Genomic DNA, 126,520 nt, shown 5'->3' on the forward strand with positions numbered 1-126,520 from the left:
AAAAATCGGACTTTGCTTTTTGTTTCGACTTGGTTCTTCGGCCTCCTGCCCGCAGTCTGCACGGACAAAACCAGACTTTCGAAAAGAAGCGTTTTTCGATCTCACGACAATACCGTCTCTTTTTAACATTATTTTCACTCTTATTATTATTCTTCGCAACATAGAGGTGAGATGAATGTACGAGCATCCTGCGGAAAAAGCTGTAAAGACAAACAAAAGGTGAAGTACTAAATCGTCCCAAGAGTTCCAAGACTGGTCAGAAACAGGAGTTTCAGTTTGTTTGTTTGTTTGTTTTACTGAAGTTATTGTCTAAGTTGTGTGTAAATGTTGCCAATGCGGTGTGTTTGGACACACACACATACACACACACTTCCTTCCATCTGATATTGCCTTGTACAGTATCCAAGCTGAAAAGTGTTGTCTCACAAAGGGAAGTAAATATTATTTTTCTGTTTCTTTCCTTTCACTTATATACATATATATATATATTTTTTTTTTGTTTGTTTGTTTGTTTGTTTTGTTGGGAGTTTTCTTTTTGTAAATGATGGATATCACTAGAAATACGGTGGGCTCCTTGTCGGGTTTCTTCTTTCCGGTCGCTCTCAGAACTTTTGAAATCCTCCTCCCGACGACAGAACACGGCTTTTATTTTGGATGGCGGCGATTTTTTTTTTTTTTTTTTTTTTTTTCCTCCCCTGCTCCGAGACCTCCGGCCTCATTGCACAAATCCTCTCGTCTATTTATGTTACATCCCCCCCCCCCCCTGCATGTCGTGGAGCACCATGTTCTCAGTACTTCTCAAACTTTATAGTGTCAAACATTTTTTTATAATAAATTCTTTACCAAAACCTTTGGTGCACTTTGACAGAGTCGCTGTTCTTTTATTTGTGTGTCCGAACAAGAACGGGCCTGCTGGAATGAAACCTGTGCAATTACCCTTTACCTCTGCTCAAGGTCCCGTTGCTGATCTGCACAACACAAGAAGGGGGCGCTGCTCCTCTGTGGCCAATATGGTGGGTGAGTCAGTAGCTTTTTAACAAAATGACATCTAGTAGAAGTGCCGAAATGTTGTAATATTCTTATCTGTCGCTGTCCACAGCTAGACAGAAAGGGAGACGTGACGGAGGTCACGAGGTCGCGGTCCTGGAGCCGCATCTCCACGGCCCAGCTATTCATTTGTTCACCAAACTCCGCTCATCCGATGACCCGGTTCACTATTTATTCTCTTAAATTCTGTCATGTCGACAATTCACGTTCCTTTTCTTTTCTCATCCTCACCGTTTTAACTTTTGGCTTTTTCGTCAATAAAACTAAAAAAATCTGGTCATGTGCTTGACGAAGATTAAGTCGGCCACTTATATAAAGACAAGCTATCTAGTGATAGCTCCCGCTAAGCTCACCAATGAACCTGATGATCGACGGTTTGAATTGCTCCTTTCTTCATAACAGACTGGAAGTGACCTATTGATGGACAACTGGTGTGCGTTTCTGTGTTGACACCTCTCCGTCAGGGGCTGAGCGCAGATGTAGGTCGGAAGGTTGCCATGTTATGGAAACCTGCAGGATCAATGAGAAGCTGATTTGTGACAAAATAGCACGTCAGGGTGACCCGTTCGGATCAGATGACCCTCCCGTTCCAGCGAGTACGAACGATAATAGGGTATGTCGGCGGTTCGACAAGCTTGTAACCCCACATTTTCACCGTGATACACACTTTGTGATTAACACACATAAGTGTGTATGTACTTTTTAGATACTGGCAAACACACTTGTAAAGTAATGGGGTCACATAACAAATCCCAGATCCGATGTTTTTCAAACTCCACCTTCAGATCACAACCTCTGAGGACAGACTTGTAGAATAATCTGAAATTTAAAAGATAAATAATGATAATCATTTACAACATATACGTATATATATGTATATATATGAGGTCTTTATGCAGATGGAGCAGTTGGTGCTTGTTAGAAGATACACACTTGCAAAACAAACTAAGATACTCATAAGACACTTCTAGTGCTCCTCAGAGGGTAATTCTAGTATGTCTGAAGAAAGATAAATGTGAATCATGAATGAGTAGCACACAAAACATCAGTAAAAATATTTTGACTGACGTCTTTGAATTATGTTTTCATCTGCGTGGCTTCCAACCGGTTGCAATAAATCAATAAATAAGCAATAAATGAGGATTTGTGTGCGTGTGTATGCGTGGAACGGGGTGAATTTGAAAGTGATTGTGCCGATGTCACTGTTACTGCTGACAAAATCCATTCAAGTCACTTAAATAACACCTGATGTTTTCCTGTTTTGCAGCTCCAGGACCCGGTATCTGTCCAGACTTGCACAGAAAATGCTCAGTCAGTGGTCACATGGCTTTTGTGTTTGAGCAACACGTTTCTGTCACGCATCGGGACGCGCTGTGATTTCTGCAGATGCAAGAGAATTACGCGTTTCCTTTTTTTTTTTTTTCTTTCTTTTCCAAGCTCCTTTTAAGTATGACTGTTCAGCATATATATTCTGGAACATCATGCGTCTTTCGCACAACAGGAAAGACACGTGAGGCCTTAAAACTTATGACATGATTCATGTAACTGTCAACATGACTCACCTGGGTTGGAGTTTCATGTAACTTAAATAAAGTTTAATGATAACATAATCGTAAGGTTTATAAATGCACATTCACTTGTTTTACTTTGAAATCAGTGCCACTTTTGTGTTTTTGCTTAATTATGAATCTGCTACTTAGCCAAAAAACTGGATAGTGTGCATGTATTTGTATTTGAACTAAATAAACTTTCCAGTTCCACTGGTTGACAGTATTATGGTTGTTGAAAGTAAAGGAGAATAAATTAACCAAAAGTGCAGTTTTTGAAGACTCTAAATCTAGTGTTTTAAACTAAATTCTATCTACATTTAATTTGCTAGTAGGTTGGTTAGCAGTCAAGGGCTGTCTTGCTAGCATGGTAGCCTAAGTTTGTAAATGTAAACATCAGCTCCGCTGCAGCTAATAAGGCAGATATATCTTGCATATTTATCAAAACACAATTGTAAAGACAATGTAAAGGTCACTGAAAGGTTGTGCGTCTTGAGAGTTTTTTTTTGTTGTTTGTTTTTTAGAAATCTTTTGAGATAATGGACAGAAACCGAACAGAAATATAGATAGTTTTAATTCAATTTCATAGATAAATTGTTTCTTAGCCGATCCCAATCTGTTGTTGTTGTGTTTTTAATTGAAAATGGATAAACTATGTATCCCACAGCATGTAACTCAGGTCGCCCGCAATAAAAAGCTATTTAAAGATATTAAAACTGTATTTCTTTTGCAACTTTTTTTAAAGGATAATTTCGGACGTCCCCCACTCCGGCCATTGCCCGGCTCGCACTCTTGTGGTTGGCGAGCCCAGGGGAAGAGGGCTGCTGGGTGACGGCCCGGCCTCCAGCGGCCACCCAGGTCACTTGGTGAAGGCCCCGGCTCCAGGTATTTATTTATTTGGTTGGCACAGTGTATTTTAATGAACACACATGAGGTATGCATGTTAACACACCCCTCCGGATTGTAGCCATGGGCTAATTTGCATCCATTGTCCCACAGTTCACAAACACACTCTCATTCATCCTGACCTACTGTATTTGTTTTTAGTGGTCGGGGAGAACATGCAAACTCCACACAGAAAGGCCCCGTCAGGCCTGGGAATCGAACCAACGTGCACAAGCACTAACCGCTGCGCTTCTGTGACCCGCCTCCGGACGAGGAAAAACCACGTCCAGCGTTTGTGATGGAGTTTGAATGTATGAACATTTCCCACTTTAAAATAACAACTTGACATATTCAGCTCAGTGATTAGCGGCTAATTCAGTGTGAAGCTTATGTATTACCCTTTTATACCTAAATAGGTCAAACTCAAAGAGCTTATTACTTTAAGGCCCTTTTTTTTGACCCACATCCTGACTCCCGCTCTGTTTAAATAACAATACTATGTTAGATATAGATTAATCCACTAAAACATTAATACGTCTCTGTGCTATAACGTAATTCTCAAAAAAGAACATGCTTGCATAGCTATTGAACGTTTATTACCAATTCAGATGAGACCATTTAAAAAAAATATATATATATATATATTTTCATTTCCAATCAACGGCGATGACGCTATCTCTACCGATCTGTTAAAGCGACAGGATGCGAAACCTTATTTTTCTGTCGCTTACACCTTAGGTCAGACTCTGAACTTTAATCTGAACAGTTCAGCTGGGTTTTACTTGTGTTAAAAGTACAAGGTCCAGAAAACAAACTAATCCTGGCTGAAAATAACAGACGACAATGTTTTTGCACTAGAACCCCAAAGATCTGCATCAGGTCTTTCAAATCCCTTTTCAAATGGACAATTACACTTTCTTATTAACCATCTTTGACACTAGTTCATTCATTTTTCAATTCCCATACACAACAAATATAAAGTCGCTAAATTGGCATATTTCAAAATGAGGTCAAGTGCTAAAATGCTGGGATGTTATTTTCCAGCGGTAGAATCAGATAATCAAAGATATGGGAAAAAAAAGAACCCGACTGAAAGATTTGCTTCCTAAATCAAAACAAGTATGGTCAGAGGTTCAGTCATATCAGTCACATGAGTGCAGAAGTGGATTTACTCAGACTTTGTGACAACCATTCCAGGAATATCCACATACATATTCATGATAGTCCCTGACAGCGACAACACACACACACAGACACACACACACACTCATTGATGTCATTGTCTTTTCGACACAGACTCTCACCGTGGGGTAGATAAACTTATTGACGTAAAGCTAAAGCCTCGGCGTTGAGGAAACAGACCCTGCAAACGTTTCAAATCCCAATCAGATTAGAAGTGAGATATATCTAATAGGCTGTGAAACTGTATAGATTACAATGCTGTTAAATCCGCTCCAAATTTTGTAAAACAGGGTTGCATGACTCCTGCATTGAGACAAACTGTTTCAGAACTAACAGTTAAATGTTTCAGAAATTATTTACACTCGCAAAAGGCTGTCCTTTCTGATCCTCCAACACGCATTGGGTAGCGTTAGTCTGAGAAAAAAAAATAATAATAAGAAGAAGGGCATTGGAAATGCAGTGTTCTGGTGATTCGTGCAAAACAAACCATAAACTGCTGCTTCACGATTCATCCATCCCATGAGCGGTGAGTCGTTTGGGTATCATGGTGAACGTGGCAGACTGGACATCTATCAAGAAGGATGCCTCGCCATGGCTGTTGTTCTCTGGCACAGCTGGCAACTAGCCATCGCATCGTATTTGAAACAAATTACCGCCAAGTAGCATCTATTTTATGGTTCGAGTAACGAGTGCAAACACCAGTTTTAGGACTTCGGTGTTGAAAGTCCTGATTTCATGTTTAGCAGTCACTCGATCTATCCCGTTCCAAACAATCTTGGCCATCAAGCCCCTCCACTTTTCAATGGCTGCGGTGATAGTTGCTTTCTTTAAATGTCAGTAAGTAAAATGTAGTGATTTTAAGAGTTTGAAAGAACGCAGGTGGGGCTCAATTTCACCACCAATGAGCAGCGGAGGCCCACTGTTCAACAATCAGTTTATTTTCTTATTTTGTTTAGTGCAAAAAGGAGTCAGCCTTCAGCATATATGGATTTCTGTGAACGATCTAAACGTCTAGACTAGCGAGAAAAGTAAATAAAATAGTCGGGTGTTGTTGAACGTACAGGTTGTCCTCTGCAACAGCGCCCATGCTGGAGAAAGGGGGGGGGATCACGTGCTTCCACGATGACGAAACGCTTTGGAGGTGGGACTATTGAGAAAAAAACAAGGAGCGGACCAATCAGAGAGCTCGGTGGGATATTATTCAACTGCTGTTTGAGCCTTTATAAACTTTGATTCCGTCGATTATAACTAAACACTTTTCTGCTTTCTTCGTCGAGTCCGGCCGTGGACCTTCCGTAAGTTTCTAATGTATTTGTTTATTATCAGCTTAGTCCAACTCGACAGCTAATTCTGAGTATAGGGGATATTGAAAAACAAAAAAAAGGAATAGCTGTGTCCTTGTCATCCTTCGTGTAGATAATTAAAATATACCTTCGTAGATTGAATAGTATTCGATCTGCAAACTAGCTAACGGTTTAAAGCTATTTCAGTGGTGTAACGCCATTGTGCTGGCTTTAGCCATCTTGTTTTATTGGACTGTCTCCGTTCGCCTTTATCCCCCCCCCCCTTAAATGGCTGAAAACTACGGAAAAATCCTCCCTTTTTCCCCTCACGGAAAACCGTTATCCGTTCGGGAAGTGCTAGCCGAAAGGTTTTGGTTTTAATTTCGTTTTCCCGTTGTCAATTTCGGTGTCCCGCTGCCTCCCAGCCGACTCAGATCCCGTGACATGGAGCACAAAAACAATCAGAAACAGGCTCAGGTTACACGGTTTGGACGCGGCCGAGTTTGCTAAAAAAGAAGGAAATTAAGAGACTAAAACAATGTTAGGCGGCTTATCCCGGCGGATATAATCGAGATTGTGATTTGTGCGACTATTGGCGGTGTGTTGTTGTTTGTCCTGTGGCCCTGCTGTCCCGACTGGGAGTCCAAATGTCGGGAATGAGGTTGCAGTTTTGACGCGGACTCCCTGGGTGAGACACAGCGGATCACAATGCGAGCATGTGATAAATGATTTTTTTTATGGGAAGGACCAAAAAAAATAAAAAATTCTTAATAAGAATGTATGCGCAAGGCCTACCGGGGAGGGAAGATAGCTTCAGAATGATCGCAATTGTTTACAACCCCCTCCAGTAAACAGGAGAACATAATGTTTTGCTGTGTCATGAACTGACAGGAAGGGGAAAATCCTAATCTACTCTGGGGGGAAAAAAACAAAACAAATATATATAGCTTTAAAACAGACAGTCTTATTTTTCCATGATAAAATTAAGTAATTTAATTTTAGTGCTAGAACACTTTTTTTTACATCTTTGTTAAATTACCTTTTTGTTTTTATTTTTGCTATATTTTTAAACACTTGGTTTTGTGAATGTCAAAGTATTCTTAGGGTGGCAAAAATATTTTCTGTCCTTTTGTACTCGTTCTCAGGAAGTTTGAAATTCTTTTACTTTAATCCACATGCCCAGGATGTCATCCCAAATGTTCTCCTACAGAAATGTACCTGACTTTTTGTAGAGGCAGTGTCAATTGCACCGTGGACTAGATTCTCACTCCTCATTTACAACCACTAGGGGCTAAATGAGGCGAGTTTGGATCTGCCTCGGTCCCGTGCGCTGTAGAAAAGAACGATAAGAGTGCTCTTGAGAAAGCCCTAACCGGTTGTGTGTGTCTGTTCTAACAGAGGAAAAACCATCATGCTGCTTCTGGCTCTGCTGGCCGTGTCCCTCAGCGCCGCCTCCTCTGCTCCCAGTTTGGACGCACAGCTGGACGATCACTGGGATCAGTGGAAAACCTGGCACAGTAAAAAGTACCATGAGGTGATGCAACGGTCACTTTAGTGGCTTCATGCCTTAAGTGCATGGGCGATTCTGCATCTGAAGGTTGGTCTGTGTCTGCAGAAGGAGGAGGGCTGGAGGAGAATGATCTGGGAGAAGAATCTGAAGAAGATTGAACTGCATAACCTCGATCACTCCATGGGCATGCACACCTACCGCCTGGGCATGAACCACTTTGGGGACATGGTACGATCCTGCATTGTGTTGCCACACACACACAAAAAAAAAAGAAGAAGTTTGTCCTTTGACTATAAATGGATGAAAGACATGCTGCTTGTAAATGAGCTTTACCATTTCATCCATATTCAACACTACAAGGGACATGGGAAAAATACATTTGCCTTCATCCAGGAGTTAAAATGTCCTTTGGAATGACAACACATCTTGAAATGCTATAGAATATGGGTAAACACTTTTTAAACAAATTATTTATTTTTAAATAATTCTGGTTTGGTCAAAGTAAAACATTTTGTCCACATCCCTAAAAAGCCAACGGCAGGAATAATTATCATTATTAGAATAAGGTTATAATTTATACTAATACATCTTGAATTATTTGCTTGTGAGTCTTGTGAGGTGGCGATGCACGGATGAAATGTTAGTGAAGTTTGGACTTTCCTGATGACGCTTTGGTATCAATAGGAAGAATAATGCGTTGTCTCACGTGTAAACAATAACCTATCGGTGCCGCCCGTGATTCTCGCAGTAGATACTCAATGAAAACAGGTTCTTCAAACTGAGGTTTTGTTAAAAGTGGGGCCATGTTGATAAGTTTCAAGAAATATTGACAAAGCAGAGGTTGGGTAAAACGAAAATCCACACGACCTCAGGCCCCTCTGTGTCTGTGAGCCACTGACGCTCGGAACTCTCCTGCTCTGCAGACTCACGAGGAGTTCAGGCAGATCATGAACGGCTACAAGCACCAGCCAGGGATGAATATCAAGAAGAAGATCCAGGGCTCCCTTTTCATGGAACCCAACTTCTTGGAGGCACCGCGTTCTGTGGACTGGAGAGATCACGGATATGTCACCCCCGTCAAGGACCAGGTAGCGTTACTCCTCTTTGTATCTCACGTCTCATCTTTTATTCTTGGAGTAAAGAGGAATGACGCAGGAAAGTGAAATCTGTTTCACACATTCACATTCACGCACCTTCTATTTGTTTTTTGCGACACGAGGACCACATTAGATAATGGATGAAATACTTCTATATTTTTTCTTTCATCTAATCTGTCCCAATTATTTTACATTCCCAGCTGTACCCAGATGTTGTTCAGATATTGATGATTTTGATATGGATTCTGTCCTCCGCTCACAATTATATGATAATGTTGTAGAAAGAATTGGCATCCGTGCTGCAGGACACCTTTACGACTATTGATTAAACTCATTTCATGATCAGAAGTCCAACATAGAGCTTTCAAATGGCTTTCAAAGAACAACCAAAAATGTCCTCTTTAAGGTGTGTGTTATGTTGGGTTAAGTAGAAGCCCTGGGGAACAGGTGGTTACAGAAGGATCAACAGGATTGTATGGTGAAAATTAGCTTTAGAGTCCAACACCAAAAAAAACAACCAGAGAAATCTATAATGATGTTCCAGGTAAAAGTTACTTTGGAGAGGTCTGTTTCGTCTTACATGTAGAGAGAAACTATTGAGATCCACCTTATCTGAGATGATGAAAACTTTCCTGTTGGTCTAGATTGTCACCAGAGATAGGCCACCGCTTAATCATCTTGTTTAATGTGGGACACTGGAGTGACTACATAGCTGATGTTTAGGCTTTAGAAGCCACTCTGCCTGCTGCAGCAAACAGTAAATATTTAGCTTGAGCGTCGAGATAAGACGCCTACTTTCTTTGGCTTTTTTTTATCTACAAGCCCCACAGTGTGTCTTCTGTGACTGCAAAATATGGCCACACCTCCTACTTGGCATGTAAATACATACCGGTTCAGCATTTACTGAGTCGGTGAGGCCCCCGCGTCGGTCAGGGAGGAGCAAACATTATCACTTAGATTACTGTGTAAAAGATTACATTCATGACCTTGTTTCCGGATACCCTACAGCAGAGAGAGGAAGGCGACTGGAAGACCTGTTATAACCAGAAATCTAGACATAGCATTTTTTTTAACATATTTAAAGCTAACTCCTTTAAATAAATTAAAAAAAAAGTTAATCTATCTAAACAACACGGTGGCACATTGGTTAGCACTTTGGCCGCAAAGGACTCTGGTTGGATTCTGACGGGCGACCTTTCTCTGAAGTTTGGATGTTCTCTCCGCGTCTGAGTGGCTTTTCTCCGGTTGCCCTCCACAGTTCAAAAGCATCAACATGTTAATTGAAATCATTTTTGTTTTATGAGTTTCTATTGCATCGTTTGTAGATTTTGAAGTTATCGAAAAACAAACTTGGATTTTAAAAAAAGAAAAAGGAAATAGGAGTTTCATTGCTTTATTTAAAGCCAGAATGTGAACAGTCTGGATTGTAAACTCTGATTTTGCTTTTCTGTCTCTGACGTCCGACTTAAATGCGCATCGCTCTTTCTCCCCAGGGTCAGTGCGGCTCCTGCTGGGCCTTCAGCACCACCGGGGCTATGGAAGGTCAGCAATTCAAGAAGACGGGCAAGCTGGTGTCTCTGAGCGAGCAGAACCTGGTGGACTGCTCCAGGCCCGAGGGCAACGAGGGCTGCAATGGTGGCCTGATGGACCAGGCCTTCCAGTACATAAAGGACAACCAGGGCCTGGACTCCGAGGACTCCTACCCCTACCTGGGAACGGTATGCGTCTCACAACCTGAATCGGACCCTCAAATTTCAACAAGTACAATTGGAATCTGCAATTGGTGGATTCAACTTTCGTTGGCCGGTCATGATGCGGGGCTCCTACAGGTCTAAAAAGTCTCGAAATGATCTTAAGACCACTATTAAAGTAAAACTGATCAAATCTTCAGCCAGTTCTTCTCTTCAACTCACACACTAAGGGGGCCAATTGTCCAAAACCTAGCTTTCCAGGAGAATCCTTTTCTTGTTTTCAAACTGTATTTGTTATTAGCACGGACGTTCGATCCACATACAAGTAACTGCGTACGACTGAAGGTGGGTTTGACTTGAGGGGAAGGGCGATCAAATCTTTTAGTGATACGAGCAGAATTTGAAGGATGAGGCATCAAAGAATCCCGGCGGTTCACCCTGTCGGCATTTTCAGTCGAAGGCGTTCCCCTCACTCCATCTGTGTCTTGTTTCTAGGACGACCAGCCCTGCCACTATGACCCCAGCTACAACTCGGCCAACGACACCGGCTTTGTGGACATCCCCAGTGGCAAGGAGCACGCTCTGATGAAGGCGGTTGCCGCTGTGGGGCCCGTGTCTGTCGCAATCGATGCCGGTCATGAGTCTTTCCAGTTCTACCAGTCCGGTGAGGGTTCGCTTCTACAAGCACGCTCTTACTACGTGTCTTTTGCATTTCTAACGGTCTGTTCTCAACGTTTTAGGAATCTACTTCGAGAAGGAGTGCAGCAGCGAGGAGCTGGACCACGGTGTGCTGGTGGTCGGCTACGGCTATGAGGGGGCGGATGTGGACGGCAAGAAATACTGGATCGTCAAGAACAGGTGGGTTAAAATCAGGTGACACTGACAGCTACGGATGACCCTTCAGAATAGAATAAAAACCCACAAGAAGTTTGCCATGGAAGGCAAAGAGGACAGCGTAACAGTCATCAGAAGCAAACTATCCCCTTCATTTTGCTCGATTTATTTAATTTCCCTTTCTTTTAATATCTTTCCCTATAAAATTACAACTATCTAAAGTGCAAATTACCGCAAAACCCCAGTCCTCTTAAGTAAACAAACCTCCCGACCTTCTCGTTCTTTTGTTTTGCTTACAGCTGGAGTGAAAAGTGGGGGGACAAAGGCTACATCCTGATGGCCAAAGACAGAAAGAACCACTGTGGGATTGCGACAGCGGCCAGTTACCCGCTGGTCTAAATGCTCCTTTCTAGTAGTACCCCATTTTATTTTAATTTTATTTTTTTCAAATTGCAGTAGCACGGCCGAAGAGGCTCCATTTTGTGACAGGACATCTTGCCATGTTTTTTTTTTTTTTGGGAGAAACACTGTTTTTAGGGAAATGGAAACGCTGCCGTTTTTGACTGGTTTTACGCCACTTTATTTGTCTGAAAGATTTTAGTTGTGTTTTAATGTTATGTAAATATGTGCCTCTTGGCGAGTGGAAGGCTGCACTTGCTTTGGCTCTTGTAAATGATGTGTTTTTTACTTTTACTGTGATCGATTAAAGTTTCGAAACACTAGTTTGATGTCGGGACTCTTTTAAGGCGTGCATATGGCTCTAGTCAGGTCTCCTCTATTGTATTGTACATTTTCAGAATATCCCCCCCGACAATTTGCATTGTCGGAAACATTACAATGAGTTTTTTTTTTTATTATTATTATTTCTGGCTGCTTTAATGGCCTTAAGTCTAGAATTACTAAAGAGGCTACAGCTTTACCTAGATGGAGATGTGACATGCAAAGCAAAGTCATATGATCATGCAACAAAGCAGGCATAATATGTGGGATTATTCTATAATCCCCGTCATGAACCAACTCTACTGTAGAAAGAACCAATAATCAATAATTCATGACTGGGAAAATAATCCATCAGAAAAACAAGTTAAGCTTCAATGCTCTCTTGCCTTAATAGCCAGTCACGGGCAGACAAACAGTCTGACCAAAGGCAATTTTTCAGCAATTTGAGTTATTGATCTTAAGAATGGGGGGGTCTTAAGAACCCTGAAATTATGACAAAATGACTATGAAATAAGTAAAAAAAAAACATTAATTTCAAAGTTTAATACTATATGGGGTGGTTTTCAAAAGGAAAAAAAAAGAAGCCGATGAAAACGAATTGCCATCTTTTTTTGCACCCCCATATTTAAAATCATCTGTCCCACTGCTCACGACCGACCGAATAAAAGGCCAGCATGGAAAAGTCTTTGAATTCTCTCTGACAGGTGGATGAATATGTCAATCAGTCAAGAGTTGAACGGAGAGTAAGCATCCCATGACCTCTCCTGTTGTAACTTATTTCTTCAAACCAAGAACAATTTATTATGAAATGTCTGCATATGTTCTCCTGCTAGCATGACCCGCTAACTTTAGCCAAACAGGTGAGAAGCTTCAATGTGCCATTAAATATTTAACTGGATGTTTCTGGTATGAAGTTTTACTCATTTAATTAGTTATAGGTACGATATTGTTGTGTTTTTTAGTGTTTCTTGATATCTGTGTTGCATAATATGGCCTGATTAGGTCGGTAATGTGTCTCTTATTGTGTTGAACATTGTTAACTGTCAAAAAGCTCAATTCTTAGATACGTGGGTTCCAGCCCTGTTTTTTGTGCTGCAATAATATTCCATTTAATTAATGTTTTAGAGTTTCAGTCGTGAATTCCTTGACCCAGCTATTCATGTGTAGGATTGTCAATCTGAAGGCACCATACGTTTATGTATAGTTTCAAAATACAGTAATTATGCACCACATTGTAGTAAAAAGTTTATCTTAATAATACAATTTTTACAATTTTGAAATGACAAAGTGATCATGATAACCGTCTGATGATTTTAAGAGATCAAAAATATCATGGTTACAATGAAATTAATCTTTACAGAGTCATTTCTATGTTTGCTCGTGGCAAACTCTCCACGAGCTGGTTGCAGACAGAGCAGCGTCACTGGTACTTTTTAACAAATGTCAGGAACTCGTTGATGTCGTCGGGGGATCCGACCACAAAGGGGACCCTCTGGTGGAGCGCCTCGGGCTGGACGTCCAGGATGCGCTGGGTGCCAGTGGTGGCGAGGCCCCCGGCCTGCTCGATGAGGAAGGCGATGGGGTTGCATTCGTACAGCAGACGCAGCTGCAAAAAGACATTTATGAGGGGAAATGGTTCATTACAAGGGAGTTTTATTCAACTTGTACAGAACAGCTGGTGGTGTAGCTGCACAATACCCCTTTTAATGATTTTCTAGGCCCTCCCCATGCCTACTGTGGCACCAATTTGTCCCTACTTGGATCCAATTCAAATAATTAACTCAAAGAGTGTCTTATAATTTGCAAGATTTGTGAATGCAACCTGGGTTTGGACCCAGCCAAGTTGCTTTATAGACACTTTTTAATTTTTTTTTTTGTCTGTATTTAAATGTTGGAAATTTTTTTTTGTTTTTTTTGTTTTTTAAGCCCCACCAGATTTTCATTGTTTTTGATCAGTGTTTTTCAATTATAAGGTAATTTCTGACACAGGGTCTCTGGTCTGAACCACATGTAAATATAGTTATTTTTAAACCATTCAACATTTTGATTCCCTTTTCTGTTTTGCAAAATTAAATTTTTTTTTTTTCAAAAATTCTGTCTAGAAATAGGTTGTGAAAAGACATTCAAGTAATTTTTTTATCTTTGCATTTTGCTTGATTCTGCTGATTTTTGGGCCAATTTTCTTGTCTTCACAGCACTACAGATCCTTAAATATCACTGAATTACATAATCTTTCAGACATGCAGCTATATGAGGAAGTAATACATGTTAAGGACATTTATAGGTTGGTAATGATTCTGAAACCTAAAAATATTTGGTACAAATATATTGTCCTGCTATGTTTCATTTCCCAGTCATTAACTTCCTGGTTAAAAACCAGGATAAATGAGGGTAGAACCTGAAAGTGATGGGGAGTTTTTTCGACAATGTAAGAACAAAATTGAAAACAAAGTGGGTGTCTGAGGTAACAGGTGTTATGATATTAGTGACTTGAGTCAATATGGTTTGTCTTCTTCCCTTTTTGTTTAACATTAACTGAAAAAAAACAGTTAAGGAATTATTTCTATATTCACTATGACCTGTATGACTGTAAACCTCCAGACATTTATTTCTACATTTATGAAAACGAATATGGAGGCCCAGAAAAAAGTAATTTAAAAAGTTGCAAGTTTACTCGTGTTTTCATTCAATTTTTTTTTTTTCAAATTTTGTATTCACTAAATAACTGATTCTTGTCTGACAAAATTTGCTACTTCTCAGAAATGACTGACAGCAAAATTTCAGTACCCTTAATAGAAACAGGCCATTCATCCCTTTTTTTATATTGTAGCGTTTTAGTCAGGAAAACAACGGGTGACAGTAAAACTTGTGTTTAATGAGCAATAGCTGTTGTTGAGCCTGCAATACAATTACTGTAACTGTTCCCGCCTAATTCCAGGTTAAAAAAAACAAAAAACGCAGAAGTCATTGCACCCTGAAACCACACCCACATAATTCCCAGCAAACCCAAAATCACACAGAAAACAATCATCGATATTTGTGACTTGCTACAATATGAATAACACGACTGAATCACTGGAAGTTTTGAAAATAATCAAAAAAACTCCCTTTTTTTGTTACATTGCTTGGAATCCCAGTGTAATTTTAAGAAATTTGACCCGATAATTGCACATTTTGCAGAAGCGAGTTTAGAAAACAGTCACAAAGCCAAATCTGCAGATACCTTTCCTTTGGGGCTTTTCTCGTTGGCGGGGTACATGAAGATCCCCCCGTAGGCTATTGTGCGGTGAATGTCTGACACCATCGAGCCCACGTATCGAGCGCCATACGGGGAACCGCCGTCCTGTAGAGGTCAGAGATCAAAACAGGAAAAATGACTAGTTTTAACAAGCAACCTGAGATCCTTTGGGTGTGAATTGAATAACTTTTGTCCTTCTAATCCAATGTTGCAATAAAGGTTCGCAGCAAAACTGCCTCTTAGCAAACTATTTTAAAACAGGGATACTTGACAAAGACTTCTAACTCACATGTCAATTTATGGGTCCTAGTTTCCACTAACAGTTTAGGGATGTTATTAAGTGTTAACTCACTGTTTATTGTTTTTTTTTAAAAGAAACTTAAGTTGCTTAGCTAACCCTCCTGCATGTTAGCTTGAAGCTAGTTTCCCGTGGCCTTCTACTGAAGCTTCACCACTGCCTCCCCTCCTCTGTTCAACTGTCACGTCTGTAACATTTCACTTATAATAATCTTCGGTTCTCTCACGTTATTTCACAGGTCAGTATGTTTTGACTCTTGTTAATGAGTAAACAATAATGAAGGGAATAAACGAACCAAGTATAAGTTTCTACATCTTGAACATGAGCTATTGCTAGCACTATCCAGTGTGTTTATGCTAGCGATTTCGGTTGGAAGCTAACATGGCTAATAGCATAAGCAGAAGGTTTGAACAAATAGAAATAGTCTTAAAACAAAATCAAACCAGTCATGAGATCCACAAACACACAGAGTAATGTTTCAGCACGTAAAAGCTTTTACTTTACAACACAAACTATGTGACTTAATATCAGCTATCATGCTAAAGGCACGGGGAATGCTGCAAACGGATTTTATGCTAATATGCTAATATGCTTACGTATGTAAACACATTGTCAAATCCGATCATTGAGCTCAGACTTTCATAGTACTTAAAATTCAAAGGATCATAACTTGTGCAGAAATATATTTGTATATAAATTCAAAAAACATTTCCATTAAAACGACTGTGTTAAATTACTTTTCTTATATTCCTTTCCAGTCATTTAATTTCTGTAAAGGAAAAAAGAAATAGGTAATGTCTTGCTTTTTGGTGTAAAATGAAAGATTCATTTTCTGTAAATGTATATGATTTTACTCTTATTAATCATAACTGGTTCAAATTACAAACACAGAGAGTGGCATTTTCTGCAAATGTACATGGTTTTTCAATTTATTTATATCTGGTTTAGATATGATTCATTTTGATCAACAGTAATTGATTATTTCAACATTTGAAGAAATATTGACCCCATAATGACATATTACCCCTCGAAAAACTATAAATGTATTGATCAAATTTGATCAATCTATTCTCTTAGGAGCTGCTGGTTTGTATACAAGTAGACGGTTTGGGTCAATAACTTGAGGAATTTCAATTTGAAAAATCAAACGTGAGCTTGGCTGTTTGAGCCTCGGATTGACTGCCTATTCAATTTACCTGCCAAATGGTTTTATTCGCTGTTGTTAGTTTAAAGGTTTGTAAAATGTTATTCTGTCTTTTGAAACAACTTCTCTTCTTTTCTTCTCTTATCCACAGTCTCATCTGGTTTGAGTTTACTCATTATCATGTAATTTCCAGGTGCTTTCTTAGTAATTTATTCTCAGCTAATGTAAAGGTCATCTAAAGCATTTTGGAAATAATGTGGCTTCTTGATTTGATTTCTCTTTTTTTTTGCATTTTACATTTTGTCATCAATTTCCCAGATTCCAATATACTGTTGCATATTTTTACAGTTATGACAGAATTCGTCATGTCAGATTTTCTGTAAATTTGTTGCAACACTGATGCCATTTTCAAGATTTTTTAAAAAATTTGAAATGTTATAGATTTTGTTCAGTTTTTGAAAGGTTTATAATTGTAAGTAATTTGGGTTTTTGAATCATTTGTAATATAAAATGTAGTTGTTTCTTATGCACCCTTCTGCAATGTGTAAACAACCGCATAGATATGTATATGGAAGTCATCTGGTATATTTTTTCCTAAAGTTGCAGGTAGAGCGGATTAATGATCAGTTTTTCTTTTCTCAGAAGAAGTAAAAGAACAAACAAGATTGGGGCCAAAGTTCTTCTGCAGATGGTGGCAAACAAGGTAATGGGATGTTTTCTTTTCAAAATCATACAAACACTTAGGCGGATGATTCCTAATTGTTCCCAGCGTTTAGCTTGAATTTGAAAAGTCCGTGCTTTTTATTTTTGTCGCGGGTTTGCGTTTTCCTTTAAGCCCCTCCGTAAAGACAGCCGCTTCCTGTTGAGACACGGAGCTGCAATGTGATGCAGAGTCATGTGCTCGCTGACTCACAGTCCACTCAGCAGCGTGGATTGTAGTGTTTGCTCATGAGTGTTTGTTGAATCCCAAATACACATGCAAAGGAACACACACCCGCCAAATCTATTAAACTCTCACACACAACGCCCTGATGAGACACATCCAGATGGCAACGGCAATGTGATCGAGTCCAGGAAGACAAAATGAAACAGAACGGGGGATATTCTTTACAACAAATATGCAGAATTGGGGGCGCGTAGATCTGACAGTCACATGTCAGGTGGCCTTAACCTGACTTCACGTGATTGTTTAACCTTCCAGGTGGTCTGGCACCAACATGATCCCACACTAACAGACTGGCGGGTGGTTTCATTTTAGATGTTATTTCCTTTGAAAAGAGAAAACTGCAACTATGAAAACTAACAGTGAAATGGGTGGTGTGTGTAGTTTCATAGATAACTGGAGGAGCATGTCCTTTTGTTGACTCTTAACCCTCTCCAGGCAGATGTTGCAGATTTGCGACAGCTAAATGCTACTTAGCTAATTACGCCACAACTTAATTTGAGCCTGAGAGGGTTAAGGTTCATTGATCTGCAATAAAAGGGAACCAATAGAGAATTTAATTTGCTTTGGAATGAACATAAAATCTTTATATTCTTTCTCACTGATTATAGTGTTACTTTACAGAAGCTCATATTCTGTAATTACCATTGTTTTCCATGGCAGAAGGCAATAAACGGAGATCCTAACTTTAACCCTAACAGCCGTAAGCCAACATGGAACTAGGACAAAATTCAAAACTAGTCATGTGCATGTTGACAATCCTATAATACAAATGTTTTTGTTCTCGGTATAAATACGTTTGAAAGGCAACGTCATCTCTTTGTAGACCGGACGACCTGTGTGGTCCTGAAACAGTTGAGGTCACGAGAACGCCTGGTGCGCCTGGGTCATTTTTTTTTTAAGAATCAACAGCATTGTGGTTTTCATTGCTCATGATGCGATCCCGCGCAGTCATCACAGTTGCGTGGAGCTGATTCATTCGATTCATGTGTTCATTTAGCCAATGACTGATGGGGTGATAAAAATATATGACCTTCTACTTCAACACGTTAGTTACTACAATCCTATTCAATATGAGAAAATAATTTTAAAAAATGCAATTAAGCAAAATAAAAATGCCGGTAAATTTGTAAAGATACTAATATTTTGGATCTGTATTCACTTTTATAATTCGCACATTCCTGTAGCTATTTGTTATTATTCTGAAGGATGATCATTCATTTATTATCTTGACAGCTTACTTTGCACTGGGTCGTGGGGGTGCTGGGGTGAACAACCTTTCACTACTCATTCGTCTGCGTTTTTTCGGCTCTCCTGTGAACCTAATGCATGTTTTTGACTGTGAGAGGAAACCAGAGAACCAGGAGAACATGGAAGTCCTCCCACTGTGAGCTTGAGTGCTAACCAATTCACCACTCTGCACAGTTGCATGAGATGAACCCCCCAAAAAATATGTGAAAATAGGACAAAAGACATCTTTGGATGTAGAAAAAGCCCTAAAATATAACCATCAACGGGCTGAGATCAGTGTTCCTGGGTCTGACCTCGCAAAGCAATTCAAAAACTTTAAAAAAACAATTGAAATGAACCGGCCTGGTTGAAGACGAAGCGCTTGTGAAAGACCCAGCTTGGTTTGAAAAACATCTTTGGATAATTTATGTTTCTTCCGTCTTTTTCCGACATTGACAAGCAGATAAGGCGAATCCTGTGTGTGAGTGTGTGTGTGTGTGTGTGTGTGTGTGTGTGTGTGTGTGTGTGTGTGTGTGTGTGATGGGGAGGATAGCAGAGAGAATTGCTGAGTAATGTGGGGTGGATGGCACAGATGAAGCTGCTGCTTCCTGCAAAACAGGAGGTTCTTCCTGTCTCATCTTGCATCATAATCCCCTGACCAACAGTCACATGTTACAACCAGAAAGTTGTCCCCACCAGAAAGTTGGCTTCTTGACTGCTTTTACTGAACATGTTCCAGCTTGGTGCTTCTCTCCCCTGAGAGACAGCAGTCACATGATTACACTCATAGGTATGAGCTCAGGCCTGACAGGACCTGGAACCCACATTGGAATTGAGCACTTATACTTGTCATAACATCATCCTCCTAAAAAACGATTCTCATCAAAACTGTAACAATCAATTGTTTTTTACAGTTAGCATAGGCTGCTCCTTGCAGAAGACCTAACTTCAATATCAGCCAAAAAAAAGTGGAAATGAGCAAGAAATCACCTGAAAAGAATCAGTAGACCGGCATAGAGTTTTCAACAAATGACCTGAAAATTAAAAGTCAAACTAAGAACGAGCAAGAAATTTTACCTGAAAATGAACAGCAGTTAAAGAAAAGAAAACAGAAAATGTGGGAACATTTAAGAAAAATATTCCGCTACATTTAAAAAAAATGATGAACTGGGGGATATACTGGATATTATCCATGAACCAGTAATGGTACTTGTTGAAATAAATACATTTTATGTATCATAAATGTTATAATTTGTATAAATAAGGCCCTCTGTCTCCAACTCTTGACTTTCTGCTTCCATCCCTCTAAATGCTGTTATCATTTTGACAACTGAGGCACATACAATTTAAATCACTATCTCCATTAAAGTGACCTTGCAACCCAGAGGATCCCGTAAGTAAAGTGTGTTTTCTGACCTCGGGGAACTTCTTGTGATGGAGGTACTCGTTGATGGAGCGGTGGAAGTACTTGGCGTAGCCCTCGTTCAAACTGTAGATCTTGCCTTTGGGCTTGATTTTTACATTCCTCTCGATCAGGATGAACTCGCCGACGGCCTGAGGAGCGCAGGCAATAAGTTCTGAATATCTGCTGCGGCTCAACGGGCCTCATGAACATAGATATAAGGATCTGACTTTTCTTATAAATTTTGATTACTTTTTTTATTGATCCCTTGCGGGAAATTTTACCCATTAAGGGTGAGTCACTTCACTATTAAAATGTATTTTATGTTTACTAGTTAAATGCACATTTTTCAGATTTTTTCCCCCAATATTTCTGAGGAAGAAGAAGAATTAAGTGACATTTTATAGCATTTCAGCTACGGTTGTTTGTGAGCCCCTGACCTCTGCTCAGCAGGCAGACTTGCTCTCTCAAAGGGCTGATAGGGAAATAACAAGATTACATTCACCCACACTTTCCCTCCCATGTTAAGCCGATTTCCCTCTAAGGAAAAACATCAACAACAACAATCATGTTTTCCTGCAGATGTGTCAAAGTTAATGTGGGGAAAAATTGGAATGTAGACAATCTGGCATTGACTGTGGGAAAATCAACACACGATCATAATGATAACAATAATGATAATAAATAAAATGAATTTATTAGACCGAGGAAACCATGTTAAATGAAACAGCCAGCTTGAAAAAGCCAAAGCTGTGGCTTGTTCTGCTATGAAATAGAAATATTTTCACGTCACATGATTCCTGATATTATTACTGTTACATGGAACTTCACTGCGTTTCATTCACATGTATTAAAGTACAATTAAGTAAAGAATGTTACATATTTAGAGGGACTACAGTAACATGCACACTAGCGAGTCACAAATGTAATCTGATTACAGTAATGGGTAATAGGCGCAACACAGTGGTCAGTGAAGTGTTTGTTGTGAAGGCGCTGATTTACTCACAGGGTCCAGCATGAAGAAGTGCAGGCCGGCACCAGTGCTTATGGCCACCAGGGTGGCGCTGCCATACAAGGCATATCCCGCACATACAATGTTGTTGCCCTGCTGCAGGGCGTCCTTCTCTGTGGGCTCCCCTTCTGATGTCTACAATAGTAGTGAATAATTATAATATTATACTACCTGGGAAATAAAGATACATGTTAAAACATAGACATTTTCCAATGAGCCTCATGACGTCAATGATCATTATTGTTTTTGTTGTTATTATTAATTACAGTCATTATTATACAGGTTTTCAAATGTGTTATATAAATGTTGAAATGAGAATTTGCCAGAAAAGCACCTTATGAATAAAATCTATTGTTATCATTATAAGTAGAACAGATTGCCTCAGATGACAATATAGACTGCGCTTACATGCAACTGCATTTCAATTGCGCTCTCCTGTGTCCATCAGCTGCTACTGCACTTGCATGATATGTATTTAATGTCCAGGGAAGTTATTCATATTTTAATTACATAAAAAAAAGTGTGTCCTATGTAAAGTGTTATCTTGAAGTGGAGCATTTAATGTTGGTAGATTAATGTTAGCAAAGTAGATATGTTCTCATCCCTGTGTGACCTTTGAACCTTGGTTGCATTATTTAACAGTGGGCCAAAGGGATAGGAAACCATTCTTGTAAAACGCATTTCATCCTCTGTTCTCATTCGATCAACAGTAAAAATATAAGTATTTTATGTGTGTGTTTTGTGCATGTGTCTGTGTGTGTGTTTCTGTACTGACCCTTTTGTAGATGGCAAATATGGTGCCGATGGAAGCCAAACAGTCGATGTTGCTGGAACCGTCCAGTGGATCAAAACACACCACGTACTTCCCCTGGTAGGACGTGAAAGGATGAAAAATCCTTGAATATGTCATGTAATGTATGCTCAAACTTTATAGTTAATTTGACCACACCAAAAATGCACTCTTAAATTTATTGTTCCGGTTTTTTAATTAATAGTTTGTCAGCATGTTAGGGAGATGGGTATTTCTAAGGTAATTTACACCTCATTTCTTCTGAAATTATTTCCTTGTTCTTCTTTTTTTTCTATAAGTAACCAGTAGGTACTTTTTTGATGAAATTCTAACCAAATTTGAGGCTTTTCAAATGCTTTTGAGAATTAGCAAAATGAAAGTCATTTGCAAAAATGCTTACATTGAGATGTATAACAGAATACATGTACGTTACTTTGACTATTCATCTTTTGCAATGATCAGAGCTTTTGCTTTGTTTTTGTGGAGCTTTAAAATTATGTTTAAGATTATTTATTCCTTTTTAAAGCTAATGCTTTTTTGCTCATCAATCTATGAAAGACATTTTTGCCACACACTTAGAAAACGAGTTCAATCTTCATCCTGCATACTTGCAACTTTTGAGTATTTTGTTACTATCAATAAAATGAATAATTTCTTGTGAATCAATCACATGATCACATGCCACAATAACATATTTGTTAACACATATTTCCAGTAAGCATCTAAGGAAGAGCCTATTTTTTGCAAGAAATGTAATGTATGCGAGAATAAGTGTTTTGTGTTATATGTATAATTAATCATCTTTTCTTTTCGGAGCATATTTTTGGTGTGTGGATTTTCCCAACCTCTACTAAGTCGATTTTTTTTTTTTTTTTGATCCAGCACCCATCCCTAGCTGGGCAGTGGATGTGCATGTGCTTTTCCTTTCTATATCTATTTATCCCATAATAAAATAGTGAAAGGAACCATTTCTTATACTTTCAAAATTATTTTAAAATCTTTAGATGAATGCAAATGTATTTCTAACCCTCTCATCTGTGCCTATTGAACCCCCACTTTGAGGAGCTTCTCCTCACCCTCTTGTCCTTGGGGGTGACGATGAGCTCCTTGTTCTCTTCAGACACCATGCAGCAAGTGCTGTAGGAGGCCTGGAGCATGTTGATCACCAGGTCATTGGACAGGACGTCCAGTTTCTTCACGTCGTCCCCCGTCACGTTGACGGATCCCGCCAAGCCTTGTCTGAACCCCGACAACAAAACGGAAAAGTACATTAAAAGTCACTTGCAAGCAGTTGGCAAAACAAAACATTTTCAGCTGCCGGTAGTAAATGATTCAAAATACAGTTTAATGAAAATTGTTGACTTAAGGGAGTGGTCTTATCTTGATGATTCCATCTCTGGTGTCCATAAATATTCTCTTTCTGGTGTCAGAAAAATGTTTATTTGGTTACATAACACCAACCGTCCCGCCACAATGATCCATTCATAATGAGCTGGAAGGCTTTCAATGAAGGGGTTTGTTTTCATTTGGCAAAAACTCGATCTGACATCCTGTGTTAAAACTTAATAGTCAAGTTGAATATTCTGGAAAGTTTGTGTGATAGCCAATAGTTTTTTAAGATGTCAGTATTTATGGATGAAATCGGGGATGCCAGGCGACGGTGGCGACATTGATTTACCCATGTCTTAGCCGACCACGGTAGCATGCTAACTTCCGGCTAACATTGGCTGACCAGAGTAGCATGCTAACAAGCAGCTCGATTTAACTGAAAGCCAAAAGCATTGACTTGTTATAGTAGCATGCAAGACCGTGCTAACATTAGCTAACCAGAGGAGTATGCTCATATGAAGTGAGAAGACACTGGAGTCAGTAGCCTTTACTAATAATTGTAGCATGCTGACAGACAATTGAAACAATCCAATTCCTTTATTTTCATATTTGCACATTAATATTGTGAACAAAATTCACAGAGGAAAGGCTTCTTAGCTAGTTAACGTGCAAACTGACAACTAACAGTAGCCTACGTCGGGCAGCTAACTCGTGGTTCGCTTACGCATGGCAAATAGTAACTCAAGAAATCACTAATCATGTTCTTTACATTTTTAAAGGACGAGGCAAGATTGAAACCCAAGCATTTTTGAAATGAAGAGGTAGAATGCAACAAAAAGAAACAAAAATTAAAAATGAACTTGAGTATTTGAATTCTACTCTGTGAAAGCCGCATCAAACACAAGGGCCCTTTCTTCTTCTCCATCTCGTCACTGAGAATATTGGGATTTCTCACTAGTGGGTGTGGGAAAGTGTTGAAAGCTGTCTCAGTTTACACTGGAAATATTTTTCTTGTATTTTTATTATTACGGCATTTATACTTTGTCAAACATCTAGTTTCTGCATTGCTACTCAGTTGTGTGTTCTTTATTAGAAATATCAAGTTTCTGTAATATATTGTGAAATCTCGCTATTGTCATTCAATCTCTGGCATAGAAAAACCTTCCCATTTCTGCATCACGTCCAGATTAGAATGTTGAAATTCCACAGTTTAACTTTGACTGTCGGACACTGAATCATATCGTGTTCTGCCATTTCATAAGAGATTGGATCCGAACCCGACTTCTCAGTGAATGAACACAAAAGCCCCTGTCAGGCTCCAGTTCATTGTAGCAGTGAGACAGAATGGCATACATTCACCCAGAGGAACCTGCCGAGTCACAACCATCCCCCTGACAGCAAATCTTGACCTCTGACCTCTCTGTCGGCGTACAAGCCAAACAATCTAGGGGCTTGATCACATGATCTTCTTTGTAATGAAAGTGTCGGGGTAAATGACAGCATCATCTCCTGTATACTCACAGGTGAGCGAGGCCGGCTTTCCGAACAGCCGATGAAATGGCCTTGATGGCGGTCAGCATGGCGTTGATGAGCTGGGTCAGCTCACCTGTCGCGCCCTTAGCCTGGCGGCCCGTTTCGATGATGAACCGGGTAAGGGTCCACACATCCGTGTCAAAGGCGGATTGGTCCGTCATGGCGACTTCTACGGGTTTCCCGGTCCTTGTGCTGGCGGTGTGCTCTCTGGGCGATGGTCGGACTGAGTGCGTGACCTCGATACCAGCTGAGCCCTTTTCATTCCCAGAGCCACGAAGGCAAGCCAGGGGAATCTATTTGTGATGCAGCCGAGTGGAAGAGCGAGCAAGCGTGTATGTGTGTGTGTGTGCGCGTGCATGTGTGTGTTTGTGGAGATGGGTTTGTGGTGTCATATATCAACTAAAGAGACAGAGTTTAATCCAGCGTGAAAGAAGTTTTTGGTCTTTACCTAGAGACGGAGTAGACTGTAGGAGAACAACTTGACCACATTTCTTAATTCATATTGTTTATCCTTTATATTCATTTATTCATTTGTTTATTTTATTTATATTAAAAGACAGCCAACCCCCCACCGACACTCAAACATGCGCAAATTTTAAAGGGAAGTAATTCCACATTTTCATTGATGCATATAAACATCTGTTACAGATTGCCTTGACCTCTAGCTGTGTATAATCCCACACATTTTAACTCAGTTATTTAATGTGGGCAGAGGTACTTTTACAGAGGATTGAAATCTTTGGTCCCAAGACATCAGGGTGGGAAGCATTGATTTATTTTCTTACTATGTGCTATTTATAAACAAATATATTTCACCGATGCCCCAGTATCATCTTACTGTACACACTCTCTTTTGATATTTAAATTTTACATGCTTTTACTCAAGGATTGTAAGAAGTATCAAAGTAGTTAATGTACTGTGTGCATGCAGATATGTTTTGTGTTGTCTGTGCACATACAGCACCCTCTTGGACCATTATACCCTTGTGTTGTTCAGATTGCAGTTTTAGTCTATTTTTTGTTTTGCCACCTGCTGACTGACCTCAGCTGCATTCTGGACGTTAACTTCACCTCATTACATTTAGATGTAAAGATATTTATATGTCTGACTAAGGGCGAGGCATCAGGTGACTTAAATTTGTTATCAGGTCATCTTTATACCAAGGCTTTGATACTGACACTGACTCCAATGCTGTGTATATTGTGTCTACTGACAGACGATGTCATCCACATCTTTAGATTTCATATTTTGCAATTTCTCATCAACCCTGATTTGAACATTTACTTAGTTGGCACATTTTATTTAAATTATTTTCGATCTTCATTGCTTTCTATCAAATCATGATACCTGTTAATTTACTTAATTTTAGGTGACAGGTTTGTTTACAACCGGATGATCAATATCTTCTCTGCTGACCAAAACTGACCAATTGCAAATTTTTTTCATTGTTGTGATGGGAATTTGGTATGAAGTGGCTGATTGAGTGTTGTGATTTGGTACAACAGCCAGTACCAAGCTTTAAATGTCATTAGGACTCGGCAAGCCTCTCTGACCTTTAGCTTAAAGGTCTCGACTCCTCTGGATCAAGTATCTGCTACGCCTGACTTTCATTCCAGTGTTTTTCTTTTATATCTATGTTTAAGCCACGAGTGCAGGACTAGAGCATTTCAACAACCAACAATTCTAAAACGATTTATACCAAAATGTCCCAAAATTGGCTTTCAGAAAATATATAAAGCACTAAAGCACTAGGTCATTTGTGAAAAGCACAGCATTAAACCTTTTCTAGAATTTAAAATTATCCCTAAAAGGTTCAATGCTGTGCTTTGCAAATTACCTGGATATAAGCCAAAATGAAAAAGGGGAAAAAAAAAATCTGAAATTTGAAAAAGTATTAGTAATATATCACATGATAATTAGCAGGCAAAAAACAAAACAAAATTGATTATTTGGAAATATCTAAATGTAAATATATGGGGAAGAACCTAAGCCATTAGTTTTTGTGAAATCATCAGAATGACGACACTGCCTTTTAAGATTGGATTTATTGAGATACAGCAATTCAAATTGTCGTTCACACAATTAAAGCTTCTGAAGGCATTGCATAGAGGCAGGCATTTGGAATGCAAGTCCATTCTAATTGAGGCCCATCTGGAGGTAAAGTGTTGCTGGAAAGCTACCAAGTAGCTTTGGTCTGTGTCACTTCTTTTGCAGGTTTTGAGTGGAATGAGCATTTCGTCTCTGGAACGAGCGTTTCGTCTCTGAAAACCAGCGGCGGTCAAAACACCACAGCAAGCATCATGGTGAAACCTGCAAACCTGGTTATTTTCAAGCCTTTACTAACAAAAACACTTAACACTTTTGGCTTCAAACCGTCTTTCAGACTTCATGAAAAAACAATCTGCAATCCAGTGTGACGCCTCCCAGGTCGACAATGTGGAGGTGTCGGGTGTCCCCCCCTCGCTGTCTCACTTGTTGGCGTGCTTCTTGCAGATGGCCACATACTCAAGCACATCCTCGGGGGAACCCATTGCCACTGGCGACCTCTGGTGGATGCTCACGGGCTGGATGTCCAGGATGTTCTCCAGGCCGGTGGAAGCCATGCCACCCGCCTGCTCCATGATGAAGGCCATGGGGTTTCCCTCGTACAGCAGCCGCAGCTGGGATGAGAAGCAGAGGTCAGAGGGGGAACCAAAGTACTTCATAGTTTAAAAAAAAAGGCTTAGAATAGTAAATATTTGAAATTTATAAGATTAATTTTTTTTAAATCCACAGAATTAAACCAGCTAAATTTACTGGCTCTAAATGCCAAATTCACAACAGAAGATTGCTATCAGTGTGGAATATACTGGAATATACTGACAAATATATCACCCCTAATGTTAGCATCAATGTGCAAAACTGGATCAAACCCATACTTCCATAGTTTTTGTCTGAAAAATGTATCTTACATGCATAAATCAGAGTTTTATAATGATGATTTTTGGCTTTAAAAGGGGGGGTGGAGCATCAGGTTAAAAAATGTCAAGCAATGCATACTTGTAACTGAGAACTGTTGCAGTCTTTATACCCTGCTGTGTGTCAAGAAGAGAAAAAAAATTGCATGAAATCGTGTTTGTCTTCCAACTTGTGTGAGCTGACAGCGACAAAAATAGTCAAATAAGCCCGCTGCGGAAAACAGCGTGATGAAAAAGCCCTGGTCACGCAGGAAGTGCAGCGTGAAGAAACCATATTGTACCACTGTCTTGGGTTACAGCCAGAAACAGAAAACCTTTCAGAAGAGAAAGACCTCGGTCAAAGCAAACAATGGTGTCCTTCAGTCTGCTAACAAGAAAAAAATGCAAGAGGATGATGTTTCCCCCAGGGAATTTGTTTTCATGTATTTATGTTTTGTTTGCTAGCCCTTTGTGCTGTTGTCTGCGTTATGATTTCCACTGACCTTTCCCTGTGGGTTCTTGGTGTTTCCGGGGTACAGAAAGATGCCCCCGTACATCAGGGTCCGGTGGACATCAGCTACCATGGAGCCAATGTAGCGGGCGTTGTAGGGCTCGCTGCCGTCCTGAGGTCATTTTAAAATGTTGCATTAGAATGATATTTTACAATAAGTACAATAAAAGATCGTAAAATTACATAAAACATTCAACATAAGATTATACTGCAGTAAAGCTTTACATTACACATACATGCAAGATTAGGAAAATACTATTGACGAGGGGTTACTACAGGGTTACTATATGGGGGGGGCGTCATCTGAAAATGTATTGGGTTTTTGTGCTATTTTGATCATCAGATGTTCTGAAATTTTGAAAAATCAAGATTTAAACTTAGACAATGTCAATCAACTAGCAAGAAAACGGCAGAGAACTCAATTTAATAAAGAGACGATAAGAAAATAATGTTTGGAAATAAATACAATAATATCTTTGGCTTCATTGTGAAATAAATCTTTAGATAGGTTCAGATTTCCGAAAACGTCTGTTTCATAATAATTCCTGGTCTCTGTTTCTCTACTGAAGTAAAACAGGTAAATTAGACCCACAAAACGTTGGTCTAAAAAAAAGTGTCCATTTCTATTAATTTTTTTGCACATTCTACATTTCCAGTATCATACAAGGGCTGATCAATATATTTAATACCACACATTTATAAAATGGCAATTTAACATGATATTAGGGCCTTCCTGTCCATTTAGTAATTTTTATTTTAATTACAGGAATATACGTATGAGGGTGTTAAATACATATTTAATCATATTTTGTTAGAATCATTAGACAAATTGCTTTGTGAATTCAAAAAAAATGTCTGTTGGTTGTTAGAGAACAACACCACTAAATGATCATCACAACCGCTGTGTTACTGATACCTGAGGAAATTTCTTCTTCTGCAGATACTCTGTGACAGCGGGGTCAAAGAACTTGGCGTAGCCCTCATTCAGACTGTAGATCTTCCCCCGTTTTTTGATCTTCACGTCCCGATCGACAAGGATGAACTCGCCGATGGCCTGGTTGGGAAGAGGAGGGCAGGACGAGGACGTAAGTCATGTTCCTCCTCACACGGACGGTTATCTTAGCAGAGCGCTTACCGGGTCCAGCATGAAGCCGTTGACACCCTGCCCAGTGGAGATGACCATCATGGTTGCGCTTCCATACAGTGCATAACCTGCCGCCACCAGCTTCCTGCCAGGCTGGAGGGCGTCCTTCTCACATGGTTCGTCATCTGTGGTCTGACACAAGTCCTCAATTAGACCGTGAAATACTTTAACTTGGGTTTCAGATATGTCCAGAAATGGCATAAACAGAGACCTATTTAGGCAAATTATTTAATGTCATTTATGTTTGTATTGCTTTCATTTGCAAGACCATCAAGAAATCACCTTAAACAGTTTAGAACGGGCCTGCATTTGCCTGGTTGCTGATAATTAAAAAGAAAAAGGTACATTTCAAGTCTAGACAGGACATTTGTGCACTGTAGTATTTTTTTATGTGACCCTGTCACTCCCTGTACTGCGATACATGCTGAATTACCGTCACATATTTGCCTTAAAACCGGTTGGACTTGAGGAAAGCAGCTCTCAACATAAGTACAAAGTATATGAATACTTATACTAAGATCTCAGCCAGTACCTTTTTATAGATGGCGAAGATGGTCCCAATGGAGACGAGGCAGTCGATGTTGGAGGAGCCGTCAAGAGGGTCGAAACAAACTATGTATTTGCCCTGGAAGGAGGGAAAAAAAATAAGATTTTGTGTCAAAACCACTTGAAAGCGATGGTTTCGAACAAATATTTGGCTTGAAATTGCGGATCAGTGAGCTTTTAACAGATACATGAAGGATTGGAGTTGGAGTGTTGGGCTCTTTAATGGAAAAGACAACTAAGGAAGTTAAGCAGGAAGTTACGACGCAAACATTAAGACAAACTTACTGTTTGTGACAGTTGGATCCATTGGTTAAAAACAATCAGGGATCCTGTTTGTCTGGAAACTAAAGAAGAACTTAACTACCTGGTGTTTAATTTCTCTCTTTCTAGAAATGTGAGGGTGACATTGATAAACACAAACAGGATTTAGTTTTAAACACTGAATTCAAGGCTCGGCGTTTGAATTTTAACTTGCGAAATGAGTTTTTCCTCCATTTTATGAAGATCTACTCTGTGGGCAGTCTGGCCTGTGAAAAGTACACTACTCTAAAAAAATTACAACCTCAAAAACGTTGTTCGGAACTTCTTCAGGTTTGTGTGAAATTAGCATGAGGAAGTGCCAGCTTTCGCACCAAAGGAGCAAAAGTTCATACAAATGAGCACAAAATGTGTAGAAATATGACGAAATAACAGCAAAACAGGAACAGGAACGAAATAGATAAACCAATTATCATAAGTAAAGAAAAATATTTTACACAGACGCTTTTATTCAAAGTGACTTACAAAACGCTCTACCTACAGGGTCAGCCAGGACCTCCAGGGGGAAGTCTGGGACCCCCGAACGACACTCTTCCCCCCTGCCGCCCCGTCTCCTTACCCTGGTTTCTGGCTCCACGATGATGATCTTGTCGTTCTCTTCCGACACCAGCACGCAGGAGGTGAAGGAGGACTTGAGCATGTTGATGACCAGGTCGTTGGACAGGATGTCCAGCTTCTTCACCTGGTCGCCCGTCACGTTGGTGCTGCCGGCGATGCCATAACTAAGGGGTCGAAACAAAGTATCACTCATTGCTTCTGCTCTATTCAGTTTTTTTTTTTCAACGTTTAACACTAACCAGAAGATTCACGTCCAAATACAAATGGACAGAGGAAACTCATACTTTGTTTGTTGGATTCTTTTACATTAACCTTTATGTTCATCGAACATGAGGGTTTGGTTAGTTTCTTTTCCATTTTACATCTACTCTTGCATGACTTTAACGTGAACTCTTACAATGATCTTCATGTGGATGTGTCTGATGGGTTTCGTGAAGCACTTAAATTGTCTTGTTCTCAAGCTGTGACAGAAATAGTGATTAATTGAGACAACATGCACAAAATTCATTGGGTTTTTCATGAGCACTTACAAAAGGTAAATATTCCTCATTTTGCGCAGGACAAAAATGGCCGTGATATTATATGAACTTTCTGCCGTTGTGGGGATGCCTTGTTCGTACAAACTTCTGTGTGTGTGTTTAAAGGGAGGGGCAAATGCACCCTGACTCCCCCCCACACACACACACACACACACCAAAGAACCCAACCGCCGCTTACACTTAACCCACAACTGATACACACATTTGTTAGTTCAAGATCAGCTACATTCACTTTTAAAGGAACATCTAATCCATAGACAACATTCGGTGATATAGCACACACACACACACACACACACACACACACACACACACACGTGGTTGGCTGATGTTTTCACCCAGACCCGCTTGTAAATTCACTGGGAAACACATTTTCACAAGACAGCTGAAAAGGAGGGAAACAATTTTAGACAAACTAGAGTAGAATATATATATGTATACGTTTAAAAGAATGAATCGCTCTGAATCAAGGTCGTATTTACGACCAATCTAAACAGTGTTTCCCTTTATGTAGCCCTAAATGCTATGAATTTGGGGTTTGAGAGTTACAGGATCGACACTTTTTCACCTCTTTCCGGCACTTTTTTTTAAAAACAACTCGATCGAAGCTATCGATAGATCGATTGGCCATAAAAAGAAAGTTTCCGGCCCTGTTTTTTTTCGCATAGAATAATAAAGAGACGCTTTAATACGAGTGTTTCCTGCTGGAGTCATACGCCTCTTATTAAAAAGTGGGCGTGGTCTCGCAGGTATGCGCTTCCTGATTGGCGATCTGGCACCAGCCGGCTTCCCGACGTGGAAACGCAGGTCAAAATAAATAATAATAAAAAAAACTACCGCGCAACTTCTTTAGACTAACTTATTTTTATCTGTTTTATTCTTTTTTTTTTAACTCACAGATGCGCGATCCCGGCTTTACGCACGGCGCTGGAGATGGCCTTCACCGCCGTGCACAGCGAGTTGAGCAGCGTGGTGAGCTCGCCGGTGCCCTTCGCCTTTTTGCCCTCTTCCATCACGAAGCGGGTCATGGTGACCACGTTGGTATCGAAGACCCCCTGTTCCGACATGACGGCAGCGGAAGAGACGGATGGAACACCGGCCGACGAGGGGGTGAAGGAGGAGGAGGACTGTTAAAAACAGTAAGCGCAGCCAACGAGGAACTTTAGGCGTGGAGGAGTGGGGAGGACGCGATGGACCAATCCGGAGCCGCTGGAGAGGTGTGACTGACCAACACACACACACACACACACACACACGCACACGCATGCATGCATGCACACGCACACACACAGGCTGGTGATGAAACGATAGTTGCCGGGAGACGGATGTGACCAGAAGAATAGAAGCGCTGCGGGCACAAAATCAGTGGTTGCACAAGTTTCCAGTAGGTTTGATAGCGAATATCACAAATGCGAGTTTTCTTTTGTTTTCTTTATTTTGTCCTTTTTTTTAAAAAAAAAACAAAAAAACGCCACTCTCGAACTCGTGAACTTTAGAGACGTTTTAATAATAATCCATTTATTTATCCTAAGGACCCGGCAAATGGTTTCGTATTTAGGGTGGATGTGGAATAATCTAGTTGTTAAGATGTTTTATTGTGATTTGTTTTCTCTGTCTCAGATACTGTAACATCATTTAACAGTGCTTTTTCATGACATTGTCATATTTACTCTTTGTTTGCTTCCTGGAGTCACTTCTTAGTCATCTGTGCTGTACATTCTTATATGAACATACGTAAATTTTGCATGTTTTGCGTCAAATCCAGCAGATCTCCTCACATCTTCTCTGGATTATGTGCAGTGGAGGTTAAAGTTCAATGAGCATCGAGTCAAACGGTCAAATATTTGTCTTGAATCCACACCTGATTCTCACAGGACCGCAGTCAATGGACCTGGAGACATGCTGCTTTTAGTATTATCGCGACTGTTGGAAAAACCTTATTCAAAAGACTACCATTGGCCACTTTTTTTTTTCCTTCCAAACAGTAAAATAGGTTTAGAAATTTCTTTTAAAACATTCAAGCTTTTCTGTTATTGACAAAGCCCCTTCTGTTTAAGTATCCTAAATGATTTACATTTTTTTTGGAAAAAAAAACGTATAGAATAGCATGTAATATAATATAACAGAATAGTCCTTTATTGTTATTGCAGGGAATACTGCAACAGATTTGGTTTCAGCTTTGTAAAATGCTTGGTATCAAAGAAAAACACTTATGCAAGAAAAGACAATAGGACCGAATATGATCCAAGTCTAACTTGAGAACATGCAGATACACAGATACTGTGGACAGTGTTGTGAGATTTAAATATAAATATGGATACCATATTTATATTAAAAATAGACGTGTCTGGGGGGGTCATATGACTGTTGAACATCCAGCTATTGTGTAGAGTGCTGTGTAAATTGTCATTTGCAGATATTGTTTGTTATGCACAGCATTGTGCAAAATAGTCACCTACTTAAAATATGAATATGATGTTTATATAACATATACACATGCATATATCTAATTTAGTCCTACTGCTCCAACACACTTGAAAAAAAAACAGAATGGTATTGACTTTATGTAAAAAAAAAACTGGAAGGAATTTTGCAAATAATACAGTATACACAAAGGCGGCCCTGGTTCACAGTGGTTAGCACTTTCCCCTCACACCATGAAGGTCCCAGCTTAAATTCCGACTGGTGGCCTTTCTGTGTGGATTTTGCATATTCTTCCCGTGTCTGCATGTTTTTTCTCCGGTTTCTTCCGACAGTCCAAAAACACACAGTTGGTTTATTGGCGACCCTAAATCCCCAAGACGTTTGAGCCAGCGAGCGAGTAAATGGCTGTATGTCTCTATATGTGGCCCCTGTGACCCACTGGTGACGGGTCTGGGGTGAACCCTGCCTCTCGCAAGATAAACCAGGGTAAACGATATAGAGAATGAATGAATGGCATGCACATATACAAATGTTATCACCTCATCAGTTTTGTCTTAATTCCTCTGTGTTGAATTTGTGGGATCAGACAGCAGAGGCCAATATTTTCATGTTTGAAAAAGGCTTTTAACATGTGGATTTAATTTGAGGAGGCCTGTTTACGTTGAGCCTCACTGTCTATTCGGAACATATAAACACAAACTCATTTTAACCTTTCATTCTCATTTGGCCGTGAAGTGAAAGAAGTTTCTCTTTTCTTCTCCTGCAGTTCTCAATCAAGGCCACAAGATAGCAGACTTGGTAAGCGAAAAGTCAGGTGGAGGCAAACAGAAATAACTCGCACTAGAGCCCACAGCTGCAGCTTCTTGTGGCTGAAGTTGCCATTCTAACAAACAAAGCCGTGCCTTTCATTGGGATTTGAAGTATTTCTGGGCAGCACAGTGATGCAGTGGTTAGCGTGTCCCACTCACAGCGAGAAAGTTCCCAGTTTGATGTTCCTCCAGGTTCTCCAATTTGCTCCCACAGTCCGAAAAACATGCAGTAGTTCATTTGGAAACCCTTAAATGCCCAGCAACCCCACGACCATGAGTAGGATAAGGATAAGCGGTATGGATGATAAATGAATACATGTCAGTGGCAGTACTTTTTTATAGATTAGGGCCATGTGGAAAAACACAATTTTTTTTGAGGGGAGGTCATACTTTAGACAACTACTAACATGCTGATTCTTATTTACATCTCAGATTTTTACATGTTTACAAGGATTGACATCTATGGACCAGCATAACTGCCATCTTCAAGCTGCATATCTTTATTTCAATACTGTGTGTGTGTGTGTATGTCTGTTTGTCTGTTCTCCATCACCTCGGATATCAGATAAAAAGAGACAACAGGGAAGGAACGCGCGGGGGGCTGCATCCTCTACACTTCATAGAACTGTCACTTATTTTATCCTCATACCTCAGATTTTTCAACTCTAATTTAAATTAAAGGGGATTACAATCCTTGTTAGAAAAACAGAGTAGTCGTCACTTTTGTCACCAACTATTTTTATGGTTTCTTTTAAATCTGTATCTTGTGTGTATTTTTTGTGTCTTTTTTCATCCTTGTTGGTGTCACTCTGCTCTCCTCATGTTCATTTTTGTAATTGTTATTGTCACTCTGTTTCTGTTGTCATTTTTGTTGTCTATTCTCACCCTTTCTGTCTTTTTTTTCATTCTGTCGCCTATACTTATCCTTGTTGTTCAATCTGCTGTCTATTTATTTGTGGATATCTTTACCTATCTTTTCATCGTCTCTCTTATTTATATTTATATTTACATTTATATTATATTTATATTTATACTCATATCTGCTGAGACAAAATAATTTCCCCTATGGGAATCAATAAAGTATATCTTATCTTATCTTATCTTATCTTACCTTATCAGCCCCACATCCTACACTCAGCTTTCAAAGGGCTCCCCTCTGGTTGCAGACACCGCTACCCTGCCTGCAAACTGCAAAATCCAGAGGAGATGGGCAACCTTCGTTCCCAGAGTTGTCCAACTCCTCAATTCCCAGCAACCCTGCGAACCCCTCATCACTGAGCCACCCCTCTCCCCACTGGGTGTAATTAATGCCGCTAATTTATATTTATTATATAAATGCAGACAATGTGCACACTTTTGTAAAGTCATCTATTTACATATATATATATATTTATATATATATATATATTTATATATATATAAATATATTTATATTATATTTATATATATATATATATATATATATAAGAATAAGAATAAGAACAACTTTATTTATCCCGAAGTAAATTGTTGTGCCAGAGTTTCAAGTAAAACATAACAACAATAATTAATAGTAGGAAGGAGGGAGAATAAGAATTACAAATGAAACTATAAAATATCAAAGTCAAGGCTATATTATTCTCTTTTTTTTTTCAATTTCACTCTTGATGCTCACAACTTTAATGCTGCTACCCCATGTGCCCTTGGGGCAAAATTAAGATAGGCACCTTGAATTTATCATTATTATTATATTCTTATTATCACAATAAAACACGTGTTTCTAAATCCTGCTGACATTAAATTTTTTTTTTTTTTCTGCTGACATCATATTTTCCAACAGTAGAAGCTGTTAATTTGAAAATCCCCGGGTGTTTCCGGTGGGCAGGTAACCAGGTAACCGTGGGCCCGGCGAGCCGCACCTGAAGCGTCAGCGACCTCCGCACGGGCAGGCCGAGGTCCCTACTGCGCATGTCCGCGCTTCTGACGAGCCGCCGGCGAGGCGTGCGAGTACAAAGAGGCTGCGGGCAGAGGAGGACGCGGGACGCTGCGTGAGGCACCGGGCTCCCCTTCGACTTTAACCGGAACTTTCACTTAGTTTGTTCACTTCACACCGGAATTCTTCTATTTTTTATTTTTAATTTCAAGACCACCGAGGAAAGAATCGTCCGTTCTCCCAGAAGAGAGACGCTGCGTTCAGGACAACCTCGGAGAAAGTGCCGGTAAGCTCGTGCGTGCTAGCTTTAACGGTTCGAATAAAAAACGTTCCAAACGGTTGTTGTTTTTTTCTCAGCGCCGCATCGTCGCCGCTGCTACCCGGGGTCAGGTGCTCCCCGCGGCGGCCAGACGAGACGGTCAATCCCATGAAGCACTGCTGCCTAAGCGGGATTATGTGTAAAGTCAGATGGTGTTGTGTCGGTCCTGTCCGGCGTGCGTGTTTCCGTCGTGAACCGATGGGAAGGTGGTGGACTTTGAGCCGTGTGCGCAACGGAAATGAGGCGGATGCAGAAAGTGGAGGGAAAGAACCGGCCAAAATGTGACCCGCCAGGAAATAAAGCTTTTTTTTTTTTCAATGTGTGTATCTGTCACAGAATAGGTGAGACTCCCAAGTATTAAGCTTCTTGTACATGCTTTCAAACTGATTATTATGAAGGGTGGTGTGGGGTAGTCAGTTTTGAACTTTGAATTTAATGGAACTGGATGCAGAGTCTATTTAAGTCCTCCACAGGTTCAACTCTGGAGATCTACTTCAATGAATTCTCCATCGAAGCACTTTTGGATGTTATCAGATTCTATCGCGTCTGGATGATAAAACTAGTCATTTAGCGGCAGGTTCAATATCATCAAGGATCCGCAGCTTGTAAAACTGTTGGAGACCGTTCATAAATCACTGGTCCACATTGTGGTAGCTGAGATAATTTGCAGCAAGACCTGCTGCTTTTTTCCCCGCATCCCACACTGTGGTTGTGCGCACACTGGCAAGGACCCATGTCAGGGCGAACTCGACTCATGTTCAGAGAACAAGTTTTCTGATAAGAACGGGAGTATTTCTTGATTTTGAATAGATCCAATTTCTTTATATTGCTGTAACAGCAGTGTCTAAAGATCTGCTATCACACTGATTGAATCTTGCTATTAGTAAGTGAGACATTCAAGAAAACTTTTCTGTGGGCCTTTTTGGGCGGCGTGGCTTAGGGGTTAGACGGGCGTAACTTGTCGAGGTGGTGTTGAGCAAGACGCTGAACCCCCAACTGCTCCCCTGGCGCTGTTCCTTAGCTGCCTTCTGCTCATGGTTCATCTATGATTGGTTAAATGCAGTGGTCAAATTTCGCTGATGATGTGCTCTATGTATAACTTAATGTGACAGTCAAGGCATTTCTTCTCATATTGCCAAGTGATTCTTATAATTCGATAAGACCGCCTAACCTCATATGACACTCGTCTTGAAATTGCTTCCAGGTGAGTTGACCCGCCCTCCCTTTGCCCAGGTCTGCAGCAACCTGCTGCTCCTTTGTCCCTCATGTGACCTGGTAATCCCTCCCTTCGTATCCACTTCTGGCGGGTTGAGCATGTTTGCAACAGGTTCAAATGATTCCCCTCCTTTCTTCTTCATACCCTGAAATATTGCAAGAGAAAAGCACAGGAGGTCCGCAACCCTCAGCCTGGGTTTTGTCCCGAGCCAAACTGTTTGTTATTTTCATGCTATCAGGCTCTGACGAGGGCCTTGGAATAGATGATGGTCGCCCCATTGAGTTTGCAGACGGGGCTGCTTCTCTTTCCGGACCCCGAGGGGCTTTTCCCTATGAAGTCAGGAGGCGCTGAATTGAAATGTGGGGGGCGGGATGGGGTGCAGATGGCATTTTAATGAAATTCTTAGCCTTCCATTCTGCCACTTGAGCCGTGTCCTGTTGTCCACACCTGGGAATAAAGAGGGTCCGGATTGGAAGCAGAGCTTTGATTCAAGGCGCAAGAATTGAGGGCAGGATATTGTTTTTTTTATTCCTGCTCTGATTGTGGTGGTTTTGTGTCCTCACACAGGTGATGACACTCAAGCGATTGGGGATAAAGTTTTAAGTCCGAGGTGTTTATGTGAATTCCTATCACGCAAATATTTCATGATGTAAAGTGGAGCATTTTATTCTTTGCAAAAACCAGCCCAAGATTTTCAAGTTTAAGTATCTTTAAACAATATTTAAGAGCATTTGTCATGCAACAATCTACCTCCAGGTGTGTGTGTGTGTGTGTGTGTGTGTGTGTGTGTGTGTGTGTGTGTGTGTGTGTGTGTGTGTGTGTGTGTGTGTGTGTGTGTGTGTGTGTGTGTGTGTGTGTGTGTGTGTGTGTGTGTGTGTGTGTGTGTGTGTGTGTGTGTGTGTGTGTGTGTGTGTGGAGGAGGGGGTAGTAATTCTGCCCGAATTCTCAGAGTACCTCTGAAAGTCGCAATTAAAAGTAAACCTACTTTAAACTTAACGAAAGAACCGATATTTGCGAAAAACTTTTTTGCAGAAGTAGACAAGATAAAGGAAAAAATAGGAATTGAAGAAAAGGTGTGTGTGTAAAGAAAAAAGCAATGGTCAATGGATTAACGGTTTAACTGCACGGTCAACTCGTGTCCCAAAAAGGATCCAGTTGTGGTTCAAACCTAGTCATGTATTTAAGAAGTCAAACAAAGATCCAGTCCTTGTTGAGGAGTTAACAGGGTGGAGCCCAAAGGTGGCTCCTGAGGTGGCTGACTTCCTTTTAATATCTGTAGGACAATGCTCAGACTGTTCTGTGGTGGCCAGTGCTGTCTTCTATGCTGAGGATAGCGGATGCCAACCGGCTGGTCCGCAAGTCCAGTGCAATGTGGGAGTGAAGCTGGACCCTCTGATGGTGGTGTCAGAGAGAGGAATGCTTTGCAAAGTGTAACTGCTTCCTGGGTCGATGGTCTTCAACCTGAAGTCCAGTCATATCTAAAATAGTAGAGGATGAAGCTCCTAGGGTGAGAAGAGAGTAATTTTTACATTGTAAATAACAAACGTTTTGAATCTTTAAGTCAATTTTTTTTATTTTTTTTTATGGGGTTGAAGTCTCGGAGCAGCCATGATCTATAGGCAGAATACGCTGCGGGTTCTTTGGGAGGAGCAGCTCCTTGGCCCGGAGGAGATTCAGGAAAACGGACAAGCCCTTGAAATAACTCCTGTGATGGGGGGGGGGGAAAGGATATGACTAATAAAAATGCACATACGATGAAAAGGCAGACAAGACAGACTCTGCATCAGCTAAAGCAAGCAAGAAGCAGATGTCAACATATTTTAAACCCCCCCCCCCCCCCCCCCCTACACACACACACACAGTTGCAATATTGTGGTATTGTCTGTTAAGGTATGCAGTTTGACCTCTTGATTTGGCACATTTATATTTTGCGGATTTAAATAATGTCGGATTCAACCAGCGGCTAGATTTTTTTTGCGTCTTGTTTGAAATTAATACCTGATACAGCTGGTAGTTGTCGATTGAACTCTTCAGTTTGTGTGTCAGTTATTTACCCCCTTATTTTGTCTTTGTATAAATAGTTCATGGTTTCAGCACATTTTGCAGTTCCTCCAAAAAAAATGTGGAGTTGTACTCGTGACTTATCCTGGTCCCTGCAGTAACATATCATCATACCAGGTGCGTTGACTGATATGTGGCGGTGACCTCAGGTGCTTTGGTTAGCACAAATGTTCCTCGCTAATCCTACCGTGGCAGCGGCTCATGTGCCTGCCTTTTTTTTTTTTTAAATTTCTCCCCGTTGTTTTCTGCAAGCCTTAACAAGCTTAGTGTTAAGTCTGTACATTATGCACGTCCACCGCCTCCCACTAACACATAAGCAGACCTTGTAGGAGATGAAGCACGGCCTGGTACTTATGGCTTAGCGGCCAACATCAGGCCGAACGTTCGGCTTCTGTGGACTCATGGCAAAGGTCTCTCAATTAACACCTCTGTGAAGCGACCTTTCTGTCCGCATGATTGACTGCTGACCCCCCCCCCCCCCCCCCCCCACTCTGATTACGCCTCCCGGCACTCCCAGTGTTTGTTTAGAGAAAATGACTTCCACCCCGCTGAGCTGTCTGAGCGGGTTGCACGTCAAAGTTGGGGCCTCTGCTTTTCTTGCGGTCAAGTAGTGTTGTGTTTTTTTTATTTTTAATTTTTTTTTGAGGAGTCTCTCCCCGTGTCGTTTCCTCTGTAATTTCATTGCCTGGTTTGCGCTTGTCTTGTAATTTTCAGCCGAGGTCTGACATCTGTGCACATTCTGCTCCCCGGTTTTCTGCTTGTCTTGCAGGACTAAAAATGAGCTCCCATAAGGGCTGATTTAGCTTTTGAAAATGAATTTGTATGTTCATCCAAGAAAAGACCTTTCTTCTTTATACACTTTGTAACTGGAAGAAGAGTAAAGGTTGCCACTGCTCTCTGGGAGGTGAAGGGTGGAGGGAGTTATTGCAGCTGCTGGTGTCCCGATGTGTGGGATGAAGGCCCACATGGGCTCTCAGAAGACGCCCTGTTATTACGAGACCACGTCTACTTTGACTTTGAATCCACAGAAACAAAACAATTGGTGCTTCCTCAGAAAAGAAACAGACTTGCAGAGACCTATTCTGCTCGGAGGTCAACGATTAATCTTGTCGGAGCATGGAGGAGGCTCACAGCAATGAACACACTTGGGAAGTCTTGTTGAAAGTCATAAAAGCGGGTCAGAAGGTTTTTTCCTGTTGGTTGTAAATAGGTGAAATAGGAAGTCGTCATCGGATGATCAAAGGGCTCGTCCAGAAGCCCGGTTTCATCATCCCTTTCACACACTGCTATCAGTATATGATCCCCATCCCATCAGTTCCCGGCGGGACGCCAACGCTGTTCAGACATTGGTACTTGGTTGTAGGTTGTGACATCGGCTGACAGCCGATTTTAACATCAGAATAATTTACTACCGCTGACTAGTGATTATCAATATACACCTAATGAAATAATTGCCAGGTATTTTCAAGAAAACTTTGCCAGGTAAACATGTCTGATGGAAACCTGTAAAAACTGAACGTTTCCAATCTGGAAAAACACTTTTTTTTTTTTTTTTTTTTTTTTTTTTTTTTTTTTTAAATCAAGTTCCAAAAATTGATTATCTTTTGAGACAGTTTTGCCTTGGCAAGAAATCAACAGGCTGGTCAAAGAAGACTTAACCTATCAACCGCTGCTTGGGGAAAAACTCGCAAGGAAAATCTTGTGGATTTCTAAAGTGTTTCGTCTCTCTTAGATTTACCATTTTGGTCTCACGATTGTGATTTTTGTCACGCCGTGGCTCTGATAATGTTGGTGGATGGATCCTTACAGTCCAAGCATCTGTCGGGGCACTGACTGATGTCGCCGTCGGAAGGAAGTGTCGGTTTGTCACTTCACGGCCTCCGGCACCTCTGAGCAGAGGTTTGGGGTGGGGGGTGGCCGTTTGACAGAGCGATAAGCCCTCAGGTATGCAGGCGTGCTGGGACTCTGACCGGGCGGCCCACATGAAGGAGGAGCTCACGGAGCACAGCCAGAACAACTCCCCTGTAATTTTTTTTTTTTTTTTTTTTTTTTTTTTTTTTTTTTAGGGAAAGTTTTGTGTTTGCAACATTTTTATTGGCTTCAGGCTAATTTTCACTGCAATTTAAGCGACATGTCTCCATGGTAAGAACAGTGACGGAAAGATGGGAAACATCAAACGCATTTCTGCCAGATTAGGCATTTTCTAACACTAGTTGTCCAAGAGGAACAGGGAAGGAAAAAAAAAACAACAATTTTCCATGTCTAGAGTTTTGCATCCTGGCGCCAGCTTGGAGTTTTGCTCAAGGGTTCTTGTGCTCCCGCCAACTAAAGCTTTGACCAACAAATGAACATGACTCAAAATATTTATGAAACGAGCCTAAATTCATTTAAAGGAAACACCTTCTGAGATTTAATGAGTAAATACAATAATGATTGGATTGGTTGATGTCACAGTTTTTTATTCTGTTCTTGGTATAGACCAATTTATAACGAGAGAACAATTAATAGGGAGCTTATCAGAACTGAAATCTCCTCCCAGACACACAACATACATCCTCAAGGGGTTTAATCCTGCAGAATTAATAAATAATATGCGAGTCGAGGTCAAATTACAGCTCTCAAATACAAGCTGCGAGTAAAAACACAGACCGTTGAAACCTCAGTGCAATGTTTTTAATCAGATGACTGAGGGACTTGAGGATCACCTCCACCCATCCGCCCCCACCTCATTTTCTCTCCCCACTTAAATTATAGTCCAGAGAATAAGCCGCTGCGCCCAGGATGCCACAGTTTACGGCCGAGAGAAGCCCCCAGTCCACCAGCCGCCGGGCCGCTCGTATTTCAGGCTCCTTCACTGGCTGCCATTGTCAGGTTACTGTGTGTGTGTGTGTGTGTGTGTGCGCATCCACACTGTGATTGGTGCTGCTGTGCAAGACAGAGCCTGAGTGACGTCTTGTGTGTTAATCCCTCATTTCTCCCCTGGATGTTTTGTCTGCGGTCGTTATGCGAGTTGCGTTCGAAGGAAATGAATTTGCGCTGTAACTTCGAGAACTCCGAGTCTTGAGTGAGTACACTTTTCAGTTGCCAAGACACGCTTGCAAAGAGTTTGCCTGCTCTGTGTCGGCTGTTGGGTTTTTGGTTTCATGCTGTGTTTGCAGGCTCAGTGGCACCGCGGAATGCCGCCCTGATCTTATCACTCTGCAGAAGAAAAGTGAAAACTCTAAACAGGAAGTTAGGAAATGTCTAATTTCTGTAATTTTAATCGTCGCGGCTGGGCCACGGTACCGCTCATCTCTGCTGTAAGTTATCCTTTACTCTTTAAAATTGCCTTTACCCACAATTACTCCCTAGTCATGGCCACAGTGAATTGCAATGTCATGGATTATGTATTGATTTTTTTAAAACAATATTGAGAATCATTATCTTGATTATGTAATTGCAATTCTTTGGTAAGGAATGTGTATTTTCCCCAAGTGGTCAGTCTCTGAGGAAAGGAGGGATGGAAAATAATCTACAAATGATCCGAAATTTTCACCAGAATAATCAACATCTTACCCAAAAGCTGTCTTGGAGACCCAAATAGAAGTTTATTAAATATCAATGTGAGGGGAAAAAACGTTTGTGGGGGGGGGGTAAGCAATCAAAAACCAAGACATTATGTGAAAGAATATAAAATCTGAAAATGTGATCTAAACGGAGTGCTGTGAAGTAGTTTTGTGTGTGTGTGTGTGTGTGTGTGTGTGTGTGTGTGTGTGTGTGTGTGTGTGTGTGTGTGTGTGTGTGTGTGTGTGTGTGTGTGTGTGTGTGTGTGTGTGTGTGTGTGTGTGTGTGTGTGTGTGTGTGTGTGTGTGTCAAACACTTGTCATCTATTGCTGTGACACAATCTGTATGTTTGGAAAAGCCTTCCCCCAGTTTTATAATACATGATAAGCGGTCCTTGGCCAACGTTCAGCCGTGTCAGACTCGTGCACATCAGGCAACTCGCTTGTTATCCGTAAGACTGTGTGTTTTGTCTACATCCGCAGCTCAGTGTCCGCGCCGACCTCTAACTCGGGCGCCACCTGATTCGTCGTCATGCGTGGTCGCGCAGGATAGAGCACACTGTGTTCTTGATCTTAAGGTCCCGCTGCACCAGTCTGTGACCGCTGCCGTCAACACACAGGCACATAAAAGCACACCTGAAACTCGCAGTGAGCCTCTACCCTCATTGCTGCCTCAAGAAACACACATGAACTGACCATGAATATGGTGGCGCGACAGCATTGTTCGACTGACAACGAGCCATTTTTGAAAACACAGGAATTCCTTGATATACGAGTCCCTGATCGATTTTTTCCCATTTCTGCTATGATTCGGTTGCAACCCCCATTTTGAAGTGTCTCTAAATATGAAATTATACTTTATCAATAAAAATGAAATAAAGTGATTTAGTGTATTTACCTTGGAGATTGGAAAAAGCAAGCTAAGCGGAAGAGTGTTTTCCATTTTGTGCTCTCTTGCTCCACTTGCAACACACTTAATGCCACAATTTATTGCTAAATGTAGCTTGAACACTATGCTACACTTTATCGCTAAACTGAGTTTAGGGACAGAGTGAATGCCGATCATCTTTTTAAAACGATCAAACCGTGCACGACTGGTTTTGAATGACTATTGCGATGCGTTGTCCGTTGACGTTCCCAACGACCATTGTGCCAAATCACCGGTGTCCGGCCTTCTCAAAGCTCATGCTCTCTAACCAACAACCTCTATCTCTTTATGGACAAATTGACAAACCTGCACACTTTGCTGATGTTTTTCCATGATTTTCACTGGGTCACTAAATGGCGAACGGCTAGCTTGTAAGTCAGATCCCTGCTCACATTCGAAATTCAAAAAAAACAACTGGGTGATTGCTCTTATCAGAATTTGTTAGCTGATGCTTTTGTGAGTCAAAGTTTCACTGTAATGAGTTTTCATTTGTTCTGTCACACACTGTTTACTCTTTCAGTGTTATACAGGAACAAAAATACAAGATTGAACTTTTGTGTTTTTAGGGTTCATGTCAACTGATTCTTCAATTTCCTTGTGTTTTTTTGTCACGTGATTTGTAATTTCTTAGTTCTCAGCTGGGGTTTATTTGTTGGTCAGGCAGTTTGAGAAACCTAGTTTCATCATTTAATGGACTTGAAAAACTGATTAACTTTGTATCGTTGCAATGCAGATTTTCATATTTTCTCATTTACATCTGTATGGTGCCACAGAGTATCAGACCCCCCCCCGATCCTATGTCACCCCCCTGTCTCTGGTTTTCTCCTCACAAAAAAACCCTTAACATCACAACAGATGAAAAGTCGGGGGCTGTGGGTTTTCTTTCGGGCCCCGGTCTGGCGTCACAGTGGTCACAGGCTCCAGGGACAAACACTAGCAGTAAACTGACATACGACTACAAAGAGTCAGTCCAGACAGGCCGACGGAAGTGTCACCTCATCTATTTGGGGGGGGGACATCACAAAGGACCGATGACCAGCTGAGCGAAGACAAGCCTGTAAATTCCATGTTTGCTTGGGAAGAAATTCCTGCTCAGTAGCCTGTAAGGACTAAACAAGCAGCAGCCGATCTGCGACCGCAGTCTGTTCAAAACTAAAGGAAAAACCCTCAGAATATGCAGTCTAGGGGACAGCTGATCGGAGCTTTTAGTAGATTTGGAGAAAACACTTCATTTAGTACCGCTGGATCCACTGGTTTTTGAGCAAAACGGAGCTGGGAAAACCCGTACTGGTCACAGAGCATTTGTTTATAAGCGTATCAGTACAGGATTTGTTTTTTTTTCTTCTTTTTTTTTTTGTTGTTAATTTTAAAACCGCCTACTTAGATTCTGGAGATTTGATTTGAGGAATAATTAAACTTTGCCTTTTAAAAAAGGATGGTTTGGTTACTGTCCAACTGACCCTGCCACCCCTGTAGAAAAGGTTTTTACAATAGGAGGGCCACTGAACCTTTGAATGTTGTCTTCCCACTATGAAAACGTCCACCCTTCAAATGGAGATGCTCCTCTTGAACCACATGAGGATCTGCTCAGCTTTGAGTTTGAGCACATTCTGAGCCAGCATGTCGATTTGTATTTTATCGGGGTGCCTGTGGGGTGAAAAAACTCCTGAATATTTTTGTTACATCGAATCCCAGGTTTGGGATTTGATGTAACAAAAATGTCCCAAGCTAAAAGGAACCGCTATTTTCAATGTTTTCTGAGAAAATCTTTTCCCAGGGAAGGAAGTGACATCCCTTCATGGATAAATAAATAGGCAAAGGCCCATATCAGGAAATGGGAGTGAAAATTTGATATATAATAACTTTAGAAAAAAAAATATCCGTCCGGTTATGGTTGTTTCTATGTCTTTGTCATGTGACCGGGATGGTTCTGGAGAGGAATCCGCCTGTGTCCCTCTAAATTTCCTCCCTGGAGAAGAGTTGGGTGTTTTCTCGCTGAACTGATAAACGCCAACTGTAAATTATTTCCTCTGTCGTCGGGGTCATTTGTTTATATCCCAGATCCAGTCCCGCGATCTTATCTTTTCCAGTTATAGGTTGCAGGCTGCTGTTTTTTTTTTTTTTTTTTTTTTTTTTTTTAAAACCTCCTACTTCAGTTCCAGAGAGAAAAAAAACATGTTTTGATTTAAGGAATAATTAACCTTTGGCTTCTTAAAGAAGATGGTTTAGTTGCTGTCCGACTGCCCCTGCCACCCCTGTGGAAATGTCGGCCTGACCAAGGCCCCGCAGCCTCTCAGGTTTCAGTCTCCACAATGCCAGCAGCAGGTCGCCATGGCGACCACAGCACTGCAGGTTTCCCCCCTTGAAACCTGTGTGTTGTGGGGCAGCGATGCGACCTCGGCGCTGGAAAACAGTCACAGTTTCTGCTCAAAACTCCCAAGCTCTTCAGTCACTTTGTTCCGGCCCGACATCCATCAGGAGGTTTTTATGTGCAGGTGAGGAAGACTGTTTCAGGTTTTTTTTTGAGCCATGGGGGGGAAAGTGTGTTGAGTCACCTGAAGATGAACAAACAGGACGAAGATTTACTTTCCAAACAGAGCTGGGAGCTGTGTGAGCTTAGGCTATTTCAATTTTTTTCAATTTATTAAGTGCTGATTCTTCAGGTTATTCTCTTATGTTTCTAGCATATTATCAGTCAATTTACTTTTAGATCTATATGCAATTTTATTACCTTCTATGTAGCTTTTTTTTTTTTTTCCTTTTGAGTCAAATTAGTGTTTATGTTGCCCATCAAGTGAGAAAAACAAGAATTCCGTCCGCTCGGTCTGTTTCTCAACATTCAACATCTTGACCGGGTGAAGGTAGTTTAAACAAACTGACTTCCCTGCAGTTTGTCCGTCAGCTGCTGACAGACGGCAGTCAGATTTCCACTTTGACTTGGAACGGCTGCTGTTTTTTGGAAATATTTTTGGACAATGTGGACCACAGATGGCCAACATTGTTGCAAAGTGAGTTGTCCATCCCCCCCCTTCCTTGGTGTTTTACATATTCAGTAACATCTGCCAGCAAGCGGGGCCGGTTGTGGCAGTGCTGATCGGGATTCATGACCTCTGTGCCAGTCAGTATTTGTCCACTGCCAGGTGTTTATAGAATCTTGGTGCCATGGGAATTCATCAGAAGTTTTTTTTCATCCCAGAGGCTGTGATTTTTGAGCCACTGGGCTGGATTCTGGGCGAGTGTTTCCACCGCGTTACTGACATCGGATGACAAAATCAAACTAAAAAAGAAAACCATTTGGTTAGGAGAAGCTCAAAAGTGCAATTTTGGGCCCAATAAAGGCCGAGCATAACTTAGATCTGATATTCATGAAAAGAATTTTCATTTTGGTATTAAATAATTTTGCTCTCTTATTGTGCTTTTCAAGTACTAGCGGTTAATGGTTTCATTGTTATGGAAGAAACAGTCTTTGGCCTAGCAGTGCGTGAAAACATTTTTTTTTTTTTTTTTTAATGAATCTGTCACTGCGTCTCTTAAATAACACCCTTTCAAATACAACTCTGCATGGCGCCGAGCAACAACCACCACGGCGGGCACTGTTGACCACGCTGGAGCACTTGTTGTTTTTCTTTCCTGGTGAAGCCCTCCTAAAGGTGACACGCTCTCACGCGCACACAGATACTCAAAGAATTCCCAGAATGCCCTGGGAGCTAATCCCTTTGTTGTGATGGAAGTGGGGGATCCTCCGGCCATAATGCCACAGTGTTTCCAGAGGAATGTTACGGCCATTGTGGACCCGGAATGACTCCCACTGGGAAGACCCCCTTCGCCATCCTCCACCCCTCATCGCCACCAGCACAATACAGTGAGGCGCAGTACATGAGAAGGGCCTGCCGCTGTTTTGGTAGCCTCTGACCCGGTGACCGCGAGCCGAGTGGAATAACGACAGGGCTGACACACGGAAGTCGCTATTAGTGTGGCGGTTATTACCGCTTCCTCTCGGACTCCGCTGTGAAAACATGTCTGCCTGAAGCGTCTCGGCAAGGCCGTCGTCTGAAATTCACTCTTGTTTCCTGATTGCCTCCTCTCCATCTTGTCCATGGAGACAAAGATGTACAATTAGTTTTGCTTTTAGTAGAATAAATTAGCATCATTCGTAATTGCAATGCTGTCAAGGTGATGCAGTCGTTGGCGCTTAAGACTCACAGTTAGAAGGTCCATTTTTGATTGATCAATTCCGAGACGTGGCCTTTCTGTGCGAAGGTTGCATGTTCTCCCGATGTCCATGCAGCTTCCCTCCGGGTTCTTTGGTCTTGGTATTTTGGTATTTTTTTCCGTAAGTCAAAACTCACAGTATTATATCTCTGGTCGAGACAGTTGGAAACTTTGGTCAAGCAAACGGCTGATGTTCGTTGGTGTTTCGCCCTTTTCGTTTTATTAGCTTCAAGATTCAAAGTGCTTATCACCATGTGCACATTCTGGAAATGTGTTTCCATGTACAATTAAATTCCTTCTTTGCCATTCATATAGAACCAAATGATATCTTATTTAAATTCTATGGAGATGGCTTTTCTTCAAAGCACTGCGATCAGGAGAGTCTGTCGGAAGCTTGGGAGCCATTATGATGTGCAAAAAGTTTCCAGAAAACAACACAAATTGAAGAAAGCAAACGTCGCATACAAGTGACAAATGCAAACAAAGCAGTCTTTCCCGTATAGCGTCTCATGATAGTGTATTGTCTGTTTTGCTAGCCAACTACTCCCCGCATTAAATTTGTTGCAAACGCCGTGGGTTTAAATGATAGAAAACAAGACTTAATAAATTCATGGGAGATGGAGATGTAACCATGAAATGCCATAGGTCGAGGATGTTGTTAACTGGGGACTGGCTGTATCTTCTATGTGAATTTATTTACTCTGTTTCTGATGAGGGGTCAGATTCTCTTGCAGAAATGAGATTCTTGCTTTCCTTGAAGTTTCGATGAATTAATAGTTGTTTTCTTTCAGCTAGCTGACTTTGTAGGTCATTTCCTGCTCATGTCCAGGGTTCATCATTTAAGCAAGTGTTATTTGATTGCTTGGCAATTTTTAAGATAAGATAAAGGTTATTAATCTCCATAGGGAAATTCCAGCAAAATCATTAATTAATTGTGTGTGTGTGTCCATTTCCAAACATTTTTATGTTCCATAGTTCAATGAATGTCTCCCTGAGCAGTCTCGAACTCTGCAGATTTTTTTTTTTTAATTTCATTTGGCTTAATTTATAAAAAGTTTTTATAAATAATTTTATATAATTTTATAAAAATGGATTTATAATTTATAAAAAGACTTAAGTTTTTCCTACCTGAGGCTATCAGACTTTTTAATTCCTCTTCCCTCAGCCGCAGGGAATCTTCAATCTTTGTAGTTACTGCTAACAGCTAAGACAATTTATATTTCATTCTATTTCTTATTCTTCCTCCTTTCCACTATTGTCTATTACTGTTATGTTTTTACTTGAAACTCTGGCACAACAATTTCCTTCGGGATTAATAAAGTTGTTCTCATTTAAAATTAACACCTTTTTTAAATGCCTTTTTTAGTGAAAAGTTTTTTTTTTTTTTTTTTTAACTTTTCTTTAAACACTAACCCAACATCTAATTATTTTTGATTTATCCGTGCAATATATTAAAATAAACCAGTTTCTTCTCATACTAGCCCTCTGCAGTGAAGTGTCTTTATAATTTACTCACTGCAGCAGCAGCTCGTCTCTTGGTTCCTCACTGTTTTTCTCTGTATTTATCTTTTTGATCGCGTAACTTTTTTTTTTTTTTTAATGAACACTTAAATCATCTTTTGTTGCTCTAAGTGTGTCAACCCCACGCTTCCCCCTCCTTTGGGAATAAATTAGACTTTCAAATCCCGGAGTAAAATGGCATGTGGTTGGTATTTGAATGCTGTCAATGAGGGCGGGGTGGTCAGGGTGGGTGTTGGGGGCGGTCATGCTACTGTCCCCGTCCTCTAAATTCTAACCTTCCCCTCTCTGTGGAACAAATCATTTAGCTTCCACCGTAATGGGATTAGTCCTCTTTCCTCCCTCCCCCTTCTCTCCTTCTCTCTCTCCTTTCTTTCACTGGCTGAAGTGGATCCTTCACATCCCTCCTGTATGGCCTTCTGGATTTTTCCTTTGCCCCTTTTTTTTTTCTAATCCCAAGTGGTTCATCTTGATGAAAAGGTTGAATTAATGAGGAGTAAATAGAGGATTTTGAAGTTTCACCCACTTGGTTTCTTCTGTCAATTAGAATTTCAAAAGAGATTAAAAAGAAAAAGGCCACACAGCATCTTCTTTTTTTAGTTTTTACATTTGGGAGGGGGGCAAATGGACTTTATCATCACAAGGCGTCCTAGTCAGCATTTAACCCCCCGCCCAGATTAGCAAGCCCCGTGTCTCTGATGACAAATGACATTGGAGACAGTTAATCAGGGCAGAGCGGTGATGTCACCATATTAAGCAGTGCAATCCTGAACCGGCCTCAGGAACAATCAGAGCGGCGGTGGACGCGGAGTCTGAACAGATGGGACCCCCACTCCCCCGTCACACTCAGAAAGGCTTCACTGCAGTCAGTTTTGACTGATGTAGCGAACAGGATTAAAACATCCTAATTTGTGGCTAATTTTCTGATAGGAAAGTCATCGTTTTTCTTGGCTGAAAACACAATTTGGCTGATTTAAGAAACAGTGTGGTTACATAGTTTGTACAGCAGGGGGCGCATGGGAGACATTCACATGTTCAGTGATGGCAGCAGTTGTACTGCATTTTTTTTCAAATATTGGTAATTCTGTAGTCAGTGGGATTCAATGCAGAAAGGCAATTAAACTTTCTTATTTGTGGCTTGTAAAAGATAAATGTTAAAAATGCTGGTTTTGGATTCCACAAGCTCTTTAGAACAGGCATATTTTCTTTAAAAAAAAATGAATATCAGTAATTTGTGGTTTCATTTTGGGAAAGTTTGCAGAATCTAAATGCAGAATCCGGCGGGAAGGCCTTCATTTCGGTAACGGAAAATCTGCTCCCTCAAATGAAACAAAAAAGAAGCCTAGCACACCTGTGGTACTTGTCAGAAAACCTTTGCCGGCTTCATTTCTTGTGGGCCCGGCACGGTGTTGCTGCCGCTTCATCGAAGATTCCCTTTTCGATTCCGACGGGGGCCTTTCTGTGTGGATGCTCTCGCTGTTGGTTTCTTCCCACAGTCCAAAAGCATCCAGGAGGTTCATTAGAGAACCTAGATTGCCCAGATGTATGAATGACAGGATGACTGGTTGTATGTCTCTTCAAGACATATAAATGAGAAATATTGCTTGTCTCTGTATGCTGGCTGAATGCAGGATAAGCTGTATAAATAATGAATGAATGACTATTTCTTGGACATACCACCCTCTGAGTAAACGTAATATTTAATAGAAATGTCCCAGGTCGCTGCAGTTCTCAGAAGGGAGACGCTTGATCCAGAAAAACCTGGCTAAACTTTATCCCAACGTGTTCAAACTCCCTAATCGCCATACGTGCAAAAATGTAATGACCGAGGCGATAAGCAGGGGTTTCTACTGAGGTTTGTCATGTGATCGGCTTGACCAAACATGCTGGACGTATTTATTGCTGCTGTTCTTTTGCCCTGCCAGTGTTATTGACTCCACACAGTTGCTTCAAATAGAAATTATAAAAAACATTCTGACGGTTAGTTTATAACCCAGGATTTCATGTATTGTTTTCCAGCCTGTCAGTCTAAGCGTTCCCCCTTCAGACTGTACGCCCTTTCATCACTTTACTAGCCCTCTCCTCCGTTATCCGAGCCAGCGATGTGTCCCGTCCGTCCGTCTCCCCAAAGGTCAGCGGTTTGGACTCGCCGGGCAAACAGTCGGGGCGCTTCAGATGTGAAATTCCTCCAGCTGTGTCTCTGGGGTGTCAAGCGGACAAGTGAAATTCTTTCTCTCTAAAAATCTTTTGTTTTTAAAAGATTTAGTCTTGCTCTGTCAGGCCCACCAGTCGACTGGTGGACTGGTCCCCGAGTGCGCCACTTTTAATTTTTCTGTTAAATGTAGGCTCCCACTCAACATGTTGTTTTTAGTAATCCATTGGCAACTCTAATTTGTAAAATTACATCTAGTTTTTTTTTTTTTTTTTGTTAGACTTCAAGCATCTAACAGTCTGCTTCTCATCCTATTATTTGATTCTATCTTGCAAGCTAGCTGAGAATTATTCCTGAGAATGAGGCCAAATGGTGCATCACCTTGGTAGCCTCGGATTTACATCCACCTTTTTCCGCACATAGCTAGCAGCCTGTTTGCCTCAGCAAACTGCTCACGGTGCAGAAAAGTGTCAACGCTTGGTCAAATTTAGAATTTAATAAAAATCTACTGTTCGAATAATTCACTGTCTGCTTAGGTATGAAAACATGCCAGATGCAAAGTGAAAACTGTTCAATATTAGCTGCATCTTCTTTTTCCTCTCTCCAATGCTGAATGCAGCCTCCAGAGGCCTCTCCCAAGCCATTTAAAATCAAGGTAAAATATATTTTAGAAAACTTCTTGTTTCTCATCCTTATTGTATAATATACCAGACCAATTTTGAAAAAATAAATATATCAGCCATTAAGACAGGAGCAGGTCTGAGGCTCTGCTATTTTTTTTCTCCAATGACCAGTCACTGTGACAGACTGTGTCCAATGGCGCCTTGGGGTCCAGGGCACCGAAGTGTGTGTGTGTGTGTGTGTGTGTGTTCAGCAGTCCATAGAACCCTCCACCTTGGTGACTCCACTCAAGAGCTTGACAAATAAGTGGCTCCAGCATGTCCTTGGTCAAGTGCAGGCAAGGAAGGAGGGGTGGTGATAGTGGATGAGGGGGGGCAAGGGGCAAGTGTAGAGGGAGGATAGAGGTGTGTGTGTGTGCGCGCAACAGCTAGGAGCAAGAGGGGAGCAGATTTGAACATCAGTTGTTCAGACATCAGAAAAACACAAACATTCTCTAGCTTAGTTTCTAGAGAATGTTTGGTCAAAAAAAAACAAAAAACCTCTCCCCTTGGATATAATTTGAACTTGTAAAACTTAATGGGTTTTCTTTCACAGTCAAGCAGAATGGCAGGTTTTCCCTTGTTTTGGAATTTAAAAAAAACAACACGAGAAGTTCTTAGAACATTTGTGAACCACAGGGAGTTGTGCCATGCAGTGCCTTGGGGGGGCAGTGTTGTCGGGGAAAAAGTGTTATTGTTCCTCAAGGGTCAGGCTGAGATGGAAAGTGTTCCTGCAAGAGAAACTCTGCAAATGATTAACTATTAATGAATCAGGTTCATGGTTTTCTTTGTTTTTGGATACACTGACAAGCAGTGTGTAATGTAGGGGAACGGGCTCCGTGTTGACGTTGCAGCCGGTCATGCGGGTTTCCAAGAGACTAACTCAAGCCGACCCAATAAAAAATGAAATATTCGTTCAGGTTCAGCAGCAGGGCTGAAAAACACATCATACTATTCTTTATTGAATTTCCCTGCATCCATCAGCTCATTTTTGTGCTTTTACGATCAAATCATGTAATCTTAAGTCTGCGTATTTATATATAAAAATTAAAAAAAAAAGACTTCAGGAAAAACCATCGATTAAAATCGTGAATAGGTTTTTAAAATTAGGAAGTTTCTCAAAAAGCTAAGAAAATACAGACAAATGAATCAAAGAAATGTGCAAGAAACTCTTTAAAAAAAAAAAAAAAAAAAAATTTGCAATAATAAAAAAATTTGCTATTGTTACTTCATAATTGTATCTTAAAAACAGCCGGATGAGTATTTAAAAAAAAAAATCTCTTACATTATCATTATATTGCCATATCACTCTGCCAGTCAAGTGACCTGTGTGTGTTTCATTTTTTTTTTTTTTTTTTTTTTTTTAAGCAGTCTGTCATGTGTCTACCTTTTTCATTTGACATTAAGATTTGCAAAGTGTCTGTTGTGGAATTGCTAGCCCCAAGAATTAGTTATTACAATTATTCAAGTATTTGAGGGCTTTTTCAAGAAAAATGGGCCAAAAAATTTGTCAAAAATTTTCCCCCAACTGCGTAAGGGTCGAAGTTTTGCTGGATGAAAATTTCCTTCAGCCCCCTCCTGGCCTCCCTGAGAGCTGGGAGCTTGTCCTTTTGAAACACAGAGCTGCGGGGTGTTTGCTACTTTCCCTCTGACCTCATGACGTCGCCGTCGCGATAAGCAGAACACCAAATCCACTCAGCTGACTCCCTCCTGTAACTCTCCAGTGATAATTGCGGGGCGGCATTCGGGGGGGTCGGACCCTGAACGCTCACGCTGCACATCAAAGGGTTGCAGGGTTTCGGGGGGGATTGGCGGCCAGCGAGGGTCAGAGGTCAGCTCGGGCTGCTGAACGGTGGCAGAGCTCAGACACCGCCCCCCCCAGCCTTCGTCTCCATGGTCAGTCCTCCAAAGCTTCAGAGGCATTTCCTAATGAGGCCCAGATGAAGAGCTGAGACCCCCCCAACACACACACACACACACGACTTGTCGCATACTGGAAACACACACATAGACGTGATAAAGCAACATTACCCAAAAGGTATAGAGAAACTTTGGGAAAACTTGGTGAATATATATTTTTATATAACCGAACCTGCCGGTTTGAGGCTATTTATTGCTTAATTTTCGTTTTTTAAGAGACTGAGATGTAGAACTTAAGCAAGATGTGTCCGGGTGTTTTTTGTAGTCATGTCCGCACCCACACAACGCAATAAAAAGAAACATTAGCATTGCAGCTTAAAGCTACTGAAGGGAAAAAATAGTCAGCAGTTTTAGATTTTATTTGAGGGAAAATACAGGGGTTGGTATATCTACAGATGCAGCATATTAACAGGCTTCTTCTTGTTTTTACACGCACATGCACACACTTGGAGTGAGTGATGTGTTTTGTTTTTTTTTTACAATGGAACTTGTGACGTGTCGTCAGGTTTAGGAGGTAAAGAGCAGACGTTTCTAGATCCAAGTTAAGCTAATTCGTGACATTTAGCCACCAGCATAGATAAAAGGGGTTTATTCTGTTTTTCCCTAGTTTGTGGCTGTATCAGCCTAAAATATCTTAGTAAACAGTAAAAATAACCATCTTTTGAGTAATGCTTGAGATAGTAGACCATCTGTAGTCAACCCCAGGTGCCAGCAGAACAATGGATTTCTAACCATACCATTAAATACTTCATTTTTTTAAAAATATATTTTATGGTGTGCGTGTGTGTGCGTCTCTTATAACTGCGTACATTGTTTTATACATTGGGGTAGTTTTTTTTTTGTTTTTTTGCTATTTTTCAAATTGCACATTTTTAGGTCCTTTTTCATAGTAGTTAAATTTGATTTGATTTCCTTCTGATTTACTGCTTTGTTCCTGCAGATTTTATTACTTTAATTTTTATTGCTGGATGTTTCCTTTCAGCAACTCCCTCGTGCTAATGTTACATATTAAACTGGTTGCAAATTTATACAATATTTTTCCTCCATGTTAAGCCAGCAGGACTTCAGCTTCACCACCACAATGTGATTGTGTGTGTGTGTGTGTGTGCGCCTGCATGTTTGTTTGTTCCCTATGATTTGCATGGGCTCCAGAGGGCTGTGCAGAGTAAATTTAGGCCGCATGTCTTTTCAAGCCTGGAAAACACACCTGTAAGTAAAGCAGGCAAACTGAATCAGCTGACAAACACCAGTGTCTGCAGTTGCTAGAGAGGCTGTAATGTACATGTAATAATTATGTAACACCCCGGGAAGGAACAAAACGCGTTGGTCCGGTTTGGGTCGACAAACATCGCTGCTGCGTTAAAAGGGCTCGTTCATGACTCGGATCAAATCGGTCAACTAAGAAGTTTACTCTTGATTTTTCCTCTCATTCCTTGAAGGGTGGTGAGTTAATTCTTTCATCAAACTAAAAAGAGAAGGCCTGTTTGTCAAACGCTAAAGGTTGTCCGCTTGGTTTTCCTCGCATGTGACTTTGAGAGGGTAATGCTTTCAGGACCAAAGAAGAATTACTTCTACACCTGCTTCACCAAATCATTACTTATTCCAAAGCCTGCTGGACTTTAAACCCCTGGGTTTTTAATGCTTCGGCTTCTGGCAGGGGATTGAAGAAAACGCGCATTTGTTTGCAGCCGCTTGAACCGGCTCACAGACTGCGGTCTAAGGTTGAAAAAAAAAAAAAAAAAAAACCTACAGCTTGCACGCAATCTCAAGAACTTAGTTGTATGTTTTTTTTTTCTGCTTGTACTCTGAAATCCATGATAGTGTTTCATCTTACGGTTTGTATTTTGACACAACAAAACAGCAGATTTTATTAAATATTTTTTTTATCATTTATTCAGTGTTCTTTAAGACAGCAGCACGATGGCGCAGTAGTTGGTGCTACTACCTCACAGCAAGAAGGTCCCTGGTTTTGACCTTTGACCGGAAAACCTTCTGTGTGAAGGTTTGCGTGTTCTTTGGTTTCCTGGCACACAATCCAAGCAGTAGGGCCATTGGAGACCCCAAATTGCCGAGACATGTGAATGAGGGGGGTGAATGGTTACATGCCAATATATGTGGCGCTGTGATTGACTGGTGACCATTCCAGGGTGAACCCCTGGAACCTTGACTGGCGAGCGCCCTAGCTTAGGAGTTTTCCGAGATATGAGCTGTCAGTTGGTCATTTATTTTATTTTTTAGCTTTATGATATAAACTGAGACCTGAGTTATGAGTGAGCGGGATGAGTGTTTGACACAGACATGGTCGCCGCTGTTCGCCCAACTAAAGTCATCGAAAAACATGAGCATGGAGCGCCTGTTGTTGACTTGTCCATGAAGAGATGGAGAAGTTGTTGTAGACATTTCATGACCGAGAGCATCATCTGTTAGAAGGCCGACTTTTGGGGGCTTTGATGCAGAAGACGTTTTAAGTGGAGTCATTCAAAGCCAGTCAGGGATGATTTGACCAAAAAAGGAACGGCATTCTCTCTGTCGCTAAATTAAATTTAGCAATACATTAAGTAAGTTAAGTTATCGCACGATATGAATAAGTCCCCAACGTCATCCACCGCTGGCGGCATATGCATCCAATCTCCAAGGTAAATACACTTAATAAAACCAGTTTATTTCTTTACCTTTTTAGTTTATTTATAAACTATATTTTCTTTATTTGAAAATAAGTAACAAAGTGGGGGGGTGGCTGGTACAAATTAGTGTTCTAATACATTTTAATGAATTTCATATGAGTAAATTGTGTTACGAGCTCATAAGTCAAGGTATTAACATGACATTAACATAACCCTTTTGTCTTCTGGACAGAATAAGTTTTTATTCAACCTGTAATCTAACCCCCCCCCCCCCCCCCCCCTTCCCACGAGTCACCAGGGGCAACTTTTTGGTATATCAGGAAATGTTAGCATCCTTATTAAGTGCCTATTGAAATCCAGTAGTGGATTTACATTCCATCCATCCATCTAGTCATATCCACCTGATAAACCCACAGCGCCCTCTTCGTAGTCTTGGTGTTCTTGAAAGTCATTTCAGCTTGTAACCTTTTTTTTTTTTTTATATTGAGGCACATGAAAATTCATTCAGATGTAAATGTAATAAATGAAGAGTAAATAAAGAGCAAGTAAATTTGGCTGAAAATCACAAGTATTAACACAGAAATACTTAGAAAATTTGAAATAAAAAACTCTTATTAGCTTAGATTTAATTCAAGATTCATTTTAAAATCCCCAAATTAGAGGATTTTGAAATGACTGGGCAGATGAACTCATGACATCAAAATGACTGTTGGTCTAAAAACAGCTGGGACCTGTTTAGGTTAAGAATTATGTAATGAAGTGTAAACAAAAAGCGGATCCCGTCTACTTGACCCCCTGTCGTTATCTACATCCTGCGGTCAGGGTTAGTATTTACCCCCCCCCCTTCTTTTTTTTTTCTTTTTTGGTTGGTCCCCCTCCCCCCTCCATATTTTTTTAGTCTGGTTCAGTTGCTGCTTTTCAGCCGGTAGATGGGGTGCCGGCGTCGCAGGTTGTTTTCCTCCATCATCTCGGCGATCCTTTTACCTGGAGGCCCGGGGCGGGGTCTCGTTACCCCCAAAACAGCCAGGTTTCCTGTTATAGAGCCTGGATCGTTTAGCTGCCATTCGAAGAGGCGTCTAATCTTAGACCCGAACTCAATCCTTCACAGCGCATGCGGCTGCTGGGTAAAGGCTGGCTGTTGTGGGTGGGGGGTGGACTCCTTGCCGCCAGCAGGTCATAGTGAGGGGTTAGAATGAGAGTCCCAGGTGAGTGGCATGGACAGAGATTTCAGATGTAACTGTGGTTTTAGGATTTCTTGCAGATTTAAAAAAACAAAACAAAAACAAGGCTACAACTAATTTTTGTTTTCACTGTCAATTTGATTTGGCAATTACTTTCCCGATTTAATCTAAATGTGTGAGAAAATGGAGTAAAACATTAGTCAGTGTCTCTTGAACGTCTGGAATGACACTGGAGAATGTCCATGTGATGACTTGGACTTGAAGAAGTCAAAACCCTGTCAAGCGTCCTTTCGTTCCAGGAAACGTCTTGCTTTCTTTAAGAAAGTAAAAGAATTCGTATTTTTAGTTGGTCTGATTTCACTGAATTTCTGCCAAATGTTCTTTTTCAGTCATTTATCGTAAATATAACAATTGAATTTTCTTATTTCCATCAATACATCTCAATCTGCTTATGGCTGCTTTTTCAGGCCTTTTTTTTTTTTTTTTTTTTAAACCAATTCAGCAGATGATTTCTTGTAAATTGTATTTGACAGTTTCATTTTTTCATTGCCAACGTCAAGTTTGCTCAGTTCTAGTGAAAAGGACTAAAGTCAGCAGAAAACAAATTTGATTTTTGTTTGAGAAATTGAGATTATGGGGAATTAGTGTCTGCTGGTCGTCAAGTTAGTGGAGGGAGCCCCATGTTGTGACAAGGATGACGAAGGTTGAAGGTGATTTCCTCCCTCCTGCAGGCTCACACTAATGGAAGAGGACGCCTGGGAGATGCTGGGTCAGTCTAATGTCTGCTTTTCATTTCCTCCCTCCATTGCTCGCTTGCATGGCGTGTTGCAGCAGATGCCCCAGGGGATGGGTAGACAGGCGATCAGCGATCAACATCCCAGATTATTATCCAGATGGCAGCACGAGATTTTTCCAGGTTACCTGGTGTTGTCTGTTCGAACTTGAAGGTGCTTTTTAATCCAGATAATTCTTGTGGAATTTTTTAGGGCTGAACATTGAGAACAACTCTCTGGGAATTGTAGTTTTTGTACTTGGCTTCAGAAATCTAGGTCTTCCGCATCTGGAAAAATTATTTATCGCCTGGAGTTTCTCTGGAATACTGTTCTGAACGTGCAGGAATTTCCAATTTTAAACCTTTTTTTTTTGTCAAGTTTTCAGCTTTTGACCAAGTCTCACTAATAGATTTAAAGAATACAACTTGCAGTATTTTCCATCTCCTATCTGTAATCAGTATTGTCGTAATGAGCAAAATATTCTAGCTCTAATGAATGTTTCTTTTGCATTTTGAAAAAATTGTTTTCATTTATTGCCTGTTTGCATTTTGATTGAGAGACATTTTACTGATGATATTCTCATCCGAGCGCAGTTTGACAACTGGCTCTCACAGGTAGTGGTGCCACCAACATCAGCTTTTCAAAATAAAACTAGATTACATTTTCCAAGAGGTTTATCAGAAAAAGGCCCGGCCCTCTTTTTTTAGGTAATTCACTCCTTCCATACAGCATCAACTGGAAGTTTCTTTTACACAGCAGAAGAGCTGTAGTTTCTAAAATGCCAAGTCTCCTTGATAAGGAACTAGTCAAGATCATTCTTTAATTTTGAAGGGTGCATGCATATTTCTTTGTTTTTGCCTTTCCCCGTAACATGTGTATGTGTATGTGTATTAATGTGCCCGCTTTGGTCAAGGGTGTTAAATAACAAGCCGTAGTTTGAGAGACGTGTATAAAGTGTACTTTTATATTGGCGTAATATGAGAATTTTATTCTTATGATCGACAGGCTTGTAAAACCACAGATTCCTGTGGTTTGCAAGTAAACTAATTTTGTAAATTATACTACAATTTGTTCCACAGAAAGACATTCAATATGAAACAAAATGCTTTTAACCACTTATTTTCTAGTAGGTTTGAACAGGATATATAATCAATGACAGATGTAAAAGAAACCTTGAAATTGACAATGCACTGAGCTCTTACACTTAGAAACATGAATATGAAGATACATGTGAGAAGTCCAAGATATCAAAAGGCACATAAATGCAAAAAAATTAAAACTACAAATCAGATGGATGGGAAAGAAACCGCTGAATCCTCTGACCTTCAGCCTGCACATGTTTTGAAAGTTGCCGTACTTAAATAGATGATTATTATTTTTATTCTCGGGCTTGGTGGGGGGTGGAGGGGTTGCGAGCGTTCAAACGACCTCTGCAGGCCCAGCAGGGGGCCTCCGATCCCATTCCGGGAGCCCTGCTTTTACGGGGATGTAAATAAAGCCTGAGATCATCGGACCGTGTAAAAATATCCCGCTGAAGTGGCTGGGTGAAAATATCTTAGCCGGTCTTGGCTCCCCCAGATGCTCCCTTTTTAAAAACCTCACGTTGTTGACCTTTCACCCCACTGCTGTTTGCTCCCTTTTGTACCGGGGGGAGGGGGCTGGGGCAGCTGCTCATGATTCCACTGATAAAGTTGCCCGACCCGAACACACTGCGGCTTTATATCTGCGAATGTCAGGTGTAAACACACCTGGGGGATAGAGCACCAGGCTGCGATGGTGCTTGACGTATGTGAAGAGAAGGAGCGTGTAGTCTGAGTGGGGAAACAGGAAGGTGCTCCGGTTTCAGCAGGTGTTTTGGGTTGTGTGATCCCAGTGACGCAAACAATGTCCAGTCATCAGATGCTCAACATGAGCAGCCTGAATTTCTTAGTTCTACATAAAACACAATCTGGCCAAAAAAATCTTCAAGGCCTTTTTCTTACTTTATTGACCTTTTTAGGGGCATTTTAATATGTAAAGAACTGAAGCTCTTGCAATAACCCCCTTTTTTATATATATTTTTTTTGTTTCCTTTTGAAAATACAGTTAGATCTTTTTTATCTGCCGGTATACTGTGTTTTCTGTAAAAATATTTAGTTGTTTTTTTAGTTGGGTTTCCTGTCATCCTGAGAACTAGAATGCCAGTCAAGAGATTTAATGCTAACTGCTTAAATGTCCTAGAAACTGCTGTGTTGCCCTGGAAATCCAGATAACCTGAATTTTAAATAAGAAATGACCCTTAAAATGAGTATAATCATGAAAATACTTGCAGGATATTACTGAGAGAGTAGGAACTTGAGTTTTTCGCAAGAGGAATTAAAGTATGAAATGGGCCACAAAGCTGCAAAATCAAGTGTTTTAATAGTACCTGTAGGTGGAGAGGCAAAAAACAAAAAGCCAATGTATGTCAAATAAAGGTGGATGGATGCTGGGAAAGTGTTTAGGAAAACAGGAAAACTAACCGCTGCTGTTCTGTGTCAGTTTGCAGGCTGCATGTTAACCTGGACTTGATGCATGGCCCGTGCATGAGCCCGGCAGGTCGTGTTGTGGGACGCAGAGCTCGGCAGCCATGTCTCAAACGGAGTCCCTCGGCGGCGCCGGCCCAGGTAACCCTGCCCACTCTGTTCCCTCATACCTGCTCTGTGCTGATCACTTGTGATTCATGTGGTTTTTTAAAGTATTTTTTGGGGTGAAGGGCTGTTTTTCTCATTTCATTGCTTGATGATGAGATAAATCCATGAGTGACTGTACAAGTATTTATATTTTTATCATACAAGTGCTTCAACAAAAGGCAATTTAATTTCTTGCAAGGCAGTTATTTAAGTTTATTTTTTTTACTTTGGTCTTCAATGTAATTCTATATAGTTATATTTACTATAAAGCCTGCAGTTTACATGAGTCTTCGACATCGATTGTCTTTTAGAGGGAGCCTCTAGTGGTCACTGCCAGAACTGCAATTTAACCTCTTGGTTTCACTTTGTCTGGAGGTGTTTATGTCAGTTGTGCTGTTTTGTGCAGTAGTAATTTTTTCTTAATAGATCTGTAAGGCCTTTGTTGATTTTACCATTTTAAGAAACTCAAAATACACTTTACCATTTGCCCTAGAACCTGGGTTGAAGAGAAACAATAGGAATGCCACATAAATGGATTGACATTAACTATGTCATGATGACTCTGACCTAGCGGTAGGAGTCACATGACCATGGCGTCCCTCACAGCCTCGTGAGCACACTGCTGCTCCTGGCTAAATAAAACTCAGCTGGATGAGATACAAAGGGACTAAACATGGATTAAGTGTTCAGTTTCTTCATTTCAGGCAGGTATTTTGGATCCAGCTCCTCTATCACGTCACTGTCTATTCAAGAGGAAAAATTCTGCTCACTCATCAAAACACATATTTTACAAGTGTTCCCTCACTTAGAAACTTGCCAATTTTTACTGATCTATAATCTGTTTTTTAGAGTTCGGGGGGGTAGGACTGTCAACGTATCGACAGATAATAGTAATACTGGCATTTTGTGTAGCATCTGTTGTGCAAAAATAATAATATTCCCAGAGCATTTAAATGTCGTAGGACTGGAGTTGTGCGATATCAAGAAACAACCGCTTTGAAAGCCAGATGTCAATTTTATCATTGCGTCAGCTGTAACAGTATCCCAGGCGTCAGGGTTTGAAACCGACTCCACCCTGATTACTTGTAAATGCAGCTCAAGTGTCACTGGAGTCAGAAGTATGAAAAGAAACACTGACTGGGACGTTTAGCATCATAAGTACTTGCAACACTTTCAATACACCCTGCTTAAAAGTGTTGAGTGCTGAGCAAAAATAAAGACCATCAGCTGACTTTTCGCCTCGTCTGCTCCGAAACACGAGCACTATTCAGTCGCCGTGACATCCTTGGAATAATGCTAATCTCAGTATTTCTGTGTTTTCGCATACCCTAGAAAGATTGCGATGTAAACAGGAAAATTTAAAAACTGGCCAACTAGCATGTCAGTAAAACAATGAAAACAACTAATTTGTGCAACGAGCTATATTTTTTTTTCCCTAGTATAAAAGAAAAATAAGGGGGCCACATTTTTCTCGCATGTACTTTTATAGCATTCCTCTCATGAACATCGCACACCCGCAGGAATGTTGAAATGCTGGAGAAGAAGAATCACTTTTTGTCTAAACGGGGAAGCTCCTCTCGAGCCAAGTCGATTCGTCCGGCGGCGTGAACAAGAACCCCCTCAACCCCGCGGCTATGGTGTGAAGCAAACATTGCGGCTCCGCAAAAGCACACCTGCAGATGCCGGCATTCCTGGGTGGACTAATGGGAGAGAGTGAAGCCTCTCTCCCCGAAAATCCCTCCAGGAATGCACAGCATGCAGGACAGATGCTTTCAGGCCGTTCACGTCCCTCCACCGAACAGCACGATAGAACTCTTAAGCTTGTTCCACTTAGAAAAAAAATAAAAGTTTTGAACTTAGTTTTTTTTCACTTTTTTTTTTTTTTATAGTTTCAAGACTGAGAGGTATGCTATGCTATCAGTGCTAACCCTCCCTTCCCCCCTTTTAAACAGTAAAAATAGAAAAATGGAGTGCAGTGTTGGCGGTGCACATGCCGACGTGGTCACCTGACGCGCTGCAGGAATCTCTTAAGAAGACGATAAAACCCAACCTGCACTTTCTGGAAGATTTGGAATTCTGGTTTGAAGACTGTCATGGGTTTCCTGATCATTCAGGGGAAAATTGGACCCCAGTTGGGTTTTGAGGAAAAATTAATTGAAAACCAAATTTTCACAATTACGATTATACACAGGCTTTCTTCAGACTCAAGTGGTGTATTTTTTTCTTCCTTTTTAACAGCAATTTGTCCTACAAAGTTTTCCACTCCCCATCAGCTATAATGAAAAAAAAATGATATCATTCATTGCTGTACCAAGTGTCCAGCCTGATGCGGACCCCGTCAAACTAGTCTGGGTTATGATCCAAATGCCTCTGATGCTTCGCGTGGACTGTGTAGTTTTTTTCCTGTTTCCACATCTGATCTTTTGCTGAAAGACTTTGGCATTTCCTGTTTGTGCCACTTCATTAGGGGGAATATCAATTTGGGGCTTTTATTATGAGATTTGACCCAGGTGCAAGTGGCAATAAAAGACCATTAATGTCACAGTAGCAGACAACAGAAGTTTACATCAGTAAAATACTCTTGCAGCTGTTCTTTTTACTGCCTGTTTCAGATCCAAACCTGTATGTCCTTCAGAAAAATAGTCCCTTTCGAGCTCAATGATTGAACCAGATGCAAAGCTATTTTTTACCCCTTTTATGGCAGCTTAATTATAGTATCAGAAATCTAAACAGGATTTTTCTGGATTTATTTATTTTATTTATTTTTTTGAACGGCAAGTGTAGTTGAACCCCCACAGAGAGCCACGGCGGCATCAACCAGCTGCAGCTTGACTTGAATGTCGTTGGAGTGCTATGGATAACCCCCACACCCCAACAGGAGCAGTCAGTGCCACTGCTGTGTGTGTACCCCCCTCCGCCCACCCATTTCCTGGCTGGGGTGTGTGCGTGTATGTACACCTCGTTGTTACAACATGCCTCTAGGCCGAGCTCCTCAACCCACAAAACTAAATGGGTTAGTTGTTTCGCCACGCTCTATGGTTTTTGGCCCGGGGAGCCTCCTGCTTTCTGCCCTGAACAGTGGATCTGATAGATGGGTGTTTATTGGGTGAGGGCAGGTATGTGTGTGTGTGGTGGTGGTGGGGCAGCCATCAGTTCATTGTCAGTGTTTGGAGAGGTGTGCCGGCTCAGTGCACAGGCTCTGCAGAGATGCGGCTTTAATAGGGCGAATCGGTTCCAGCTCCAGGATCATTCAAGGACATTTGATGCTTGTCTGAGTGAAAAGTTGCCTTTTGGAAAGGTCAAGGTCCCCAGCATCCAAATAAAGAGATGAACGCAGGTGGAGGGTTTGTGTTTTCCACGATAAAATGGATACAGTGGAAGAAGTTCAATATTCTATGGTCATTTTCTCAAGGTCTTCTTTTCTTTTGGCTACTCCCTTCGGGGGTCACTGCAGCCAATCCGTGACCTCCATCTAACCCTATTCTCTGTATCCTCTTCTCTCATGTACTAACTTCATGTCCTCTTTCTCTACATCCATAAATCTTCTCTTGGTTTCCCTCTAGACCTTCTGCCTGGCAGTTCCAACCCGAGCATCCTTCTACCAATATATTTACTATCCCTTCTCTGTACATGATCCAACCATCTCAGTCTGGCTTCTCCTACCTTCTCTCCAAATCACTGAATGAATTGTCCCTTTGATGGACTAATTCCGACTAATTCCCATTTCATCCTCATCACTTCCAAAGAGAACCTCAACATCTTCATCTCTGCTACCACCAGCTCTGCTTCCGGTCTTTTCCTCAATGCCACTGTCTCCAAACCATACAGCATCACTGGTCTCACCAATGTCTTGTACACCTTTCCTTTCATTCTGATACTCTCTCACATATTACCCTTGACATTTTTCTCCAGCGGTTCCGACCTACTTAAATGTCTTTCTTCACTTCTTTTCCACACTCTCCATTGCAGTGGACTGTTGACCATAGGCACATAAAATCCTCCACCTTCTTCTCTGCTTCCTGTAGCCTCACCATTCCACTGGTGTCCCTCTCATTCAAATGTATGTATTCTGTCTAAGCTGTGGCTAATTGTAATTCCTCTTCTTACAAGGGCATACTTCCAGCTCTCTAGATTTCCCCCCCCCCAGCTCCCTGTTCTCACTAGACATCACAATGTCATCTGCAAACATCATGGTCCATGACATTTTTTTTTTAATAACAGGGGCCAAAATCACCTGGCTGCATTTTGAAGTTATTTTCCCTGAGGTTTAAGAAGTATTGATCAGAATGACACATTTTAACAGGATTGTTAATAGAGCCCCTGTATCGTGAAGACATTGGGTCCCTCTCTCCCGAAGAGCAGTATTTTTATTATTATTATCGCACAGCACCTCACATGTCAGAATGATGAACATCTGTCAAAAGGTATTCAATGTAAAAGTTCTAGTCTTTTGATTAGGTTCATTTTTTTGTTTCCAACATTCTCATTGTTCTGGCTTCATTCCGAAATACCAATCTGTTTTCACAAAATGTGTCACCTTCCCTCAGTCCCAGGTCTGTTCACCGAATGTTAACCGACCGCCCGTCTCCGTGTGCCAATGGTTGTTTTTTTTTGACCATCTATGAGAAAGTCAGCCACAGCCTTTTGGATATAGTGGTGGCTCTGTGTTTCTTGTTTTTTTTTTTTTTTTTTTTCCCCCCTCGGAGGAAACCCAAACATTTTCCCCCCAGTCTGTGTCGCCGCGTACAGGCGGTAGTATGTTGAATTTGGCAGCGCTGCGCGACTTTCTAGAAGAAGCTAAGGGACCAATCAGCTGCCGGGACCGCGTTCAGTCAGCGACTGGGCAGGAATGTCCAGCGTTCAGAAAACACTCATTGTTTTTCTGTTTTGCTTCCTGGGTTTTTACATGCGGGCGGATGTGTCTCGCTGTTTGCCCCGTCCACCCTTGGCACTCACGATCAAACACCAGCCCCGCTTTCCTCGTGAGTAATTAGGCATATGGAACCCGCCGGCCTGCCAGGAAATACCAGGCTGCTTGTATGAGAAAGTGTGTGTGTGTGCCAGGAATTCTTGATGTAGCAGGCACATAAACGCTTGAAGACACCACCGGGACTCACTGCCGTTTCAACACGAATTGTGTTGACACGGCGACACGAATTGTGAAGTCGAAGGATGAGGGCGTGTGAAGGTTTAGTCTGTGGTTGGAGTGTCTTCGCAGTAGTGTGAGGTCCCCTAAAGGAGTGAAAACAGGAGTGTACGTCTGTCTCTTTTCACCTCGTCACACATAACCCCCTCTATAACTCACTAAATATGAGCGTTTCACTTTGCAGCTGTGTGTCTGAGAACAATCCCCACTCCCCCACCCCCTGTTTCGAAATGCACAATTCAAGCACACTTGTCTGTATCCTCTACCCAGTGGTGCAGTGTGTGTGTTTGAGGAGGACTTTGTGTAACCGTACTCAAGAAAAAAAAAAAGTAATCCTGGACAAACTAACATTTGCTGATTGTTTTTAAATCTTGCTGCATGCTGACATTAACAAACCAGCCAACATTTTAAACCCCAAATCCCACACGCTACATCTGAATATTTGCTGATATCTGGCTGCCAAGCAACACCGATCAACATCCGACTTTGTTTTTTTTTTTTTTTTTTTTTACATAAGTGCAGAGAACATGACATAACGCAGTAACCCCCTCCCTCCGACCGGCTGATGCAAACATACAACAAAGCTGTTTCCAAAACGTGGAAATAAGCTGGGCAAAATAAGGTCTTCCACCAGGTCACGTTGGACATGTTTTTGATTGGCAATGATGACTGGTAGAATAAGGCAGGCAATATGTTCATTTTTGTCCCTATTATTTATTTTTGGCTCAACCAGCTCAATGTAAAGTGTTGGTCCCACAGTGATGGAGAAACCGTGAATGCTTAGCTAATTTCCCAGCATATAAAGTTGCTTACTGGGCCTGAACGTTTCCGAGCCTCTCGCGACGACGGGATTGTTTCTGCAAACACGGATTTAATGGAGAAGTTCTGTCGTCGGGCTGGATTGCAAAACAGAAGCCTGATTTATTCTGTCTCTTGAGGGCTTGCTTGACGTTTAAAGGCCTTTGATAGCCCTGAATTCAGACTTTTACTGAGCTCGAGCGAAATAAAACAAACCCCCTCACAGATTTGCCATCATGGCCCGAGGTGAACTTCAGCACTGTATATCAAGAGCAGATTCGGGCGTTGACGCGCTTTCATTTTAGATGATGTTCATGTAACCTTCTCAAACATGTATATTTAAAACAAAAGAAAGAAGAAGAAAAAAACTTACTATAGTGATCTGTTCCGCAATTCCAGTCATGTTAGATGAGCCAAGCAGAACAGGAAAACGCTTCAGTCTGTCTCTGAAAATGGTTTTATAAAGCGAAAACATCCACTAAGCTGGAAACAGCTGAAGCATGTGTGAGCCCTGGGTGTTAATTCAATGAGCGCTGACTAAAGTGTGAATAATCGTAGCCCCTTTAAGACAGAGTGGTGCATTTGGGCCGATTTAAAGATCCCGGATGCGCTGGTTCTGCACATGGTTCCTGTTAGAGCCCTCAGGCTGGAAAAGGGCCGTGCACGACATGCAGATAAACTTCTGGAAAGACTGGAGCAAGACATTTCAACCCATGTCTTTTGTTCATTTCAAGACTCTTATAGACTTCAATTGTTTAGCAGTCCTAAAAGTTAACTCTCGCCCACTCTCTGACATGGATCCCTTGAACCCACGGGCTGCATATATTTTGCCGTCTAGGCTGAGTGTTAAGCATCATCGGTCTTCAAAGCAGCTAAACAAGAACCCAGTCAAGATGCTGTTTGATTAGCCATTTGGTTAGCAGATGGTTGTGCGGTGAGATTGCTTTTTTTTTTTCTGCCATGCTCAGAACTTGGAAACAATGGCCCTTGGGCACAGGATTTTTACGGGCTACCCCCTCCAGGGGTGGCCACTGCCAGCCATCTTCTTCCATCTAACCCTGTTCTCTTTATCTTCTTCTTTCAAACCAACTAACTTCATAAATCTCCTCTCTGGTCTACCTGTAGATCAACCCAGATCTTCACTGTCCCTCCTCTGTACATGTCCAAACCACCTCAGTCTGACCTTATCTCAAAAGCTCTAACATGTGCTGTCCCTCTGATGGACTCACTATCCATCCTTGTCACCCCCAAAGAGAACCTTCATCTTTGCTACCTCCAGCTCTGCTTACTGTCTTTTCCTCAACGCCACTATCTCCAAGCATGGCGATTCCGGTTTGACGGTCCTTCATGGTTTAACAAAGGACCACTAGGTTAGCATCTCGACCAGAAGCGCCATCATTATGTTTCCATTAATCTATTTCTTTGAAAATGCCAAGAAACTTTAAGTTGCAGGCGGGTTCTCCTGTAATACTTCCTGTGTTTCTGCTGTTCTAAAAAACCTGATTGAACTTTGACTTAAAAACTGAGGTTTTTATGATCCCATGTTTGCAAGTGTATGCACTGGCCTGCCTGGCTAACATTATCTTTGTTTACGCCCTAACTCGCCTCCTGTGTCCCTGCCTGCCGGGGAGGGGTCGGTCTTTCGAAACGCCCAAACGCTCCCATCTGGGCGTTTTTTTGGACATGGTCTCCCATAGTTAGTCATACTCGCGGGGCTCAATTCAGGAAAGATTAGCTTGAGGAGCGCCGATAAACGATTAGACGCAGAAATAAGGAACAGTCATTACAGCAACAACTGTCCTATAATGGAATCCAGACGCGGGTGCAGAACAATGTGCTGCCTCAGACTGCTGGCCGCTGGGCCGGTTGTGTAATCCCTGTCACATTGACAATGTAACAGCTGTTGATAACAGAGTCCCCGTTACCCCCCCTCCCCCAACCTCGTCACTGAAGCGTGACCTCTTCACTCGTCCGGCGCAGATGAGGTCACCACTCAGCTGTTCAGGGTCCCTACGGTACCAGGGGGCTGCCTGTCACTCCTGTGCGCGACACAGTGGGGTCGGCGCTCGGCAGCTCGTGCCGGGCGGTGGGTGGGACCCTGCAAACCAGACGGCACAGGACCGTGACTGTGCTGCTACACAGAGATCATTTATAGCGAAGGGAGGGAGGTGGGGAACAACAGGAAGTGCAAGTTTGGAGGGCAGCAAGAGAAAATACAGCTGGTCTTGAAAGTGCCCCTTTAAGACAAATAAACTGGGGAAAAAAAACTTTTTTTAGATTGTTGAAAATAAGATATAACAGCAAGTTAATTGTCCACTAAGTGGTAGGAGGTTTTACTGGTTAAAATGTTTAACATAGTACCGATTGGTAGTTGGTATAAATTGGTATATACCCTCCTGGCAAAACTTAATTATTCAAGCAGTAGTCTAAATGTAATACTGTCAAAACAGGGATTATTATTCAGGATTATTTTGTTGCTATTGATTTGTCAACCTATTGTTGACAGTCATATTGCAGCAATGATCTGCTGAGGTAGTAAGTCCCAAAACAAATTAGAAGGAAGTTTTGGAACTTTGTGACCATGTCTCAGTCAGTTATCTGGCAGAAATGACAAAATCCAGGCTGGGCGGCGTGATAACCTCCGAACGACCGGGCGAGGGCTGGTGGTGTCAATCCCCTGCTCTGTGACCCCGAGCTCACTGTCAACTACCACTCGGTAGAAAACCCAATAACAAAAAATATCTGACTTTGTTTTAGATCACATTAAAATGGAGTTTAAAGCGGTTTCAGGTGGCAATTGAAAAATAAATGAATAGAATAAACAATTTTCTTTTTTCATCAATTGAATAAAAAAAGTGTCTTGGATTTCATCCCCTTGGATCAATAATCCAAGGGGATGAAATAAGTAGTATGTTATCACTAGAATCAAGTCAGTCACATTATTGCAATCTAATGCATGTCCTTTGACTAGGGCTGTCTTGACTACCATAAATGTCACATCCAACCTGTGACTAGACGAACCAGAGGCAGTTTTATGGACATAATTAATAAAATATATTGATATATTATATCCTCGACAGCCACTTATCAATACAACATGCTCAAATACTATTTCAAACTGCTTCCTCTACCCGTTAACATTAACTCTCAGTTGGAAGCAGTTTCCCTGTACTGGAGTGTTTTTTTTTTTTGTCAAAAGAGTCCAAAAAAAGGAACTGGAGGAACTTTAATGATAGCATGTCATCAAAAACAGATCCAGGACTGGCTTTATTTTACGCCTGAAATGAGATTCAAGTAAATATCTATTGTGGGTTTTTTTCTGCTTGTGATTTGGGCCAAAGTGTAAAGGTTTGACTTGTTACGGTAGCTGCACTTTTTTAAGGAGAGAGAGAGAACCAGGCTGTTATTGTCGTGAGTTCACCTCCTGAACAGCAGGACTCTTATTTGGGGAGGGAAGCGCCCGGCTCAGCGTTCTCAGGATTGGAGGAGGCAGCTGTCCAATAGTCCACCAGAGCACAGCAGCGCAATTTTTTTTTTTTTTTTTTTGACACCAATAGTGGATTTTTTTTTCTCCTCCCTTGAGGGAGTGAGGTTTGAGAGAGAGGAGAGAGAAAGAGAGAGAGTGAGCCAACATTCAGAGGAAACGGGAGCCCTGTCGCCCACACAGCCTGATCTTTGTACTGGATGTCCAGCTCGGCAGCCTGAGAGCGGTGAAGACAGGTTTAAAACCCCTCTCAAAAAAAGTTTAAAAAATGGAGCTAAGGGACTGAGGTGAGCCGAACCGGACGGGGGCGAGGGTTCTAATGCCGGGGCTGAGCTCTTTTAATTCCCTCTCGCTGGTTTAACTGGAGGCAGTGACCGGACCCCGCCGTCGTGGAAAAGGAAAAGCTGGGCTGTTTTTATTTTCAAGGCCCCTGTGTTTGCTTTAGTCAGTCGGAGTTCCAGGCATACCAGGAACAAGACGCCGCATTTAGCCGACACAGCGGGAATGTAGCGGTCCAAACGGGCTGCAGAGCCCCTCGGATCTGGGGGTCGGACATCTGACGGGGGAGGCTGGCAGCGGATTTTTAAGTGGATGTGTGGATTTTTTTTAATTTTTTTTATTTTTTTGTAGTCATCAGTCAAGACGGTTTAAAGGAGATTGAGGTAATTGGTTTGCTGAGGATTTTGTTTGCCAGCAAAACATGTGTCTGGCAGGAGGGGGGCATGTTGACGGCAGGAGTGGATTTTGGACTTGAAGATGTGGACATTATCAGTTTTTGTCTCTTTCTCCTTTTTTCTCTTTCTGCTCTCAGCCCTGTTTATTAGCCACTAGCCTTTCAATTTTTTTTTTTCTTTTTTTTTCTTTTCAATAAAAGTTTAGGGGTAGCGCAAAAAAAAAAAAAATCCAACCTTGAGTGTTTGTTTTCTGTCATGGGGTTTGAACCGGCATAGTTTTCTGTTGGCTCAGTCTACCCCTTGCCAAAATGATTATCACTCATGCTTTTCGTGTGTGTGATGTAAGAGACCAGAGACACGTTTGGACATGTGCTGTCAAATTATGGGGATTGACTGTGGCTGAGGAAACACTTCACTAGACGTACAGCTTGTTGAGGGGAATTTAAAAGTTTACTCTGGGGTAAAAGTGAAAGTTTTTTGAAATAGCTATGTGTAATCCCTGATTAATCCTTGTATGAAAATGCGACCTTTTGTTGTTTTTCACAGAAAGAGGACAGAGATGCTCGGGTACCGAGGACGAGAGGGACTCTGAGGCCCCGTACTATGTCGAGACCCCCTACGGTTATCAGCTAGACCTGGATTTTCTCAAGTATGTGGATGACATTGAGAGGGGCAACACCATTAAGAAGCTGAGTATCCAGCGGAAGCCCAAGGTCAAACCCTTGGCGTTGCCGCGGGGCAGCACTGGCGGGGGCAGCACTCAGCCTGAATGGACCTCCACCGACTCGCTCTCCTCCTCGAACAGCGAAGGCAAACAGTCGCCGGTCTTCTTCAACCCCCGGCCCCAGGCTGCTGCCCCGCTGACCCCCAACCTCGTCAGGACGGCCTGTGAAACCCCCATTCAGCAGACCTACTCGGCCACAGCAGAGCTCAAACCGCTCCTGCCGCCGCCGTCACCCCGCTTCATTCCCCGTCACAACCCCCTAGTGGAAAAGACCCTCATGGAGACCCGTCTTCGACTGGAACAGGAGCGTCTGCTCATGCAGCCCCATTGTGACCCTCCGGTGCCTCGCCGTCGCCTCGCCAGCTTCGGGGGCATGGGTTCCAGTAGCTCGCTGTCGTCCTACTCGGGCTCCATGGGCCCAAGCCAGATCTCACCCAGTGCCCATCAACCGCTGCCCATCAATGGTCACCTTCCCAATGGAGAGTACAACCCTTTCTACCCGCCATCGATGGGCAGTTCCATTCGCCACAGTCCCCTGAGCTCTGGCGTGGCTACGCCGGTGACCAACGTCAGCCCGCTGCACCTGCAGCAAATCCGCGAGCAGATGGTTGTAGCCCTGAAGAGGCTGAAGGAGCTGGAGGAGCAGGTGAAAACCATTCCCATCCTGCAGGTTAAAATTGCAGTCTTGCAGGAGGAGAAAAGACAGTTGGCCGCGCAATCCAAAACCCAAGGTCCGGGTTATTACCGCAAGCGCTCCTACAGCGTAGGCAGCGCCGACCAGATGGAGAGCCCAGGTCCGATCCAAAAAGAAGCTGAGCTGCACATCCTGGAGCCCGAAGCCCAGGAGCAGAACGCCCAACAGCTGGAGGAGTTCAGGCGGCTGGCCGCGGAGGTCCAAGCACTGGAGAAGACCACGCTGGACAATAACGGGTTTGAATCCCGGAATCAGAACTTCACTCAGAACCAGGCTCCTCAAAAGTCCGTTGGTATAGTCACAGATGAAAACATGAACAACCTTCCCTTCGTCCAAAGGAAGCTGACAAAAGAACTCTGTTCACGGGATGCCGGAGTGGTGACGGAGCGCAAGGAAACCCGCAGCACGGCGGTCAACGTGAATGAGGCCATGCTGGGCATGACCACTGAAGCAGAGAAGGAGATCGAGCTCCAGCAGCAGACCATAGACGCGCTGAAGGATAAGATCTACCGCTTGGAAGTGCAGCTAAAGGAAACCACTCACCAAATGGAGATGGGCAAGCTAAAACTGGAGCTCCAGGTCGCTGGCGGTTCAAACAAGAAAAAGGCAGATAAAGGTGTCATGACCAGGCCTGAGATGTACAATGCCTGCGTGGAGGCCAAAGTTCAGGTGCGCAGCCAGGGAGTGGGCGATCATGTGGACTTCAACCAGGCAAGCACACCTCAGCCTACACAGACTCAAACTGTGGGAGTGTCCTGTCATCCCAGCTTGAAGAGTGTTGCCACGGGGCCCGAAATCCCTCTGGACCAGTGGGTGGTGCATCAGAAGGTCGAGGTGAAGGACCAGTGTGTGGGAAGGCAGGCAGAGATGAACCACCAACAAGTGGGCACCGAGTTGGACGTCTGCGAAGTGGGTGTCAACACGGAGGAGTCTGTAAATGGCCTGACCCTCTGCAGAGCCCCGACAGAGCTGAGCAAGGAGTCGCGAACCATCGGCTGCGGAGATTGTTCAGTGGACGTCACGGTCTGCCCCATCAAGATGCTGGTATCACAAAGAACCAACACGGATCCCGTCGGCAAAGCGGACTCCGGCGTCATGGCTGTAGCAGAGTTAGCAAGTCGGCACACCAATACCGAGACGGACGTCATCAGCAAATCCACCAACACGGAATCGGTTCCGCTGACCGACTCTTCCACCGAGACCTCGCTGATCACTTGCGACCAGCATACCAACACGCCGGTGACCGAGACCAGGACGGTCGCAGTCGGGGAAGGTCTCGTCAAAGATATCCACTCCACGGCCAAAACGCGCTCAGTAGCCGTCGGGACCTCGACGGACATGGAATCATTCCTCGGCAAATCAAGCTCCGCTAAAACCAAAGAATATGGAGTGGGATCCGTAAGCATCCACGAGAACTTCTTGGTTGGAATGAAAACCCGCAATATCGCGTGCGGGCCGTCGCAGCCGACGGAGTTCACCAGCAACACAGCGGAGGGTAAATTGCACGCCGGGTCACCTCAAGCCGAATCCCAGGTGGGCGCAGGACTGGATCATTACATCGAGAGGGTACAGAAGCTGCTGCAGGAGCAGCAAATGTTGCTAGCGGAGAACTACAGTGAGCTAGCGGACGCCTTTGGGCAGCCGCAGTCCCAGTTCGGTTCCATCAACAGCCAGCTGGTCAGCACGCTCTCCTCGATCAACACGGTCATGAAGTACGGGAGTTCGGAGGACATCCTGAAGCTGCAGAAGGACTCCTCGATCTCAGACAACGGTGAGAGGTTTCACGCCTTGCTCTCCAAAAATCACACCGCACAAACATGCCAGGTTCTTGCGGTTGGTGGAAAAAAAATCTTTCCAGGCAGTTTTGACATAGTTTTGGGGCAGTAAGCTTCTTCACACACACACACACACACACACACACACACACACACACATACGGCAAGAGTGGGCTAATAAGCTGGCAGGTAGTTTGGTGCCAGAGAGAACATTTAGTTAGAATTAGACTTAATCGAATATAAAATCTCGGTGTTTCGCATCAGCATGGAATAATTTAAGGTAAATTACACTGTTTGATCCCAGCAGACTCCGATCAAGTATGCGGTAATGGTACCAGAGTGGAAATATCTGTAGTATTTATGTAGTATTTATCACATAATGAACATTTCCAGTCTCCTCAGAAAGACAGCTGTTGTTTCTCCCGCTGCAAATAGGGCTGAATTATCAGGGGAAGTTAGATCCGTGACTCTTGACACAGAGCTTTTGAAATCAGATTTATCACATCTAGGTTGTTAAACTCTCATGGCCAACTGGTTCTTCTGCGATGTAACTGTAGCTCAACACACACACACACACACACACACACACACACACACACACACACACACACACACACACACACACACACACACACACAGCCACAGCTTTAACTTTAGCATCATTGTAGTTTTTGCAGTAAGGGATGAACAGGAGTGGGTGTGGAGCGTGCACACTCTGCAGAGAATCCCGATAGTATCGGACAGACTGACGTTATCTCTGACCCTGAAAGGGCCGGCGGCAGTTGGGTGGGGAGATGTGTGTGTGTGTGTGTGTGTGTGTGTGTGTGTGTGTGTGTGTGTGTGCGCGCAAATGAACAATGAGCTCATTTCTTTTGGAAAGCCAGTCACGTCGCTCCAATTGGCCACTTGTTGTTTTTGCCCGCTAACACCTCCCGGACGATGCTGATTCATGGCTCCTCCGTCGTTACATAAGCGGCATTCACACCGGCTGGTAGATTGATGCGGGGGCCGATTGTCTGTCGAGCCAGCGCGGGAGGCAGCAACCCGGTCAGCTGCCGGCCCCTTTCCGAATGCCGAAGGATTCCCACCCGGTGGTGTTCCGGTGGGCACAAAGGAACTGCAGTCCCTGGAAACATCTGTTAACAAAGTGTGAGCCGCACTGACGGTGTTTTTATCTGCAGCAGTGAATTTCTCTTTCATCAAGTAGCCGTCGTTTTACTGACACGTCTTAAAAGCGAGCGACCAGGACATCCTGCGCTCATTCTTGATCAGAAATCCTTAAGGATTTTAGACAAAGCCACCCGAGGTAGTTCAAATAATTTCCCATTTGCTTGTGAAATTAATGAGATCATTGCCAAAGATTCTCTCTCACGCTTCGTTTGTTTCGGCCTCTGCCGGCGGGTCCCCGTTCGGGGTCAGTTCAGGTGACCACTCGAATGTTCCAGGGATGTGAGGACACAAGTTGATAAAACTTGTGGTACAAAACTGTTGTTTGCCGCAGCAATAGCAAAAGGTTAGAGCAGCAAAGTGTGACATTTTTCAGTGAAACGTCAAACAAATCAGCAGCCCACCCATCAAAATATTTGCAACGATGCCAAACAGTCAGAAAGGTCAGGCCACCTCCTCTGGGTTAATTCCGTGCTTTGGCCGTTTGCACCGATTCTCATGGGAACATTTTCTGTAATGATGCGGCTGGGGGGTTCCAAACATTTTAAGATCAACGCCCGTTTGTCCTAAAGTAGAAAATCTTAGACTACTAAATCTTCCCCACAGTCCAAATACATGCAGTAGGTTCATCCAAATCGATGTGTGAATGGTTGTTCAGTGGAACCTCGACTTACAAGCGAATCAATTTAAAGGTTTTCCAAGACATAAGCCATAACTCAGACAAATTTGGGTAGTTTTTATTGACTTTATGATACGCATCAAGTTATAAGCAAGCAGAATGAGCGTTTGAACACAGACGTGGCCGCCGCTCTCCTTGAAGTGGCGTTTAAAAACCGCCATTCTCTCGTGAGCCAGGCAAAAATCAGGGAAGAACATGAGCGAGGTGTGCATGTTAAGTTGTTGGTTAGATATACCGTTACAGAGATTTTAATCTGTGAAAAGGCATGACATCTTTACAGAGATTTGGGACAGTAGACGGCGGGAATGTCAGCAGATGAGGCAATCGGAAGAGTGATTCAAAGCCAGTCAGGGATGGTTTGATTGATTGTTCTAAAAGGAGGATTGGCATTCACTCCGTCGCCAAAGTAAGTTTAGTGATACATGCAGCAATACACTGTGTAGCAAGTATGTTAAGTTAAGCGATAGAGCAGGAAATGAAAAACATCTCTCCGCTAGCATCTTTGTCCAATTTAAACAGCAAACCAGTTTATTTCTTTACATTTTAATTTTTTTTACATTCCTTCTTTTTCCAATACATTTATTTGTAACGTATATTTTTCTTTAACACATAACGAAACCGGAGGGCTGAACAGATTAATTGCGTTTCAGTTCAATTTGATTTAGCAATTTAATTTGATAGATGAGCAAACTGATCAACAAGCTCAGTCGTGAAAAAGATCAACATACAAGTCAAGGTATTACTGTATGTGGCCCCTGTGATTGACTGGCAGCCGCTCCAAGTTGAACTTTGCCTTTCGCTAAATCACAGCCGGTCGGTTGCGTTCAATTCTGACATCAAGATTTGATTTCCAGAGGTCAACAGATATTCAAACAAATGTGGACGTCTGCTGACATTGGTTTTATTATTTATTTTAGAGCATAACTGCACTTTTAAAACCTGCACATCTGGGAAAAACACCAACACATCAGTTAAATATACAAGTTGTACAAGTAGTTAATCGCCTCTTCCCTCCTGTCTTTCAGATCTCCATCGGCTCCGAGGCACCTCTGAGCCAGGACAGAAACCACCCGGTCCGGTGCCAGCCGATAAACCCGCTCCCACGCCGTCGCAGCAGAGGAGCATGGCCGAACAGAAGAGCCGGATGGACGCACAGATGTCGACAGCGCTGCACGGTATGGCCGCCAGCGTTTAGATACGGGTTAACATCCAAAAATCTCTTCTGAGACCCCGAGGGATTTGACATCGTCCCTTTGGAGGAAATAAAGTGGAATACGAAAAGCTCAAGACGCCTAAAAACAGCTTGATCTTGAGGAAACCGATCAGTTTTGTAGTAATTGTACAGACAATACCGCTGACGAATGCCATCTTGTTATTACCCTCTTCTTAAAATCAGACTCTCCTTATGGCGCAAGTTACAAACTGAGGCTTCACCCAGAATTACAGTTTTCAGCTTTTTTTACCTTCACGATCGTTTTGGTTTTAAATTGTCGTCGCTATCAGCCACAGGCGAGGCCCAAACACTGGCTTTGGAGGGAGTTTCACTTAAGTGCCCAAAAGTTAGCCAAAATAAGACATTCAACAGAAGTGTTTCTTTCCACAAATTATGGCCCGGGACTATTTTATTCCCGACCCAACTTCACCCCTCCAGTCGTCTTCACAAAACCACTCGTCACAAAGTCTGTGGTTTATATTGAGTAACCGGGTCAGGATTTCTGGAAAGACATTTTTTTTTTTTGGCCACTTTTTACCACCAGATGATGAACTCTATTCGGTCCAGGGAGAAAACAGGCACTGCTATAATGTCTTTATTTCAGTCTAGAAATTCAGGTTCTCACACTGAAGCCACCCTGATACATGAAAAACCAACACTCTTGACTGTTATGCAATTCTCTTGAAGCCGCCAAGCTAAGTTTAAGCTCACGGGGTCAAAGTATTTCCCCAGTTGTACAGCAAGTCCCGCTTGCGCTTGTAATGTTTTACCAGGACTTTACCTAGTACTTTGTCAGGATAGTGTTTGTCCCGGTGGTGGTGATGATAATACGGGGCCTGCTAGCTGGCCTAGTGGTGTCCTCAATGATTGTTATGGGAGACAATTCCTTTCTTTACCTTTTTGAAGAAACCGCTCAGGAGTGTTTGTCATTATGTGCATCTCCACTACGGCACCTGCGGATGCATAAAGTTTGGTGTAACCACGGCAATGAAATCACAGGCCACACTGAACGACCTGCCGGAATCCACCTGACAGACTTCACATACACACGTTCGCAATAAACCGACCATCACAAACCTCAGCACCGGCCGGGGTTCCTCTGGGCCGCCCAATGACTCAGTTGTCACAGAGCGTGCACGTGCCGGTGTGCACACACGCTGACACGTGAGCACATTCTCTAGCTGCCTCTTTTTTTTTTCCCTCTCTCTCTCCCCTCCAGGCCTGTGAAAGAGGCCCCTCTTCTCCAGGGCAAGTCCTGGCAGATGTGCTGAGTGTTCTGGCTCGGTGCTGGAATTCAGGTTTTCTCAGGCCTGTAGTTAAAATCACTCAGATACTTGGAGGTTTTTGGGCAACTTGAGAGAAATTGAGAGAGAGAGAGAAAAAAAAAAGGCCTTGCCGACAGATGGTTTAAGAAAGGAAAATGAGATGGACACTTAGTGGCTACTTTCCTCTCTGCCCTGAGCTCTCCATCATGTCAGAGGCCTTTGGAGTTGCGTTCAGGTGCTTTCAAGCCCCAGGGAACTGTTTTCGCCACAGAGTAGAAAGGGGGGGACTACGTAATAAAGACAAAAATAAAACTAGGAGATCCTTTTTTGTGCTTTTTTTTTTTTTTTGAAGTAAAGTTTCCACAAAAATAAAACTAATTTCAGTGCTTATTCAAGTAACAGAAGAGACTCCAGGCGTCGTTGTTAAGAATTTATTTGCAAATAAACAGGATAAAATCCACACGGATCAGCAACGAGAATGGAAAATACTTCAATCGTTTTGTGGAAAGATCACATTACAATGTTTACACCTCTCACTGATGCACCGCAACCTCATTGTGGTCACATTTACACCCAGAAGGATCTAATATTTATGTTTTAATTGTTTAATTCCCCTTCAAACCAGCATCTGTTTGACAGCTTGAGGAGGAAGTCGTGTGGCACAAGTTAACAGAGTGGTTTTTGTTATCAGCAGACAGATAACAGAAAATACGGAGTGAGAGTCTACCATTAATGTGAATTTTGTATTAAAATGCTATCAATGGGAAGGTAAAACTATTTGAAATGTAACATTTTATGTTAAAACTTTCCGTCCCCAGGCCAGCCGTGCAGTCAGAACGCTCTGAAGTCCATCATGAAGAAGAAAGACGGCCCGGCCGACACAAATGGTGCCAAGAAGAACCTTCAGTTTGTGGGCGTGAATGGGGGGTGAGCCCCATTTTTACATTTTTTTTTAATTTTATTTATTTTTGGTGGTTTTTACTGGTGTGATTTGAATGTGACCGCTAAGGACGCGTCATGTGACCAAAACAGGAAACGGGCCTTTAAGATATTCAGATTTTTCAGTAACTGTAATAATCGCTGCTGCCGTACTCTGAACACCTGGACCTCTATTGCCCCCTTGTGGCTAAGGTATGAAACGACGTCAAGCGACGACTCCAGCTCAGAGGACAGCAGCTCCTCAGGTTCGGAGGAAGAGGACGACGAGGAGGCGGAGGTGAACGGAGGGAAGGAGGGAGGCCGGGATGCGGCGGGAAGGAGAACCGGGGAGGCGATCCGGCCTGAGGGAGCGGAGGAGGTGGACAAGGACGAAGAGAACCAGGAGACCAGAGAAAGGTGAGTTTTTCAAAATAAGAGCCCGAAGACGTTAAGCACGAATTTCAGCAAAAAAAGTATAATCTTAAAAGATTTTGTTCAAAAATGTCTGCTTTTGAGCCAGATAAATAAGATCTTTCCTTAGCGCGTCTGAAGAGACCAATCTCCGGCCGCTTCTGTTTCAAATTCGTCATCATTCCAAGTTTTTCCACCACATTTAGACGTGAACTGTCTGACTCGCGATCACGTGACCTCCCTTCCCGCAGGTACGAGCTGAGTGAGAAGATGCTGGCGGCGTGTAACATTCTGAAAACCCATCTTGGCGACCCGAAGGCCGTGAGCGGCAAAGACCTAGTGAGTGTACATTTTCCTCCCCGTCGCCCGAAACGGCGAGGAAGGTGCATTTCTTGTCAAGGCGCTCGTCGTCCGTCGCTGAGATGCTCCATCCGTCCGCAGAGATCCTGCCTCAGCACCGTGCAGCATGAGTGGTTCCGCGTATCCAGCCAGAAGGCGGCCATGGCGGCCATGGTGGAGGACTACCTGGAGGCCTTCCGCGGCGTCTCCGCCGTCGTGCTGCGGCACATCGTCAACATGGCCGACGGCAACGGCAACACGGCGCTGCACTACAGCGTGTCTCACTCCAACTTCCAGGTGGTGAAGAAGCTGCTGGACGCAGGTGAGAGGAAGCAGGAAGTGAGGTCATTTTCACATTCAGTTAGGAGCCACTGAGCAAGACAGGAAGTTAAGACCCAGGAACAACTACTCATTTCAATATTAAACATCCCAGAGATTAACAGTAAAGAAATGCTTTAATATTTGCTTACTATACTTTAGAAATAATTTAGTTTGAAATTATTACAGAAGCTTCACCAGATTTACAGGTCAGTTTTCTCCAGTCTATCTGAATGATCAGTGGTGTCTGGCTTATTTTTATCTGAAACATAACCTCTAAGAGGGAGATGATAAATGTAAAAATCTCCCGAAAGCTCCAGAAATAGTGCCAAAACCAAATCATCGAAATGTAAGCAAGTAAAGGCAGCAAGTAAGTAACTTAACAACCCCCCTAAAAAAAAACCCTCTGAGCAGAGCACGATGAGGTCCGGACACTCGCTGCTCTCTCAGCCTTTTGTCTCCTCCGTCTTTGTGCCCTTGTACTCTGTGACACCCTCTACACCACCTTCCCTCTCCCATTGTGGCTTTCACCCCCCCACCCTAATGCACCCACTAGTCAGGCTCTGAGGTCTGCAGACAAACGTCCTGGCCACTGTTTGCTGTGGATTTACTTTTTGAGGGCACTCGTGGAGTTTTCAAATGAATTTTCAATTCCCCTCAACTGAATATATTTACTAAGAGGAAGAAAAGAACTCCTGCAAAATTGCACACACAACACTGACAAAATGCCCGTGTGTGTGTGTGTGTGTGTGTGTGCGTGCTTTACAGACGTGTGTAACGTAAACCAGCAGAATAAGGCAGGGTACACACCCATCATGCTCGCTGCGCTGGCGGCCGTGGAGACGCCCAAAGACATGCACATTGTGGAGGAGCTCTTCAGCAAAGGCGACGTGAACGCCCGGGCCAGTCAGGTCAGTGGCCGGGGTCAAAGGTCAAATGGATGCAAAAGGGCGCTGGAATTACTCATGTACAGTGTACATTGGATTGGGGGAAGGAGGTGACCTGGTAGAGGTTTCATTCCCTAATGAGGTTATGAACTACAAAAATGGCTGCAAATGAAAAGCTTTAGAGTGTCTATACTGGACAAATGTCTGAAATACATATACATACAAGAAAGGTCAGGGATTAGACTTCAGGATAAAATTTCCTCCTGGTGACATCTAGTGGGCAAAGGAGGAAATTAACTGGATTTTTTTTTTTTCTGTGGACGAGTCACTCATCAATGTCAGACTGACATTTCAGCTCCAAATGGTTCACCCTTTCTCCAACGATCAGACAGACTGCTCTAAATCTTTGTTGCATTAGTGTTGCTTTCCTATTCACTTTTTATCTATTGGACAAAACAGCTATAAGATAATATTGACACATTTCAAAAACAAGTGTGTGTAGTCGATGCTGGAGTTGATCAACCGGTGAGGCAGCAGAAAAACAATTTGCTATTATTTTACACTGGCTCAAAAAAAAATATTTTAGTTGTAATATATATAAATGAAAACAGTTCAGCAGCTTTATTGCACTCTTTCTTTCAACATGCACATCCTCTTAATACTGTTTACATTTCTTAGCACGGTTTGAATTTCTCTGCTCTGTTTCCTTGTTACAATAAAATGCTTATTTATTTACCCTTTATTACATTTATTTTATTAATTTATTTCCTACCTATTTGGCTTTACTGTGTACAACAAAATAAGTATTTCGTATGTATATGCAAACACATTTCCAGACTTGTACATATGACAATAAACAGGTGGAATGTTGAATTTAGTGTGTGTGTGTGTGTGTGTGTGTGTGTGTGTCCGTGTGTGTGTCCGTGTGTGTGTCCGTGTGTGTGTGTCCGTGTCCGCCTGCCTCAGGCCGGTCAGACAGGACTGATGCTGGCAGTCAGCCATGGCAGGATGGACATGGTCCGGGCCCTGCTGGGTCACGGCGCCGACGTCAACATCCAGGACGACGAGGGCTCCACGGCGCTGATGTGCGCCAGCGAACACGGTCACGTGGAGATTGTTAAACTGCTGCTGGCCCAGCCGGGCTGCGACGCCACTCTCAGCGACAGCGTGAGTGATGAGATTGTACAAAAAGGGCTCATATTGTTAGGCCTGATAGAGATATTTTTATTATACATGTATGTAACATATATGTGTTGCTACATGTATATGTTCAAATGGCAAGTTGGGTTTCCATGCTGAAATGTTTGCTCCTGGTTCCTTCCTGCTCAGGATGAGAGCAACGCCCTGTCCATCGCTCTGGAGGCGGGGCATAAAGACATCGCCGTGCTACTCTATGCCCACGTCAACTTCTCCAAAGCTCAGTCTCCGGTATGCCCGCCGAGCTTTAATTGACAAGGAATTACTTTAAACCACAATCAAATTCTTTCTGATTGACAAGAACCCCCCCTTAAAAAGTTCAAAATCAGAAACTTCAGATTGGTAATTAGAAAAATAATCCCTCCGTGAATGACTAATAGTTTGATTGAAATTCCCCCTTTTCCACTTATTTATTATTGATGTCTTATGGAACAGGTGTTTTTGATGCACAGTGGAACTTAAACTTACGAGAGCGTCAGCATACAAATTTTCCTCGAACTATCAGTAGGTTTTTCTTTACTTTGTGATCCGAACTAAGATCCGAGTCGGGAGTGAGCAGGATGAGCATTTGACACAGACGTAGCCGCCACCGTTTAAAAACAGTTGAATGTACCGCCCACCACAAGGTAGCCCAACAAACAAACATGTTGTGCGTGTTGTCAACTTGTCCAGAGGAGCATCATTCACTCCATTGCTATATCAATTTTAGCCACATGTAGCATTGTGTGCAAGTTACATTTAGCAATACATTGTAGCATGAAGTGTGTAGCAGTTAGGCTAAGTGATAGAGCACCAAATGGAATCACCCCGTCCTGTCCCCCGCAGGTATCTTCATCTGCTCCTCATAGTAATTCCAGCTGATAAAACCAGTTTTTCTTTGCATTGTCTTTTATCATGTATTATATTTTTTTAAAAAATATAATTTTCTGATTTAAAAACCATCAAAAATCTGGGGGTCTGGAACAATTCAGTTCATTTTAATGGGGCATTTCAATTTGATTTATGAGCTCAGTTATGTAACAAATGATGATTTTGAGGGACCATCTGACCCTCCTGTTGCTGATATTTTCTCTTCTGTCTGGTCCCCCCCCCCCCCCCCCCCCCAGGGAACCCCCCGCCTGGGCAGGAAGACATCCCCCAGTCCCACTCGGAGGGGCATGTTTGATTAGGAAGCCCCAGTCTCTTTCCAACACAACACCCTGCACTGCTATTGGCTCTGCACTGCGTTGAACGAGGCCTTCGACCCACCTTGCTTGGGGGGGGCTTCATCCCTGACGCTGGCCAACCAATGAGACCCCCCCCTCCCCACACACACACACACACACCTGCCCAAAGTGCCCTCGAACATGAATGTAACCAGTCGGTGCCTCAGCGTCAAGGCGCTCATTCTCTCTCCACCAGACCAACATCATGCCAATGTCTTGTTATATTTTTATTTTTTTCCCACAATTGGACCCAGCTCAATGTTGATCATTCAAGCGCACGAACACATCGAAAACTTTTTTTTTTTTTTTTTTTTCCTGTCTTATGAGTGCAATTTGTTACAGGTTAGAGAGGTGAAAAATCCACCCGTCATTCTGGAAGTAAACATTTCCTGTAAATATCACCTTGCGGGTGCTGTCGTCTTTCGGCACCAGCCGTGCCGGGAGCCCAGGGCGCACGCGACGTAGACTGGATAAAGTTTTACTTTTATACAAATCCTTTGTATCTTATTTAAAAGAAGAATCACAGTATTTTGAATATCACTGACGTAACGATCCATGAAGTTATATATTTATCAAAAGTATAGTTTTTAATGCAGATATTGTACATATGCTGTGGTTTAGCTGTGCTCCTTCCTGTCTGTCTGTCCATGTGAGCTGTCTGTCCATGCACGAGGACGCAGGGCGCTGACTTTCGCAATCAAAGGAGAGATGAAGTGCCTGCGACTCTGCCATATCCCAATAAACAACGAATAAAGAATCCGACGCTTGAGCTCCTGTCATCATTGGGAGGAGTGTGATGGCCCACCAGCCGTTAACTGTGAATTCTAACACTTTTCTCCTGCAGCTAATTTTCTATTATTTTTCACACCTGGCAGATGATTGGGTCATTTTTAACCAAATTTCAGATACTTTATCATTCCTCTTAAAATATGTCATCGAATTTGGAGGCCCATTTTCATTTAGCTCAAAAAAAACCCCTAATATACATACCGCGACGTCACGTAATGTAGTTTCCCGTGTGTGTTTTTTTCCCCTACTTGCACTCTTCCTTTTTTCAGGAGAGCTGAGGTTTCTTCGTTTGCATCTAATTATTATAAATTCTCATAATCGTTAACTTTTTTGCCTGTTTTTACAACAGATACTCTGGATGTTGGTTTAAAGTGTTTTGCCTTCTTTTTCCTCGACCACCTTCATCTGATGTGCAGGATAAGCTGGCTGTTTTTCACTCTCAAAATAAAAGTTTTTTTCAGTGTGATTTGAGGCTGAAGGTCAGGAGTCCAGGGTTGCGAAGCTGTTTGACTTTGGCTTGGTAGGTTTCCTGAGGGAGGAAAAAAAATAAATTTAGGTTAATCGGGGTAAAAACAGGGGTCTTACAGTTCAATACAGTGATGGCTCATATTTAGTTTTTCATAAAATTCCTGCTGCTCCTTTCGAGGAGCTCCTGCTCACGGCTTTTCTTTTGAAAGATAGCTCTCCTCTCCTATTTTCTGGACCAGAACCCACCTGAGCTGACACGGGAGGCCGCCAGACCCCACCCTCTTTGGGGACGCGCGGGGCACAAGGCCCAGGTCCCCGGGTCTGTAACAGGCCAGCTGGAACCGGAGACTTGCAGTCCGGGTCAGTCCTCCTGCTCTGCTGAGATACATAACACCAGGATTTTTTTCCAGAAAAACACAGCTACTTTGATGTGACCATCTTCGGCAGGAGAGAGCCAAGGGGAGACGTCCAGTTTTTCTGATCAACTGTTTTGAGGACATCTCCTTGTGTTAATTGAATAAGAAACTTTGTGAAGGACTAAGGATGCTATGGGTATTCTGAAAAACATCTGTTATTTAAGCTTTGAATATTTCTATACTGAAACATTTTACCAATCAACATTTTAAGATTTGATTTTGATATTACTGGAGGGATTTGATGAGGGAAAGGTTTAAATGATCTAGGATGTCCAATTTTGTTTTTGTTTTTTTTGTAAATTCCAATTCATCTAACGTTAACCCCCCCCCAGATTTCCTAGGATGTGGGAGCTTTCAAGATACTGTGGGAGTTGGAGTTTCCTGAAAACAGTCCACTATAAAATACAGACAGTATGGTGTCTACCTTTCTGCTGCAGCCTTGTCCCACTGCGGTTCCGCCTCAGTTGGGGCGCTGGGGGGCAGAGGTGGTCCGTCCAGGACCAGCAGCACCTTCTGCATCGCCTGCTTCCACTGGAGCACCTCTGAGTCTTGCTCTGATGTGGTGTCCTACAGGGGGCGCCGCCATATAAATGTCCAGTAAACAGAAGGAAGGCTAATAATTCCATAGGCTACCATTCATTGTGCTAAGCTAAACAGTATGTGCTTATGTGTGTGAAACTCAATGTTTGCAAGTGTTTGCTATCAGAGCTGCTGTTTTTACCATCAGAGCTTGTCTGAAAGTGACCACCACTTCCTGCATGATGCTCTTCATCCTGCTGCCGCTCCTTCTCTCCTCCTGTACCTCTGCCTCTAGCCGACTGGTTGCCGCTCTGCTTTTACGGGCCTGCTCAGCGACAGAGGCGTGGTCCTCCCTGGAGCACGTACGCGAGGGTCACGAGGTCAGGCGAGGAATCTCAGTGTTCTGGTCAGTCAGTTCTGCTCCAGGCTAATGTCGGTTCTGCTCATTTAGCACCTTTAGACCCTTTAAAGTTTGGGCAAGTTTGAGGCTTCCCTGTCTGTTTGCAGCTGTAGATCCAGCATTTAAAACAGCCTCCAGTGGGGGGGATATGCCTGGAACTGTATTTTCACAGCACGTCTTAATACAAAGATTGTTTACTTGATTGAAACTGTCCACCTATTATAGTTAATATTTTTATTAGTCAATATACTTTACCACTTTCCCTGTTTTATCTCCTTGTCATCTTCTTTTTTTTTTCTGTTTCTTGTTTCAGTACATTGTCTGTTTGTATTTCTAACTAGTTTACGTGCTTTTAGCTATTAAGAGATGCTACTGTAGTTGTTTATTTGTTCATGGCTGTGCTACCAAATCATCTCACTGGCTCTCGCATTTGTAAATAAAGATTCTAAAAATAGAAGAGAAACAGTGTACTTGGAAAACTTTGCAGATGGCGTTAAGATCTTTGGAAACATAGGGATGTTTTCAAATTTCCCCCAACAGCAGGAGTAGCCCAAGCCGACCTGAGTGCCTCCAGCTCCTTAAGGGCGCCTGCGTGTTTGGTCCGAAGCATCTCCAGCTCCTGCCTGCAGCCACTCAGCTCCCCCTGCAGCTCCTCACACTTGGCTGTCAGCTGCTCCGCAGCCTGGCGGGTCATCGGTGGTTTTCAGAGACAAACAGAAGAACGGACAGTGTGATGAATTTTGACATATTGACAGGCCCCAACCGCAACCAGCATCTCTGGGAAGAGGAAGAGCAGTTTAGTTCTACCCATCTGAAGCTAAGCAGGAGATTCTCACAAAGAGTCTGATTAGAGATGAGACACAGTATCACCGATCCCCTTTATTGTTAAGGTTTCGGGCATATTTTGGATCATTTGTTTTGTCGTTTCCTGATTTATAGCTCAATGCCAGAGTACTACTTTATTTTTGATCAATGCCTTGTCGACTTCTTACTCTTGTTTCGATAAGTGGTAGAATTTTAAGTAATTTCTGAATATTATTTCATTTTGTGCCTCTTTTTTGGGTAATTTATTCTAGTTTCTTTGTGTTTGCTTATTTGAACGTAACTTCGAGGTAATAGAGGGCCTGGCTGTGTATTCCTTATTTGCCTTATTTTGTTAGAATCTCTAGCAGATTTGAAGATGATTGTTTCTTTTCCCACCTTCTTGCGGATGCAGCTCTGGCGGGAAACCTGGCTGAACATTTGCTCCAGGAGGTCCACGTCCACCTTGAGTTTGCTCTTCTTGTCCCGTAGCGTCACATTCTCCTCCATCAGGACCTGGGCCTCCTCAGACAGCAGGCTGTACCTCACCTTCACCTCCATGTTCTCCTGAAGGGCCAGCCTAGCTGTTTCCGGAACCTTCTGGTCCACCAAGTGCTGAATCTCAGCCGCCGTGGCCGCCATGCGGTTCTCCATCTCCTCTTGCAGCCTTTTAGAAGGTGAAAAGGAGAAACGTGTTCGATTTTAGAACTGACAATTCCTGAAATTGCTAGCATTTTAATACAAATATGTGCGATCTTCTGGATATATTATAATACAGTCTATTATAAACATTCGAATACAGTTTAAAAGAACATTTTCATATTTTTTGGTGGAAAGAGCTTTCCATCAGCTGAGAAGTCTTGTTCATTTTTAAGATTTTTTTCTCACAATTTCTTTGTATTAATTTTAAAACTTCAAGATAACTTTTCTTCAGCTGAAATTTTCTGTCCCCGCGGAGGTTAACGATGCTTTAAAACACTGTTTCTCCCCAGTCAACCTTTTTCTCTCCATCAGTGCCTCCATCTCCAGGATGTGGTTGGCGGCCTTGTGCTCGTCCTCCTGACGGGCCAGCTGCTCCTCCAGGGATTCCACCCTGGACATCAGCTGCTCCTTCTGCTGCTGAAACTCCTCCAGGCTGGCAAGTCTGCTCTCTGGGGAGAAAGTCAACCTCTTAAAACTATCCTTATTGAATATATTTTCTACGTTTATTTCTTTGCTGTGATTTGTAGATGCAGAGCTCAACACGTGTGTTCATGTATAAAACCAGTGTTTCCGTTGGACTGTCCTTACTGATTCCAACTGAGATACTGATACCTGAAATCATGTTTCTGTCAAATCATCAAGTCTGCTTGAATTAAATCATTGATAGACACTGTCAGCCTTCTGAGCCCAGTGAGTGCCTCACCCAGAGCCCGATTCTCCTCCAGAAGCCCTTTGCTGTGAAGCTGAAGCTGCTCTCTCTGCAGGCGGAGCTGCTGCTGCAGGGTGTCTCTGTCCCGATCGGCGGCCTGGCGGAGGCCCTCCAGGCGCTCAGACAGCTCGTCAACCTCATCCTCCTTTGCCAGCAGGGAGCGTTTCAGGTACTGGATGGCGTCCTTCTTCTCCTTCTCCATGAAACTTTGCTGGGAGATCAAGTCCCTCCTCTGCCGTTCCAGTTCCCCACACTTCAGCTGAGATCTGAGAAGGTAGGTGAAGACGGTGAACACAACGGAGAGTGGCAACTTCGATAGGGGCCACAATATAGCTTGAGTACGTTTTGACCCCAATGCACCCGCTGCAGGATTTTAAGTTTTCTTTGGTGTCTATATGATGCCAGGATAATTCTTAATTCAGCGTCTGTTACCCGAATACGTGTTTGAAATCAATGAAATCTCAAAGAAAATAGGCAAAAGATTTTGACTCAAGCATTTGACAAAGTAAACGTACTGATAAATTAACCAAAAAAATTACCAATTATTGGGAAATCGTTTTTTTTTCACAATGTAAATGAAAGGTAACCTACAAAAAAGGCTCGATTTTGCATAGAAGTTTATTGGATAAGATAAGAAGTTGGAATTTATTTTGAAAAAAAATTAATACCAAATTTTTGTTCGAAAAAAACAACTTCCTTGGTGTCCGTTAAGAGATTTATAGAATGTCTAATTGGAAAACTGTTATCTTTTCAGTTAACTTTATTTCATGACCTAGCTTAACTAGCATCGCTTAACACAACCGCGGTCACTGGTAACAAACGAACTCGCCTCTCAAGCTGCTCGGATAAGTGTCGAATTTGAATTAGATATAGCTCTTTCTCTCCGTCGTTTGACACCGTTTTATTCCTGGGGGAAGCTGGGCTTTCCTTCTTCTTCGCCTTCCCGCCTTCATCCTGTTTATCACCGCTTTTCTTGTCTGTCTTTTTGGGCATCGCCTCGGTGAGAGTTGGCCAAAGTTCGATCAACTCCTCCGTGGGATCGCAGTACTGCGACTTCGTTGCTAGGCAACGATGCCTTCAGGGACTCCTTGCATTGTTGGACGCGGGCGTTTTGGGAGCAGCCAAAAAGGCGATTTTATCGGTCTGGTAAATAGCAATAACAAGGATTTATCTAGAAATGGGATTTCACAATCAGTGGGGTATTTAAATAATGTTTTGTGTTATATAGCTCCGAAAATATGTCATTATTAAATGGCATCGCTTAACAAGCCAAGATTCCCCCCTTTCCCTTGAAGTACGCAAGCGCAAATTACCTGGTTAATAATTATTCACATTTATTCAACTGACTCGCGATAAATATTAAAAATCGTGGGAAGGAGTCATTACCCACTTTCCTGAAAGTGTGGAATAACTCAAATTATTGAATTAAGCAATCCACTGTAGATTCCCCTTTTCGTGAACGGAGGGTTTTTTAACCTATCCCAGCTGTCCCTGGAGTGGGGGGCGGGGTTTAGCGCAAACTCGTCACCTGTCAATCACAGGGCCACCTGTCAATCATAAGGACAATTATAGAATCCAATAATTCACTGTCTCATTCACACCTACACACGATTTAGTTTTCAATGAACCTACTGACTGTTTTTGGACTGGGAAGAACCTGGAAGAACCCAGGCAGGCAGGTGGAGGATGCTCGCAGAGAGAACCCAGTCTGGGATTGAACCAAGGTCTTCGGTTCATCGCTGGTTGCAAAACATGAAAATTAAAAAAGAAAATTCGTGATTCCTTACGAAATCATTTTTTTTTTCTATTACTACTATTAGTTATCACTTGCTGATATTTTTATTACATTACGTGTTTTGTTTTTGTCTCTTATTTCCAATTATATATATATTTCTATAATTTCATGCCACGTTTGTGGTCTCCTCTGCAGCCTTTCCCCGAATGCAGCGATGCAAATTTAATGGGGAAATTCTTTGAATCACAGACTTTTATTATTGTATTATAATTGAACATTTCCCATATGCAATGCAACCCGGTGTTATTGTAACAGGAAACAAAGCCTGGGGATGGGATGATGTTATTTATCTTAACTGCATCTTGTAAATGTTAAGCGGACACACACACACACACACACACACACACACACACACACACACACACACAAATGAATTGCAAGGCTTTTAATTGGATGCCTGTGTGCTTCACATCAGTCCACTCCCCATCCATAAAACCATTTAATAGAATAATGGGCCTACGCAGAGGTTAATTCACTGTCACCCCAGCGTAATAACAGCATATTAATCCAGTGGTCAGTCTGACATGCCCCTCATTAAATGAAAGGGGATACAGTTAATGTGTTTCGTTAGTTACAGTGACTCTACAGTACTTTTCTGAGAGTCCGGCAGGGCAGGTCACTCTATTGCAGGTTGTCAAATAAAATGTAAAGAATGTAAAATGTAAAAATGTAAAGATGTTTATGGAGGTCAGATGATACAAAAAAATATAAATGTGATATTTAACAGAGGTATTGGTAGTAACATCAATTCATTATTATTAAACTGTTGTAAATATATTAATTTTGCTGCACTTTTTTTAATTTATTGTCTTTTTTTACTATTTTTTTTTTAAACAAATGTCCATTTTCAATTTTGGAAAGTTTTAAGAAAAAAATCTTGAAGCTATTAGTGGCAAATTCTTGATGTCTTTTATTATCATTATTTACAAATACTTATTACCAATTTTTCCATTTTTTTTTCTTTTTGACCAAAGACTAATCATCCACTAAATGTGTATTTGTGTATAAAAGTTTTAGATATTAAAAAATGACAACACAATAGCACAGTTATATCTTAACACAAATAATATATATATATATATATATATATATATATAATTTTTTTAGAGATGTTTTCAGTGGTTTGATCTGTAAATCTTACATAATCATGATGGATGCTTTCCCAGCTTCTTGTCATTCTCAGTAAACTGAGGCATCAGCTGATCCGCCTTTATGAGCTGGCGATGAAAGCTGTGGTTGGAGTGTCCTTCCCTCCCCAATGTGGCGGTCAGCAACACGACCAGTTCCCTCCCTGTGATGGTCAGAAACAGTCATATCTATGAAAAGATTTTTTTTTTCTTTATCACACTACACTCACTGAATTTTACTATCGTGCTGGATGCGCTGCTCCCCCAGCTTCCAGACGGGAACCACTGTGCATTAAGAGTAAACTGTTTTACTGCAGGATCATTACTTTTACTTCTGGAAGTTTAAGAACATTTTGCGTGACAAAACCAATGCAGTTTTACTTGAGGAAGGTTTACTATCATTTTTTACTGATATCTAGGAGCTGAACACCCGTGACAGTAACAGCTATCAAATATTTTTTTGCAATAAAAAGGGACGCTTTGAAGGTTACAATATTAAAACCATCAATGTGTCACATTAAATTTCTTGTTTAAACGCAATATTCTATAAATAATAATATGTCTTTTTATATCAAACTGCAAGTCAGCTGATTTTCAGGACTCAGATTAGCTTCAGCATATAAATCCTGTCCAACTTTGTCATTTTATATGCTCAAGTGTAGACTTTAATCAGCCACTGGGGAAATGAATGATAGGTTACTTACTTGAATCGAGTTCTGAAGTTTATGTTTTAGGTAACTAGGGTAAGTGTCACACCTTCTAGAGGAGAGCATCCTTATAATTTTTCATTTACATTCACTTGACATATTTACTCATTTACTCACTCATATTTACATTTGATTAAGAAAACAACATTTGATGATTGTTTTGACTCTTTTAAATAGTTTTAAGCACTGTGAGTGTAAAGAGCTATATAAAGGTATGATATAGTATAACACAGTGTCCATTTTGACAAACCACAACACTCAATGTGTATATTTGTGATATCATTTCCTAATGTAAAATATATTGAGAACAAAATAACAATTTACTTACAATACTTAAGTTACTCTTTTCTGATTGTACATCTGTTTACAGAATTCAATACCTTTTAAAAGACCTGAAAATATACACCTCATGATTCTCTGACACTTTCAAAGATTTTGTTTTATATTTGCTTTTTGCACTTTTATTCACCAGTGTAATGAACATCCATTAGTTAAAATATTGCCATCTATTACTGCTGCTGCTTTCGTGATATTCATTGTTTTTTCTACTTAATCCAATGAAGCACTGTTTGTACTTAATTGATTTAATAAGAGTGTTATCACAGACATTGTAAGCCGAATAAGTTCAATAAGAAAAGGGGAAAAAACAATGTTTTACACACAATTAAGGGTGGAAAAACCATGTGGCAGTATCTAATACACTGCTGCAGTAGGGATGCCAGCTATCTCCCCCGCTTTCCGCATTCTCTCCTCCCACTGGAATTTGGAAAAAGTCCCATGATCATCACAAAAAAAACACACAAAAAAATGAAGATATGACAGGGGAATCATCAGGGTGGTGAGAGCAGACGACCTTATAGCCTCCATCCTCCACGGAGGCTTCTCACTTGTTGTAGCATCCGAATAGACACCTGTAGCATTTACCATCGCTGACTACACGCTTGACCGCCATGAGCAACAAACAACCGCAGGCTTACGCGGGATTCCCGCCCCCGCAAGAGGTCCAGCAACCGCCCAGGAACCCCAAGTGCTCCCGCTGCCGGAACCACGGTTTTGTGTCTCCCTTGAAGGGACACAAGCGCTTCTGCAACTGGAGGGAGTGCCAGTGCCCCAAATGCAGGCTGATAGCCGACCGGCAGAAAGTCATGGCTGCCCAGGTATGCAAAAGTGGTTTGGTTAGCGCGGCTAGTTTTAGCATAGCAACGGATTTTATTTTTAAGTCGTTCATATATCCGGAAATACATATGTATTCACATTCCCCCTCGAAGAGTTTTAAAGAAAGAAAGTTGAATTTCCCTAAATATGCCCTGTTGTGTTTTATATTTTAGGTGTTTTTTATTTTAACTCTATTAGAATTTCAGTTGCTTTCAACAATTTATAAGTAGATACTCGAACTAGCTAACTTATAGCTAGCATTTGTGAGCTTGCGTGGATGAACGCAAGAGGGCTCGAAATATGAAATAAATAAGCATGATTAAAAATTTGCATTTGACAACTGCTAATATTAGATTTGAGTATATAAAACCGCAAAAATGACCTAAATTAAGAAATAAATAACTGATATATACCAAGCCAATTAAGCCTGAATTAAATAGAAATGTTTAGTACATTTACGAATCAAACAATTCTGTCGAGCGGTAAACGTATCTATCAGGGTTTGACAAAACTGAGAAATTTGAGAAATAGGTTTCAAAATGTTTTTTTTCCACTAAATTCTCAAAACATTTAAAAAGTCTTGTATGAAATCCAAATACACATACATTTTGAATTTGTAAATGGTAAGAGAAAAAGAAGTACCATTATACTTTTTTTTTTTTATATGTGGTACTTATCAAAATACTAGTAGCGCAATAACCCAGAATTATACACATACACTTATACATAAATACTTGCATTTTAGGACATACTTTATTTTTAGCTTGATTTTTATGTTCGTTTGTTTTCATATTGATGCTTTTTTTTCTGTACTCAGAGAAGGAACTGCTGTAATAAACAGCAATTTCCGGCTTTGGGGATCAGTAAAGTAATTCTGATTCTGTCATACCCTCGTTGTAATACTAAATAAATAACACGAAGCAATGTATACACTGCTAAATGTCAAATGCAGAGATTTCTGAAAGTCTTGTGTGTGTGTGGAGAGATCAGAACTGGTCGGTCAGTCTAAACTGCAGACTGCTATTGAGATGCAAACATTTTTTGTCAGTTAGTACTTTATGGAAAGAAAAGATTTCTCATTGGTTATACATTTGACAAGTTGGCATTCGTTTAATGACCTGATTTGGATCCTCCGTCTTTTTATTTGTGTAATTTACATTTTTTAGGATGTCAATTCTTTAAATCTTTTTAGAAGTGTTCGGTTTGAATTTGAGAAATTAACTCAAAGAATCTGAGATAATAATAATACACCATATGAAACTGATTATTATTCACCACTGAAAGACCTACTCTATACACCACCCGCCTCACCTGTAAAGGGTCCTCGATTGTGAGCGACGCGAGCCAACCACACACAGCCTGTTCAGCCTTAAGGGAGAACGTGTTGAAGCCTCCGGGCCCACTCCTCCAGACTTACCTACAGGTTCATACACCGGGCTGTCAGGATGCTGACCCCCCCCCCCAAAAAAAAAAAACTGCCCCCATGCCAATCTGTCTCCCCTCAGTCCGCAATGGACTCTGATAACGTATCAAAACATTGTCACATTCTTTTTTTTTTCCCACTACTGCTACTTTGCATTGAAAACCTTCATGCTGCTATTGTCCATATACAGTCATGTTGCTTCCTACTGACCTTTGTACAAAACGAAGAACTCTCCTGCTACTCAAATATCAGTCTATATCTGCATGCACTTTTATACTTATGTGATTGTGAGAAACCTAATCTCGATTCTTCTGCATGTCCAGTAAATGCAGAGAAATTGATAATAAAGCTGACTGACTATAATGTAAAAAGTCATCAACATGACTGTGTCAAGTCAACATGTAAGCAGATGAAAATCTATACATGACATATTATTTATTTACATTATATACTCATATTACAAAATTATATTGACCATTTTAGAAATATTATTACAAATCAGCTAATAGAAAAAAGATCCTAAATTTTAGGGTGGGACATATCTGTAATGAGGGAGAACGAACATCTTAATGTCAAACCAGCTGAGTCGGCACTGAAAATAACAGATATTTCACAAAATGATTATGTGATTTTCTTGTGACCTAATCTTTACATCACAGTTAAACTGGAGGTTGAACTGATCAACCGCTTTTATTGTTCAATTTTCTGTAATGCTAATAGCCGTATGAAATGGTTGTCCGCCCTCCATCCACCAGGTGGCCCTGCGGCGCCAGCAAGCTCAGGAGGAAGAGCTCGGGCTTTACAGTCCGGTGCCTCTGCCCAGCCCCGAGATGATGGCAAAAAGCAAAACTGAGGCAGGGCTCCTCGTCCCCGAGGAGGGACGACCCCTGACACCGTCCTCCTCTTTGCCTGCTGTCACAGGTGAGGTGTTGCGAGCCGTTAATTTGCTTTGTGTTCCATCACAGGCTGTCATTTGTCACCATGTTGATGTGACAGATGACACAGGTGGGTCAGTGGCTCCAAACTTAAGTTTTAAAGGCATGAGTCATACATGCATTTTTAGTAGGTCATCTAATAAAGATATATGTAATGTATGACTTTGCATTCTATATCCAGGCCTCTTTTGCCTGGATGTAGAACAATTTTATTAGAATGACAGTGACATGGCAATCTGGCAAAACTAACAAAAGTTGTCAGTCGGTTTAGAAAAAAGAACTGTTGTTTGTCATGATACCTGTGCATTTAGTCAATAAAAACAGAAATATTGTGTAACTGATACTTAATTGTGATTTATTTTCTTTTACAAAATTGTGATAATTATTTTTCCAATTATATCCAGATGCCGTTTCCACAATTTGCTCATCTAGTAGCAAATTAGTAGAATTCTAGTAGAAAATCTAGTAGAAAAATAGAACATATATTTCAAACGAATTTGTATATGTGAAATGAAAATACTTTTCATCATGCCACAAACACAAATATCTGATGTTTTATTTTACACCCAAGCTGATGTAAGGATGAGTATGGATGGAGAGAACGGGCCTCTGAATATTGTGATTGGCATAGCATTGAAGGTATTTTTGTTTTTAAACTTTGAAACTTTTTATGTCGTACCACAAAAAGTCTAAAAACCTTGAATTAAATAGGTTTTATTTTAAGTCTCAAAACCACTAACAGGCGTGCATCACATTTGACCTTGTTTTGTCGCTTTGTGTTCAATTTAAGGTTGTAAAGGCCAGACTTATGGGGGGGGGGGGTGGCAGAAGTGTTAAATTAAAGTCGTTTTTGGTGGCAACGATGCTAAAGGACATCCTTGATGTCTCCCTCTGTGTTCTTTTGAGGAGGCAGATGCTGATACCATGTTCTCTCCAAAACATGATAGTAAATTTTAAGGGGTAGAATGTGACTTTGGTCAAGGCTGCCGATGTCTCTTGCCAACAATTATTGCCAACGCCATCGCCAGGTCCCTGGCTCGGCAACAGAGAGGGAAGATGGAAAAAGGGGAGTCAGGCACTCAGCGCCTCTCTGATGACAGGAGCTGTACAAGCGATAGCACGTCATTGTCTGAGGCTTCAGTGACGCGGCGAGTCTCTGTCTTCCCTGAGAGGAATGTGGCCTTGTTGATAAAGCGGGAGGGAGAATGACTGACAAGCATATAACAGGCCCTGCTGCTCCTGATCGGGCCGCCTGGCTTCTGACTGACTGAGATGTTCATTTCAAGCATGAACAAAACAACTGCCGAGAGAATAAATCAAGTATGAAGATGATGTTTTTCACTTGATCAGGCTCATCCGCTCATGGGTACAAACTCATGGTTCATCCATGATGGGTTAATTGTAGAGAACAAATTTCCCACCGGGATTAATAAAGAATAGATCAATATTAAAAATATATTTGAATTTGATTTTTAGATTAGATAAAAACATTAACTAACTAACTAACTTGGAGGCAGGTTGCTACTTTTCTGAATAAATCATGTAGCTTTGGACTATAGCTAAGGATTTTTTTCAGTGTCACTTATTTTGTTGACTACATTTCCAGACTAACTGACAAGTAGATTGATCTATATATGGCATATCTCTAAATTGGGAGATATTCTATTTTCAAGAGTAAAGACCTCAGAAAATATTCACATTTGATGAACCTAGATGAAACAAATTATTTCAATCCTTACCAATTATGACTACATTTTTCTTACCAATGGATCTTGTATAAGAATACACTTTGATTAATTTAGTATTCATTCACTGTTTGATGAATCAATGAATCACTGCAGCTCTAATTTGTTAATCCCTATAAAAGTCATAGACACTGAAATCAGTAAACTATCTGATCGCTTTACCCACCCTAAAGGATTAAGATATTCAAAATCACATGTTTAATCTTCTGCATTCTGTTGAAATTGTAAGATAGTCATTTAAGTAAACCTGTTTTTCCCCATAAATTAATTATATATGATATTATTATCCATGTTGTTATATATTCATTTTTATATTTACTTTTGCATTGTTGTATGTGTTTATACACAGTCATACTTCCATTGGTAAATGCTCTTTGACATACGGCAAGCGTCACTGCTTCTCGTCGACGTCTGCCGCTCAACACACCCTTCTCCTGCAGATGGCACTGTTGGCAGGGGGGTTGGTTTTTCAGGGTCAGTTGCCTGACCAGAAATGTTTCCCCTTTAGTCCCTTCTGTCACAGCATTGAAAGTGTAAAACGGTGTTACCAGCAACAGTGGTGACACAGATGTACTGTGTGCATACATTTTATGTTTTGTCCTTTATTGCTCCTGTGTGAAGTCACAGAAAAACAGACCCAATCACCAGCAACCTTTCTACTATTATCTATTACTGTTATGTTTTTTACTTGAAACTCTAGCACAACAATTGCCTTCGGGATAAATAAAATTGTTCTCATCTCTCTCATCTAATCTTTCTGCTATAATCTCCCCGTTTGTGTTCAGGGAGTCAGCCTACGATGTCTTCCAGTGCATACGCCGGCGTCAAGTTTCACACGGACGGGCAGTCAGAGCTCCTGGAGGCCTCGTACTACAACTTGTACCAGCCTCCCGCATGCTACCCCACCTACTACAGCAACCTTTACAACTACCAGCAGTACCAGGTGACTGACACCAAACACCGTGCTCTAACAGGATTCATAGACATCCTAGAAAACCAAGAAAATATATATTTTGAAAGCAGTCAAATTTTAACAACAAAAACTAATTCAGAGTAAGAGAAAAATAATCAGGCCATATAACTGTAAGGTGTGCAGAAACATTATCTAAACCTGTACTTTAAATTAAAAGGTGAACTGCATGAACACTGTAGAAATAATTTGTTTAAAATTACCTAAAATAATGTACTTGGAAATGTACATATTTGGCTGAAAATAACCAAGGAAATGATCTTACAATGAAATTATCTATAGTTTGCTGGGAAATTACCTTAAAAGATATGGTTAAATTTTGCAGGAAATGGCTGGAATAGTATTTTAAAAAGTGTAATTAAGAAAAAAACTTGTGCACAATACTGGAAGTGGTACAGTTTAATACAAAATTAACCTCATCTATTACAGGAGGAGTGAAAGAACTGCCTCTCAAACTAAAAATCTGTCCGGCACTCAGTGGCCTGTGTGTGGTTAAGGCCCTAAGTTGTCATATTGAGTTGATGATTCTGGACTGGCTTGTCAGTGGCTGATGTTGGCTGTTTAAGGAGCCTGAAATACTTTACAGTATCTAAAGAAGGTATATATGCTGAACACAGTAATCCAGTAACATGAGACAGTGAGGTAATGGTAAAAAAACTCGCATTTTGTCTCTTTTTTTTTTTTTTTTTTCTGCCGATGTCAGCCCAAGAATTAGCACTGCTGTCAGTGACTTTTTTTGTTGGTGATTAGCCAACGGTGAATGTTGCTGTTAGTGTTTTTTTTTTTTTTTTTTTGGTTTATTTTTTTACATGCTGTAAGCAGGTTGTTAGTTCAGCTAGTGAACCTTAAATGCACTAGTGCACACCCATCTTCTTCCCTTTATATTTGCTCTCACATAACTGACACATTTATCTATCCATCTATCCAACCATTTTCCTTGGAAAAAGACATGCTGCTTATTGGGCCTCATCAAAGTTTGCATTCTCTGAACTTGTCATTGATCCCTCTCATCCGTCATTCTTTTTGCGCTCTTTGAGGTGCTAGTGGAAGTACCCAATATTGGGCACAGTGTCCCAGTGTATTAGGCCCTATTTTGGCAAAAAAGGGCTTTGGCAAAAAGGTTCAACACCTGACCTCTGTGCTGAAATCTTGATTTTTAAACAGTAGGCCGTGTCACATGCTAGCTGACGCAGAGGTGGATCATGTTCACAACTTTGTGATTGTGAAAAATTAGCTTTCATCAAACTCTGCTCTGTTGTTTTACATTATCTTTTCATTCATTCATTGTCATCTTTACTGCTTACCCCGGAGTCAGAAGCTTATCCTAGCTGTCATTGGGCGAGAGGCGTAGCACACCGGTTGCCAGTCAATCTTGGGGCCAAATATAGAGACTTTGAACCAGTCACTCTCTCATTCCCGCATCTGGTCAATTTAGCCTCCCATGAACCCACTTCATGTTTTTGGGCTGCGGGAGGATCCTGGAGGAAACCCACACAGACACGGATTGAACGTGCAAGCTCCACACAGAAAGCCTTACCCCGTCAAAATCTAACCAGGGACCTTCTCGCTACCCTCTGCCACTGAGCCGCCTTCTGCATTATCTATTTATTTTTATTTAGATGAACGGTTGTAAGCTTTATGTCGACACTTATGAAATAATGCCATAGATGTCATGGTGACTAACACACGCACACCCACATCCATCTATATACTCATTCTGATTTATGCCTAAATGTATCTATATTGTGTCCGATGAGATGAGCTTGTGGGCGAAGCGAATGAGATCTATAACTCACCGATCTCTGATGAGCTGCGTTATTTCTTTTTTTATGATAAATGTTGGTCTTCCTTCTCTCTCCGCCCTCACTCAGCTCCCCCAGTAGCAACATCTAGTTTTGGGGTCATTGCCTCTGCTGACCTGTCAGTGTGCGATGCAGCCTGAATTGCAAAGGTTAATGGTATTGTCTGTTGGCAAAGGGAACAAGCCGACGCGCCTCAGTGCCCGGAGGAGAGAGTGAGCACATTAATGCTAATCAGTTAGCGCTCTTTAGCATAATTTAGCCATCCTCCTTCATGATTTATGGTATTTTTGGCGGAGCTGTCAGACTGAGAGGGCTACGTGCTGTGGTTATTCAAATTCAGGGACGACAGTCTTTGTATTAGCATGAGGAGTTGATTATTGGACAGAAAGGAGTGAGTTTTTAGTGCCACAAACACAGCTGGATAATTTAAACCAAGGTTGCCTTGTTATTCACAGTTGATGGAATATTTATTCAGGCTGAAGCTATAATAAGCATAGGGACTTTGAATACTGTTTTTATTATAAGTTGTTACCACCCCAATACTTCTTTGAACAGTTAAGCTTTTCTCCACTCCACCGTCCCTAAACCTGTACAATTTGAAGTCAGGTTTTTTTAAGCAAATTTAGCTTTCAATTTATATTTTTTTTAATGTTTGGTAGATTTGCTTGGATCTAATGTTTGTTGTACGATGTAACCAAAGCTGTTAAAAAACAAAAATAAAAGTCACAGGGACATTTAGGTCTTTTGCATTTTTTTTCTAACTGAAAAGGACTATTTTTGGCACAGACACGTAGATACATTTATTTTATTCAATTGTTTCTCTTTATTTTATCATTTTTTATTTTTATTTTATTCTTTTTATTTTACTTCATGTCTTTCCTCGGCACAGACCACAGTTTAAATATGACAAACAACTTCACATCAGCAGGTCACAAAATTAATTTTTTTTCTGCAAATTTCTCTATATTGTCCCTGCTGTGTGCTCTCTGAAATCTCCAACTTGGTAAATGTATGTGCGAGCACCAGCCTCTGTTGCATTCATACTATCTGGCCTGAGATTAGCCATCGCTGTATTTTTTGCGGTTGCTCTTACCATCACAAACTGAAATCTCTGGAGAAACATGACCTTTATCGTCTGAGTCCATCTACCTCTCCTCTCTTCTGCTCTGTGCATTCGATGCTCCGCTGTCATGCCGGTGGATGAGTATAATATAGGGGCAGCGTGGAGCTTCCAGACAGGAGATGGTGCCAGATAAGGAAATGGGCCTCTCGTCAGGCTTGGCAGTGACTGGTTTAGAGGAAGTGCTGCAGATGTGTGGCATCATGTATCTGTCTATTCAGGGAAGGAATAAATATCTGTTTTTTCAGATTTTTGAAATTGAGGTTAGATTTAAATTATTACAAAAAATAAATTAGTTGATTTTCATCTCAGGTAGATGAAATACCTGCAAATGAAATATTTTGAAGTAGAAACAGACAGGAGAAACATGCAAACCTTATCGGGTAATCAAACTGTTGTCTATCCATCTATCCACATATCCATCCATCTAGCAATCCAACCACATATCCATCCACCATTCATCCACAAATCCAGCAAGACAACCATCACTCATTCATCAAACTATGCAACCACATATCCATCTATTTGTCCATCCCTCTAGTCAAACTACTATCAGTTCACCCATCCAACAATCCAACCCCATCGGTCCATCCCTCTAGTCAAACTGTCATCGATCCACTCAATCCGTCCATCCATTCACTGACCAATACCGGCATACAGCCACAATTATTTATCACAACATTCAAAAAGGTATAAAAAAAAATACATGCTAGGAAACAACAACGCCTCAGCTTGAGTCTAAGAGTAACAGTTATCCCAAAGATAAAGTCTTATCACATATACATTCTGAATGGTTTTCTGTTGAAAAGATGAAAAGATTATTTCTTTAAGATCATAGTTCATTATTGTTGTCTGAGGATGGCTGTTGCAGACATTCCAGATCAGATCTTTGAATTAGTCACCTTGATGCCTTAAAAGAGTGAACAATATAGTTGAAAATGACTTGTTTTCCCTGCTAACTGTCTTTTTGCCAGTCACAATTGCCGTTTATACTGAGCTTAACCATTTATATGAGAGACAGAACTTGCCTGAAACGGACAACTTTGAAGCAAGATGACTTTGTCCTGCAAACTGTAAGCTTGGTGCACTTTCAAGACTACAGTCCAATCTCTATTGTATTTTTCACAGCCCAATACAAGAGCTGAGTGTAGCTTAAATAACAGTTTATAAAGCTGTCGGAAAATTGATGGTGTGGACAATACGGGTGACATATTACAGGCTGACAGAAATCAAATTCCATAAAAGTGAAATTGAAAACCCTCAGTGAAGGCGGCCTTGCTGCTGACAGCTCATTTTAAAGTTTTCAGGGGACTGAAGAAAGCATGTTGCAGCCCATTTCCACAACAGGATGCAGAACTGTGAGACATTCTCTTCCACATATCCAGTTTCTCCCTTTCTGCCTGTCGGATTAGGCCGGTAAAATGTTGCATGTGGGGGTATTTTTACAGCCATTGTTTGTGCGAGCCTGCTGATTAACTGGTTCTTTTCCATTGCATGACTGGATTGAAAATCTTAGAAAAAGAAAGGTTTAAAGCAATTACACACTGTGTTTCACAGCAAGGAGGTAGTTGCACTGGTGACTATCAGCAGGGGAATACAAACATCTGAGGGTGATGGAGGCAGACTTATTCAAAGGTGGCGGAAAAAACATTTACTTTGATAGAAAATAAAATGTTGGAAATAGGCAATAAATATTTTCTGGTAGTGGGGTGTACCTGTGTTAATATAGGTTGATAACACATTATCCAACTGATTCTGTATATGTTTTAAGTGCGTTTGTGTTTATATTGTGATAACTGTTTTCTGTTACTATTATCCGACAAGTGAATTAAACTGTTGATTGATATGAGAACTTGGTTGTCATTATCTACAGTATACAAATTAATGTACAGTCTGTTATTAAAGGCCTCTGGGACACAGTGTTGGCCCAGTTCCCAGTGTTCCCCGATGAGCCGCTTGTTTTGGGTTCCTGTTGAGGTCATAGCCATTGTGTTAAAACCGCAAGCTGAGTCCCAAATGATTTGTGTAGGGGAGGATTTAATTGAGGAAAGACACATACCGCCACTTAAAAATCTATTAATTGCATCTGTACTTAAGATAACACTGCACATGTTTTGTATTTTTTCATTTTGCAAGTAGCATTATGAATGTTTTACCATGCACTTTTTGTGGTTCTTCATATGAAACAGATCCCCGGCGATAGTCTGCTGTCCAATCCCAATGTGTCGTCTCCGTACTGCATGCACTCCTACTGCCCAGCGGCCTCATACCTGGCCCAGGGTCAGGGCTCCACTGCCTGCATCTCCCCCCTCCACCCCATGGAGGACAACAACAGCCACACTACCACCAACAGCAGCTTCTCAGGGACGATCGCTACCTGTGAGTGGCACACACATGCACACACACCTACACAGACACACACACGCAGGCGTGTGTGCATCCACATACACATGTATGCACACATACACACGTAAGCACGCACACACACTCACTCACTCCATAAAGATTTGTCCAGACTTTTATCAACAGTGTGGTTAAGTACACCCAGGGGAGGGCTGCACTCGACTTAAGAGTGTCGTAAAATTTATATGATGAAATTAGTCTAAAGTCAAGCTCCTATTTTTTTTTCCTTTCACCATTTACTTACTTTTAGGGCTTGTCTTTATCAACTTTATTGGCGCTGATCCAAGTTGTAAAATTGAGTGTCTGCCAATTGGATTCTTGCGCTTACTTTGTTTTGATGAAGCACATACTGTATAAGGATCTGAGGCTTATTGTCTATCTGTTTTTTAATCTCACACCCTCTTTTCCCCATCTCTAGCAGGGAATAGTTTCAGGGAATTTTTGAATTATTTAGTAGTATTTGTAATTTTTTTTGGCACTTAAAGGCTTTGTTTTAAAATCACTGTTAGTGCCTTGAACTTTGATGGTTCACATAGGTGTTGTATCATGATTTTATGTATGGTCACTCATATACGAATGATCGGCAAAAGAGTCATATTGTCTATATTAACATCCCTTCCTCAATAGGTTAGCTCCCCTGACAACACTACCATCACAAACCTAAAGACCCCCGCATCTCCCACGTATTTGTTTTTTTTACTTTCACCTGTCAGTTTCCTGTGAGGGTCCCATGTCAGCTCCTGCTGTGAATCGCCATGCTCCATTACAAGATAACAACACTCTCGGTGGGTGGTCCCACATTAGGTGGCGACTCCTACATCCGAGACACACGGGTGACTTTGTGGTTTCCTACTGTTTTCTGGGCAGTAGTCTGCCAAAAATCCATGTAGAGTAAATCCTATCACTTGAAAATGTTATTACTGTATAAAGCAGTCCTTGTCAATGAATTTGAAGGCGCCTTCCTGTTCATAGTGTCCCCTAGCTGCCAATGTTAAATCACAAGTATACAGTATGGGCTGACTGCTGACAAAAGAAGGTCACTGATTTTTATTAGTAGCTTCAATGTGGGGAAATAATGCTTCAGTCTTTTAACATCTACTCTTACTTCAACTTTGACTGGATTACTGCTTTTTCCAAAGCAGTACAAAGTCAAGGCCTGTTTTTAATAGTTCAAGAATAACCGCCTGAAGCAACATGATAGGTAGTGATGGTTTTTGGTGATTGGGAGAGGAGGAAACAGAGTGGGGGTCTTAGGGTTAAGGGTTCATTCCCTTGGGACTTCATTAAAGAGATGATCTAAGCATGGTCTCTTTTGAATGACGACACAATAGATGGTTTCCTCTTGTGTGAGCTGCAGCAGGGAGTAACAAGCCCTGTTCTTTGTGTAGCTTTGTCATGATTATAGTAAGCTATTGGTATCGCAAGTCAAACAGTAATTCCAAAGAGTCAGTAGTGCGCTAACATTCCTGTTGTGAGTCTTGCATTCCCCACTTCAAGGAATAATTATCTAAAATTATTAGACATTGTCATTGTGAAATTCCACACTGCTTATATAATGATCCTCAGTAGGCTGTGTGGGAAAACCAAAATGATTTTTCCTAGGAATTAACAGATCACAACCATGCTGATGTAAAATATTATGATACTCATTCTTTCAAAAGATAAGTTCCTGCTTTGTCTTGTCTAAACACAAGACCACATGTAAACATCTTTAGAAATATTTCTTTTCTGAATGGAGTTGGACTTGAATCCAAAGTTCCAGCATCACAGTTTCAGATCAGTATTTCGCTATGTGGTACAAGTACAAGTCGAAACCTGCATCTAAGACTGTTTTGGTGTTGTCATGAATGGTTGATGACTTGATAGTGATAGATTTAAATTGTGCTTAGCTAAGTAGCGGATGCCTAGCCTTGTAATATGGCACAGATAGAAGAAGGGCATTGAGCATCTTAATGTCTGGTTCATGGCAAACAGGTAAATTTCCCCCAATGATCTGTGTTTAAAGATTCAAGTATCCATGTGTAAAGTGTCAACATGAGTCAGGTTCTCTCCCGACCGCCCCTAAAGCTTGATGTCGTGGAAGAAATAGAAATAGATCCACAGTTTCTACTATTGGCCAGCACTGATGATCTAAGATCTTCTGTGTCAAAGCTGTTGGGTAAACTTTGGTTCGACTCCCTTTTTTTTCTGAGCAAACGTTGGCAAAGCTGAGGTGCCAGGTCTTAGTCATGACTTATCAGTGGGTCACTCAGCAGGATCCTACATGTTCAGTTTACCTCAAGAAGGCTGCAAACCTGTTAGTGCCTAATTCACTGAAGCATTCTTCCTTTTTCTGGAATATCTGATGAAATTCATTTTTATTTTGTCTCACATTTATACCGTAGGATGTGCTTGTTTGTGCTAAGTTAAACAACTAACATTTAGGTATTTAACTTATGTAACATACAACTTGTACAGTTTTGTCTATTCATTTATTTCTATGATAAGTATAATCATATATTGTATTCTTAATTTAATTGATACACCCAGATGACATTTTCATTTCAGTAAATTTGTAGAATAGCTTTACAAAAATGAAGGGAAAAATATCCTCACATTTTGTCTTAAAATTCATTAAAGAAAAGAAAAGAAAAGCAACAGTGTACAAAAACAGCTGAAATATCATTTTACTATCATCAAGAAATCCCTGAAAAGATTTGCATCATCTTTGTACAAATTAGCCATCAAATAGCTAAAGGAGTGACGTTAAAATGGAACTTGTCCATTTGCAGAAAAAGTCACAGAATATTTGAATTACCCACTAAAATTATTTTCAAAGTGATGCTTTGTCCGATTTTAAAAATCATTGAAAGCATTTTATATGTATGTATGTATATATATATGCATGTATGTATAGCAGATTTGTATCAGAACACAGATAAGACACTGAGCATCTTCTAACGCCGGGGGTAATTTCACTTCCCCTCTGGCCAAGTCCATGAGGAGGAAATGGCTGAGATCCCTGAGTCTACCTTGCCTTCCCCTTCTATCTGCCTGCCAAACAGTGGCCCCTGTCAGATTTATCTCCCTCTGTGGATGGGTCTAATCAGTTGGCCAAATACAGAGATCCAAATAACCTTCAGGAGTGCCACGCTGTCCTTTCCCCTCCACTCCCCGGCCTCCTCCACCACCTCCTCCTCCTCCCAGCCCCCACCCCTCCGAGCCTCGCCCCCTCCACAGACCCCGCTGTCTCCGCAAAATTGCCTTCTGGAGTTAGTGAGCGGGAACAGTTAAGATTTACAAACAATGATGAAGCTTGTCATGCGTCTTTCTCCATCCGTCACGGCGGGCCGGGCGGAGCTGTGGGGAGAGCCGTCCTGGTGTTCTTCATAAAAGCCAGCTCTGTGTGAAATACGCCCCGGCAGGCCTGTTTACTGCCCCGCGCTCGTCAGCAGCCCCGACACCGTAAATCGCCGGGCGGGAGTTGACAGCACAGTCCATCAAACTCTCCCACCGCCCCACCCCGCTCGCCCTCCCAACATCTCACCTCGCACTGTCCCTCCTTCCATGTATTTACGCACACGCTCGCAAACACACACACACACACAAAGACACACGCTGTTTCTCCACAAAAAACGCTTCCTCACCGGGATCTAAAGCGGGGAGGCTCAGATGAGCTGCCCCAAAAGAGTTATGGTTGCCTTGCTCTCGCAGGCGGCGGCCTCAAGCCGAGTTTGTCAATGTTTATGTTCTTTCTTTTTTTCCTTTTTTTTTTTTTTTTTTTTTTGCCCTTGTCTAGACTTTATAAAAATCCAGGAGAGTAAGAAGTTTGCAAGCTATCCTGCCTCTGCAGCAACTTTTCTGTCACCTTATGATTACTTGTTTTGAAAAGGAGATTCATACAGGAAATCTGACCTCAAAATCGAACTCTGTGGCGCTGTCTCTTTTGTTATATCGGTGTCAGCAGCGAGCGAACACTAATATAAATGCAAATCAGATTGTTGAGGTACTGCAGATGTTAATCCCGCTAATCGATAGACCTGTGTGAGCCCATTAAGTTAGAAATCCATTACTATCTTTCTAGATGATATTCTATTGATTTTGCCCGCTTCGATCCATACTGTACTGTACACTAAAGTGAGTTACTGCGTATAAAGTCAGTCGTTTCAGGTTCTCAGCCCCCTGTGGAAAAAAAAACGGAGCAGGAAAAAAAAAACAAGATTGGAATCAGTCAGTTTCTTTGTTTCGTGTGTAAAATGGGCTTCACCTGCTCTCAGGTCAGATTACTTTAAATTGGAACGTCCACACTCACTCACTCAGTGTGTATCTACACACACACAGACACACTCATTCTGCAGGTGCCAGAAAGACCTCTCACTCTTTTGGATTTATTAAACCCAAAACAAATGCAATCGTCTTACAAGGAGAGGTGACCCTTTTCGCAGGAAGTGCTGTTTCATGTCATGTTGCGGCCAAAGTGTGTTCCCTGGTCAATGACAAGCTGCAGACACACTCAGCCCAGAACATTTTTTTATACTTTGCCTCTTGTGGGGAAAAAAAACATTGGTGTTGCATTTTTTTTCCACCTTCTCTACCATGAATATTTGTATCCATGTATATGTGTTTTACTAATTACTCAATACAGGAGCAGGTTACCAGCCCCCAATTATAAGTGACAATTATTTCACCGTAAAAAATGTTGTTAAATTGTGATCTGATTACTCCCAGTTCTAATTTCCCATTGATTTTCTCAATATTTGCTGTTGCTGTTCAATTTTTTTTGGGTCACTTAATCTTTCTGAATCCTAGTTTTGTGTATTTGTGAACACTCACGGAAGAAAATGGGGTATCTGGATAAGTCCACCCCATTTTCATAGATTTTTTTTTTTTTTTTGCTTGAAGTATGTTGGATAATTTCAGTAAATCATTATAATACATAATAAATTTACTTGCGAACAAACAATTATCCTCTAATATTCCCAGGTGTCTGGGAATATCCGAGCATCATTGACAAGAGGAAATAATAATCATGACTGTAGTGTCAGCTGAAAGCCATGGTTTCCTTTTCATCAATGAAAGATGAGATAATGCGATGATTATTGATAAATTCCCCACTGATATATTCTAAACAACATCATGTGTATTAATATATTCTGTTCACTCAACTGATGTGAGGTGATTAAAGTTGAACAAACATCATGACGTTTGAATAGAATAAACTCCTGCCTCCTGGCCCCTTGAATCCTCGGTCCAGATCAAACTAGAGAGCCATAATATGGAGAGAAGGAAGCAGTGGAAGCTGCCAATGTGAAGGCTCCTGGCTCATCTTGGCCCAGCTTGAGGTTTTGGCCAGTCTCTAGCAGCTGCAGGTTTTGTTGCGTTCAGGTCACATACATCTCGTAACATTCTCCACTCATATTTAGGTTATTTCTTGCAAACATTTATTTTTCCCCCTCTGTTTTTTTACATAATAATGAGTTAATTATTTTGTTAGTTTTTCTTCCTTCAGGTTTCATATGGGATTTCATGTGGGATTTCACATTGATTTTTGAAGTGGTTCTTTCTGGGTTGTAGATTTTTCTTTCTTAATATTTGATGACCTCTTCCTCCTTTTCTGGCCAGTTTTTATAACTGGTTGATTTGGCCTCAGCTTTTTGTCTTTGCTTTGAAAATAATCAGGTAGTTTCGAAAAAAGTTGTGAACGAATTAGCAAAACAAACAGAAAAGTGTGAGTAAACCCTAAGACAGACAGGATATTTGATTGAGAAATAGCCAAATAAAAGTTATCTTCATGTTTATTTTGGGGTTATTTTTAATTTTTAGATTTTAAATGTTGCTAAAAATCTCATAAAATAGGCTTGTAGAGTGTTATTGTTCTTCAATGTTCCTTATTGTCAATTTAACTTTTAATTCGGATACCCCTCCCACTCCTCCAGTGTGCTTTAAAATATCTCCTGATACTTTTCCAGGAACTTCAAATATTTTTCTGTGGTGAAGACTATAGGTTGTGAGGCTGTAATTAAGGGTCTGCAAAGGTGTGAAAGTAGCCCTGCTGGGTTCCGCCGGCCCTGGCGGGCCCCCATCAATCTATGTCTGATTGAGTTTCTCCCCTGCCTTTGGTTTCTGTTAGAGGAGTTGGATGTGTGGCGTCGCCCCACTGTGCCGCTGAGTGCTCTGTTAGCCTCCCGGGGCTGTGGAATCGGCTAAATACCAGTGTAATTGTCCGCTCAGGGCACAAGCACCGTCATAATGTGTTGTACAACACCACCATTAATGCGGGCCTGGGGCTGTGGAGACATTAAATGGCCAGGGCTGTGTAGTTTATGTCCTCACCCCCTCACTCGCTCTTCCCCTCTCACATTCACACTCCAGCACACTGTCCAGCCTGGAAATGCCTGAAGGATACTAAAAAAGTCAACAAGACTACCGTCTTCTTGTTGTATTGTGTATGGCTGTATATCTCCAGCCATGTTACCATCTTAATCTGCTGTCAATCACTGCTGCAGTTATCTACAATACCCTATATATAAATTAAGACTAAGAAACAATCATGTTTCTTTAAAAAAGTATAACAATTGTTCAAAAAATATACTACAGTGTAATCACACCCTTCATACTGTGTTTTCACACACACACACAATATTTTTTTTGCGCTTAATTAACATTAACTGGAATTGATATAAAGTGAATAATGTTTGCAGTATGTTTTTCTCTAAAATGAATCTTGAATTTTGTTCTGGACATCCTGCAAATATGTATTGTCCTTTCATGTCAGATAATTCTTGAGGGAAAATATTTTAAGTGATACATTTTTTATATTTAGAGCATTAAACTCAAATGGTCATTTCACTCAAATTTACAGCAAAATAAAATTTGCTGGCCTTTTCCTGTTCCCCTGCTTCTTGCCTGCCACGATGACATTTCATTCTTTGCAGATAGAAAGAGTTTAAAAAAGGGTCCTTTGGGAAAAAAAAAATCACATATAACATCAGTCTACACAGTTTCCTTCTTAAGACTGAGTAATGAAACACATTAAACATTTTATATTAGCAGTGTTTCAAAGCAGCCATTGATATCTTTTATTAATAATGTTAATAATTTTCTTTTACATGTCAAACCACCTTTTGCAGAATAATCACATGCTTGCAGTCACTTTCCTGCTGTTTTGCGTCGCCACGGTGTGGATTGACAAATGACATGGCCTCGACACCTCTCTGAAACAGTTCACCGACTTGGATAAACATTTGGCAGCTTTAGCGCCCACCAGAAGCATCCTCCCTTCCAGGGGGATATATTTCACTCTTGTGTCCTTTGCTCAGGCATTTTTCTTTCCCCTAGTCGTTTCACAATGAATTTTTGTTCAAAACGTAATGATAGAAAAGACTGTTCGATATCGATCGGCCCACTTGGCTCATTATTGCATATCCATAACTTTTCGACAGATCGCATCAAAACGCTGGCCGATAGACTGACAGGGCCATTTTGTGAGTTGATGGGGCACAGTACCCCGTGATGGAGGTTTTAACATGCGGATGAGGTCTGCGTCACGCCTCTCTGGCAGTCATCTTCACTGGGGACAGATTGGTTAACAATACAGGAGCAAAGGTTTCTCTCTGCTTAATTAGCCTTTGACCCCAACACTGATGCCTTCTGTCAAAGGCCCGGCCCTCCGCTCCGTCCAGCGCCTGAGTGAGCCAATAATGAGCTTTTAAAGTGTTTTCCGACCCCCTGATAATGGCTGCGTAAGCGACCGCATCCCTCCAAAGTATTGTCTCAGGGGCTCCTCACTGGGGGGAGATGAGAAATTCATGGAAGATCTTGCATCACTAGTTCATTGAATTGCCTTTATTTATTGTAATCTAAAAACTAGCATTTGGTCTTTAATTCAGTTGTGTGATTGAGCTGTTTGATGTGGCTTGAAATTAGCATTTACTTTCACTCACCGTAATGGAGGTGCTCTCTGAAGGGTCGGCTCCTTCTTTGTGCAATTCACCACTTTCTGGTCCCTTTTAATGAATGCACATTTTTGGTTAAAGTCTAAAAAAAAGTCTAAAATGGTTTTGTAAAAAATTACAGACCATCAATTCGCTACATTGGTTACAAACTAGCACTTTTCATAGGGACCTGATGTGGTCGAGAACCAGACCAGCGCAGAGATTTGCTAGTTTTATGATCTAATAATTGGCCTTTCACAGATTTTTTTTTTCATCAAGTTTGAGATAAACCTCTATTGTTTTTCCTATGAATGCTTTGTACAGAAAAAAGCTGATCAGATAGTTTTACCTTCACTTCTAGCTCAATAGTAACATTGTTCGAAAACTGTCTGTTCTATGGGCAGATTTAAATTAACTTAATATCAATTTCAAACTAAACCAGAACATCTGTAAAAAAAACATCAAGGTTTTTTCACTGACTTCAAGCTCAAATGGACTGTAATGATCCAACTATTCACGCCAAACAAAACAATATTTAAGGTGTTTGCCTGAGTCGCATCTAGAAAATGGAGATACACACAGGTAGTATACCTATTAAAACATTGTCCACACAGCAATCGTAATGCCTTTCCCAAATCCATAATGTCCCCTTTCCCTTGGAATATGTGGCATTAATGACAGCATTTTCTTTTCTTTTCAATAACCGGAAGCTGCGGTAAACATTGTGTGGAAGGGAGGCAAACCTCCCAAAAACATATTCAGCTATGTGAATGTACATTGAATGTACTCTGCATCTGTGTTTGATTTTCATTATCGGCATTTTCTTGTTCTAAATATTGCTTCGTTTGGCTTAATATCAGAATACTATATTCCATGTAAACTTGGATTCTTCAAAAGCCCTCAAAGGGGACTCAAATCAAGCAAGTCTACTCATGCCGGAATAGCACTCTGCTGCTACTTTGATACAGAATTTAACTTTTCCCTGGATAAGTAACGCCGCAGAGGACTTGCAGCGTTAGGAGTCGGCCACAAAGACTCTGACATGATAAGTGATGCGAAACCCCTGGGGGTGAAGGTTCTCTGTGTGAACATCAGCTGAGTGACAGGAGCCTTCGCTGTTCACTGCTCAGTATTTAAAGCCTGTCAGTCCGTCTGCTCTTTGGCTGAGTTTTCTGGGCCATTAAGTCTCCGCTCCCAGCCCGATGATGAGGAGCGGGGACGCCCACGCCGTCCATCTCTACGAGGGTCGTCCTCAGTTAGACACACATGGGACCCGCTCCGACTGGCCGGGGACATTTTTTAGACACTGCCCGTATCATTTTAATGGGAGCCATTTCATCCCAGAGCCAACCTTGTCATGTGACAGGTAACTTCTCATTCTGAGGGTTGAATTTTTGTTGCCTTGGTAACAGCCTCGACTAAGTGCTTGTGACCCCGGACTCTCTGACACTTCATTTCACTCCATATTTTACTGCTCCTTTTTAAATACCGGAGTACTTTGAATTTGCTCTTTCAGAACATCATTGACTTTGAGTTTAACATGTCACTTTTAATAAAGCCAGTACTACTGTTTTCATTATCAGTGAGGTTTACTATCAGTTTACTAAAGTTTAATAGACAAAATTCATTGATATCATGGGGTTGTTAATATGAATTCGATTATGTATACTTGTGGGGGTATTGGTCCAAGCTTTTCAATGTTCGTACCATCAACAAAAAAAGACTTTGATACCTTTTCCCGAATTTCTTCATCATTTTAGTTTTAAAAATGTTTGATCTGAACAGAATTACAACAGATAACACATTATAGTGTAATTATAGTCTCAGTCTTTCTTATACCTGCCCCTTTTGGAAGTTTGAATGAAGTGAACGGTCAAGAAAATAACAAAAAGCTGAACCAAAGCCATAAACAGAAAATAGAAAATATTCCTCCCTTCCCAAATGACACAGACAAGTGCTCCAATTAATTTATGGGTGTTTCTCTGCCAGGACTCCATTAGGTCTGTTCTGCAGTTAAGTAAAATCACATTTCTGTCAAAGATAACTAGAGTAACTAACATAACTCCAGTGACATCCTGTATGCAATGTGTGTGTGTGTGTGTGTGTGTGTGTCTGCATGCCCCTTTCAGTGTTTACATAAGTGTTATCTACCCCTATGACCCCTGTGTACGGTGGATGAGTGCTGAGTATGAAACCCACAGAGGGCTTATCCCTGCTGGATCAGACTGAATTACCACCCTCTCTCACATCTGGGCTTTTGTTTGGCGGGAGAAGAGATGACTGCACTTTCATTCACTCCCTCCCTCGTACTCTTAACAGGACAAGTGGGAGGTGTTTTTTTTTTTAGAAAAAAAAAAAAGCTTCCTTTTGTTAGTGCACACAAAGACTGTTTAATAGTTTGGAAATCTTATATAGAGCCCTGAGTGAAAGAGGGGAAAAAGGGCAAAAGTTCATCCGCAGAAATAAACTCTTTTCAACGTCTCCCAGGAAATAAAGTCGGTCTTGTCACACAGTCATGGCCGTCAGGACGTACAGCAGATTTACAGCAGCCTTTGTTTACCTGTGGTGGGCCATTATGTATTAGTTATTATGTATTTATTGTTGTTATTATTATTGTTATTTATTATCCCCTTACCTCTTACCCAACCAGGTTTATTGGTTTAAATTTTGTGCCATACGCTCCAAACTATTATCTTTTTGTTACAAAATTGTATTTGATTAGCTTTGATTTTTAAATAATGATTAAAGAGCTTATTCTGTTGTAATTAGTATGAGTCTAACAAAAACTGGTTTGAGAAATGTTCTTTTCTCTCCATTGAGAAATGATGGCCTTATGAACCCTGCCCACCACCACTGATGCATCTCTCTCCCTACGTAGCTCTGAGAATTGTTAGCTGTATTAGCTTAGCTGTCAGCTCCCAGCTCAGCACAGCGGAGACCTCTGTTGCTTTGACCCAGTGCCCTGATAGAGAAAGAACTGTGCAGCCTATAATCTCTGGCTTTTCATTCTGGCCGTTACCTAAGCTGCAGGATGCCGGTTTACGAAACCAAGAATGGTAATGAAAGATGTTGCCGCAAAGTAAACTCTCATTTAGGACTTTTCTGGGTGGGAAGGTGCAGAGTTACCTCCCTTGTCATTTTAGAGGTAAGAAACACTGCGCTACAGTCATATGGCCCGTAGGCAGAGCACACTAGCAAATAGCCTAATATGAAGTGGTGGGTACAATTAGTGGATTCTTGACCAAAATAACTTGTGAAAATAATATTAGTCACAGTTTGGCTTCATGAAATGTCCAAATCACAGCAGCTGCAATTTTTTAATGAAAGAAAAAGTGGGCACAACATCAGGGTCACCATTTGATCTTTTTGAGGATCATGAATGTTTCTGTGTAACCTGGGTTTTTTTAAATGGTCAGGTGAGGGATTCACTAAGAAACTTCTTTGTTTTATCTGTCTGAAATTATACAAAAGGGGCGATGTATTTTCTCCATCAAGTTTCTTCTGTCCTGTAAAGGTTATTGCTAGAAAGTTTTGCCTCTTCAGCGCTCCATGACATTTTCTGCACACAGCCCTAAGCGAACAAGGGCTTAAAGCAGCCTCACTGAAGTCATTGATAAAGATACAGCACAACATGTGACAAAGAAATCATGCGGAAATCATGACAAAAGAAATTAAGACAATTTGTAAATCATTCTGACTTGCCTCTCTGGAAAATCATCTCTCCTCAACTCACCTATAATTTCCTTTCAAAAAAATTGTTGCAGAAATAATCTGTATATGTCTTGTACTTCTCTCGTGATAGCAATTCAGACCAAGGCAATTTTGATCTGAAAACCATCTTGAGCGATGCCTGTCAATTAATTTGCTACATTGCTATTAACACTTGCGCTTGGCTTTCTGCCACTTGTTCCATGCAGATAATGAATCGGACCTAATTAAACGGTTGGCGTGTTTTAACAGGTGACAGTTGGCAGTTATGACAAGGCTTTCTGCTTTCCCCGACATTAATCAGTACTAGACGAGAAATACTAGGACGCCGTGGGAAACACGTGTACTGGTCTGTCTTAATTTACCATCCACTAAGACGTGAACACATTAGGTCACTTTAATCACATCATAGATTTTCCTGCTGATGAACAGAGAATTAACAGTAAGCAGGCCAATTCACAGCTGCGCTTTAGTGCCTTTTCAACCACACCCTCTGGGGTGAAAAAGAGCCAGTTCTTTTTGCTACACAAACATTAGTATTAATGATCGGGCTACTGGCTGGAAAGTGGTGACAGACTGCAGACGGGCAGAAGCCGTGGTCCGAAAACCAATCAGGAAGTTAATGAGGAGAAAAATGACTCCTCTTTTCTCCTCCCTGCCATTTCATAGAAGGACGAGAGAGAGTGAGAGAGAGAGGGATACGATGGAAAGTGAGGAGGGAAACACCTTAACGTCAACATTGGCCTGTAGGTATTAAAATGCAGATAAATTTTAATATTCCAGCTTGTGATCGGCAGTATGTATTAAAGGAGTTCTTGATCGGTGAGGAATTAATGGTGGCCGGCCCTTTTCAGATTATCTTCAACATACAAAATTGTATATTTCATGACGGGTTGTTATGGGATTATTCAGATAATCATGAAGATATTCATCCCCATCGGATTTTCTTTTTGAGCAGTTTCTTCGAATGTTAAGATCCTGACAGACTTCTGATTTAAGGGTTGATGTTCTCTTTAAAGATTTCCGCCAGTGTTAATTTGACATTACTTGGTCATTATAATTATTCTTATTTTATTTACTGTTTTAATTCATTAATTGGTTTCTCAATGTAATAACAAAGCAAACAAAAACAAAAACAGAAAAAGCTGGCCTGGTGCACAGGCCCTCTCTTTCCCTCATTAAGAAATCCTGCACTTCTGAAGATCCTCCCACTGGTGCTTGATTACCTCCTATTTTGTGTTTAGCTCTGTTAGCAAATATATGCAGCCTGACTTGTTAACGAAGACACGGTGCCTGCATCTACTACCCAACTTGTGTAGCATTATTTACAGTCTTGTTTTTTAAGAGTTGGCGCATTGTAACACCCTGGAGACACACACACACCTCTTCATTATTCCACACAAAAGCAAAATGTGAAGAAGGGTAATGTCAGACCAAAGCCAGTGTGACTCAGAGTGAAAAGACTTTAAAATCATTTGAGTTCCCTAAGTAAAAAAGGGAATATTCCCCCCTCCTGTAACAGATTTCACAACATTGACAGATTTATCAGCTGAATGTTTTTTCTTTAACATTTACATTTTACACTTTTCTCTGGACTGTTCCGTTATTCCTATTATTTTGGTATTGCAACGCCTGTCGACAGTCCCAGAAAATAATGAATAGGAATTGGGAAGACGTGATGAAAAAGTCTTAAACATTCATCAATAAGCTTTTTAATGAAATACTAATAGCACTTTTCTTGTGCTCAGTTTCACAAATGGCTTGTAGAATATAAACCTGCAAGTATTTTAAAACCTCCAGCTAAAATTGAATATACTAATTCACTCCAGCCTCTCAGATGTGGGGATAGGCTCATTTACTTGCAGTCTTTGTTTGCCATTTTTTTTCTTTTTTTTCAATGAATTGAGGAAAATGAACAATAAAAGCATCAGTCTGTTCCTTCTGACGACCAATTAAGTAATTTGTCGCTAATAATTGGAATTAAGGAGCGCTGGAGTCTTTAAAATAGACGACAGGCCAAAATCTGGATTCCCGTGTTAACCAGGCTAATGGATGCTGGTGTCTGCGTGCAGGATCTGTAGTGCTAAAATGGCTGGGTGCACACAGACTCCTGCGCCATAAAGGAAGCCCGGCGTTTTTGTGTGTGTTTTTAAGTCTGCGGTTTCGTTTTGTTTTTTTCCCCTATTGCCAGCTGATTCAATTTGCTATAAATCCCGAAGCTTTGGTAAGTCATTTTACCATGTGATCGTATTTTTATCAATGTGCGTTCAGCTGCCAGCGGCGGCCGCAGGGAGGCTGTCCATTCTCAAGCGTTGTAGATGCAACTCTGCTGTTTTTGTCTGTCACACCTCAGTATTTCTCCTCTAGTTTTAATTTACAGGCCCTTACATTGCAGGGACGTCTTTATTTTATGTGGACGGCTGTACTGTCGCTCTGTCTGGTAGGCAATGTGGATTTATCATGTTTATTACTCTTCAGTATCTTAAGAAAAAAAAAAGAAAAGATTTGCAGCTTGATACCTTGGAGGGAATGAATGATCGTCATCTTTGAATTCATAAACACTTTACTGTCATAGCAGAACGATTGGCAATTTTCCTTCTGTTTACGTCATTCTGATGAGCAAACATGATCCTCAAAGTGTTATCGACCCGGTCCTCCTTAGTGACAGCCGAGTCAGAAGAGCAGAGCCAATGTCACTCCCAGGTGACAAAAAAAAAAACAAAATAGAAAGTCAGTGGATCTTTTATCATTATGATCATGTATTCAATTCTACAGCCTTCTCAGACAGCACCAGTGTCGTCGCCGCTAGCAAACCCGTGACCTTCCGCCTCACCAACCCCCAGGACGACGCCGATGCCAGGCTCAAGCGTGAGGGCGGCAGCAGGCCGTCCGACTTCTCCGTCGTCCAGGATAAAGCCACCAAGTAATCTGGCTCGGCTGACTGTGCTCCCGCCAGCATTCGACAGATCGCGAAGTTCCCCTCCGACGGTTCTGATCTGAGGTTCGTTATTTTGCCTTTCACCGTGTTTTTCTGAAGGAAGTTCATCTGCATGTTATCATCTCTGAAAAGCTTTTATGATTCAACCCGTTTAACCCCAATACACGGAGTGAAGAACTCAAGTGAACTTCATATGAACATTCGTCTGAATCTCTGCAAAGAGCTAATAAGACTAACAGCCTAGTATCCAGGTCACGTCCTCCTGATTTTGCGCAAATTTATTAATGATTTCTGCCTAAAAAAACATAAGATGCAGTAGAACCTCAGCTTATGAACACCCATAATCACGAAAAATCAGCCTACGAACAGTTTTCAATCACATTTTGAATTGTGCTGCGAATTAGCCTCAGTGCACATCCACACAAACAAGCTCACAGGCTTTCGAAGTGTACCGCAGTTGTGCATGAACTCAAGTCTTAGAAGAAGTAGAAAAGTGATTGTTAGTTTGGGTGAATGAAAGATAGCTTGCAGGAGATAGCGTTCGTGAGGGCCTCATGCCAGAAGTCGATTTAGTAAAGGAAACGGCGAGCTCAAATGATGGCAAGAAGAGAAAGAACACCAGAAACACCGTCCTAATTAAGGTTATCTTTAATTCTTTTCGAATTTTTTTTTTTTTTTTTTTGCCACATGTAATCGCATTAAAAAGTTTCAAAATAGTCAGTATTTTTTGTCCTGTTTCCTTTTTATTTCAATGGGAAACATTAATTTGGGTCACAAACATTTCAGTTTGTGAACACCGTCAAAGAACAAATTAAATTCGTAAGCTGAGGATCTACTGTATAAGTTATAATTTTGCAAAGAGGTTGGGAAATTATTTTCATGTGGGAAAAATGTGATTGAGCACCATGGAAAGGGATTCAGTGCGTGTCACGAAAGCGACCCGGAGAGGGGACTTGGAGAACATTGGATCTGCTTCATGCTGAAATCCTCCAGAAGCTCGTCAAGTGCTTCTTGTTCAACCCAAATCACTCTAAAAAATGAAAAGAAAAAAAAAAAAAAAAACTGGCAAGAAATCATTCTGGGTTGTGTCGATTCAATATCCAAGATGTTAAATCCCCCAGTTCTGTTCAGGGGAAAGTAGAAAGGAGTCCTATCTGCAAATCTCCACTTTTATTGTATCTTAACTGATTTATGTTTTTGGTTGAATTTTTGCTGTTTTTATCATTTTTTTTTGGTCCGTTTCCTGTTTGCTCTTGTTTATTTCGATTTTGTTAACATGGCGCTTTAGCTGATCTCCTGAGTCGATCTGTTTGGCCACAGCGTTTTCTGGTGAGTAATGCAAACACTGAAATACACAGACACAGTCAGAGGAGACTGAATGTAAATTGGATATAAATTCTCAGGCGTGGTTCAATGAACATATTTGTAAAACGATAAATAAAATGAGAGACCTAGGTTTATTCTGAATACCTACATTAAGATATTTTTATATTTTTGAATTTTAACCTGGAATGACTGTTTCTCCAGAAGTCATTTCTTACTTGATGACAAGTCTTGGTAGTACTATCCAGTAGCTTTAAGCCTGGATAGTAGCCTGAACTTTAATACTTCACAATTTGCCTTCAAAAAGGACCGTGACATTTTTTGAAATCGAAGCCCAAACGATACTTTTTTTTTTTTTTTTTTAAGGCTGATAAAAGACTTTATGGCTTTTATAACAAAAATTTAACAGGAAATGATGAAAGACTTTTGATTATCTTGACATTAGTTTTAAGATCCCGGCTTTTTATCGAGCGTGAAAGTGATGAAAATGATTTTATTATTGCGCGGCCTCCGTTAGTCCTCATCACGCACGGCCGACGAGCCGGCTGATGCCAGATACACCTGCAATTTGTTCACCTTGTAAACATGTCAGGGACTAGATTGATGGCCTGCCATCTTTTTTCTTCTTATTTTCTCTTTTTTTTTTGACCCGTGCTCAAATACATTATTTACCCCCCACCCTTCCCCCTGAACAATGATCCCAGCCTTCAGGAGATGGGATTTTTCAAGCAGTGCTGGTCGGCGGTGATGGAGAGAGAGAGAGATGTCATTTCAATTTGTCTTAAATCTGACCTTTATATATCGAAGATCTATGATTGGACTTGTCTTTACTTTCTGACAGTAACCTGCTCGTCGCTTTAATAGCACTTTGAAACCGCTTAATTCATATGTAGGTCATTTCTTGCAGTCTTGCACATATTTTGTATATATTTAGGTGTGTTTCTTTTTTTTATTTTAGCTTCTTTGCTTGGCTGTTTTTTGAAGATGTACTGAACCCACCTTTTAAATAAATATTTTCTATAATTAGAAAATGTGAAAGTATCAGTTTGATTCTTAGTCTTTTGGTGTAGTGCCCAATTGTCTGATTTGAGCTGCACACTAACTTATTTTCCTTATTTGGGCTGCAATTTTCTCATTCTTGTCTCTAGATTCTTAACAATATTTATTTAATTTGTGGTAAAGTTGAATTTTTTTGATACTTTATTTTAGGGTCAGTTTATTATTTGGGGGGGCGAACGGATCACATTGACAGGACATGTCACTTCAATGATTGCACTTTGCCAAGTTTGGGAGTCAGACTGAGAAAGTCAGAACTTTAAAGAGGTTCAGACCCCAGAAAGTCAGGCACAGTTGACATCCTGTAGGTGAAACAGGCGAACAGCTTTGAAATGAATCATTATGGGATGGCGGTAAACCCGCCACCTTATTTCATGCCGGCAATCCCGGCAGCCTCATTTATTTTGCACAATTTGCATTTCTATTGTATATTTAACCCCTTGGGGCCCCCCCAGCCTCATCTTCACTTTCAGGACGAAGACCAACTTAATATCAAGCTGACTTCTGAAGACAGCAAGCAGTTTATCGTGTTTTTTTTTTATTTATTGACTTAATTAATAATCAACTATTAGATCAAACCAACAGCAGATGATTTAACAAACTCGATTGTGTTTGAATTGTGTTCGATCCCACAAAACTGCAGGCAGCAGCGTTGCTTTGTTTTTCTTCTTCTTGAATTGACTGTCCTGTGTTCTCTTCCTCAGGGTGTTTAAATGTTCATTTAAAAAAAAAAAGGTACGAAAGAAAAACAAGATCATTTTTGCATCCCACCCCCCTCCGCTCTCCTCCCTCCGCCTGCGACCCCCCAGCCCTTGCCAGAACAGCGGAGGCGATGTTTATATTTCACTGGCATCCGTGGCGGCTCATTCCCAACGGTGAGGTTTCAAAGTGTTTATTTCCGTCTGTGTTTGAGTGAGACAGCAACAGAAGTCATTTGGACTCGGGGTGTTTATGTCGCTACAAGTTCTTTCCGGGGGGCTGAAACCGCGCTGTGTGATGGAGTGCGATTGCGGTCCAGCGGCGGAGCTTGCAGCGGCGGCGGTGTTGGCCGTGGCGGATGGGCGGGCGGGAGCGGCAAAGGAGGAGGGCGGCAGCATAAAACAGACAGAGAAAATTACTTGTATTTTCTTTTCTGCGGCGCCGTGGGAACATTCATTGGATTCTGGCCCATCTGTTGTAATCAATAACACGACCATCTTGTTTTTTTATGAAACGCACTTACTCTTAATTTCATCCACCAGTGGTTTTAGAGAGAAGAATGTGGAGTTACCTATAAGCCCCTGACATCATAAATCACCCCGGGAGACCAGATTGGGCAGCGGTATCGATTGATCCTGATATATCACAGAAATTTACTGTCACTTCTGTTTTCAATTAAAGATACAATCAGTCAGATAATGACTTAATTGGATTTTACGGAAGATTGAGTTTTATCGCCCCGTGCTTTATGAGTTTAGTTAAGGAAGGCCATTTTATCACCGTTGTCAGGGGCGACCGGCTGCCGCTGCCTTGTCCTTCTGTAGCTGCTGCTCAGTGTGGGTACAGCGCCAGGGGGACGACAGGGGGAGAAAAGTGTCAGAGGATTGGTTTTCCTTGAGCCGCCCGGGCTGCCATCCATCATGCGCTTGGGTCGTAGATTAAAAAGGGGGAAAAAAGCAAAAAATACTGCAGGGTGGGTTTCTACTAGGAAATGTGGCGGCGGGACAACATCAGCAAATGCAGAAGAAGAGGGTGCTGCACGTTTAAAATGAAGGGGTTTACATGGTGTCATCTTCAGTTTGGAAGGAATCCACAGCTTCATTCAAGGTCTTAAATTGTGACTCCTCCTGACAGACAGCAAAGGGGTTCTTCTCCCTGCGGACCGTCTCCATGTTCTCCCTCTTCCCGCCTGGGTTCTCTCCAGGATCTTCATCTTTTCCTGCCAGGTTTCTCTTGATTTCCTCCTGCTCAGGTTCTCTTGAGTTAGTCCTTGCTCTCCTGCCTGGATTCTCTCCAAGTTCTTCATCTTTTCCTGCCAGCATTCTCCAAGTTCTCCCTGTCCGTCCCTTAGTGTTCTCTATCTTCTGCCTGAGTTTTCTCCATTTCTTCCTGCATAGGTTCTCTCCACGTATTCCACATTCTCCTGCTTGGGTTCTCCAGGTTCTTCTGCCTGGGCTCCTTCCAAGTTCTCCATGTTTTCCCACCCAGATTCTCCTGGTACTACCTGTTCCTGCTTGGGTTATCTGCATCACGGTCCAAAAACAGTCAGGTCCGGGTTCATTGAAGACTCTTAATTGTCTGATGTGTGCAAATTGAATGAATGAATGAAAGAATCGGTGTCTCTACTTGTAGGCGGGGGATCAGAACTAATGCGATTCAAAAAGAGCAGCTAGTAGCAGGGATTAAGATTAAAACGAATGTTCAAATGTTATTCAGAGCTACACTTTCAGCAGGTTCACAAACACCCCTGAAGAAATGCAGAAAAATTTAACATATTTTATGAGTTAAACAGGAAGTATTTTGGTCACACCACAACTTTGATACATTTTTTTTTTTTGTTTTTTTTCCAAATACAATAAATACATTTTAACAGCAGTCATTCTGGCTGGTTGATCACATGATTACAACATGGATACAGGCAGACAATAATTATAATGCTATTTGTTTGACATAAACTCAAGACTCAAGTCAAACATCTGAACCAACACAAACCGCCTCAAACATTTGCAGTCCTTAATCACAATTTTTGAACATTAGGTCCTTATATAGGAAGATAATTAATTTTCCTTGACATTTAGTTCAAATAACAGTATGATATCTTAGATCCTCCGGCTGGTCGACATTTTTCCACGGTTCCAAATAAACATGTCACTCTGACTGACGCGTCGAGGCTAATCCCAGCGTCCCGCCTCCTTGGGGGCACCTAAATCAGCAGCGGCGTGACGGGACCTCTAATAGGTGGTGACGCCCCCAATCAGCGCCCAGTTGTGACCCCCGAGGTCGTGCCCCCACGTCCCCCGGTCACAGCGCCCTCCGGTGGATGTGGAAGTGACCCCTGGAGAGACAGCGACCTTGACGTGTGTGTGTGTGTGTGTGTGTGTGTGTGTGTGTGTGTGTGTGTGTGTGTGTCCTGCAAGAACGTTTACACACTGGTACAGAATAAAAATACAAATGTGTATTTTTTTATATTTATGACAAATGTAAAAACATGTTTTCCATCTCAATCCATGACTTTTCTGCCAATTTTTCAATCATTTCATATTGATTTTATCTAATCTGGATTTTATTTGTTTTGTTTTCACTTCCATTCAGATGCTTTATCATTTTGTTTACCCTTTTTTCCTCTCATTTTTTTGGCATTCTGGGATATTTTACTAATTTTAAAACAATAAGGCCTATTGGCAAGTAGATAGATCGAATGATATTAATCCTTTGGTAACTATTTATACCTCCCATCCCATCAATCCAGATTGGTGACTTCGATAATATATGATCCAGTGTCCAATGTTCAGCTCACGCACACTCAAATGGAGGCATCAGGGAATAATATTCACACAATAGCAATTTTTCGTGAGTAGATTTTTTTTTTGTGAAATTACACTGTAATTTTAGAAATGTCAAGCCATGCAACACACACAAGCCCCTGAAACTTACATGAAGCAGAAGAATAAATAGCTCTTTTTATTATTCATTCGTATTAAACGTTCCATTCCATAAGATGCCGCTTATCTTACACTTGTTAAACCATTTCCTAAATTATATTGTTTTGTTTTTTTTTTTCATGTCCTCTTATCTTTTTGGGAATTTTCCAATATCCAATAATCCCAAAGATCACTTTGGATTCATTCCTCCCAAAGATGAACCTGTAATCTGAATTGCAGTCATTTTTTTTTTTCACCTTGTGGCCTGATGGCCTTTGCATGAAATATTCATCCGCGGCTTACTTTCCTCCCCTAAATTTAAATAATCCTATTTTGCATAACATCAGATAAAGGTTATGAAATGATTGTAGCGTCCCGGTTAAATAATCAAATCCAGAAATGTCTGCACCGGTTCCTGATGATTATTATTGTTGTAATTTTCTTTTATTGAAATGCAGGGATGGTAGTAGTTCGACTTCAGTTTTTAGTTCAAAAAAGAAGAAAGTCTTGGTGACATCAGACTGAAATCCAAAGCGCTTCCTGTTGTACTTCTTCTAAGCTATATGGTTGACATAAAAAAAATAATAATAATAATAATTTGTGAATAAATTCAGCCAACCCCACTCTGACCACCTTCCCTCCCACTCCCACAAATCTAGTGTTCCGGCACAAACTGCGGGGCGGGGGCTCCTGCAGTCACCTTGAAATTTCCTCCGCTATTTTCCAATTAAATCCTTAATAGCCGCGGAGACGCGCCTCCCGCCGGGTCGCTTTACCGGAGCGGCGGCTCTCTGTTCGCCGCCCGCCACTCTCATCCCATCTTCTGCTTGGGTACACACTTTTTTTTCCCCCCCATCTTCCTCCATGCTTCCCCCTCCACCGGCCCCCGCATGCTTCCCCTCCCGCGGAGATA

The 126,520-nt window shown here is 41.5% G+C and overlaps 6 protein-coding genes and 1 long non-coding RNA gene across 10 annotated transcripts; 4 read left to right on the forward strand and 3 right to left on the reverse strand.

Moving 5' to 3' along the window:
- The first annotated feature begins 1,285 nt into the window (after positions 1-1,285).
- On the forward strand, positions 1,286-3,945 carry LOC147221573 (uncharacterized). The gene is made up of 3 exons (XR_015107883.1): positions 1,286-1,660; positions 2,315-3,479; positions 3,642-3,945. It is a non-coding gene; the product is annotated as an uncharacterized LOC147221573 (long non-coding RNA).
- A 1,871-nt stretch (positions 3,946-5,816) lies between these two features.
- ctsla (cathepsin La) lies at positions 5,817-11,798 on the forward strand. Its single transcript, XM_086169151.1, has 8 exons — positions 5,817-5,956; positions 7,343-7,478; positions 7,560-7,682; positions 8,378-8,542; positions 10,045-10,269; positions 10,738-10,906; positions 10,983-11,100; positions 11,376-11,798. The coding sequence occupies exons 2-8, from the start codon at positions 7,356-7,358 to the stop codon at positions 11,473-11,475; spliced, it is 1,023 nt and encodes a 340-aa protein (XP_086025277.1). The 5' UTR covers positions 5,817-5,956; positions 7,343-7,355; the 3' UTR covers positions 11,476-11,798.
- A 1,230-nt stretch (positions 11,799-13,028) lies between these two features.
- Positions 13,029-24,984, reverse strand: fbp2 (fructose-1,6-bisphosphatase 2). Its single transcript, XM_086169152.1, has 7 exons — positions 24,704-24,984; positions 22,930-23,092; positions 21,839-21,931; positions 21,058-21,198; positions 20,066-20,203; positions 15,020-15,139; positions 13,029-13,402 (listed from the first exon to the last, which is right to left on the reverse strand). Exons 1-7 carry the CDS (start codon positions 24,874-24,876, stop codon positions 13,217-13,219), a joined length of 1,014 nt encoding a protein of 337 aa, XP_086025278.1. The 5' UTR covers positions 24,877-24,984; the 3' UTR covers positions 13,029-13,216.
- Positions 24,985-26,749: 1,765 nt separating this feature from the next.
- LOC147221576 (fructose-1,6-bisphosphatase 1-like) lies at positions 26,750-32,428 on the reverse strand. Its single transcript, XM_086169153.1, has 7 exons — positions 32,166-32,428; positions 30,731-30,893; positions 29,840-29,932; positions 29,299-29,439; positions 29,080-29,217; positions 28,156-28,275; positions 26,750-27,376 (listed from the first exon to the last, which is right to left on the reverse strand). Exons 1-7 carry the CDS (start codon positions 32,333-32,335, stop codon positions 27,185-27,187), a joined length of 1,017 nt encoding a protein of 338 aa, XP_086025279.1. The 5' UTR covers positions 32,336-32,428; the 3' UTR covers positions 26,750-27,184.
- Positions 32,429-36,540: 4,112 nt separating this feature from the next.
- Positions 36,541-85,817, forward strand: kank1a (KN motif and ankyrin repeat domains 1a). 4 transcript variants are annotated; one of them, XM_086169154.1, is made up of 12 exons: positions 36,541-36,699; positions 62,039-62,163; positions 72,818-75,460; positions 78,336-78,485; positions 80,607-80,715; positions 80,920-81,123; positions 81,369-81,456; positions 81,559-81,778; positions 82,543-82,685; positions 83,628-83,828; positions 83,991-84,089; positions 84,965-85,817. In XM_086169154.1, exons 2-12 carry the CDS (start codon positions 62,127-62,129, stop codon positions 85,025-85,027), a joined length of 3,957 nt encoding a protein of 1,318 aa, XP_086025280.1. In that variant the 5' UTR covers positions 36,541-36,699; positions 62,039-62,126; the 3' UTR covers positions 85,028-85,817. The 4 variants fall into 4 exon arrangements, with proteins under 4 accessions (XP_086025280.1, XP_086025281.1, XP_086025283.1 ...); XM_086169155.1 differs by lacking the exon at positions 36,541-36,699 and having other exon boundaries at positions 59,216-62,163; XM_086169157.1 differs by lacking the exons at positions 36,541-36,699; positions 62,039-62,163 and adding an exon at positions 71,642-72,259.
- Positions 85,405-90,860, reverse strand: cfap157 (cilia and flagella associated protein 157). The gene is made up of 10 exons (XM_086169210.1): positions 90,697-90,860; positions 89,862-90,133; positions 89,454-89,607; positions 88,856-89,123; positions 88,166-88,337; positions 87,710-87,813; positions 87,458-87,580; positions 87,161-87,303; positions 86,567-86,695; positions 85,405-86,381 (listed from the first exon to the last, which is right to left on the reverse strand). Exons 1-10 carry the CDS (start codon positions 90,858-90,860, stop codon positions 86,333-86,335), a joined length of 1,578 nt encoding a protein of 525 aa, XP_086025336.1. The 3' UTR covers positions 85,405-86,332.
- Positions 90,861-94,446: 3,586 nt separating this feature from the next.
- dmrt1 (doublesex and mab-3 related transcription factor 1) lies at positions 94,447-119,597 on the forward strand. Its single transcript, XM_086169211.1, has 5 exons — positions 94,447-94,653; positions 96,830-96,995; positions 99,540-99,697; positions 104,836-105,025; positions 119,446-119,597. The coding sequence occupies exons 1-5, from the start codon at positions 94,447-94,449 to the stop codon at positions 119,595-119,597; spliced, it is 873 nt and encodes a 290-aa protein (XP_086025337.1).
- The last annotated feature ends 6,923 nt before the right edge of the window (positions 119,598-126,520 follow it).

Source organism: Fistularia commersonii, chromosome 22, assembly GCF_037954325.1.
Source record: "Fistularia commersonii isolate RoL2024-O1a breed Wild chromosome 22, RoL_Fcom_v1.0, whole genome shotgun sequence".
In the NCBI taxonomy this organism is placed as follows: Eukaryota; Metazoa; Chordata; class Actinopteri; order Syngnathiformes; family Fistulariidae; genus Fistularia; species Fistularia commersonii.

Bases quoted from the DNA above. Each gene is read 5' to 3' on its own strand.
- fbp2 (XM_086169152.1), bottom strand. From the start codon at position 24,876: ATGACGGACCAATCCGCCTTTGACACGGATGTGTGGACCCTTACCCGG. The intron at 23,093-24,703 runs GTGAGTATACAG...GTCGGGGTTCAG, and splicing joins AAAGCCGGCCTCGCTCACCT to ACAAGGCTTGGCGGGATCCG. The intron at 21,932-22,929 runs GTGAGGAGAAGC...ACGTCCTACCAG, and splicing joins TCACCCCCAAGGACAAGAGG to GGGAAGTACGTGGTGTGTTT.
- cfap157 (XM_086169210.1), bottom strand. From the start codon at position 90,860: ATGCCCAAAAAGACAGACAAGAAAAGCGGTGATAAACAGGATGAAGGC. The intron at 87,581-87,709 runs GTGCTAAATGAG...GTCGCTGAGCAG, and splicing joins AAACTTTAAAGGGTCTAAAG to GCCCGTAAAAGCAGAGCGGC. The intron at 86,696-87,160 runs GTAGACACCATA...GTATCTCAGCAG, and splicing joins GACAAGGCTGCAGCAGAAAG to AGCAGGAGGACTGACCCGGA.
- dmrt1 (XM_086169211.1), top strand. From the start codon at position 94,447: ATGAGCAACAAACAACCGCAGGCTTACGCGGGATTCCCGCCCCCGCAA. The intron at 94,654-96,829 runs GTATGCAAAAGT...TCCATCCACCAG, and splicing joins AGAAAGTCATGGCTGCCCAG to GTGGCCCTGCGGCGCCAGCA. The intron at 99,698-104,835 runs GTGACTGACACC...CATATGAAACAG, and splicing joins ACAACTACCAGCAGTACCAG to ATCCCCGGCGATAGTCTGCT.
- kank1a (XM_086169154.1), top strand. From the start codon at position 62,127: ATGTCTCAAACGGAGTCCCTCGGCGGCGCCGGCCCAG. The intron at 80,716-80,919 runs GTGAGCCCCATT...CTTGTGGCTAAG, and splicing joins TTTGTGGGCGTGAATGGGGG to GTATGAAACGACGTCAAGCG. The intron at 81,457-81,558 runs GTGAGTGTACAT...ATCCGTCCGCAG, and splicing joins CCGTGAGCGGCAAAGACCTA to AGATCCTGCCTCAGCACCGT.
- LOC147221576 (XM_086169153.1), bottom strand. From the start codon at position 32,335: ATGTCGGAACAGGGGGTCTTCGATACCAACGTGGTCACCATGACCCGC. The intron at 29,218-29,298 runs GTAAGCGCTCTG...CTTCCCAACCAG, and splicing joins ACGGCTTCATGCTGGACCCG to GCCATCGGCGAGTTCATCCT. The intron at 27,377-28,155 runs GTCAGTGGAAAT...TTCTCATCCCAG, and splicing joins CCAAGAACCCACAGGGAAAG to CTGCGGCTGCTGTACGAGGG.
- ctsla (XM_086169151.1), top strand. From the start codon at position 7,356: ATGCTGCTTCTGGCTCTGCTGGCCGTGTCCCTCAGCGCCGCCTCCTCT. The intron at 10,907-10,982 runs GTGAGGGTTCGC...TCAACGTTTTAG, and splicing joins TTTCCAGTTCTACCAGTCCG to GAATCTACTTCGAGAAGGAG. The intron at 11,101-11,375 runs GTGGGTTAAAAT...TTTTGCTTACAG, and splicing joins TACTGGATCGTCAAGAACAG to CTGGAGTGAAAAGTGGGGGG.